The sequence below is a fragment of the Paramisgurnus dabryanus genome, chromosome 13 (genome assembly GCF_030506205.2).
Source record: "Paramisgurnus dabryanus chromosome 13, PD_genome_1.1, whole genome shotgun sequence".
In the NCBI taxonomy this organism is placed as follows: domain Eukaryota; kingdom Metazoa; phylum Chordata; class Actinopteri; order Cypriniformes; family Cobitidae; genus Paramisgurnus; species Paramisgurnus dabryanus.
In genome coordinates this window covers 37,073,174-37,217,352 of record NC_133349.1, presented here as the reverse complement: position 1 = coordinate 37,217,352, position 144,179 = coordinate 37,073,174, and the positions used below count along the sequence as shown (strand labels likewise).

Below are 144,179 nucleotides of genomic sequence, written 5' to 3'. Positions count from 1 at the left end.
ATTGACTTACTTGTGGGTTTCCTCGAGGTACAGTGCTTGGAGTGGAAACAGTGATGGGTGATGACACAGGCACGCCCGCACCAGGCACATCAACAGCCACAGGGTGAACAGGTGATTTAGCTTTCCACTCGAGCTCCAGCTCCTTGAGCTTGATTGCTCTCTCGCTCTCAAGTTCAACCTGGCGTAAATGTAGCAGTTGGCTCTGATATTGTTGCTTGCTCAACTCCAACTCTAGCTCTTTCAGTTTGATCGCCAGTAAAGGATTTTGCGGAGATGGTAAATCGACGGGATCTATGCTGGCTAGCTCCTCAAGTTTGGGTTGCTCTCCCTCACCTGCGGAAACCGGCAACTGAGATGCAACACCCGCCGACTCATACTCCTCTAGAAAAACTCCTTGTTCCACCAAATGTTTACAAATCACCTCCTTAAGCTCCCGTTTCACTGCCCCCCGAGGAACTGTAATTTGATATAAATCCGCAACTGAAAACAGATAATCTTTGTGACAGATATCCAATTGTTCACACGTTGGCTGAACTGCAAATTTTTCTAAGTCAAATTTCAAAGACATATTGAATCCCTCCCCCCTTAAAATGAAAACCACTAGCCAAACAACAACGTACAAAAAAAATTTCATAACACACGACGATAATGATCCAATCGGTTTGAGAGAAAACCTTTACGACGAGCCCCCAATTTCTGTTACGACCGCTAGGGGTCAACCGTAACAGAAAGAAGGAAATAAGTCTTAAAACCAGAGAGATATTGAAAAATACAAGAAAACTTTATTTTATTAAAATGAAGGGTTTCTCATCAGGGGCAGACCAGGCCAAAATAACAAACAAACATTCTTTTTTACAAACTAAATTATCTTACAAAAAGAAAAGAAAACAAAATACAATTTAACTTACCTACCTCCCTTAACCAAAAACAAAGTGAAATAATATATAAATAAATTGGCGTCCAACCCCCTACATCCCTTGTGACAATCGGTATTTATAAGAGTACACATATAGGTTAATAAAAGACAACAATCACTCATGAATCTTGATCTCACATATGATTAGCTAAAAAGGGTATTAGATGTAGCCAAAACTCTCACAATCTCTCTGATTTAAAAACACACTATCAAACAACGACGAGCGAATAACAACGATGGCAGAACAGTCAAGGCAAGCGGTTTAAGGTGACCGATTAGCGAGGCACAAAAGGCCTCTTCCAAGTGTTTGGGGTGGTCCTTATATTCAGGTAGGAAGCTGGTGAGGACCAATCAGGATTTTCCACTGGTTAGTGTGGGAACGCCCATCTGCAATAGAAACATGACACACCAACAGACTGAGAGAGAGACACACACAAACACACATCTACATCCACTTACATAAACAAATCTCAGGGTCTTAACAAACCATTAGACTGAGAATCAACCAATCAGTTTAGATCAACAAGATCTATTCACTTGGAAATTGTGCTAAAGGTAGGCTACCTGTACTTAATCAGTTGCAAAGATGTACTGAGCTATTGAGACATGTACTTAGATATTAGATATTAGATATATGTACTTAGACATAAATACATCAGTCACCAGCTAAGCTCAAACAGATCTGGCTAAGCTAAGCTGCTGTTAAATTACAACACACTAAACAAACTACACAATCAGAACTCATTACGTATTTCTGAAGAAGGGTAGAACAAGGAAGACATTAGCCTGTTTTTACGACAGTGAAAACAGCGATATACAGATAAGTTAATTGTGTGAAAAATAATGTGGGTTTTTTACACGTGAAACATGAATACATGTTATATTGCGCACTGTAAACACAATCAAAGCTTCAAAAACACAGGAAAAACGGGACCTTCAACTAAAGTCTTGATGACAATGTATATAGCTTATCCAGAATATCAGACAATATTTAAAGAAAGTAAACTGACAGAGATTTGCACTCACTTTGCATAGTAAAGTTTAACTAAACTCAGGGAATCTCCTAAGATGGTCTGAGGACATCGACAGTGTACACTTATGTGAAATACAAATAGATTTTAGACAAAACTTTCTCTTGTTGTGAATCTCATGTCACATGTGTATTGTGAGAAGCAGTTACATCTGAACATACAGTAAAGTATATGTCACGCCCCGGGGCTGGCTACTATTTGGCTAAAGCCACGCCCCTTTTTAATTTCCACCTCGAGGAGGTCCCCAAAGCAAACCCAATGACCAGACAACAACGAGTAAAGGTAAGTATAAAACAAGAACTTTATTTATTTAAATATTTAAAATAAACTTGGGAGATGGGGAAGGGGCAATTAAAACTAATACGCTCGGCTTTGCCCTCCAGGTAGGCCACGGCCAGGAAGAGTAACAGGAAGAAGGGGGGGGACAGCAGGGGTCCAGAGCACTATAGACCAGAAGGTGTAGGACTCGGGCTCCTGCTTAGTCTTGACTGCCCGTGGCGCCCTCCTTTTCCTCCTGGAGGCAGAAATAAAAGCAAGATGAGTGTTGGGCCTAATGTATCCTTACTGCGTACCTTTCTCTCCTTGCGGGGTTTACTCTGTACGTGCTCTGGGGGAGGGTTATAACAATGTTCCTTTGTCTCACGTGTATCTCCTTTTCCTACAGGCTGCTGCAAGACACAGGGGATCGGCTACTACCAGCTGTGAAGGACCTCCTCTCGCCTTCGCTTGAAATGAGGTGGGGTAAGTATAGGGTTCTTTCCTTTTCTTTTCTCCTTTTCTCTCCACAGGCGGCCGCTGGGACACAGAGACACAGTTACTTGGATTCGGTTTACTCTCACCTCTCTGCTGGACACAACGTACAGTAAGTACGGGGTTCGCACAGTTTCTCCTTGTGTCGTTCACTCTCTTCCTCTCTTTCTCCACAGGCGGCGGCTGGGACACAGAGGCACAGTTATTTGGACTTTGTTTACTCTCACCTCTCTGCTGGACACAACGTTCAGTAAGTACAGGATTCACACAGTTTTTCCTCGTGTCGCTCACTCTCTCTCTCTCTCTTTCTCCACAGGCGGCGGCTGGGACACAGAGACACAGTTATTTGGACTTGGTTCACTCTCACCTCTCTGCTGGACACAACGTACAGTAAGAACGGGATTCACACAGTTTCTCCTCGTGTCGCTCACTCTCTCTCTCTTTCTCCACAGGCGGCGGCTGGAACACAGAGACACAGTTATTTGGACTTGGTTCACTCTCACCTCTCTGCTGGACACAACGTACAGTAAGTACGGGATCCACACAGTTTCTTCTCGTGTCGCTCACTCTCTCTCTCTCTCTCTCTTTCCCCACAGGCGGCGGCTGGGACACAGAGGCACAGTTATTTGGACTTGGTTTACTCTCACCTCTCTGCTGGACACAGCATACAGTAAGTACGGGATTCACACAGTTTCTTCTCGTGTCGCTCACTCGTTCCAATTCCACACAGCACGTTTCCTGGTTCCTAATAAGCAGACTCCTCGATATATTAATTAGGTTAAACAGGGTGGCGGACTTACGACACTGATGTACTCGAGGTGTCAGCTGGGGTAAGCGGTTCCAATGTGGCATCGGAGGCAGACCCTCTCGACGAGCTTGGCGGTTGCAGGGGGGGAAACGTCGTACTGTCTCACCGGGCCGAGCGCTGCCCTCTCCTCGCCACTCATGAGGTGATCGAACACCGGACAGGGGCGCCCCTTTGAAGAGACCTCGGGACAGACGGAATTTACTACCCCTCTCTCTCTGCAACGATAAATATCACACCGTATGACCCTTAGTCGTACTCACACAACCGTAATACTCCAGCACTTCACCGCCACTCCTAGACCCACTCGGATGTCAAGAAGAGGGATCGTTCTGGGCACCACACTATTACTATCTGCCTGGGCCGTGCTCACAACGTATATTAAGTAACCACACTGGGACCGGTAGCCTCTTCGTTCTCCCTCGACGGGCGTATGAAGGCGGGGGTTTGTCTGACGAGACACACAGCAATACACAGCAATACACAGCACCACGTCAAAGTGAAAGTTCCACAGCACAAAGACTCACCCACCACAATCAAGTGTACACTTATGACGCCCGCCTTCCTCCACTTCGCCGGGGTCTGTTCGGCGATGGTTAGTACGGCCCGGTCGGTAGATGCGACTCAAACCACACACACGGGGCGTCTCTTCCCCTAACAGAGTTACACAGCAATTTCACGTATCTCAATAGTTCCCATACAGGTGTACACTCACGCTAACTCCGTTTCCTCTTCTTTGTTGTGTTTCAGTTTTCAACAGTCTCCGTTCGTTCTTCAGCCCTTAAGGTTTACGATGTCCACACAGCCACACAAGCTTCAGCCTGAGAGAGAGATAAACAGCCCACAACGAGTACACCGGACGAGTACAACACAGCACCTCAACACTGCACACAACGACTCCAAACTGTGATTTTAGCTGTCCTTAAGTACTGCCCTGCTCAGCGTGTCCTCCAATCATCAGCCGCTCCTGTTAACTAGGCATAGCTGCGTCCAATTCGCCGATTTTCCCTCTCGCGGCGCTACCGGAAGTTCCGGTGTCCATCTCTTCCGGTCCAGGCGGAAACGGTTCCGGGCGGAACCAAACTTTCCTAACTTCGGTTCCGCCCCTCAAAAGATCGTCACTGTGTGACATATACAGTGAAACAGACATCAATCATTGATGGATTTTATTTATTCTGTGCTTCAAGTGTATACTGTACAGTATTTTTAGAGGTTGCATGCATTTATCTGTGTCTCACGACGAACAGGTCATGAGCATATAATGGCTGGTCAAAAGTGCATGTGTGAAGTTTTGGTTTGAGTAAATAGATAAAGTAGATTCATATCCACATCATCCAACACTCTTAATGTTATGTGTTTTTCTTGATACGAGGGGAAAAAAACATCAGATGATTCAGTTTATGCAGTGAACTAAACAATTTATTCACACTGATTCATAAACCATTTCAAAACATTTAGCCCTGTTGCTTTGTAAAAAATTGACTCAAAAGACAAATTTTGTTGCAATACATTGCAAGGAATCGACTTTAAATGAGTATTTAATTCACGAATGCCCCAGAAACACGAGACAGCAATTTTAAAATAAAATACACATTTCAGTAAGGAATTGAAATATAGTAGGTAAGGAACACCGCACAGTGTAACAAAGTAAAATTTTTCCATTAAAAATATACTTGAGTTATAGTGCCCAGTTTTAAATGTACTCTTAAAGCCCGGAATACACTGCAGGATCTTTGCCCTCTTATAAGATCATTAACTTATCACACTGTGTGACATGAATCATTTAAACTCAGGTACGACAGGCATGTAGACTGTACGATGATGACACAGAAGCTTCGGCGGCAGCGACACACGTTGCGCAACGTCACCAGCATGCGCTCGTGGTAAACAAATACCAGTACGCAGGTCGTAGCAGCAAACACACTGTGCCACTGCATCATGCCGAATTTCTGACACTGTCAGAAAACTATCGTAGGCTATCTTTGGACACAAGACCAGAAAAAAAGGCCGTCTTTGAACCTCTCTCACTGTACGACATAGGATCACCGATGAAGTGCCACGATAACAGAAATCGCAGCATACCAGCAAGACCAGCATTTGTTGTGTTTTGGTGCTGGTTTGCTAGTGAACACCAACTAAACCAACATCAGCACCAGCTGAACCAGCACAAACCAGCATTAGCACCAGCTAAACCAGCACCAAACCAGCATTAGCACCAGCATCCCATGCTGGTCATACCAGCAAGACCAGCATATGTTGTGTTTTGGTGCTGGTATGCTGGTGACCAGTGGCGGCTGGTCACTAGGGGGCGCTGGGGCACCGCCCCCTTAAAGTTGGCCAGAGAGGAAAGCTACTTTAACATGTTACCAAAAAGTTAAATATATAGTGCAAATTAATACAAAATAATATTGTTTAGTTGTACTATTTCACTGTCATGTTATAATTTATTTAAAAAAATTAAAAATCAAAACTGAGTTCGTTGTGTGTGTGTCATGTTTGTGTGTCTGGGGCGCACCCCTAATGAGTGTCTATGTAGGTCAGTATAGGGTAAAAACATGTGACCTGAGGTTGAGCTCTTATTGGCTGGTTTCGGATCCGGATTCTTCACACTGTCATGCCAAATCCAATTTTGATGCATATCTGATAGGAATCCAGTCACATTTAGAACGTGTGAACTACCAAAAACCACATGAAATCTGCAGACTGTCATGCCAGCGCGAAGTCATTGCTAAGAAACAGTGCAGATAATCTGGAAAATGACAGAACGCTACAGGATGCACCGATCAGATGTAAACAGTTGTGATACACAATATATATTTAGAACAGGTGCGCTCAACTCCCAAATAGTTTATGGGTGCGAATAATAAAGAAGTTATCAAAATAAAAATGAAAAACGCACTCTTAAAGTGCAACTTGCAGGTTACATTTTTTGTGAGATAAATATATAACCTTGTATGAAAGAACCATATGAAAATAAAATGCGAAAGCAAAAAACATTTACAATACTCTAAGCGCATAAATTTAGTAAAAAAGGTGAAATTTTCTAAGACCGCTCTCAAAATCCCTGTTTTTTTAAACAATGCGTCATATTACGTAGTCAGAGGCGTTCGTCTGACAGGCTCTACAGTGCTGCGGTTGTATTCACCAAAAGCAGTCGCAAATTGATGTGATTCTCCGTAGTTTCAATTTAGCATCGTCATGGTTAATAATTGTGTTAGTGGAGGTTTTACAAACTCCAGCCTGTCAGGACAATGAGTCTACAGGTTTCTTTTGAAGAATAAAGACCGCGCTATCTTCCGTGTCTGGGTGTGTTTAGCGCAGAACGAGGAAAGAGACGAGAGACGCGACTTCACTTCAGCATGTGCTTCAGAAAAACGCGGTGGTGTATAGCGTTCACGTTAGATCGGAGGATTATCATCACGGCAATATGATGGAGTTAAACATTGGATGCCGAAGCAAGAACCACGTGAGGCCTGTGTTTTTGCCGCCACGAGAAAACATGAATCGATCACGGTCCGTCTGAGATGCAGCTCGAAGACAACGTGAACTATGCACAGTAAGTCTTGTTTTTTTTAACATTTGCTAACTACCAAATCATTTAACATAATGATTTCATTCAAGTTTCTTATAAATATGGAAACCAACTAACTGATAACCTTAGTTTGCAAATAGTATAACCATCAAATCGAGTTACATCTTATTTACTTTGTTTGCATAACTAATTCGTAATATAGTTTATTGTCATGTGGTGTGTTCATGTATGTACCTAAGAAGTGACATGCTGTTATACAGTTATATAAAGGTGAATCTGTTTAAATTCTAGTTGTCCAGCTACAGATGAAGATGCATAGTATGATGAATCATCCTCTGTTGTCATGGACGAACCTGGAAATGTGTTATGGAGGAGGAAAAAACAAAAAAGACTCATCTGATGAGAAACCACTGCAAGAATCTCATCCTGTTCACACAAGTAAGACTTATTCATGTCTATCAAAGTCAAAAATAATGTTTTTCTTTTTATTCAGGGCTGTTGGCAAGTTCATTGTTTGCTAAAGCCAGCTGATGTCTGTTGTACCATAACCTGTATTTTTTGTTTTATATGCTATGGTATAGTAATTTTCTGCTTTTTATATACATCTCTTAGGTCTGTGCAGCATGCATGTAACAGCATTTTTTGTGACCAGTGACTTCTCTTCTGAGGGGCGTGAATTCCAAATATGTGTTTGTTGTGACGTGTGTGAACCATGTGCATCATGCCTCTTGTCACAATACGTGCCTGCTGCACACGCGTTGAAAAGGTTTATGATAAAAGAAGCACTCATGTTCACAAAATACTCGCAAGACACTAACTTGACACGAAACTGTGATTACACAGGAGATTAAGTGAGTATCAGGCAAACGTAAGCGTATCTTTTATCATAAACCCTTTACATGCGTGTGCAGCAGACTTGTATTTTGACATCACGTGTGATGCACATAAGTTTACATAACGCGCTGAACACATATTTTGAAATGACGAGCCACACACATGACGAGCTCAATGCATGTGACTAGCTTCGCAACGTGTGCCCTCGAAAAAGAAGTCACCTGCCGACACTGACCCAGATCATCAAGATGTTAAAGCTGTTTGGGCTTCAGAGCATCTTGTCAGCACCTTCTTCCACCATGTACACAATTTCTACCATCGTGAAGGCGTGGCAGAATGAGAGATTTGCAGTAAGCGGTTGTTTTTTGTTAAAAGATTGTAAATGTTTGAACGATAGCATTGCATATCGCTTTCAAAAAATAATATAAAGCTGAATCATCACCAAAACCATCAAAACCACTTTGACAATAATTTTTTTTATCAGAATTGTTTTACTTTGGTGTACACTGTTAACAGGGACAAATAAATTTAATCTATTTAAATATTCTGTTCTGGAATTCTCCAGGTCACCACAGGCTCTACGAGAATGCAACACTGTCCTGTCTTCCACTACACCTGCTCCCCTCTCCAGATTCATCCAGAGAACAGGGCTGGACTGGTAATCTGGCATTCCGGGCAAATGCCCGGTGGGCCGACGCACTTGGGGGCCGGTGGATATATGATTTTTTTTAATTGGCCAACAACCGGCCCATAAATCAAGGACAGCGGCCCATTGGTACATTTTCCATACTGACACTGGGCTGGCCCAATAATCTCTTAAAAGGCTCCATCCCTCCCAGTGTGGACTGCATCCGACACAAGAAACAGAGGGGGTTTGTCTGACCAGCCCATAACACTCGTACATCGGGCAACGCAGCCCGTTGCTTTCTTTCTTTCTTTGTTTTTGTTTTTACATAATTCATTAATGGCGCTATAAGCCGCGGTGGCAACTGCATTTTCCAAAAAAGTTAGCGTAATTAGATGTTCATTATTTTTAGACAGACCGTCCCAGGAGACACCTAATCAGCAGCCCATTGGTTCCTTTTTATTTGACATTTGGCTAGCCCAATCACAACTTTTAGGGCATTTTATGAGGCATGCAGCGTCAGTGTGCTTCTATCAAAATAAGAGACGAGAAGCGAGTGAACGTGCGGTAAGCAGAACTGCTTTTAAAACACTGTCGTTAGATTTGTGGCTACATCAAACTTTTGATCACAGTTTTTATCAAACATATTTTACTAATTCCAAAACAAATTAATCTTAATAACTACCATAAATTTAGTAAATAAAGCATTTATAAGTAATACATTATTGTTAATGATGGCTGGCTGAAGAAAAAAGCACCTTATATTCAAGTGTGCAGAATTATTTGGCACATTTTCTTTCACATTTAAAATTGGCCAAAAAAAATTTAACACACACACTGGAAATTCATTATTTGATGTCCATAAGAAAGATGCCAATAATGAAAATTGCAAAATTGAGGTGTGACCATTAGACAAGAAATCCTGATTCGTGCAGCAAGGGCATAAAATAGGATAAAAGCAAAATATATATACAAAATGAATGATGGTTATTAAAATTACTGTAGTTTGGAGTTTGTAAAAGTTGTTCAGAAAAAAAGTGATATTCTGCACACAATGTAATGGGACTCATGGCTCTGCCGCGAGACTGCGACTTTATTGTAACATTTATCAGGTCTCAGTGTTATGATAAGGTGGTCAGAATGGTTAGTTAAACATTGTGCACTTACTGGCTAAGACAATTGGCAGATTTTTAAAACCGGCAAAGCCTTTTACAGTGCTTGCATTTATTGTAATGTCACGTGTCAGCTCTTATACTTTTTTAATTAATCATTATATGGAGTTGGTAGTCAAGTTTGCACAAAGATGGGTGTTATTTGTGATCCTATGTAGTGGGCCGGTCTGGGCCAAAATGCCAGGGCCGATTTTTTGTCCCAGTCCAGCCCTGCCAGAGAATCAACAAGGATGAGGCTGTTGGGATCTATTTATCACAGCATTCACAATTTAACACATTATTATAATACCTGCACATATGATGGGAAAGATACTGAAAAATTGTTAAATGTTTTTAAATGGGTCAGATTGTATATCTTTCTTTCGGTGCTACACAAATAAAACTAAATCCAATTACAAATGCAGATCTGCTTGGTATATATCTGATCTAAACTTCATAAACCAGTTTTTATACGGTAAGACAATTTGTGATTATTGTTTATTGATTGTCACAAAATGGGGCTATTCAAACCATTTATAAAGTCCTCCTTCCTCTGGAACCTGTCCTCGAATGGCTGACACAAGCAGGTAAGGGTGCCTGCACAGAATTCCTTAGACCCCCAGCGGATAACTTGCCTATGCTGTATTTAGGGGTATTGTCTGGAGATGGGAAAACTATTAATATTGTTAATTTGAATATTGAATAGTGCCAGCAAAAATTGTGACTTAGTCATGACCTATAGGCAACTTGTAATTAAAACAAATTCATTAAGATTGTTTTAAAACAAATTTATTAAGATTGTTTTAACATTCAAATCTTTAGTTTACTGTTCATTTATACATGCATATTAAATAAATTAGTAATAAATAATCTCTGCCATAAACATACTCATTTCTACTGGCCTGGCATGTAGCACATATGGGTTCAGACAGCTCACCTCTTCTGCGGTGATGAGCAACATCTGTATCACGTAATGTAAGTGTGGATGGATATTAACAAGTGTGACATAACTTATAAGCATTAAACAGAAGTAAAGTATCAATACTATCTTTGCTATTGCATGATATATGATAATAATCTGTACAATCTTGTGATCTGAGCACAGTATTACATCTCGCCAGATCACTGATCTCACCCAGACATCTGTCCTTTTCTCCTCACATAACACTTCAATTTGTCTCCTCTGACCGTTCTGTTTAATCCTGACCAGTCCCTGTACTCTTGGCTGCATAGCAAACTCATAATTGTATGGCTGTAGTTCGCCATACGAGTATGAATAAACATTTACTCGTTCCTCAGCGTCCGAAGAACTGTCATTGCGATTGTCACAAGCCAGGGGCTGGCTGCTAATGGTTAAGCCACGCCCCTTCTAAATTCCCACCTCGAGGAGGTCCCCAAAACCAACCCAATGACCAAACAACAACGAGGAACAGGTAAGTATAAAAAAAATATTCTTTATTTGTTTAAATATTTAAAAGATTCTGGGGATAGGGGAAAGGGAAATTAAAACTAATGTCGGGATCTGTCCTCCAAGGGGCCACGAGCAAGTGAGTGACAGGGGGGTGAAAGTTGCGTCGGGGAACGGGCTCCCGCCTCTGGTTCCCTCTGCCCGTGGCGCGCTCCTCTTCCTTCCTGGAGGCAGAATAAAATCACAATGAATATGGGCATGTACTGTTTCCCGTCCGTGTACCTGCGTGTAGTTCGCGGCACTCCGCCGTCTTCCCACGCAGCTCCTTGGTTGTCGACTCACTCTCCTTTCCTGTTCCTCTTTCTCTCCACAGGCTACCGCTGGGACCCGAAGACACAGTGGATCGTTCTCCCGAGAGTCTCCTCACCTCTCCACCGACTACAGCTGCTGGGTAAGTATGAATTTTCCTCCTCGACTCGTTACTTTGGTGCTCACACTTGTACTCTCTCCTCTCCCACAGATGACAGCTCGTCGCTGATTACAGCTTCTGGTACGTATGGTTCTCCTTCACAACGGGTCTCCTTGGAGCTCACGCTGGTTTTCTCTCTCTTCCTCCACAGACAACAGCTGGGACACAAAGGCACAGTGAATCGTTCTCAGTTAGTTCTCTCACCTCTTCGCTGATTACAGCTTCTGGTACGTATGGTTCTCCTTCACAACGGGTCTCCTTGGAGCTCACGCTGGTTTTCTCTCTCTTCCTCCACAGACAACAGCTGGGACACAAAGGCACAGTGAATCGTTCTCAGTTAGTTCTCTCACCTCCTCGCTGATTACAGCTTCTGGTACGTATGGTTCTCCTTCACAACGGGTCTCCTTGGAGCTCCCGCTGGTTCTCTCTCTCTTCCTCCACAGACAACAGCTGGGACACAAAGGCACAGTGAATCGTTCTCAGTTAGTTCTCTCACCTCCTCGCTGATTACAGCTTCTGGTACGTATGGTTCTCCTTCACAACGGGTCTCCTTGGAGCTCCCGCTGGTTCTCTCTCTCTTCCTCCACAGACAACAGCTGGGACACAAAGGCACAGTGAATCGTTCTCAGTTAGTTCTCTCACCTCCTCGCTGATTACAGCTTCTGGTACGTATGGTTCTCCTTCACAACGGGTCTCCTTGGAGCTCACACTGGTTCTCTCTCTCTCTTCCTCCACAGACGACAGCTTTCTTCCCTATTGATGGACAGACTGAACAGGTTACGCTATACTTCTCGGGGTGGCAGACTTACGATAACGGCTAGGCGTACTGCATCGACCGGCAGTGGTTTCCAAGATAGCGCCGGGGACCAAACCCTCTCAGCTGACTCGTTGGTTCCCCAGAGGGGCGGGAGTGTCACGCCGTCACACCGGGTCGAGCGCTGCCCTTTCCTCGACGCCCGTTGGCAATCGAACACCGGACCGGGGCGCCCCTTTGTAGAGACCTCGGGGCAGCGGATCTCCTTCGCCTCTGACTCTGTGATGATAAACGGCACACGGGTAAAGTAGCAATGAAACTGGTAATACTCACACCGCCTGTCGTACAGGTCTTCACCGCCACTCCTAACACAAGTCCGCCAAGCGTCTGGCTACGAAAGTACTTCAGGAACTACTCCGTGGTTTCTAAGGCTGAAACATACTCACAGCATAATCGTACACAGGTTTATTCTAGGATCCGTTTTCCTCTTCAGCGCCCCTAGCGAGTGACTGGAGGCGGGGTACGTCAGACACGACACAGCAATCTCACTGCAATATACACAGCACCACTTCAAAGTGAAATTTCTACATCCAAGACTCACCCACCACGCTCAGTGCACACAATAGACGCCCGTCTTCCTTCGCCTCGCTCTGGGCAAGAATGTGGAGATGGTAACACGGCCTAGCAGTTGTTTTCCGTCACTGTGGCTGTCTCACACAAAGATCCGGTGGCTCACCCACCACGCTGACTCAGGGGCAGGGCCACCCACTCTTGCTGGAAAGCGCTTAAAAGATATCCAGGTCAAGTATATACAAGGTACACTCAATGAATGAATTCGTTTACTCACAACTGTGGTGCTTCGGTTATCTCCCGTTTCCTTAGGTTAACTCCTTCGTATGATGATTCCAGCTACACAGATAACGTTTTCTCCAGTCGTCAATACCACCACTACACAGATGGGTACTCACGATAGCACGTTCCGTCTTCTTTCACTTCATTCCTACAAGGTCAGTCTTCGTTTACTTTCCAACCCGTAAGGTCTTCAATATCTGCATCAGCCGAAATCCCACGATGCACAAAGAGAGAGAGAGCGAGTCCAGCAATCCGACTGGCGTACCCGGTGAGTTTAACTCAACGCTGCAGCACACACCAACACTCGTCCTAACAACAACAAACACTGTGGTTTAAACTGCTCTTAAGTATTTGCCTGGGTGTTGCCTTCGTCCAATCACCCGGCGCTCTTGTTAATAGCTCACAGCTGTCCGTAGTTTGGCTGATTACAGCCCTCGCGGTGCTACCGGATGTCCGGTGTTTTCTCTTCCCGGTCCGGGCGGAAACATCCGGGCGGAACCAAAACTTTCCAAATTTTTGGTTCCGCCTAAAAGATCGTCACTCCTGTGACACGATCCATCGTGCGCCTCTCGTGATGTCACTTCCGGTTTAGCGGTTTTTAGAGGCGGGACTAAAATTTCCTTACAAAAATGACTCCAAAAGCCTTACTAGTGTATTTATAATTATATTTTAAAGAAAATCTAGTTCATACAGTATTTTTCTATACTTTGAGCGACTGTGTGGTTTAACTTACAAGTTGCTCTTTAAGATATAATTTCATAGATTTATTCATATCATGTCCACACAGAAGGCATTTCAGCCTAAGTGTGTACTGATGAAAAAAAGTGTGTTCTTTTTTCATTTTTATTAATTTATGTTTGTAAAATTGGATATGCACTAAAATCAGATTTGGACTGACAGTGTGAACAAGGTCTTAGTCTTGATAGAGAGGCTGCAAATAGCAGGGGAGGTGTCACACGGGAACACACTTCAAGTGTTGTCAGTTTCAAAGAAGCGAAATAATCTTCATCATCAGATGAACTGTTGGCCAGTTCCTTAGTGTGTCACGACACGAATAGGGCAGAACCCAGGCGCAAACAGTATTGTGAACACAAATGAGAGTTTTATTGAAATAAACACAGAAAACAAAACCCACGAGGGGGTAAAACAAGGCAATAAATGGACAGAAGGGTAACATAAAACTAAATAACCAACTTACTAAACTAACCACACAGAATCTGGATTTGGCAGGACAGAAACACGAATAACAGGGAGACACATGGAATCTGAACAAACAATCGAGCACAAGACAGAGAACAGGAGGGCTTAATAAAGGGAACAAATCAAGATGGGAACAGGTGGAAATCATTAAACAATCAAAGCGGGAGAACACAAGGGAGTGGGGTAAAAGTGACAAGACACTAAACAGTGGCAAAAAACACATAATATGAAGCCACGTGTTCCCACACAGAACATTGTACTGTCAGGACCTTGCCATACAGAATAAGACCTGACTCCAACACAAGGGTCTGGCAAGACCCTGACATAGTGTGGTCCAAAGGCTCCAGAATAAATAACATTTAAATTAAACTGGCCATGAGCGCAATTATTAAGAGCAAGGGAAAATAGAATGATGTGAAGTACTTTTTGACTGTAAATAAAATTGTAAGGAGTAAAAAGTACTTTTTTTTCTTAAAAAATTGAATTAAGTAAAAGTAAAAGTATTGGTTTTTAATTGTACTCAAGTAAAGTAAAAATACCCAAAAATAATACTTAAACAGTAATCAATTAAAATTACTCAAGTACTTTACACCTCTGCAATATTTTGATGTTATAAACTGATTGGTTTGCGCATCGATGCTGAAGTTAAACACTACAGGTACGCTGCAACCAGATGCCTGTCTAAGGTAAAGACACAAAATCTAGTCTGTAGATCTAGTCTGCATTTATCTGCCTTCATGAGTTTATTACACAAGATGGTTTCAGATGAGTTTAGTTCAATTCAATTTTTTACACGTTTATTGATATTTATTGATCGCAGTAGTGTTTTGGATTTGTTCATATTTGCCTGTTCGGCATACAGCTCGCGTGTTTTATCGCCTCCGCTGTCACTGTGAGGAAAAAATATTAATTCATCTGCTTCATGTGATGTTAAACATGTAAACTGATGCACGGTCTCCGTCTATCTGCTCTCTAAACAAATAAATAAACACTAATAATATATGACGAATAATAACTGACTGTGACGGACTCTTTACAACGCTGTTTATCAAAAAAATGAAAGAGATAGAAAAAGTCTATCGCAACCTATGTGTGTGTGTGTGTTTGTGTGTGTGTGTGTTTGTGTGTGCGTGTGTGTGTGTGAATGATTACCTTGATATTAGTTCATTACAGATTCATAGTACATTTATTTTGTGCGTTTGATTTCAACTGGAACATTTTCAGTATTTTAGCTAAGCAGTAGCCTAATAATATTCATCACCTGATAAATGTCTATTAACAGTATGTGGGATTTTTATGTTGTTTTATTAATCAGTATGTCATGTTATAATTGATATGTGCCATTATGCTTTCTGTGCTGAGATATGTGAGAGACTGTCTGTGTGTAAAGTTGAGAGGCTGTGGTTTCGGTTGGGGGAGAAACCAGCAAACGCTGATAACAAAGCCCTGAAGGGAAAACACGCAGAACAGATGGTTTCAATAAACAAGTTGTTTGCTTTACAACTATGTTATATTTAGAGAAAGTGAAAATTAGTATGTTTAACTAATGAATGCATTTAACCAATTCATGAACAATGGAGTACTGTTGTGTTGTTGAATAATTATGTTTTACATATTTACTGCCTACATTTCATGCTGATTGCTAAAAGTGTTAAAGTTACAAAGATGTCCAAATAAGGACTGTGGAAATTGATTTTGTTCCATTTTATATTTCTTTAATTAATCATTTTATTCTATAAACATTGTGTGTTTCATATATGCACTGAGCTATTATGTAAAAATGAGGTGTTTATGTTTGAGAATGGAAAGTTACCAGCTTTTGTATGTGTGTAAGAAACTGCAAGGAGGATTAGCGAGGAATTTACGTCTGGAAATTGTTAAGATAAGAGAGAGGCCTGAGGGGGAAAAGTAAACAGGCATCCATGTTATGAACCAATGCTTTAATATTCACAGGATAAAATATGCAATGTATTTCTTACTTAATCAGTATTAATCATTGAATAATTGTTGTAATAAATATAAGATGTTGTCTTTGATAAATGTGTATTAACCAATTAAATGAAGGTTGCATACAGAATAACCTAATGGGGGCAGGGCAGCTCAACCTTGAAGAAACAGAATCTCCTGTGTTTGTTCTTTGTGTGTGTGTGTGTGTCATTTCTTCCCTAACAGATAGAAATTGGGTGTGGTGATGGAGTCAGATGGACGAGGGGAACGGCCTTTGTGGGTGGAGATTTTCTGAAGAAAGATCGACGTCACATATTTTATAAATATGCATGTTACTTCCTGAGCTGGTTGTTCGCTACTTGAGGCGACCCAGCGCGCTGTTAAACTTTTTCATATCTGATCAATAAATATTTGAACTTAGATATTTGTATCTTGTGCCTTTCCTCTAAATTATGAACATGCAATGGACGCCTTAAAGTCCAACACAGTACTGCATTACTACAGTAAAAGTTTGATTTTGAGTGTGTTTGCGCCCCCCCCACAATGTTTCAGAACCAGCCAAACCAGCATCAAACCAGCATAGACCAGCATAATTCCCATGCTGGTCCATGCTGGTTTGATGCTGTTTTTTCAGCATGGTTAAGAGTAAATATTTTCCAGAATCTTACTCAAGTAAATGTAACACGATTCTACTCACCTCTGCTGATGCCAAAGAGGTGAGTGCGCTCTCCGTCACTGTCGTGTATGTAACTTGATCCTTCTGATGGGTAAATGTCTTCAAGGCATCACAGGCCGTGTGCTCCGAGCGTGCCAGTTAGATGGTTTTTCTCCGACATTTTCTCTGTCTTTAGTCCCCACATGCTTCAAAACATCCACAATCGTGCTCATACCAAAGAAAACTAAAACCACATGTTTGAATTGGCCCGTTGCTTTTACACCAATCTTTAGCAAGTGATTTGAGAAGCTCATCAGAAACTACATCTGCTCTGTGTTGCCTGCCTTGCTCGACAGTGTTTGAATTATGTCAAAGCTTATGGGGGGTCCCCTAGCTAAGCCCCACCCCCGGCCAAGCTCCACCCCCCTCATTATAGTGTCGCTGTGATTTCACAAAGTAAGATGTGATCGTCCTTGATCAACAATCACCTGATCCTGGTTTTAATCAAAGAAACCCAAAATACCCTTAACTTAAACTCTAAACATTTTTTACCCCTCAAATTAGTGTTAAACACTGGCAAGGCTAGAAATTTTACACAGAATAGGGGTAAAATAGGGTGGACTTATTCTTAAATTACATAATTTTACTATATAGTAGTGGTTAAATGGATTACATTCTGTTTTTTTTAAATCATAGATCAAATAATTTTCGGATCAGCCAAACTGAGGGTGGGAAAATAACATTAGAACAAATTAAGAAATTTTGAGCATATAAAAATAGAAAAGAACAAAGTTACAAATAAAGTAAGATCTTACAGTAGTATTAAGGTACATAAATAGAATCAAATGAATAATAACACTGTCTTCTTCATTGTATAAATTAAATATAATTAATCTTTTTAAAGATACAGAAGTGATTTTCCTTAGTTTTCGGTAGTTTAATCAATATAAATGACAGAAACATAAGCAGATAAGAACTGCTACTTTCAGACCAACACAAAGATATGATTTCTTTCTGAACTGTTGCAATCACTTTAAGACATAACTGAATGTTTTTATGAGACTAGTTGCCAAGACTTTCAAAATAATTTTGTGTTTGCATGCTTTATGAAAAGCGCGTCTCCGCGCGTCCGCTTATAAGTCTGCAAGTATGTGTGTGTGCCATTGTCTTTGCGCACACAAAACAGCTCACTTTAACATCTTGCGTTTAAATTGTTTAAAATTGCTTGCATGTTACATTTTTCCAAGGTTTAAAAAACACATGCAAAAGATACTTTCTATAAATACTTATTTATTTCTGAAAGATGCGTATTTGAGCGATAAGTATTAAAGAGACTATTATCATTTAAGCATGATTTCTTCTGCTTTCCCAATAAAATATTTTATGTGACTGGGTGGACCAGCCTCGCCACTGTTATGAAATAATTGTTTGCGAATAATTTTTTAAAAACCCTTAAACCTAAAGATTACTAAATATTCTTACCGCAACTGAGGTAAAAAAAATACTCCACACACAGATACAGTAGAGACATTCGTCTGTCAGTTCCTCCAGCAAACAGCATGAGGCGCACTTGCGAGTTTATTTATTTCAGACAGAAATCATTTGAATTAGTTTATTGCGGACAAATAACGGACAGTATCGCTTTGTGACACGCAAAATGAGAATTTTATATTCATGTAGTATTTTAATTTGAATACAAAACCAGGGGACCCCCCCTAATTTACATTTTTGTGCTTTATGGGGGGTCCCTTAAGGCTTATAGGAGGTCCGGGACCCCCCCAGACCCCCTTCAATTCGAACACTGTTGCTCGATGCACTACAGTTTTCATACTGCAGGAACCACTCCACTGATGATGCTATTGCTTTCACAACTCACAGCGCTCTGTTCCACCTGGAAAAGAACAACATGTATGTGAGTGACAGTTTGTGGACTACAGCTTGGCATTCAATACCATAATACCTGCCAAGCATGTTAAAAGGCTCCAGGCTCTAGTCTTTCACAGACATCTACGCATTTGGATTCTGGACTTCCTGTCAGGCAGGCGTCAGGTGTTCACCAAGTCATCAATTTGATCTCTCAGTGAAGTCACCATGAGCTCACAAGATCATCATAATGTTCTCACAATGTGTGGGTCACAGTGATCTAAAAGTGTAACCACACTGCGCACTCACTGTGTGCTCATATATTAAGGTCACAATATGAGATCACTGCACACTCACTGTGAGCTCATACTACCCTTAAAGCACATGATATATAAAGTTTCAGATGTCGCTCAGAGAGCTTATATAGGTTTGCTAATTTGAAACATTTGCCGAGACGTCAGCTTTTAATTGCAAATTATATTCAGCCAATAAAAGTAAAAGTGAGAGAGACATGATTGTCTCTTCACTTAACCAATCCACTGAACAGTGAAGCCATCCACTACAAGTCATGAACACACACACATGCACATGGCAACTATAACTGCCACACCCTAACAATCAACCACTTCCTGCCAGCTGTGGGAATCGAACCAACAACCTCTGGGTTACACACAAGTCTAAAGGGGGTCATGAATCTAAAAACAAAACACATTTGTTTCTATGAATGTACTCACACCGGTGGCCGCTATGACTCTGGACACTGCTCAAATTCCTGTCGTGCCACAGAGCACCACTCACATAGTTTAACATAAAAAACATCATATATGTCCCAAACCATAAGCGATTAACATGTGCTGCTAACGTATATTTAGCATTTTGAAGTAGACACTATATGACTAAGCTCGCGCTATGTAATGTGCACTTTCGGTGTACGATACCTCTGAGTTGTCCTAGTCGCAACGCAGTGCTTCTCATCCGGTGTGCGACCCCCTTGACTCTCTAACCACTAGGCCACAATGGTTGGAGAAAATAAATATGTGAATCCTGGTCACTTTTACCTTCAATCTGTTTGAGCTTTCTAAAACCTTTATTTAGGCTTCTTGATGCCATAACCTTGTTGTTGACATTTTATATGTTATATACATTACACACCATGTATATGGCTGTATAAAATGCTATGTAGAAATTGTCCTAAATTTGATCCTATGATCATTCCTATAATATTTCTTAGGAATTATAGGTAAGAAGGTTGACATTCTACTCTTGGGCCAACATTTTCCCGACAAGTGTGCTGTCCTGCTTTAACAGAATGAGTGTACCTTTCCCCCAAAATTATGCACATAGTATGAGCTTACTGTGAGTGTACCGGGACATAGCTAGCGCACAGTGAATGTAGTATGACTTCACATCATGAGCTATTGTCACGATGTGAGGTCACAGCACATTCACTGTGCACTCAAACTATGTTCACAACATGATACACTCACTGTGCTCTCATATCATGGTTACATGAGGTCACTGCACACTCATACCATGAACTCACATGAGAATGTATGAGAATGGTGTGTGACGTCACTATAATCCTCCAGTATCCACCTTTTCCTAATGAGATATATTCAATTAAATAATATGGCTGTCGCGGTAACCGCAATCCTGTATCACAGCGCTACTGAGAAGCTTAACCGCATGGATTACAAGGAACCACAACAGCCTGTCATGAATCTCCACGTTGGAGAGAGAGTGAGAACTCAGATGCAGGATCAGATGAATGTCACAGAGTGACTTTATAGGGCGGAACTAAAATGGAGAAGAGAGGTTCCGCCCGAACCGAATTTTACAAACACCACTACTTCCTGGATCTCTATGGCAACACAAACAGGGCTTTATTAGCAACAGGTGTGAAAATCAACGTGGCGATTTCCAATTGGGCAATGCAGTGAAGGAGAGAGATATAAATAGGGCATCAAAGACACATGAAGAGGCGGTTGACTTCGACGCGAGCTCCTTTCCACAAAGCGCGGAACAAACACACACACCTTTCGAAGAGTCTGAAGGCTCCTTTGATCGCTAGGAAGCGAGCGGAAAGAGTGCGGGGCCGAAGGAGGCGAAAGAAAGGAGTAGTAGTTGTTTTATTAAAGGAGCACCACGGAAAAAGCGCAGTTCATTCAAGCCTATACGGTGCGAGGAGTCGAGGTCTGCGCAAAGTCACTATTTGTGTGTTTGGAGGTTGCTATTGACTGGGTGAAGAAGGAGACAAGGATATTAATAACTGGGCTGAGTATACGACATTTATATTATATTCTGATGAAACAGCATATGTAAACCACTGATGTATCTTGAGTAACCAACATAGGAAATACTCACCGAAAGTGTCGTCGAGGGCGATCGCCAGCGACTGGTAACCGATGGTGTGAAGAGGATCTGACAGCTGAAAGGAGAAGGAGACAAAGGCAGAGTGTTATCATCCATTTGTGAGTAACTCTGGACATCTGTATCGTGCATCATTGTGGAGAGTGCATTATTCAGCGTGTGTTGTGAGCTTCTAGTAAACAGGTTAGCGGCCCCACTGTAGAGAGGAGTTGTGGGTGAGCCGGGGAGTATAAGTAAAGGAGGACGCAGGAGGCCGGACGGCAACTTCCAGATTTCTTTTCCTCCACTGTAAACAGCGCCCAACGTAATCCAGGACGAGTCTTAGTCAATCGTGGTTCTAACCTTATTTCACTTAAAGTGTGTGGAGTGCCGTGGGTGAGTCCTTGTCTTTGCCGTGAGTGTGTACACCTGAAATCTTGCAGTGTTATGCTGTGTTTGTGTCGTCAGTAGCCACCTCTAGGCTAGATGAGTCATGGTGACATCAGTGGACATTGAGGCTGGTGGAGTGTTACCTTTAGTTATATGCCATTCGCAACTTCCTGCCTGGAAAACCTAAGTTGACATCCTGCATTGACATCTTGGATCTTCCTGTTTCTGTAGAGGCAGTGGTGAATGATACAAGTAAGCAAGACTGGTGTGAGTAAAGCAGAAAGTATACCTATATGCAAGGAGAAAGTTTGACTGCTGTAAATTAGCTGTGTGGAATAATCTTACCTGTTGTGGAGCCCTTCAAAGGTTCGCCCCTGTCTAGATCTCTTGACCCGAAACCGGAAGAGAGGAGAGGGAAGCGTTCGGCTCGGCACGACAATTCCAACTTCCCCTGCCGTTCAGGAAGCCTCCACGTAGGCCCGTGCCAAGACGCTTTACCACCCAAGGTCTGTAAGTTCCATCTACTTACTGTATTGCAGCGCATTCACCGTAAGCCCACCGCCTAGGAAGAGCATCCCATGTGACATCCTCGTTGCTGTTGAGAAATTATAGGTCCAAAGTAAAGTCCCAGTCATCTGCAAATTACTTATCCCCTGTGTAGAGTAAAGTGTCAGTAAATCGAGTTGTGTGGCCTGAAGCCACAGTAAAGCCCCAGACCTCTGTGAGAAATACTTACCTTCTGCCTAAAGCTAAGAGCCAGCAAATTGAGTTCGTACTCTGCCTGAAGTCATAGTAAAGCCCCAGACATCTGTGAGAAATACTTACTTTCTGCCTAAAGCTAAGAGCCAGCAGATTGAGTTCGTACGCCACCTGAAGTCATAGTAAATCCCCAGTCATCTGTAAATTATTTACCTCCCGCCTGAAGCTAAGTGGCAGAAATTGAGTGTGTTATCTGAAGTCACAGTAAAAGCCCCAGTCATCTGTAAATTACTTACCTCCCGCCTGAAGCTAAGCGCTAGGAATTGAGTTGTGTTGCCTGAAGTCAAAGAAAAGCCCCAGAGATCTGTGAGAAATACTTACCTTCTGCCTAAAGCCAAGAGCCAGCAGCTTGAGTTGTAAGCAACCTGAAGTAACAGAGAAAGTTCCAGTTACTGGGGAAGTATTCACCTTTGCCAAAAGCTATGAATTATCAGATTGTGTTGTGTGTCCCCAGAAGTGAAAGTAAAGCCCCGCCACCTGTGAAGTATTTACCTTTGCCAAAAGCTATGAATTATCAGATTGTGTTGTGTGCCCCCAGAAGTGAGAGTAAAGCCCCGCCACCTGTGAAGTACTTACCTTTGCCCCCAGTTACGAGCCACCAGATTGTGTTGTGTGCCCCCAGAAGTGAGAGTAAAGCCTCGTCACCTGTGAAGTACTTACCTTTGTCCATAGCCAGAGACTACCAGATTGTCTTGTACGTCACCAAAGAAAGTAAAGACCCAGTTATCTGCAAAATACTTACCTGTGTTCTCCCTTGCAGCTCGAGTGACACTCCTCTTGCAGTACTTACCTGTCTCCATCTAGGGAACGAGTGGAACGTGTACATCAGCAACCGCAGGACGAGTAGGAACACCACTGTTGGACCGACTGGGGCCGCGCATGCACATTCTCAGGTATCGATACTCGCTCCCCCAAATACTCACTCTCTGTTCTCCTTGCGCCCAGGAAGAAGGCGAGAGCCTCAGGATTGGTGCCCTGCAAATAGGAAACACAAAGCCAGTGAACGGACTGTTAACGTCACACAGGAAGGAGAGGAAACGAGAAAGGACCCCCCCAGAGCCCTACCTGCGACCTAAGACTGTGTTCTCCATCCTATTGGATTTTAGCTTCCCTTTTTCCCCTTCCCTTATATTTTAAGTAATTTAAATAAAGTTGTCTTTTAATTATACATACTTTCTCTCGTGTGTCTGGTCATTGGGGTGTTCTTGGGACCTCCTCGAGGTGGAAACTAGGAAGGGGCGTGACCCGCAACATCTGTGGTCCGCTCTGACCTGTGACATGAACACACTTTATTTATAACAAAAACCAACAAAACAAAGACCCACGAGGGGGTAAAACAAGGCAAGATTAACAGACAATATGTTTAAGACTGACACTAAACTAGTGTAATTATAATGTATCAATGTCTATAACATTGTATGTGCATGTGTATTGTTGTTCATTAAATAATAATAATAAAACCACAATGACCGTGTTGTTTGAGTGTCATTTAACACTTTGCCATCTAAACTATCACTCAAAAAAGAATAAAAGTCCGACCTCAATCACAGTACTGTTTGCTGCTTGTACAGTAGACGCTGTCTGACTAGCACGCCAATAATTATGGAAAATGCACGAAAGAGAACCCGTTCTCAGGTGTGGGAACATTTCAGTCTAAAAAGTCCAACACAAGTTATATGTGGTATATGTGATCAAACTTTATCATTTTCCAACAACACATCTTCAATGCTTCGCCATCTACGTGCAAAACACCCACTAACTGTGGCAGAGGATAATCCAACTTCAGAGACCCAGTCTGTACCAACTGAAGGTAACATTTCTTTATCCAAATTATTAAGTTAAAGTTATTAATGATAATTATACAAAATAAGTTAAACACTCTTAATAAAAGACAAATAAGTAGTTGCAGTTCTGAAAAATTTTTTTTGCATTTAGGACTGCCCCCAACAGTGAAAAAAAAGATCCATTGAATTTATTAAATAAAAATTAAGGTAAGTGGTTGCAATCAATTTATTTAAGCTACATTTAAACACATTTTTTTTGTTTTGTTTTGCCTTTCTAATTTTTTTGTTTAAATGTAGCTTAAATAAATTGATTGCAACCACTCACCTTAAAAAATTTAAGTAAATTGAATGAATCATTTTTTTCAGTGCAGGTTACTTTAGCTCACTTGGTTAAACACTGCTTGTGGGTTTTGCTAATGTAGTCATTGTATTGTGTATCTTTAGGATGGAAGAAAGAGCTTGATAACGCCCTCCTCAACATGATAGTTAAAGATCTCCAGCCTTTCTCTATTGTGGAAGATGAGGGTTTCAGAGCTTTTGTGAAGAAGCCTTTATCCGACCTACACTCTGCCATCCAGAAAAACACTAAAGGCGATGAGTAAGAAGTATGAAGTGGAGAAAGAAAAGGCAGTGGCACAATTACACAATATTCCTGCTGTCTGTCTCACCGCAGACATGTGGACTTCTCTGACGATGTACTCATATCTGGGAGTCACCTGCCACTACACAGATGCCAACACACATCTGGGATCAGTTCTCCTGGGAGTGGCAAAATTTCCTAAAGCCCACACCGCTGACAACATCAAAGAGGCTTGTCCCACCTCATTTCTGACTGGAGCCTCACTGGAATGGTGACTACAATTGTGACCGACAATGCGGCCAGCATGATAGCAGCCACTGAAAAGCTGGGGCTACGCCATCTACCATGCTTTGCCCATACTCTTAAAGTGCCCATCTTATGACTGCTTTTCCACAAGTTATATAGGTGTATGAGTTCCATAAAGCATGTTTCAAAAGTTGTTTGCTCGAAATAGCTTGTAGGAAAAGATTGTTACCCATCTCTAGTAGCCTCTGTTTCAGGGCAGTTCAGATTGTGCCGTTTTGAGCTAGTCTTACATATTTATGAGCTGCTGCTCCTTTGATCACGCCCCACTACTAACGTCATGTGATCGTGCGCATGCTCAGTGGTATCGTGAGCAGTACAGACCATACTGTGTTATTATTTTATTATTATTATTATTAACGGTTTATGTTGCCAATAGACAAATCATGCAGAAAAGTATCACTAATAAGTACACTACAGGAGAAGAAACTCATGACACACAATGATTCCAGAGTAAATTGTGATGTCACAAGTCACAACAATAAACTCGTTTTCCCTGGACAATGCTAACATATTCCCATTATAAAACATTTTCAAGCGCATTATTTTCGCAAATTACAGAAATTAAGACCCGGCGGGGGATGTATACTGCTTGTGGACTGCGTGCTAATTGCTAGAAGCTAGCGGGAGGTCCGGACCGTAAAGTTATAAGAGGCTCGGGGGTTAGCCTCATCAGAAAAGCCGGGGCGGTAAGGCCCGGTCTCGGTGTGTCAAACTCATCATGACACACAATCTTCCAGCGTAAATTGTGATGTAGCAGTCTGAACAATACACGCGTTTTCCCAGGACAATACTAACATATTCCTGTTATAAACATTTTCAAACGCATTATTTTTGCAAATTACAGAAATTAAGACCCGGCAGGGGATGTATACTGCTTGTGGACCGCGTGCTAATTGCTAGAAGCTAGCGGGAGTCCGGACCGTGTATATATCTATGCGGACCGTAAAGTTATTAGAGGCTCGCCTCGTCAGAAAAGCCGGGGCGTACGGTCTCGGTTAGTTTGGCAAAAAGCTTTTAGCTCTAGCATCATAAATGTAGTATTTTGTGACAGAAGATGACAACATGCAAAATATAACGTGACTTCTTACTTTTAATGATGAAACAACGCGATCGCGAATCGAATCCAGTCTGTTTCAGATGTGTGAATGATCCATGAAAGTCCAATAAAATACATCCAATTACCATTTTTGTCCACAAATGCTTATAATCCGTGAAATATAGATACATAGTCTGTTGTTTACATCAGATTTCGCATGAAGGTCTTATCGCCTACAATCTGAGGACTGTTTGCGTCGTAACACAGTGTATATAAGATTACTCCGGGTTCCAATAACCACGCGTTAAAACTTTGTTTTTAAAAGTAGGTGGGAGTATAATCCATAATATCCAAATAGCGCTGTTATTTCCGTGAGAGATGATAACAGCACAGAGGGTCTCATTCAAGTGACTGCTCTATGCTCTCTAGCTACCTGGTGGGTGGAGACCTGCGAGTGGGGTGGTGGGCGGGAAAATTCAAACTGAGTGTGACGAAACGGTTTGTTACGTCACAACGGAGCTGAGTTTTAACTGGCGCAATCTGAGACTCAAGGCAGAGGACATTCAGAAACCTGTATCTCACTCAAAACAGCATGGATGGATTTTTTTCCAAGTTTGTATGTGTGTGGGAGCATCAGAGACACAAATTAACACCCCAAAACCCAGAAAAAGTGAGTTTTTCATAATACGGGCACTTTAACCTCATTGTCAAAAAGGCAGTTGAAGAACATGAGGCACTGACCGATATTCGAACCAGAGCAAGGGGAGTGGTAACGTATTTTAGAAGTAGTGCAAAGGCCAACGATAAACTTATCCTTGCACAGGAAAGGATGGGTAAGCAGCCCCTGAAGCTTGTGCAGGAAGTTGAAATGAGATGGAATAGCACCCATGACATGCTGCAAAGACTCCTCGACCTCCGAGGGCCTGTTGGTGCGCCCTGGCCAGTCTGTCTAGTGACATCATGCCACTTTCAAGTGTTGACTTTGAAATTATCTTGCAAAGCCTGGAAGTGCTGGCACCCTTTAAACATGCCACAACAGAGCTCTCTGAGGAGAAGAGGGTGTCAGCTTCGAAGGTGATTCCAATAATCAGGATGATTCAGGACAAAGTGGCTGAAAAAACAGGCCTGTCAACCAACCCAGCAGCTGTATCATTAGGGATGGCTCTTCAGCAATACATCATCAAACGATGTCCGAGTGTGGAGTCAATACGTATATTAACTCTGGCGACATTGCTGGACCCCCGCTTTAAGACCCTTGGGTTTGGCAATCAGGACAATGCCCGTGAAGCTGAACGGCTGTTGACAGATGAATGTACTACAATAATCCGGTCAACCAGTCAGTCTACTTCACAAGCAGAGCCATCAACCTCGCAGGGAGGCCTAAATCTAGCTTCTTCAGAACAAATTATATTCTTAAATAAAAATATGGCATAAAAGCGTGTATTTGAGTATTTGTGAATTTTTGTTTCAAAACAATGTATGTATATAATGTGGTGTAGTCAGGAACAAAAACACCTCCATTCATGTGCATTACTTTTTCACTTTTTTATCCATAGTGCAGGCCTAATTGAATAATATTAGAAATTAAGAATAGCCAAGCAAACAGTGCAATGAAACCACAACAAACTTGACGTCAATAAAATTACACATACTGTAATATTCTGCTATGTATCTTGAAATTATGTGGCCATACAAAACATCTGGATGATGCTGGTTGTGTATGATATTTATTGACCATCAGATGGCGATGTGGAGTAGAGTGTCAAAAGCTTCGAAGCTTCAAACCAGTTTGGCTGTAGAAGCGTCACTGCTTCAAAAACCTCGCTCGGCCCATCCCTAACTTACAGATAATTATAATAATACAGGCAAAGGCACAAATAAAATACAGGCATAGAGTCAAGACAGCACAAGTATCACATGAATCTTTACAAAACGAATCAGCACAAGACAGAAACACAAGGGCATTAAATAGGGAACAAATCAAGAGGGAACAGGTGACAAGAGTTAAACAATAATTGGATGATTAACAGGGAAACGAGGGGGCGGAGTCAGGAGACGAGACACAAGGGCTGAATCCGAAATCGCATACTTACTGTGTAGGTACTGAATTTCACTGGGTACCTACTTAACGTGTGCTAAGGCAGTATGTACGTTCGCATTAAGTATGGACAGCATTCGCCATGTTGACGTTATGTGACATATGACGTAGTAGACTTGTTCGAGTTCATGCGGAACCACAAGAACCGACATGAGATTGACATCACAATACCGCGAGAGCAACTCGAAATCAGACTTCTCCGTATGATTTCTGGAATCGCTCTCACGGTACTTTGATGTCATCCAGCTGTTGCTTCTTACACCGGTGTATAAACTCGAACAAACCTAATAACAGCCATGAAAACGTATGCGTGTGTATGAGGGACAGGTGCACTAACACCTGATTGCATCAGTAACTTGATCTGTAACAGTGTTACAGATATATAACACATTATTTTGTAGTGGACAAAATAAGTAAAACAAGCAGATTGTAATTTAATATCGATTGTCAGATGACAGCTGTGCTTGAATACAAACTAGACAATGCAGGCAATGTGATTATATACATTTTAGTGAAGCAATCTCTTGTATTTACTTAAAACAACAGGAAACATGAATAAAAAATGAATGAATAAAACCATCACAATAAATGAAAACGTATAGAAGTGAATCCCATATGAAACAAAACTTTATTCAAATGTATTTTTCTAACAAACCATCACATATTTACTGTCAGCTCAACACAGCTGTGACAATTCTACAGCTTTATTTTCATGAATCAGCTGAGCACTTTAATTGTGGTATATCCAGGGTCTGTGCGTGAAGTCTGGGTGCTGAGGAACAGCCCTGTGTGTGTATCGAAATCACCCGATTGGCTGGTCTCCGGTCGATTGCTTTGCTTTCCTGTGGCATCATGGGAAAGCTGGGATAAAAGTGTCCATCCGATGCACGCTTCAGAATCTGGGCGGACTCAGTAGGGCATCCGGGGATTTCTCGCCTACTGATTTTATGGATACTGAGGATTCGGACGTACTACTCTGTTCACGTGCTGTTTCCCCTACTACATTTTCAGTAAGTAGACGGTTTCGGACAATACTTAAGTACCCGTTCCTCTGAATCTCGCGAGAAATAGTCCAAAATCCCGCAAATTCTTGCCTACCCTTTTACGTATACTGAGGTTTCGGACATACTATTCGTTCGCCTACTGCTTTTTGCCTACTATATAGTATGGCAGTATGCGGTTTCGGATTCAGCCAAGCACAAACAACATGAGCCTGCCATGATCCTGCCTCATGACTGGCATCAAACAATAACAAGAGGGCAGAATCATGACACAACCACGCTTTTCACGTTAAATTCATATATAGCTATGCCCTTTTTGTTTTTCACATCATACATGTATAATAAAGGCCAAATAGATTGTCAAGAGTTAAGAGAGTAACTTGTATTTTTGTACATTTAAATCAAGTGTCAGGGATCTCAGGGATTTCAGGGGTGAACCCAAACGCAGACAACAAGGGGTTAAACTCAGAATATTTATTAAAGAATAAACAGAAAACAAAAACCCACGAGGGGGCAAAACAACATGAACTAGGATAATATAAGGATAATATAAAGAACACTAAACTGTACAAGACACAAGACTACACTAAACAGGACAACATTAAACAATGAACTAGACTGGATACAATAAACACAACTAGACTTAGGGATGGCTCCCGCGAAACTGACGTTTCGACACTGTGTCGAGATCCCGAAGCGTAAATGTTTCGAAACACTGCTCCGAAATGTGATTCGAAACACCCATGTCACGTGATGAAGTGATTCGAAACACCAAGCGGTGCATTTCACAAGTATTTCGAAAGGTGGCGTACCTGTCGAATCTGCTTCGAATCTTAAACCGACAGGGTAGGAAACAAAACTGACAATACCTCATAGATGCGTTTTTGGCAAGATCAAATACTATAAATTACTGAAAAGAAGTAAATTTTCCTCATAGGTATGTAACACTTAGGCTACTTACAAAAAAATGCGGTAACGCTTTAGATTACAGCCCGGAAAGTACTGCGTAAGTACAGCGAATTTACAGCGTATGTTTCTGTAATTATAGTGTACTTATGAAGTAGGTATGTGTAATTATAAGGGAACAATTTATAATATTTGGGGAATAAAGGGGTAACAACCAGGATATATGCAGTAAAGTACTGCGTAAGTGCAGTGAATTTACAGCGTAAGTTTCTGTAATTATAGTATACTTATGAAGTACTTACGTGTATTTATAAGGGAACAATTTATAATATTTGGGGAATAAAAAGGTAACAACCAGGATATATGCAGTAAAGTACTGCGTAAGTGCAGTGAATATACAGCGCAAGTTTCTGTATGAAGTACGTACGTGTATTTATAAGGGAACAATTTATAATATTTGGGGAATAAAGGGGTAACAACCAGGATATATGCAGTAAAGTACTGCGTAAGTGCAGTGAATATACAGCGCAAGTTTCTGTAATTATAGTATACTTATGAAGTACGTACGTGTATTTATAAGGGAACAATTTATAATATTTGGGGAATAAAGGGGTAACAACCAGGATATATGCAGTAAAGTACTGCGTAAGTGCAGTGAATTTAAAGTATTACAACTACATGGTAATTTATGGAAAATTTACATTAGTTAGAGTTTTCATAGTGAAAATGCTACATATTTTTAAATTATTTAAATTTTCTTGTCTTTAACTGATAGATGCAATGCTAGGGTTCTTAAAAAAAGCATATTTGTTTAAAAAAAAATATTTTTAATTATGAAAAATGTAGGACCTACAATGCCTATTTATATTCTCTATTCCTAATACCACCTGTAGATGGCGCCATAGCTCTTGGACATTCTTGGGTTTCTCTGCAGCTAAAGAATGGACTACAACAATTAATTTATTTATTTTTGTGTGTAAATTGATGCAAACCTAGGATGACAATGTTATACATGTATACACGGAAAAACATAAAATAAAAAATATTTGGAAGATTTATGACGTTGATGACCGTTGAAACGCAGGTCATCACGTCAGGCCAGCTGTGAGGGGAAGTCGAAGCAGCTCGAGAAAGTTGGCGCTTTTATCAGGTGAGTAATAAACATCTCATGAAATAAAACATAATTTGGTGACTTTAAAAACTTAGAAGATTGTGTTTTGATTAAATATTTGACGTTGCAATGATTAATTTGTTCTTTTTGTGAATTGAAATTACCCGTTAGTTAATGTAACATTACTGTGAAGGATTCTGAGGTAATTTAACAGAGTTAGATCCATTAAGCAGATAACTTGTTTTTTTTTTAAAATGTCTACGATTTTGAAATGTCGCGAGTAATGTTAGTTTTACAGTTTTTGTTCGTACTAATAAAAGTTATTCAAAAAATTGTCCACTAAAGTTGGATGCGAAATGAATATGACGTATCGTAGGCAACATCATTGTTATGTCTTTATCAGTGCAGTTGGATCATTGAATCGGTAAGTTAGGCTATACTTTAACTGTACACAGCGAGTTCCCCAGTACGAAGTTCTCGCACACGAATGACTCATTTGAACCGCTTCATTTAAGCTATTGAACTTTTCAGTCATATGTCGTGTTGGTAGTAAAAAATCTTGTGAAGGTGGTGAAAAAGGTAGTAAATTCATCTCTATGATTCCTGAATATACCCTGATTGAATCATTTAAAATAAACCACAGAGATTGCAAGATGTGAATGAGCTTTGATCATTTAGTAAAACTGGTTAATTCAGTTGGCCATTGTGGGCTAAAAAGTTAGTTAAAGGTGATTAAAAGCTTTATTTTATTAAAAACATTCCTGTTTGGTAAAATAATTAATGTTTTATATAAATTTTTACTTAATAATTGTCATTTTAATCAACTTTTATTAGAAATAATAAGTTGAAGTCACTTTGGGTAAGCCACTTAAAGGTACGGTAGGCCTACGTGTGTGTACAAGTTAAGATCAGGATGACACCACCTCCGCCTCCTTTTGTGCCAGAAAAAACCCTGAAAATAAACCTTATGAATGTAAAATGACAGTTTTAGGAGATGTAAGCTGCTGCTCATTCCACCTGATATTTAACACCCTGTCTCTCTTGTCTTTGTCAGATCGTTTGTTTGGAGTCTCTGTTTGTTCCAGCCATTGTGTTCCTTCATGCTCCTCCAGAGACTACTATCCGGATTGTCCGTGCCAGTGTTGTGACTCTTGCATCTTTCACCATGTGACGTTGTCCGGGGCCCAGGGGTGAGTGGGTGCTCTGAATCTCTCCCTGTGATTTGCTTATCCAGGGTTTTTTCCTCTCCTTGTATGTTAGCCTATATGTGCTGTTTGGTGTAACAATGGACCGAGTTCCACATAGGGCTGTCGCGGTAACCGCAATCCTGTATTTCCGCACTGCTGAGAAGCTTAACCGCATGAATGACACGTAACCGCAACAACCGCGCTTTTCACATTAAATTCATATATAGCTATGCCCTTCTTGTTTTTCACATCATACATGTATAAAAAAAGGCCAAATAGATTGTCAAGAGTTAAGAGAGTAACTTGTTTTTCGTAAATTTCAATTCAAAATGTAATACTATACTATTCATATTTCGTTAAATCATACAGTGAATGTGTGAAAGAAGTGAAACTAAGATGACAGAATAGCTGCGTCGTCTGCATCTTGATGCAGTTTTAAAGATTAAAATTACTTTAATTTAACATTAAATTAAATTAAATTAACAAATACAAAGCACCATAATATAACTGATTGCTTACCAGCATTAAAACCACTTTAAATAAAAACATTGTTTTTTTCTTTGTGTATCTACAGCGTCCGCTCCGTGGATGAGGAAACTGCAGCCATTAACGCCGGTTGCTTTATTATTAACTGACTGAACACTTGACTCTTACCTGGACATTTAGATATTAAAGTTTTTTGTCACCAGTCTCTGCGTGAAACATTAGAAACATTGATGATCATCTGCCGACCCGATTGTTTCTGCACGTCCTCTATTTTACAGAGAGTTCGCTTAATTAACGGCTTTTCGTTCAGTCCGCGTGAGCTAAACATTTTTGTTCTGTAATTTGTTCTCGCATAGGCTATATTTCTACATATTTTCGACCAAGTTACACTCGAGATATAATTTAAGTTGTTATAGATAGCATTTAAGCTTGATCTGAAATTATGACAAATCAGTCTAAAAAATGATCTATCCAGATTAATTTAGCCAAAACAATGATTTATTCGTTTTCATACTTAATAGATACACTTTATTTACTAATATACTATTGAAATTGCCATAAATAAATATTCATTGCCTTCTATATTGCATTCGTTTTGTACATTTACAGGTGCATAAACACGGTCTAATTTACATGTATTTTTAAGACACTGCTTTGTTTTGTATTTGCCGATGCTATGTAAATTTGCACTTAAAAAAACTTCTTGTTAAGAAATTGTTCTTCAATTTATTTTAGTTTTTTCAAAAAATATATTTATATAATAGTATAGCTTGTTAATCTTTTTCTCATAAGGGAAAGACATTTAAAACAGCATAGCGCGCTAGTGAGCCACGCAAAATCACTGCAAGGGAAATTCCTTCACCACGACAGCCCTAGTTCCACATCTTTCCCCTCACCAAACACATAAATACGATTACTGTTATCATGTATATAATTGGTTGTCTTTTTTCTTTTATCAGAGTTCTTACAAACAGATTGATGGCAACAATGAACATGGATGGTTCAGGGGTGAAGAAGGCCTTTAAAAAACACGGCTATGTTGTGTTATAATAGGTACTACATTACTTCTTTTGTATGATTAGATGATGTACTGTTGTGTGTCTATTCAGTGTTACCCATTGTGCGGCAAACTTTTATCCATCACAGATGCACAGTGGCTATACTGTAGGGGTGTAATAATTAATTGTACAATTATTATGCCCAGTTTCTCAATAAGTTATGGTCAAATGCTGCCACATCCAAAAGCCAGAGGGCGCTCTCATGCATAAACTCAAAATATGTTATATATGTTATTTATCTACAAATGTTCAGACAATATTAAAAGCACAGGTTTTAAAAGTGTGAAATCTGTTATACCTATGCCACCTTTAGTTAAAGGTCACGTTCTTCTATATCCCTTTTTTTAAACCCTAGTTAGTGTGTAATGTTGCTATAATAGCATTAATAATACTTGTAAAATGATGAAGCTCAAAGTTCACTCCCAGGTGATATATTTTCTTTAACAGAATTCCTCTTTCAAAGCCTACAGCGAACGGCTGGTTTGGACTTTAGCCCTCTACTTCCTGCTTTAATGACCTCAGTAGAAATTTTTTTTTTACTAAACTCCGCCCACAGGAATACTTCAGTCGTCTGCTTAGCTAACGGCAAGCTAAGCTGCTTTCGAATCACAACACACTAAACAAACTACACAATCAGATAGGGCTGGGCGATAAATCGATTTTATCGATTAACTCGAATGTGTAGTTTAACATCGATTTGTTTGAATTAAATCGGTTTCCTCTTTAACATCCGCTAACACTCCCCTCTGTGCTCCCGTAGTTCCGAGTGGGCTCAGCCCTCCACCGCACGTTTGCCATAGAGATACCAGGGCTCGCAATTTTTTTTAATCCCTGATAGCCCTTCGGGCAGGCACTCATTCAAGTAGCCCGAATAAAAAATACACTGTTTAATGTAGAATATTGAAAAATCCTGGATTTCCATGTAAGCCAACTATTTCTGCCCATCCCCAGCTAACAATTTGGTACCCAAAACGTTCCCCTAACATTAGTTTTTGGTTTCTACAATGTTATTTTCCAAGGTTTTTGTTTAATAGCAAGGAATGTTTTCTTAAAGAAAATAAACATTCCCCTAATGTTATTTTCAGGTTATTTTAACGTTCCCCTAACGTTAGAATAATTGAATGTTATATTACTGTGTGTTATATTATATGAATGTATTATAACACAGGTTATTTTTAATTTAATTTAATATAATAAAATACCTCAACACATATTTAGATAACATGGTATTTTATCAAATATATAAACAACCAGTGACTTTAACACAATATAGAAGACTTAAAACAGATATTTATTAAAAAGGAATAAACATTTAATTCCCTTTAGGTTAACAGATCTTACCGTAGCCGTTTATTTTCGCTAGAATAATGTTAGACTCTGAGGTAAAACGAAATGACAAACACACATTCTATTCGCTTTAGGTAAACATAATATCTTACCACTGCTGTTTAGTCACCTTTCAAAAGCTTCTAACATTATATTCTCTTAATAGCGTAGACGTGTCAAATCGATCGGAAATCGCTGATCGCTGGTCCATGCGTGAAATAGTCACGTAATTTCGTGATATAGGGTTGGTGTGTCTGTCTGTCTGTCTTTCACTCTTGATGCTTTAGAGTTTCACCCATTCATTCATGCTGTGCACTTTTTTATATCGTGGCTGATTTGTGAATTGTACACACACAAAAACATTTTTTTTTCCATATTTTCCCATTCATTTCCTATTATTGTACTAGTGTTTCAAGTTTTTTCTTTTTTGACATTCTGCTAAATATATAAATATTTCTCTACTTGTGTGATTACAGGTGGGAATTGCATCAGAGGGAGAAGACTTCACAGTGCCTCCATATACATGGATGTCAGCTGACGTCAATCACTTGTCTTCCGCCATTTTGAGGACCTGAAGTGGTCGCAAAAGAACTAGAAGCTATGCCTTCAATATGCTGTGAGCATCAAAATCGCTATTTTAACAACACTAAGAAGGCTCAACACAACATGATATTTTGCTCGAAGTATCGCCTATGTCTCTACACGTGAACTCGAGCATTGAGAACATTGTTTGTGAACACAGAGTTAACTAAAAAGAAGGTTTTGAACAACTGACTTTGGATGATTTGGCGTCCGCTCACTGCTTTCTTCCCAGTCTAGATGTATCGATCTCCAATTGCGACGTAAGGAGGGAGGAGAGTAAAGATGATATCTCCTAAAGCATAGTTGCTTAAAAATGCACGGATAAGTCGTTGTTTTGTTGCAAGTGAAAAACAATATTGACCTTCTAGTTGAAAAAGGAGCCTTATATGAGATTCATTCATTTGCATTCGGAAATCGATTATTTACGTCTGGCAGAGATGACGAGCGGACACCATAACAGCCAAAGTCAGTTGTACAAAACCTTTCTTTTTAGTAAACTCTGTGTACAAAAACAATGTTCTCAATGCCCGCGTTCATGTGTAGAGATCCAGGTGATACTTCGAGCAAAGTTTCATATTGTGTCGCGCCTTCTTATCTTGTAAAATAGTGGTAGTTCGGTAGCAGCGGACATAGGCTGGAAGAACGCATCAGGGATCGAGAAGGCATAACACCCTAACCAAGATTTATTTTTTTAAAGTAGCGTTTATTTTCATGACAGTCGAGATGCGACATGTTGTCTTTCGTAGCCCTTTACTGTATCTGTAAGAATCACAGACAGTAAAAGATAAGAAATCCGTAAATCGTAGCAAGGTAGCCAATGCTTGTCAATTGCCTACTGGTACTCGGTAGGTCCTCAAGATGGCGGCATAACGTAAAAGGTCACATGACTGAAATCTATCTATACTGCAGGGACAACCTTGCAGTCATATGCAAAGGATTTGCTGAAATTTCTTTCATCCTGCCCCCAGCTGAAATCGAAAATTGAAAAAATGAAGGCAGCAAACAAGCTGTTGCCTATAAAAAATCAAATTTAGGGGTTAATTATTTTCAAATAATTAAATTGATGTTCTTTTGTTAAATTGTTCATTCATCGTTAGTTGTTTTTACAGTTTCTTGTTATTCTTTTAAAATTGTTAGTATTTAATATGTTATAGTTTGGATAAATATTTTTGTTTTAAATAAACTTGTTTTGGGTTAAATTAAGGTGTTTCTACTATGCTTTTAAATTTGTAATTTAGTTCTATGTTGATAACTTTGGCTGAAATTAGGTTTATCTACACCAGTACTCTAGTATTGAATTTACCCTATAACTACACAGAACAAGGGGGTAACAAGTGCCACTTTAATTTACAGCCCGCAGATGTCGTACTTACTCTGTAACTACGTGAAACAAAGGTGTAACAAGTGCCACTTTAATTTACAGCCCGCAGTTGTCATACTTACTCTGTAACTACGTGAAACAAAGGTGTAACAAGTGGCACTTTAATTTACAGCCCGCAGTTGTCGTACTTACTCTGTAACTACCTTAAACAAAGGTGTAACAAGTGGCACTTTAAATTTCAGCCTGCAGATGTCATACTTACTCTGTAACTACTTGAAACAAAGGCGTAACAAGTGCCACTTTAATTTACAGCCCGCAGTTGTCGTACTTACTCTGTAACTACCTTAAACAAAGGTGTAACAAGTGGCACTTTAATTTACAGCCTGCAGATGTCATACTTACTCTGTAACTACGTGAAACAAAGGGGTAACAAGTGCCACTGTAATTTACAGCCCGCAGATGCTGTACTTACTCTGTAACTACGTGAAACAAAGGGGTAACAAGTGCCACTTTAATTTACAGCCCGCAGATGCTGTACTTACTCTGTAACTACGAGAAACAAATGGGTAACAAGTGCCACTTTAATTTACAGCCCGCAGATGCCGTATTTACTATGTAACTACATGAAACAAGGGGGTAACAAGTTTGACTTAGACTGTAACAACACAAAATATTGTATATTTACACACTAACTACAGAAAATAGTTCTAGTTTTGTTTGCTTTGCTTTCACTATAGTTGCCTTGCCTATTTTTAATTTTGCTTGATGACCCTTCTTAAGGTAAGTAACCTTTGTAATATTAAAAATATAGGAATTTATAACTTCGTCACAATCCCCATTTCCATACTCTACCATCTGCATTCCTGTGCTTACTGATAGTGATCACAGATTATTGTCACAGCTGTTTATTCAATACAGTGGGGGTTAAAGGTGTGGTCTTCTGATTGGTCAGTTTAAATGTATCATGTTAGGTTTAGTCACATGGTCAAGGGATAGAGAATAAATGTCTTGGTTTTCATGAGCTCTGGGCTTTTGCCTTTTGGCATTTGCCTTTTGCTTGCTGCCCTCTGCTTTTCTTCTTTACCTGAGTTCTTGGGTTTAGGCCATTACGATTCCAGTTCTAAATGGTGATTCTCTTTCATCTAAACTTTCTTTCTCTGTTCTCTATCTTATCAGGTAATATCTCACATTTCAATTGTTACTTCAAGTCAGTACTGTTACTAAACCTTTTCATTTACAAATCTGTTGTTTAGTTTTGATTTAGTGTTAATACTTAAATGCTACATATTGCAATTTAATATATTTATATTCTAGCAATGCTCTCCCACATATCTTGCTATTATAACTGCACTTATTTCCGTCTTTAGTAGGTTGCAGAAGGGTGATAATTGACCAGAAATACACAGTTTTATAATATCTTGCTGTTAACATTTCTCAGTCATTTCGGCATTCCTACAGACTGAACCACTGTAGTGAATCCACCCTTACACCTTTATTGAAAATTCTAAATAAATTGTATCGTACTAATAAATAGCATAAACACATTAACTGAATTTCAAGTTTTGTTGTTCAGTAATCTCCATCACATGCATCATGAAATGAAAAAATATGGTAACCCGTGGTTAAAAAAATACTTAGCCTAAATATATTTTATACCTATATTATTTCAAAAATATATGTGGTGTATGACTATGATTGAATATAGACCCAGCGTACGTTACAACCATCTCAGAGGTCTCTTCTGAATCAGCGCAGTTTGTGGAATCCATGTGAAAGCAGATGACGCCAGTGTGATCACCACGCACCAGCTATATGTGGAGAGGAGTGTGATCGAGCCAATTCAGTGAATGTGTTTTCTCGCTAAATTACTCTCAAACATAAAATTGTTTTGCATGTAGCCTACGCCATATCACGTAGGCCTAATATTTGAATCGTTAGCCAGAGGTTACTTACTGTATAAATAATTTGTAATTTCCCACGTCTTTAGCATAATATGTAATATTACATAATGCCATGTAATATTAAAATAATTAGCCCTTAGTTATAACATACTGCATATATTATTTGTATTTTTTGTTACCCCTTTGTTCCCCAAATATTATAAATTGTTCTTTTAAAATTACACGTATGTACTTTATAAGTATACTATAATTACAGAAATGTATGCTGTAAATTTGCTGTACTTACGGAGTACTTTACTGCATATATCCTGGTTGTTACCCCTTTATTCCCCGAATATTATAAATTGTTCCCTTATAATTACACGTACGTACTTTATAAGTAAACTATAATTACAGAAACTTACGCAGTAAATTCGCTGTACTTACGCAGTACTTTACTGCATATATCCTGGTTGTTACCCCTTTATTCCAAAAAATGTTATAAATTGTTCCCTTATAATAACACGTATGTACTTTATAAGTAAACTATAATTACAGAAATGTATGCTGTAAATTCGCTGTACTTACGCAGTACTTTACTGCATATATCCTGGTTGTTACCCCTTTATTTCCCAATATTATAAATTGTTCCCTTATAATTACACATACCTACTTCATAAGTACATTATAATTACAGAAACATACGCTGTAAATTCGCTGTACTTACGCAGTACTTTCCGGGCTGTAATCTAAAGCGTTACCAAAAATGCATGCCAGCAAGTGTCCCTTGTGTGAGAATGTTTTCAAAGGCTGAAGAAATTATATGTAAAAAAGTAGCTGGTTGAGTTTATCAACACAGAACAATTTATATATTTGATTAAAGATCTTTATATGTAAACAATGTGGCATATTATGGCTTGATATATTTTATGAATCTCTTATTATTTATTTGGTATATCTCTATTCTATTTTTTTTTCATTAAATAGACCCGAATAGCCTATAGTTATCGACAATTGTGAGCCTAAAAGCTCATGTAGTTGTCAAACAGATGTTAAAACAACATCAAAACTATTTTATTATGATGACGTAGCACATACATTTCCCAGGTTCGATCCTAAGATCTACGAATGAGAGTCGAGAGCACTATCCACTCTCCCATTCTATCACTTGTGTGTCAATCAAACAACATGTGGGATACAATTTGTCAGCGCTCGTCTAAAATCTTGTCAAGGCTGCTTCATGTAAAGACATGCAAACGACCGCTAGGTGTCACTGTGGAGTCGGTTTCGGATTGATGTTTCGAAGCCTCGAAACATACGGCACAATTGATTCAACTGTTTCAGTGTTTCACGAAGCCTCGCTCTGCCCACCACTAACTAGACTTCAAGACAGCGTACTCACAGGATTACAGAAACAAACGTCAATGCTGAAGCATGGGACAATGGATACAAGAGGATTAAATAGGGGAGCAAATCAAGAGGGGAACAGGTGATATAAATCAAACAATAATGAGGAGAGGAAGACAAGGGAGCGGGGTAAAAGAGACAAGACAAAGGGAACACGTGGTCTAGTAAACCAATACTAAGACCACGTGAACCCACACAAAACATGGGGCTGTCATGATTCTGCCACAAGACTAGATAAAACAAAGGACAAGATGGCAGAACCATGACATCAAGATCATAGTTAACATTTTAGTCAAGTGAGTCAAGTGACCCTAAACTTGTGAACAGTAGTGTAGGTTTGAATCTCATCGGTAGCTGTAACCATTAACATTCTCACCTTCCCTCCTTCTCTTTGTCTTTGTCTTCTCTTTCTGCTGGCTTTCCAAATGATAATTTAGTTGTTGCAGCCTTTTCATTTTCGGTCATTTGAATGAAAATCACAGGCAGAAAATCACATGTTGTCAACAAGTTTATGTGAGATGTGCGAGCGAGACACTGCGTTGCGTTCTTTAAATGGTTTAGGAAACACTCCGCTATACCCGACTACTTTCGTTTTTAAATGGCAGCGGTATCTGCAAGTAAGTGTGTCACGTGATGGTCTGAAGATGCAAGGATAAATATCTTGTTGGCTTTTTTCACATCAAAATGAAATTAAACTTCAAGAAAAAACTACAAAAGACATGACCTTTGTGTCCTCAATGGTACCTACGGCCATGATGAAGGCGGTAAAACCGCATAGCCACGCAAAATCATTGCAAGGGAAATTCCTTTACTGCGACAGCCCTATTAAATAGCGCTTTTCACAATTTTTTTATTGTTTCAAAGCAGCTTTACATTAATAGATGCAGGAAAAAAACATAAACAGCAGAATAAAGCTATTAAGATTAACCATACTAGCGAGCGTAGTAAAAATGTAACATATGTAAGAGGGTGCTAAGTTAAGCCAATGTCAGCAGACTCCCTAGGAGAAAAACCATGTGGGCAAAAAGTCCTAGGAGGGGAAAAAAACCCTTGGGAGAGAGCCAGACATAGCCAGACACTCTCGAGATAATTAAGTAACCAGAATTTTGTGACGTGATTGATTTTAATCTGATAGTAATTCTCTAAAGCCCGGAATACACTGCAGGATTTGGTAACACTTTATTTTGATAGTCCACTTTAGACATTTTACTAATTATAAGTAACTTTGCAACTACTTATCAACTACCAATATTTAGAGAATTAGTAGACTGTCTGCTTAATATCTACTAACACTTTATTGTGATGATATCTCAACTGACATTCAACTGACTATAAGTATCTTTGCAGGTGCATGTCAACTTATTCCACTAACCCAAACCTCTTCCCTAACCCCAACCCTTACAGTCTACTAATACACTAATGAGAGTTTTTTGACGTATTGTTGCAAATAATTGAAAGTTAGTTGATAAGTAGCTGCAAAGTTATTTATAGTTAGTAGAATGTCTAAAGTGGACTATCAAAATAAAGTGTAACCCAGGATTTTTGCCCTCTTATAAGAGCATTAACTTATCACACTGTCCAACATGGATCATTTAAACTCTGGTACGACAGGCATGTAGATGTACGATGATGACAGGAAGCTTCGGCAGCAGCGTCACACTTTGCGCAACGTCACCAGCATGCCCTCGTGGTAAACAAATACCAGTACGCAGGTCGTAGCAGCAAACACACTGTGTTTGTCTAGGCAATGTGATAGGCTGTTTAAGGCTTTATAGGTGATTAGCAATATTTTAAGATGCAAGCGATATTTAACTGGTAGGCAGTGTAAAGATGACAAAATTGGGCTTATGTGGTCATACCTTTTAGATCAAGTAAGCACTCTTGCAGAGGCGTTTTGAACCTTATTTACCTGATTTGCGTGACATCCCCCAAGAAACGAGTTACAATAATCTATTTTTGAGGTCATAATAGCGTGGATAAGCTTCTCTGTGTCTGATGCAGACAGCATATGGTGTATTTTCTAGATATTTCTGAGATGGAAGAATGATATGCGGCAGACATTGGAGATACTATATGCCCACTCATCCCTGCTGCCAGTGGTATCCTACTAGTTACTGAGGTAGTGTCTAAAAAAAAGAGATCAAAGAAAGAAATTATAATAATAATGATTAGCAGAAGTAATTCAGGTGTCAGGAGCAGGGACGGATCTACCGGGGCGGCACGGGGTGGCAGTTGCCACCCTAAAAAAGCATTGCCACCCCATATGCCACTCCAGCGGTGGTATCCCAATATATAATATATATACCCGACTAGGCTCTTTTGGCCAGAAAGGCTATGTTCTCTAGTGTGCGTGTGTTTGGGGGTGGGACAACCACATAGCTGATGGTGATTGGCTTAATTTCCATCGTTAGCCAACCAGATGCAGCAGAGTTCATACACAAGCGCGCACACAGTCAGTCTGGGCAGAATGTCTTAACATTGTAAAAAAAGTCTGCGCAGTCTTGCCAACTTTAGTGACTTTGCGCTAGATTAAGAAACCTTTTAGATCCCTTTAGCGACTTTATTAAAAAAGCGACTAGGACAAATCTAGCGATCTTTTCTAGCGTGGTTGGAGACTTTTGGGGACTGACATGAAAGCATGCATCGCCCCATCCAAGGCACTCACGTGCAACCCAGTTCTCGCGCTTCAGTCCATCCGTGATCCGAGTTGCACAAATCCGCAACAGCAAATCTATGGCATGTACAACGAGCTCAAAACAAAGATTGCGGACGCAAACACAAAGTATAAAAAGTACAAATGTTACTTTTCCATCTTTGAGGTGAAAGGCAAGAATGATTATGTAACGTGCAACCTATGCCCATGAAGAAAGTGTCTCTCTTCTATTGCCTGAGGTAGTTGCTTGGTAGTTAAAACAACTGAACTGCAGGTTTGTGTAAGCAGTAAATATCTTTTAAGCAGTTCTTTCTAGAGTTAGCCTGTCATGTCTTGTTAGTTAGTGCAGCAATCAAAATATTCCATACGTGCATATGAAATCGCTCCTTATGATATAGTCTTCATTAAGGAGACAAAAATATTCAGTTTTGTGTATGTTTAGAAAGCTTGAAAGACTAAACTTAAAGCAACACCAAAGAGTTTTTTTTTACCTTAAAATAACGCTTCCAAAACAGTTTCAGTCATTCATCCACTCTAAACAGGGTGAACAGCACTTTCACATTCCCTTTGCAACCCTCTATCGGCCAAAACCGCACTAAATAAGTTTCCAAACGTCGGGTAGTGGTCCTGTAGTCCGAGTGAATACTACAAAAACTTGCTTTACGGCAGACCTACAATCCAATCAGAGCCAGCTATGCCTCAGTATTTATGACAGTGGGTAATGGACAATTACGCTTCTAACCTGTAGGGGGAGCAAAGAGCCAAAACTCTTTGGTGTTGCTTTAAAGAGCACCTATTATGGGATACACGTTTTTAAACATCCTTTTTTGTGTAAGTGTGTATTAGTACATGCTAACGATATTCAAAAAGTACATACCTCAAAGAAAACGATGATGCGAGTTATCATCTCTAACGTTCGAGGACTACAAAAAACACTCGGATTGTAGGCAACAGTTTACTTCCTGGGATTAGTGACGTAGATAAGACCAACATTATCATAGTTCAGCCCTCTCTGCTTTGCTTGGGTACGCCCTCAAAGACGAGGGTGGGGAGCGCCGAGTCAGAAGAGAGCTAAAATGGCGGAGGTTGTGAGTCCCTGCTTTGACTCTGTTTGCAAACTCTTGTTTCATCGTTTAAGCGATTAAATCTCTCGAGTAGAAGCTGTCTCTTAAGATGCGAGGGCAAAATAACACTTTATGGACTTTCACAGAGGATATCATGTTTAATACGGTTCCGGAAAAATCCAGTCAGAAGTTGTTCACGGAGTTTTCACAATAACTGCTTCTCATGAACCGAAGCTGGATTTGCGCGACGTCTCCTCCTGAAAGTTGGATTACTCTGCACTTCTGGATCACAGGCTGTAAGTATTCAAGTTTATTATTTGCCTTTTACTGTACATTACCCCTGCTGAAAAAACAGCATACCAGCAAGACCAGCATATGTTGTGTTTTGGTGCTGGTTTGCTAGTGAACACCAGCAAAACCAGCATCAAACCAGCATCAGCACCAGCATTAGCACCAGCTAAACCAGCAACAAACCAGCATTAGCACCAGCTAAACCAGCATTAGCACCAGCATCCCATGCTGGTCATACCAGCATATGTTGTGTTTTGGTGCTGGTATGCTGTGACCACCAGCTAAACCAGCATAGACCAGCATAATTCCCATGCTGGTCCATGCTGGTTTGATGCTGTTTTTTTTCAGCAGGGACGTAACCGGTAACCGGAGATTAACATAATGTGCGTGTAGAGCTAAGCTTGCAAGCTAATTGTTTTGTGTTGTAATACTGTATTTCATAAACAACGTACCATATTTACACACGTGTATGTTGAATTATGCAGACTCTCGTTTTTTTTATCGATGTTGGTTTAGACATGTTTACAAACTTGCTAAGTTGCTAAGCTAAATACAAATACAAATACCAGCTAAACTGTTACCGGTAACATTTGTTCTCATGATCAAACTCAAGAAACTATAAGTACAGATGATTTGTTTAAAGTTATATGTATTTTACTGTTGTATTTACTTGAAGCTTTCTTAGATTTTGAAACGAAGTAAACACGTAATGTGTGTTGCTAATGTTGGGCCATGTAATATGTAATACATTTCCGTTTTAATGAATAGTCTAACGATTTATAGTCATGGTACTCTATTGTTATAATATGTCTTTTTGACTGAATACATATTTGTTTTATTTGTCTATATCTTAGATTCGCAGCTGGACACATCCTTCTACACTGTATGCAAACATGCAACATCATAACACACAGTACAAGGAGTCAGACTGGCATATGAGGAGCAAAGGTATGTAACACATATGATGTATTTAGCTAGCGAAACCACTACCAGTCTTAAATGTATAACTGATGATGACAAAGTTTTTTTTCTCTGCATAATAATAGGAACCCAGGCAGTAGCATCGTTTCACAATGTTTCCATCATCATCATCAGTGGATGCCTTTGCCGTCCGTAGCCTGAGATTTCAGATTTGCAGCAAAAAAATTGATTTTCTCATTTATTGGAATGCTGTGCAGGTATTTAAGTATTTTAGTAACTGTGTTAAATAAAGTAGTATTTACTTTTACAATAAATTAATTGCTTGTTTATATTTTTACAGGTTGTACCTTGCAGCCATCCATTACAATGTCACCAAGCCGTAACAAAAGCAGGAGAGGGAAAGTACAGGGAAAGTACAAGGCTATGTTCCCAAAACACACAAGTGACATACCGTAAGCAGTAATGTTTTATTTCAAATACATTCATAATTAAAAACTTAATGTATGAAGCAGGGAAATAAATGATCAAAACAAAAGATTTATTGACTGCAATATTTCTACAGTTATGTGGATGATGTGATCAGGCTTGTGTTTGATGAGGTATTTGAAGATAAGCTGAAGGAAACCCCGATTCCAATGGACCTGGCATCACAGTTTTAGACACCTTCAAAGGAGGACGTGATTGCATGCCATCTTCAGTGCAGGGGTCGTCGAAAGCCAAAATTGTGACCGATCTGATCAGGAAGCTCCAAGCATATCTGGAGAACAACACACCACAGGATGATAACCTTATAGTGTCGTCTTAAATAGCACCAGCTGACAAAGCTTTGATATGCCATTTATCTGAATAGATAGCTGTAAGAAATGAATTGAACAATTTTTGAAACAAGAGCACAATATAGTTACTAAAGTATGTTTATTTGTATATTGTTTAACATTTAAATATATATTTGTAATAAATAAATAAAACTTTTGACTGACTATTATATTTTCTTTAAAGTTACATCTTTTGTTCTTTTGGGTACTTTGTTACTATAATGATACTTTAGTGTTATTGGTTTAAAAATGTAATAAAACTTACTCTAGTCCTTCACCTCAAAGGCTTATAGTCGGTACAATAAATGTTCTGTGTGTAGGAATTTAGACAAATTGTGCAAAACCTGGATGATGAATCACGCAGGTAAGAGGCCCTGTAACCTGTTGCATTCTCCTTAAAACCTAATAAGTAAAAACATAGCACTTATAAGTAAGCAGTCTTTCATAATAAAGTTTACCATAGTGAAATAATGTAGAACATTCATTTCAATTAATACTTTCTTTGTGCTACATTTGGTGTTTCCATATAGTTTGCACAGTGATATAGTATGTAAGCAGTCTTTTATAATAAAGTTTACTATAGTAAAATAATGTTAACAAATGAAATAGTTTTATAATCATTTCAACAAATACTTTCTATGTGCTACATTTGGTGTTTCCATATAGTTTGCACAGTAATATAGTATGTAAGCAGTCTTTTATAATAAAGTTTACTATAGTAAAATAATGTTAATAAGTGAAATAGTTTTATAATCATTATAATCATACTTTCTATGTGCTACATTTGGTGTTTCCATATAGTTTGCAAAGTAATGTAGTACGTTATAATTACCTTTTGGATGTCTTTGCAACACATTTTCGTCTTCGTTTAGCATTCTGGCAGAGCTAAGGATACCTAAAAAAGTTAAATCCAATCGCGTTCATTGATGGAGATCGTTTATATCGTAACGGCCGTCTGAACTCTCTGGATCGAGCTTGAAGTGGTAAGGCAGTACAGACACCATCGTTTATAGAGAAATATAACGCTTGTTTACGTTGCCTGTGACTCTCAGTCAGAACCGGAAAACCCCAATATTATGACGCGTAGTCAGGGGCGTAACTAGGGCTGAAACGATTCATTGAGTTACTCGATTCAAAAAATTCCTCGAGGCAAAAATTCTGCCTCGAAGCCTCGTTAAATTCCTATGACGAGATCTGATTCACACGGACCGTTGTTCAATGTTCAGGAAGCACATCATAGCGCGTGGTACATTTTGAATTTAGTTGGCGCGATGGCGGAGCGAATATGTCCATAAACGGCAGAGAGAGACTGTCTAAAGTTTGGGATCATTACATTATCATTACATTCAGCATCTGAACCGAAAACATCCACTGCTGTTTCACCAAGCGTCGATGAAACAAGGTAACGTAGCTTCCGTTGATTTTAATCCCATACTGTATTTGTAGCGATGTCGTTATGCGGTTTGACTAGATATGATGTTTAGCTTTGATGTTTTTAAGTAGTAAACGTATTCACGTTCAATTGCAGGACAGTATAGATTAAAAAATAACCCCTTCACACACACGCATACACTACAGGTGTGTGTACCAAAAAACGGCACCACAGTGCAATCATATATGGGCAACTTGTAATCTGACATATTCTGTTCAATAATAATAATCTCTGTCTTATTGGAGTTTAGCATAAGGAAGTTATTCTCTCTCACGCGAGTCAGACCGATCGCGCAATGCATCACATATGCTTAAACTTTTATGTAGCCACGCAACAATAATTTCAGCATGCATTCACTGTATACAGCGGGACGTGATGTTGTGATTTTTCGAACGGATTCTTAACCTAAAATGCACCGCAATGCAAGTGATGCAAACCAAATGCAGCGTTCTATTGAAAAGTAATGTATGTATTTCTGCAGTACCAAAATGCAATGAAGCAACTGAACGTCTGACTGGTGTGTCACTCTTCCTCACGCACAGAACGCGTGCACAAACACAAGTGCACGTGCCCGCATACACACAGGTTCTTACCATAGCAAATAGGCTCACCCCAGAAATGATATATTATATGTTAAAAGCCTAATGGTAAACGTGCAGGTGTAGAAATGTACATAAACCAGATATTTACTTTGATGTCAGGGCTAGATTACAGGTTTTTTTTAGAAATGAAAGCCAAATGCTTGAACATTTTACAGCCAAGTCATTTTCGTTATGCATTATTTGTTTTGGTTGTTTAAAAACACACAAAAAAATTATCCGATTACTCGATTAATCGATCGATTCAGTGCTAGATTAATCGATTACAAAAAGAATCGATAGCTGCAGCCCTAGACGTAACCTTTCAAACACACGCCGAACCCAGTTGACCAGTAACAGTTGAGTAGTCATCTGACCAATCCGAATACACTAGACATTTTGGGAGGCGGAGACAGGAACTAAACCGAGCGTTTTCCAGACAGGCAGAAATCGGTGAGGTATGTCAGCAATTTATAAGACTCACAGTGCATTAGTTCAAGTTTTAATAACATGTACTATGGGATATTACAATAACGTGCTAACGTGCTAATTTATTAGCATAATTGGTGCTCTTTAATGCTGCATTTATGATACTTTGAAAAGAAAGGCTGATATCCTTTTTTTTACCCAAAAAGAATAGAAAAATCAAATACTATCGGAGTGGAATGTACAAATAAAACAGAAAAATATGTTTTGGAAGGCAGAGGAGCAGATGAAGTCATGAAAGAAAGAAACATAGAAATGGATGGCGAAGAGATAAAAATAATGAAAAGACAGAAATCCATCATGAAGTGAGTGAAAAAATGTAAAGAAGAGGGTTATGAGAGAAAGGATGTGTGCCTTTCCATTTAATACTGTATAAACTAGGCAAACCTATTTTATTTATATAACAGTCTTTATACCATTATTTTCAACCTTGCTCATCATGGTTACAGTCAGTGTTTTTAGATATTGGTAAGATGTATGTATTAACTTAGTATTAAGACAAAGGGTGCTACAGTGGAGATGCTAAAGGTAGCTGCTTGGTTACTTATAGGAACGTTTGTTGTTACGTTTTTTTTATGTTATAAAAATTTGAGGTTAATTATGGTAATTCATCATTTTCATTCATCAGTTCATTTCCTGATAAATTGATCTTAATTCATCATTTTCATTCATCAGTTCATTTTAACTGATAAATGTATGTAAATTCATCATTTTCATTCATCTGTTCATTGGGTAGAAAGAGAATGCTTTGTTGCTGTTTATATTTGCTGCCTGTAGAAGGCGCTAAACGCTATTGCTTCTATGTATTGAACCGGGCGAATCAGAGTCAATTAAACATTGTCAAAGACTGCAGCCAGTACTCTTGTTTTACAGCGTCTCTTATTATTACTTTTACAGGTGAGCAAAACTGTTTCAGAAACTGGTTTCCACTAATGTAAAACACTGTGCTTCAAAGAGGTATGTGTTTATTTCTGTTAGATTACTGAGAAAGACTGTTATTAAGACGCATTCAGCATTACTGGGTTATGTATTAGATATAAGATGGATGAATAGGTGAATGTGAAGTGGAATAATAGAAAATATACATGTGAAAAGTGTTCATGGATGTTTTTAAAGAGTTTATAATGTTGATTGTTATCAGATGAGAAACTTTGAGTGAGTTTAAAATGCGTTTGCAACTGAAAGTATCTCGAGCCAAAATGGCTGCGTACGCATGAGTGAGTCAGAGCCAAAATGGCGACGTACATGTAAAACACGAGGATAATGTGAAGCAAAATGCAATATTCATTTGCGACAGTTTAGAAAATGAAAGCAATGTCTTGTGTATGTTATTATGATATGAACAATATAATATTTGGTTGAAAACTATATGAAAAAGCTATTATTAAAATGTAACTCCCCTTATTGAAATATGTTAATGTTGTTAATGCATAGAAATTACTGAATAATGCTGTTTTTGTAACAAAGTTTTCGACATTTTGGTATATGTTTTGAAAGATCTGCAAATGTTCACAGTTTACATTTTGGCGTATGTTCAGGCCTGGATTAAAGGGATAGATCGGCCAAAAATGAAATTTAACCAATGATTTACTCACCCCTCAAGCTGTCCGAGTTGCATATGTCCATCGTTTTTCAGACAAACACAATTTTAGAAAATGTTTTAGATCTTTCAGTTGATTAAATGTAATGTTACGGGGTCCACGACTTTCAAGTCCAAAAAAAGTGCGTCCATCCTTCACAAAATAAATCCAAACGGCTCCAGGATGATAAACAAAGGTCTTCTGAGGGTAATCCGCGCAGTGTTGTTGTAGAAATATCCATAGTTAAAACTTTATTAACGTAAATAACTACCTTCCTGTAGCGCCGCCATCTTAGTCGCGTCCGCATTCAGGATGAGAGCTAACGCAGCCTAGGGAGGCTACTCTGCTGCTGCTCTGTGCCCCCGCCCTCCGAATTTGTCATACGTCACTAAGAAAAGTGCGTACACTACTAGGGCTGCACGATGTGAGGAAAAGCTGCGATGTGCGGTGACATTGTTTAATGTTGCGATGACGATGTGAGTTGCGATTAAATATTTTATATTTTTTCATGTTTTAGGGGCCATTCAAATGTCGCGCCTAAAAACGCGTGGAAAATGCTAGACACGTAGGTTATTGTCACATGACCTGCACGCTGCGCTTGTGTCATTCTGAAAAGTTCAAATGTTTTTGAACAGCCTGGAAAAAACGAGCGCGTCGCACCGCGTGTGAGTCGCGACCGCGGCGCTTCCAGAGCACACATACTGCGTGCCTACATTTGAAATAATTAACTTGAGCGCGCAATATACGCAATATATGAATCACCGCTTCCACAGTACCTGTGTTTGCGGCGTCATCTCTCCTAAATCCAAGATAACTCCATGATATAGCTGAAGTTAGGGCTGTGACGGTTAGGATATTTTCTCACCGCGGTGAAGCATAAAAAAAATCATGCGGTTATGCGGTTAACCGCACAACAGTAACCCCCAAAGCCCAAAAGCACAACCCCCCCACCCCCGCAAAGCATCGGAAACGTTGTCTTCTTTATTATTAAAACAACAAATTATATTAGCAATAACAACATAAAATAATATTTATTTCCATAGGTATAATATATATATATAGCAATACATATATATATAATTATATAATAATTATATAATTTTTTGTCATCGTTTATAACCCATTTTGTACAAAACATTTCATACAATAGCAACCTGAAAAAAACTAGAAAGAACATGCCGAGCTTAACATTGTTTCTTGTAAGCAAAACCTTGATTCCAATTTCTTTAGACATTTTTAGAGTGTTTTTCGGGTAACACTCCGTGGATATAACGCACTCCTCCAAACGCAACGGGTTGAACGTTAAATAATTTATTGCACAATAAAATGGGTTACAAACAATGACAAAAACTGTTCCATAATTCATATTAAACTCCAAAGAAACGAAAATAAATACTATTTCATGTTACTATAGTTAATGTGTTTAATTATAATTTTTCAAAGCAGATACGAAACGAAATAACGTATTGCATCATCCCGTAAATAACTGCGCAAAACTTATGGATACTCCAAATCAATGCTTTAAATTACTGCTGTCCATTTACATAATCAAGAAGATAATAAAACTTTTTTGATCCCGAGCTGGAGAAATTAGTTTACAGCATTAACGGGTCACGCGGTCAGTAAGCCCTCACCTGCCTGACTGATGTCACTACGGTACTTTGCTCCTCTCGCAAAAGTCCAACTGTCGTTGCTGGGCTGAAGTTTTATGCTTTACTAAAGGTATGTTTGGTGCTCCCAAGTCCGACAAACGCCACATGATAGTTAATCATCACAAGATGTGATTTTAGATAGTGGCATTTCCTCGCTACGATAGTCAGACATATAGGTCTACAGCCGACCGCGCTAGCCTTCATAACTATAGTTGGCATGTTTGACCATTATAGTTTTAAATAATTATGCTATTATTATCAGTACCAACGCGCATTTCGTGCTGCCCGGTGACCTTCTTGCACCTGTATAATGTAATCCGCGTGGCTGTGAGATTTCCTTGCACTTGAGATTTTGTTATTCGCGCAGTGAGTGAGTTGGTACAGTTCCATGGCATGCAATAAATATCAGAACACCTGGGCATGACGCGCTTAAATTAATGGCTTCATGTTTAAGAAGATTGCGCCCGTGACAGTAGGCTATTGTGTGTATTTAAGTACTGAAACTAAGTAATTAAATAACAATTATAAGACATGCGCACATAATAAACCCCTATATATGTTTAATGCACCGTCCCTACCCCTTGTGCGGAAAGCAGTTTTTTCTCTAGAACCCTTGAACACAGGATGGAAGACAGTAAATTATGATTAACATTGACTTTTGTGTATAGTTCATATCATACACCATATGACTTCTGTAACTTTCACCAGCAAAATAAAGAAAATATAAAAAAGTGCGGTGATGACGATGATGAACTCAGCACCGCGGTTGGCATCTCATTACTGCGGTGATGCGGTGACGCGGTTATTGTCACAGCCCTAGCTGAAGTGTTGTTCCTTTTCACCACAAGGTCTTCGTCTGACAACACATTTTCCTCACTCTTCTCTCCTTCCTCCGCCATCGTTTTTGCTAACAGGAACAGCGTCGCAACTGACACCTCACAAATCAATCTGAGCGTAGCTGACTTGGGGGTTTCCCTGATTGGCCTAATAGCATGAACGCGTAAACCATGTCTTCAGGACTAAACATGATAGATCAAACGTTTATTACATGCGCTTAGCGTTTTCCCTTCATTCATCGCGTCAAGGCTGTCTGTTGCAATGTGTTCATCGCGTGAGTTCATATCGCAATGACGATGAAAATTCGATGTATCGTTCAGCCCTATACAACACGCTAATACTCTCTCCTGAATACAGAGGAGTCAAGATGGCGCCGATTCGATGCGTCCGCAAGAGGATCGATTCATGTGTTTATTTTGCCTGTCTATTTTCAGCATTCGCTCAGACATGCGTACAATCTACTCCTAAGCTGCGTGTGGCACTAACTAACCTCATTGTTATCTTCTACGTCACACAGCTTCAGACTCATTATTTACTTTTCACGGACTGTTGTTCACACACTGTTGAGTCTTTAAAAGCGATGGAACCGTCAGGCGAGCTGACAATGAAAGTAAAATATTACACACTACAATCGGCGTCAAGTCATGGGTGTGGAAATATTTTGGCTTCAGAAAAGCTAATGGAGCACTGGTAAGAGATGTTGCCGTTTGGAAAGAGAAATACTGTCAGGAATGCGGCAATATGTAGAATCTATCCGCACACCTAAAAAGGCGCCATGGTATTAATAGCGAGTGTAAAGAAAGAACACAGGCTTCCATTTGCAGTACATTCAGCACAACTGCTATAGTGTAACATACACATTTTGTGAATAGAATACTGTATCTGAATTTTCAATAAAATGCAAATGATGATATTTTTGTTGATTTATTAACGCGCAAAATTAACGCGTTACCGCAAAATAATTTTAATGCCACTTATTGTATTAACGCTTGATTAACGCAACACGCAATTTCTGTTTGACCCTTGGTCTAGCCCACAGTTGGATGAATTGAGACACAGCAAGTGACCTGCGCTGTCTAGATGAGTCGGAGGTTTTCATAAAAATAAGAACATTAAGCTCTCGTCTAGCGAATCCAATGCTCTGGTCATTAAACAACTAAAATTATCTTTATCTGTACGTTTCCTGAGAGGTGTATACCGTTCCAAATCCATAATCTAAAGCAAAGATGCGTCTTCATTCACTTTTGGTTTAGTTTTTAAAGCATGCAGAAATGGCAGAAAATAGACTGCTTGATGTTGAAATAATTATTAAGAGAGATAAAGTTCTGGACTGATTGATGTTAAAGAGTTATTAACCCTCTGGGGTCCGACCATTTTGGAACACTGTCAGAGGTTGTGACATGCTCTTACATTTGGTCTTTTTTTAGTTGCTTTAAAGCATAATAATGGCAAGTGTCTCATAACACTGCGTTCAGCACAAACTGCGCTACAATATTTCATGAGCTACATGTATGTTTGTATTTGTGAGAGAATAATGTTTATGCGTGGTTTTTAAAAAAGCAACATTTTTAAGTCACTTATATAAGTCCACAAAACCCATACTAAACATGTTTTAACAAGACCTTTCTAAACAGAATCTAGTAGTCTAGAGTTTTTTTCTTTAAAATGATGTGAAAATCATTCTGCTTACTCATTCCCATAAAACAATATATTGTTTTAGAAATTGTAAGACAGTTTTTGTTTAGAGGGGCCATATGCAAGAAGGATTGATTGACAGCTGAGCAACAAAAGAAAAGCATAATGAGCTGCATAATGAGGCAGTAATGTGAGAGGGAACTACAGTAAAGAATGTGAGGAGAAATAAAAATGTATACATGTTTGTTTGAGGTTTATTAAGAAGTTAACAATATAATATATATAATATAATATATATATATATAATATAAAATAGAATTGAAGGTCAGTAGGACATTTTCAGTTTATTTGGAAACAAACCCTATTCAAAAACGTAACTTGTATAAGAAACTGATAATCAAAAGAGCTGTAAACTTCATGTGGCTCATGTTACCATGTAACTTTATGTCCAAAAAGTGTGAATTTGTTTTTCCACTTCATAGTTTTGTACTGATGAGAGGGATGCAGACATGTAAGAGAGTTATAAACAGCTGTTAGCATAAATTGCCCACAGAAATACCCTTACATACATAACTGATGGGTAAATATAGCACTACATTCAGATAAACTATCATGTACATAAACTGCATTCAGAACATCTCAGATAAACATCTGCGGTGATTAGTTTTATAAAAAGCTGTTTTCAGATGGCTTCTGTTTTATAACGCGTTTCTGTAAGCGCGTATGGACTTTAAAAACACATCGCATATGGCGTCCATGTGCGCGAGCTCAAGTCTCCGCGTAAACAACGTGGCACTCATGAAAACGGTGTCGCGTGTAAAGTGCAATATGGAATTCTAAACAATATATGGAGTCATATTACAGCACAGCACACACTTAAAAGATCCGGCAGTGCAGCCTAACTGAAAGTTGCCATGAAGAAAACGAAAGTGAATAACTGTCTAAAACAGCATGTAGATCTGCCATTACGTGAAGATCAAGCGTCCTCGTTTGTAAACAATGCAAAAGTTTTTCCATCAGAAGCATGCAGTCTGCTGATGTCGCTTGTGTAGGCTGAACTGCACAAGCCATACGCATATTACATGATAGCAAATATAAATGAAGACAAATGACCTCCATTGCGTCTTCCATTGTTCTTCTTCTTAGGTAACGTTAAAGATAAACGCTTCTCTTCCTCAATGTCCAGACATAAATGAAGATATTCCTCGTGTGTGTAAAGTTTATCATCCAAACTTGCTGTAAAGTCTTTAAATCTGATAAAACTTTACACTTTGCTTGTTATGGTTCGTATTGCTTGTCTGTTGATTTCCATGTCAACAGCGTGTACCGCCTCTGGGCGTGACCGCATTAAAGATAATGAAGTCAGCCAGGAAAAGCTGTACTCTCTTTACTTCAATGCAGATTATATAAACAGGCAATATTTGTTTTTGATTATAATTAGCTTATTTGAAAGTAGACATTTCAGGCTTTCTTTTGATATGTGTATCATGTTTGTGCGACGAGTATTCGCGGAGTTTCAACTGATTTTTGTAACGTGTTTTGAGAGACAGCTGGCGGAGACAGAAATGTCTGAATGCACACCGTGTTTATTTTCTTTATTTAACAAAAACACAAAGATCTCTTGTTATTGTGAATGTACACAAATTAAAGAAGACCCTTCACAGTTTCAAATGATGTCAAACACTTAAGTGTATGATTATTAATGATGGAGTATTTTAAGTTGATTCTGCTATGATAAGGAGAGTTTTGGACCCCTGGGGGTTAAGAGTTAAGAGGCTTTATTGTGTGCAGGTGTGGAAATAAACGTGGCGATCGATGATTGGATGAATCGACAAAGAGGTGGAGTATAAAAAGAGCATAGAAGGAACAGAAAGGGGCGGTTGTTATTCCGGTCGAGACGGGAGGTGAGACGGAGCAACGAGTGGGCTGAGAGAGAGAGAGAAAGAGACGTAACAAGGATATTGTGGATATGGTAGCACACACGAAGAGGAATTGAAGGAGTAGTGAGTTTAATATTGAAGAAGTTTTCATTGTAACCTTGTGTTTACATGCACTGCTCGCTCTACAGTCTCCTGTACTGATCGACGGCGTCACGGAGGGACGCGTTGGAGAGAGTTTCATTTGCCTTGTGTTTGGTAGACCTCGGAAGGAAGAAGGAAACTGTTGTGTGCCGACGAATCCGTGAGTACGCATTGTTACAGCTCTTTTGAATGCTTTTTATGCACGGAGTGTGCCAGCACCAGGCCCGGATTAAGAATTTGGAGGCCCCTGGGCACAATGTCCTGTAGGCCCCCCCACGCACACAATCAAATTGTGTGTATATATATATATATATATATATATATATATATTAGGGGTGGCACGGTCCATGAAAAAAATCTGAACCGTTCGGTTCGCTTGTCTCGGTTCGGAGCGTGTGTGTGCCGCACGGTTCAACGGTTCATGGCATGCGCAATGTAGTCTCATGCCCTGTATGTGACCTCAGATAGCGTGTTTCCCTTTCGCGTGAAAGAAGAGGTGACTGGTTTGGAGTATAAGTACTGCAGGTTATGTTACGTGTAGAAATGGCAAGTGGGAGAGAAAAGGAAGTCTGCCCGCAGTTGGAGGATGCGCCAGCGTCGTATAAGTTTGGTGTGTGGAAACATATTTTTATTTAATGTTACCTGATGACAGCGGAAATAAAATAATAGATAGAACTGCAGTCTATGGATTGAATGTGCTCGAACAGCCACAGGAGATCGCCTTATTTTCGACCATTTATCTAATCTGAGGTACTGAAAGTTTTACGTCTTTTCGTATTCAGCGCTATTTTTAGCCTTTCATTGATACAATTAAAGCGGCTGATTATCCGCGTAGTTTCATTTTGCTAGCGTGTGAAAGTTGCACGATCTTATTTCAGAAATTTCCCCTCAAAGTAATCAGGACAGAAGTGGTCAAAAGTGGACAAAAGAGACTTAAAGATATTTAAATATTACAGGTGCAAAGGTTATGTTTCTCTCTCGTCCACATATTCTCTTTGCAGTATTTAAGCAGTCTCTCAGTGATAAATCTAAGAGCTACACTGAAGTTGGCATTTTAATAAATGCAAGTTATCTTTGTGTGCTAAAAATGCACAGAAAGTTTATGTAGATGGCAATACACATTCTCTTTTTTGCCAAATAAATGAAAAGCATGTTGAAATCATCAATGTCTTCCCTCTTGCTCTATCAAAATCTCATCTGGCTTTCCTCAGAGATGGTCCCAATAATGTGCTTAAAGTCAAATTCAGTTTGTGCATGATTACATGATATAACTTTTTTTTTTAATACTGTATCCTAAATTATGGATAATTAATACATTAATAAGATAATACATTTCTGGAGTGTTAAAAATGTAAAGAAAAATAACATCAAGAACCGTACTGAACCGTGACCATAGAACCGTGAAACGAACCGAACCGAGGGTTTTGTGAACCGTGCCACCCCTAATATATATATATTTTTGTTAGAAATACCTCTACGTTTACAAGATTTACACTGACACATGACAGCCAGTAATCACTACCAGTAGGACAATATCAATACATGTAGATATTTTTATTGCAAGCAGGGACCTGCACAGAGGGCAGATGCTCAAGTGAAAAAAGGGCACTTCTCTTAGGCCTAATTCTTTTTTAACAAAATATTAAATATATTGACACAACTTCCTTACCAGTTTATTACCAACCAAGGAGAGGGTAGACAGTTTCACTAATAATGTGTTTGTTTATTTTGCACGTGTCTTTTTAATTCTTTTGGTGTTAAAATAACACATCTTGACACTAAACTAAAAAAGGAGGGTTGCTGCTATATTGTTAATTTCACAGGAAAAATGCTACAAAAATAGTGGGGGAAAAACACTACAGATAGATTGACAAAATAAAAAAATAAAGCAAGACAAAAATTTTCTTTTGGACAATTAGCTGTAAAACTGAGGTACTGGTAAGTTAAGTCATTTGATCTCCACTGACCTCCCCACAAGTCAAGAAAAACACAGCTGGAAGACGACCTGTGTGAAGAGCTCACCTGTCTGTCTGTTGGCGATGTGTGTTGCACTGTTGCGCACAGATGCAGAGGAGGAAGGGCAAATACAACAAACTTTCTGCATCTGTCTTTGTCTCGCGCTTCGCGTTTCCGCGCAGCCAAAGCATACTCAACTACGGACAAGTGCGAACGGGTCCGTTTGACACATATGCAGTATAATTTCTTATACAAATGATTACTTTACCAGGCTGTCAGAGCAGCACTGATTCGCGTCATTTACAGGACATTCACAAATTCAGGATAGATGAAGAAAAGTAATGGACTGTCTGATAAATCACCTGTGCACTGCTGCTTTTCTATTTTTTTCAATTCAATTTTATTTATATAGCGCTTTTCACAAAAGTCAATTGTTTCAAAGCAGCTTTACATAAATAGAAGCAGTGAAAAGCACAGAAAAACGACAAATAGCACAACAAGATACATGACAGCATGAGAAGTTAAATTTGCTGCGGCTATGACTCAATATTATAAGTGCACGTATTACTAAAGCAACGTATAGAAGAGGAAGCTAGGTAAAGCCCAAAAAGGCTGCCTCCTCGGGGTGAAAAACCCCCTAGGAGAAAAAAAACCCCGGGCTTTTATCCGAGGAAAAATAAGTCCTAGGAGGAAAAAACCCTTGGGAGAACGGAAATGGAGATTTAGCGGAGATTAAGCGGTTCTGCCGGTGATCGTTGGTCAGGCATCAGCTGGGCATAAGTTGAAGGGGACGGCCAGTAGATCAGAGGTGTGCCGACTTTCACATCTACCGGGACTGGGTCTGTTTGTCTCGTTGTCCTCGGGTCGAGGACGAGACAGGGAGAGAAAAACAAAATCGTATTAGCGTAGGGGCCGTTCATATGTATTGAAGTGTCACACAGTGATGTGGTTTAACTCAGCTTAGTTCCAGACAGACTAAATATTGCGGCATAATTATGTTATCCACAGTTGAGGATTTAGCAAATTGGGGGCCCAATGCGAGGGTATATATGGTAAATAAGGGTCACCTTCCGATCTTTAAGAGAAAATGAAACCTGACGACCCGTTTGACTAAGGCCTAAAGCCCCATTGTCGTCGTTAATGCAGGTTCAGTGGAAAACGGGTCTATATTGTATACCATTTACAGGACCAGGAGAAAACGGCAAAAACATCGCAACCCGACCATACGTGCTAACCCGTTTGACTTAGGCCGGAAGCCCCACTGTCGTCGTTAATGCAGGTTCAGTGGCAAACGGGTTTGTATGGCATACTATTCACAAGACACACGAAAGCGCGAAAAACGCAACCCGACCATACATACCAACCCGTTTGACTAAGGCTGGAGGCCCCACTGTCGTTGTTAATGCAGGTTCAGTGGCAAACGGGTCTGTATGGCATACTATTCATAAGACTTACGATAGCGCCAAAATCGCAACCCGACCATACGTGCCAACCCGTTTGACTAAGGCTGGAGGCCCCACTGTCGTCGTTAATGCAGGTTCAGTGGCAAACGTGTATGTATGGCATACTATTCACAAGACACACGAAAGCGCGAAAAACGCAACCCGACCATACATACCAACCTGTTTGACTAAGGCTGGAGGCCCCACTGTCGTCGTTAATGCAGGTTCAGTGGCAAACGGGTCTGTATGGCATACTATTCACAAGACACACGAAAGCGCGAAAAACGCAACCCGACCATACATACCAACCCGTTTGACTAAGGCTGGAGGCCCCACTGTCGTCGTTAATGCAGGTTCAGTGGCAAACGGGTCTGTATGGGATACTATTCACAAGACACACGAAAGCGCGAAAAACGCAACCCGACCATACATACCAACCCGTTTGACTAAGGCTGGAGGCCCCACTGTCGTCGTTAATGCAGGTTCAGTGGCAAACGGGTCTGTATGGCATACTATTCATAAGACTTACGATAGCGCCAAAATCCCAACCCGACCATACGTGCCAACCCGTTTGACTAAGGCCGGAAGCCCCACTGTCGTCGTTAATGCAGGTTCAGTGGCAAACGGGTCTGTATGGCATACTATTCATAAGACCCATGAAAGCGCGAAAAACGCAACCCGACCATACGTGCCAACCCGTTTGACTAAGGCTGGAGGCCCCACTGTCGTCGTTAATGCAGGTTCAGTGGCAAATGGGTATGTATGGCATACTATTCACAAGACACACGAAAGCGCGAAAAACGCAACCCGACCATACATACCAACCCGTTTGACTAAGGCTGGAGGCCCCACTGTCGTCGTTAATGCAGGTTCAGTGGCAAACGGGTCTGTATGGCATACTATTCATAAGACTTACGATAGCGCCAAAATCGCAACCCGACCATACGTGCCAACCCGTTTGACTAAGGCTGGAGGCCCCACTGTCGTCGTTAATGCAGGTTCAGTGGCAAACGGGTCTGTATGGCATACTATTCACAAGACACACGAAAGCACCAAAATCGCAACCCAACCATACGTGCCAAACCGTTTGACTAAGGCCGGAAGCCCCACTGTCGTCGTTAATGCAGGTTCAGTGGCAAACGGTGGCAAACTATTTAATGCAATTCATTTTAAGTGTTCATGCAGAAAAGGTTTTTATTTATTTATTTGGTTGGTCTGTGTTATGACCGTGAGTGCTTTGTTCCGTGAAAATAACTATTGCGAGTTAAGAACCTTTACTAGACAAATTATGCGAATGCTTTGTTGAAGAGAAAAGTTTTAAGTCTAGATTTAAAATGATCGACTGTGTCTGATTCTCGGACATCGGTTGGTAAATCATTCCAGAGCTTAGGGGCTAAGTAGGAAAAGGATCTTCCACTTTTAGACACTTTTGATAGTCTAGGGATAATCAATAGGCCAGAATTTTGAGACCGTAGTTTGTATATGCTCCCACTTGGTCAAATAATGAAAAAGAACCAAATTGCTTACCACAGCTATGCAGATGACACCCAGATATACTTAGCCCTGTCACCCAATGACTACAGCCCCATTGACTCTCTATGTAAATGCATTGATGAAATTAACTGTTGGATGCGTCAAAACTTCCTCCAGTTAAACAAAGACAAAACCGAAGTCATTGTATTGGAAATAAAGATGAAACTCTCAAAGTTAACACATACCTTGACTCTAGGGGTCTAAAGACACAAAATAAAGTCAGAAATCTTGGTGTAATTTTAGAGTCTGACCTTAATTTCAGTAGTCACATGAAAGCGATAAGCAAATCAGCTTACTACCATCTCAGAAATATTGCCAGAATTAGCTGTTTTGTCTCAAGACAGGACTTAGAGAAACTTGTTCATGCTTTCATCACCAGCAGGGTGGATTACTGCAATGGACTCCTTACTGGGATCCCCAAAAAGACCATTAGACAGCTGCAGCTCATACAAAACACTGCTGCCAGAATTCTGACCAGAACCAAAAAATCTGAGCACATTACTCCAGTCCTCAGGTCCTTACACTGGCTTCCTGTCACATTTAGAATAGACTTTAAAGTATTGTTACTCGTTTATAAATCACTTCATGGCTTAGGACCCAAATACATGACAGATATGCTAACTGAATATAAACCTAACAGATTACTCAGATCATTAGGATCAGGTCAGTTAGAAATACCAAGGGTTCACTCAAAACAAGGTGCGTCAGCATTTAGCTTTTATGCCACCTCTAGCTGGAATCAACTTCCAGAAGAGATCAGATGTGCTTCAACAGTAAACACTTTTAAATCTAGATTAAAAACACATCTGTTTAACTCTGCATTTACTGAATGAGCACTGTGCTGCTTCACACTGACTGCACCTTTAACTTAAGTCACTTTTACTCCTGTTTTAATCTTTTTAACATTTTAAACTGTTTTATTAAAATCACATTTATTTTCTTTAATTGTTATTTTAAATTCTCATGTATCTTTGTCTTTATTGTGATCTTATCGTGTAAATCTTATTTTTACATTTTCTTTTTCTTTTTTATATATTGTTTTCTCATTTCTGTGTAAAGCACTTTGAATGACCTCTGTGTATGAAATGTGCTATACAAATAAACTTGCCTTGCCTTGCCTTGCCTAGTGTGCGTGATGGATTGTATTCTGATAGTAATTCTCTAAGATATGAGGGTGCTAAGCCATTTAAAGCTTTGTAGGTGATTAGTGATATTTTAAATTGGATGCGATATTTAACTGGTAGCCAGTGTAAAGATGCCAGAATTGGGCTTATGTGGTCATACTTCTTAGATCGAGTAAGTACCCTTGCAGAAGCGTTTTGAACTAGCTGAAGCTTGTTGACCTGATTTGAATGGCATCCCCCGAGTAGCGAGTTACAATAGTCTATTCTAGAGGTCATAAAAGCATGAATAAGCTTCTCTGCGTCAGATGTAGACAGTATATGGCGTATTTTTAAGATATTTCTAAGATGGAAGAATGCTGTGCGGCAGACGTTGGCGATATGACTATCAAAGGATAAGTTGCTGTCGAACATCACACCTAAGTTCCTAACCATGGAAGATGGCACCACAGTACAGCCATCTATGTGCAATTTGTAATCTGACATATTATGTTTGTAGCGATTTGGTTCAATAATAAGTACCTCTGTCTTATTGGAGTTGAGCTTAAGAAAGTTATGTGCCATCCAGTCACTAACATCGCTAATGCAGTCTTTTAGCTTAGAAAACGTGTGTGTTTCGCTGGGATGCGAGGAGATGTAAAGCTGCACTTAAACTATGAAGACTTAAACTATGAAGAATGAGTGAATTTCTCACTCATTCTGCACTTAAACTATGAAGACTACTGCCACCCACAGTCCGCTCGATTCAGCGCGGGGTTATTTGCGCTTAAATCGTTCATCTAAATAATTAAAAATTAGATTTTACATTTTATTTTCTCTCGTCGCTCGGGCCCGAACTGCGCGTGGGCCCCTGGGCACGTGCCCATAATGCCCATTGGATAATACGGCCCTGGCCAGCACGACCCGAGAAGGAACGAGCAGCGTGGATTATTGTCGCGGGGTGACGCCCATGTAACCATCCTTCGTTTCAGCCTGTCTGTCTGCCATCCCGGATCTACTCTTAAGCTAGGCGGTAGTGCGGTGAAGTGAAGTGTATGGTAACCCATACTTGGAATTTGACCTCTGCATTTAACCCAACCATTGAATAGTGAACACACGCACTGCAAGTCGTTAACACACAAACACCCTGAGCAGTAAGCAGCTATTAGGGTTAAGGTGCCTTGCTTAAGGGCACCACGCTCGCAACCCATCGGTCGTGAGCCTCGAACTGGCAACGCTCGGGTTACAAGCCCGGCACTCTAACCACTCAATCCACAACTGCCCCTTCAGTGTGTGGATTGCTGTGGGTGAGTCTTGTCATTGCTGTGTTTACACTTGAAGATTGGAGTGTGGTGTCGTGTAAATGTTGTCAGCACTCGCCCCTTAGGCCGAAGAGGAAGCCCTGGATGAAGGAGAGTGAGCTGGTGTCGTTGAATGACCGATACCTTTATACATACCCCGACGGCGATCTGTAATCCATGCCTTTCAACTGTTGGTGCTGTGAACACTGTAAGGAGAGGAGGTTAGCTATGAGTATTGTGTGGAGTACTGAAGGCGTAGAAGTTAGATCAACAACTGTGTGGAAAAGTGGACGTGCTATATTGTGTGTGATTACACGCTGTTGAGTGTTTCAGATGCCAGCCCCTGTCTAGATCTCTGGTCACCCTGTGGAAGAGAGGGGAGGGAAGCGATAGGCCGACTCATACCATACCCCTGTGGTGTAGTGCTTCAAATCTGGAATACCCATATGATGGATCTTCTGGCTGTGATAGGCCCTACGTGCAGCAGCCTGCCTTGTACTTACACCTACTCCTTTGTGCAGCCTAGTGGTGATGTGTTGGTATTTAATTGCTCACTGAAGTATTCCATCGCTTATAAAGCTCTGTGTGTGTTACTGCCTATCCTTAGTTGCGAGCCAAGCGCTCTGTGTCGACGAGGGACTGTGTCCCGACGTGTTGGGAGTCCCCATCCTAGTGTGGTCGCCAGGAATCCGTCCCAGCAAGGAGGATCCGCTGTGTGTGTGTGAACTTACATCCTCTCTCGTGGTTGAAGGTCTGGAAACTAAAGTTGTACCCCCGCTGTCTCCGGGTTGGTGAGTCACTTCCCCTTTATACTTACCTGAGCATTCAACACTACGAGCCAGTGCATCTGCCCAATACACTCCGCTGTACAGCAAAAGTAACCAGCCCACTGTATTTGCCCCTTGATACCTACCTGTGCATCCAAGCTAAGAGCCCAGTGTATTTGCCCCTTGACACCTACCTGTGTATTAACGCCATGAGTCCAGTGTATTTGCCCTTGACACCTACCTGTGTGTTAACGCCACGAGTCCAGTGTATTTGCCCCTTGACACCTGCCTGTGTATTAACACCACGAGTCCAGTGTATCTGCCCCTTTACATTTACCTGTGCATCCAAGCTACGAGCCCAGTGTATTTGCTCCTTGACACCTACCTGTGTGTTAAATGCCACAAGCCCAGTGTATTGGCCCCCTTTTCACTTACCTGTGCCTCCAAGCTACGAGACTATCAGAATGGAAATCCCAGATCGAATACCTGGCTGGGATCCAGGGATTAAGTGTGACCCAGCAGCTGCCATTTGTTTTGAACTCCCTAGAGCGGGTGTAGGCAAGTTCGGTCCTGCAGAGTTTAGTTCCAACCCTAATCAAACACACCTGAACAAGCTAATCAATGTCTTTAGGATTTAGACAGCAGGTTAGATTATCAGTGCTTAGGCTAAAATATGCAGGACTGCGGCTCTCTAGGACCGAACTTGCCTACCCCTGCCCTAGAGGGAGAGGCCCGGCGGGAGGTCCAGGCCGCCCCAGAAGCTGCTCGAGCCACCGCACAAACCGTCTTTGACTTCCTAACTGAGCAATATGGAGACACCACCTCAGTAGCCATCCTCGGAGCGCAATTCTTCAGCTGTAAACAGGGACCCCGAAAGCCCATTCCTTTGCACTACGATTAGGAGAGCAGTCTGCTAGGCTACAAGGACGCCAAGATCATGGCCTCGGAGATGGGGAAACACTCTTGAGAGACCAATTTCTACTGGGGTTGCGAGAAGGTCCCGTACGTCAGAGCCTACGTGTGCAGTTCCGAAGAGATCCGGAACTGACCTTTGAAGACTTGAAGAAAGAAGCGGTGGCTTAACTTTTTTTTACCGCCATTGACGAGATATCTCGTCAATTAAGAGAAAACGCTTCCCCGCCAATGACGAGATTTTCAGTCTTTCCGCAATACCGCTATTATCCACCAGGTGGCGCCCTTCCACAACTTTTTAAACCTGGAAGTATTGCCCTATGGCAACTGGCTGCATGTCCGGGTCTGTTTTAAAGATCGCTCTGAATGGGATCTCTATGAAAAGTCAGTCACAAAAATGGAATTATCTCTGCTTTTTGCTCAAAATGTGTTTTTGCAGAAACCTACCCATATTCAAAAGCTGATTACAAAAGAACCACTGAAGGTAGAATTAAAAGGTTTTTTTTGTTTGAAAGCAGAGGGTCTGTTCTTTCATTTGGCATATTGTATGTTTATATATTTAAAGAAGAACATTTTCTGGAAGGCATTAAACTTTGGTGAAAATCATGGAAAACACTGGCTGGCAACTTTTTTTTTAAAAACGCTGGCGGTGAAAGAGTTAAGAAGCAGATTAGGTTGAAGTTAAAGATCCCCCTGTGTGTGCGGCCGTAAGCAATACTGCGACTGTTGCCCTTGAGAAAGTCGACTGGAAACAAACCTTGCGGATGGAGCTCTTGAAGGACGTCCGTGAGCAAATGACAGAGTTGTCTAAAACGTTCCTGGAAGAGCTGCGGCTGGGGGCATACAGTCATGAGGTAAGACCCGCCCCACGAGAACGAGCCTATTTGGATGGCGGCCGAGACCCTGGGAGGCGACCAAGCCGGCCTGCCCGCCCTCGTTTTGAGTGACGAACAAGGACGACCCATCTGTAATCTATGTGGTGATCCCGGACACTACAGCCGGCATTGTGGCTCCCGAAGAGGTTCGGCGGGGGGGTTTTACAATGACCGACCACTGTGGGTCGTGTGGCCGGGACCCCTTTAGATGACCCATTGCTAAGAATAAGCTCAAAGGACGGATTAGTTGGGCAAAGCCCTGTAGTGGAGGTCCTTAATGATTGTCTCTTAATGTCTAGTGACATATCAGGGCCATTTTATGATTAATTGATATACACTTCTTACATACTGTTCCTTTAAAACAAGCAGACTCGCCGCCGAAGAAGGTGGGGGAGGGAATGCCTGGCCATTTACGGGGCTGGTCGTTACAAGGGGAAGGATTAGAAGAGGCCCAGACGCAAAAACTGGAGGAGCTCCTAACGAAATGGAAACACGTGTTCTCGGCACATGATGAAGACTACGGCTGCATGAGCGTGGTAGAACATCAGATCCCCACTGGAGATGCTGGGCCCAGTCATGACAGATACCGCCCTATCCCACCTACCCTCTACTCTGAAGTTTGGACCTTGTTGCAAGGTATGCTCGACCGGGGAATCGTCCGGGAAAGCAGCAGCCCCTGGGCAGCCCCCGTAGTGTTGGTACAGAAAAAGACAGGCGCCTGGAGGTTTTGTGTGGACTATCGCAAGTTGAACCAAGTCACCAAAAAGGATGCTTTCCCCTTGCCCAGGATCGAGGATTCACTCGCCAGCCTAACCCGATCCGCTTGGTATTCCACATTAGATCTGGCAAGCGGTTACTGGCAGGTAGTGTTGCTTTCGTCAACGAAAAGTATGACGAAATATCCTCGTCAACGAACCTTTATCACGTGACGAAAACGAGACGAGACTCAACGTAAATGCTGGTTATGTGACGAAAACTATAATAAAATGTATAATACATTATTGTTGACGAATAAAAACGAGACTTAAAGTGGTTTACTTAATAAAAACTATGCTAAAATGTGTCTTCATTTTCGCTGACCAAAACGAGACGAGACGAAATGTTATAACGTTATTTCGTCTAGCCATCTCCTGGCACCCCGCCACCTGACTGCAAATTATCATGTGTGTTCAATGGCGCTCTGCAAATCGATCCGCAAAAATACGTAAACGTACCGCGAGAGCGATTAGAAAGCATGCAAAGCAGTCTGTTCTCGCGATGCTTTGATATCATACTCAATGCGTTTGCGCAGTAACACGCGACACGTCACTTTTGATGGCCAGCTGCGCCCGCGAATACACCGCCGCATCAAGTCTTCAAATGGAAATGAAAAGTCCAAAATGAAACCCGTGCATCGTTTTCAGGTGAGTTCACAAGCCTGTTAATATGTATAGCGTTGACTGCTGGCACCGCAAACTCATCTGTTTGATATAAATAATATAACAATGTACCAGTTTGCATCTTCAATCGTTTAAATGACATGTGCTGCGTTGTGTTTTGAAGCATGGTAAATATATATATATATATATATATATATATATATATATATATATATATATATATATATATATATATATATATATATATATATATGCTAAAGACGTTGTTTTATAACTTATATGCTAACAACAAGGGTCTGTGTCCTTATTTATTATTTGAATTAACTAAACTTGCTTAACTGAATGTTTGAGTGTTAAATCAATCAAACAGCTGTATTATTAAGAACATAACCATACATACAAACTTTTGCTTTTGTTAATAGACATCTGATGTTTCTTAAAGCTGGCTTTTAATTTACTAACAAGAAAGATATTTAGTAATTCTTTAAAATTGCTTGGATTTATACTGACACGTAAAATTAGCTTTGTCACATTATAGTGCCATTAGCTACACAAATACAGATATACTATATTGCATATTTGTATAATTGTAGTTTGTGTTGCTGTCAAAATACAATTATAAATGATAACAATAGCATTTTAATAAAGTGCTATTCTCACACATAGCCTACTATAGTTGTGATTTTGTTGTTGTTTTTTAACTAAAGGTGGCACCACCGTAAAAGTCAGCTTATGGCACCCATCTGACCAGCGGTGGCCCTGTGTGTGTTTCTGCTTTAGACTACTCTGTTTTGATTATGTATTGTAGACTTTAATGTAGACTCTTTACCTACAGTCAAGTCACTCACTCAGAGGTTAAATAAAATTAAGTAAAATATATATCTTCAAATCAAGTAAATTCCAATCAGAGCATCTTCCATGTCTGAAATGGATGTATTCTTATATCTTTAAGGTATAATATAACAAGATAACTTTTTTAATGGGTTTGGCTAAAATAAAATTTTGGTTTTGTCTATACTTCTGCTAGGTACTTATACTATATTGACTGGGTTAAATAGAATTGCATTACTAAAAAGAGACTACAATACAATGTTCATTGACTAAAACTAGACTAAAAATGTCACCAGTTTTCGTCGACTAAAACTAGACAAAAATAGTCAAGGATAATTCTGACTAAAATAAGACTAAAATGCCCAGACTTTTAGTCGACTAAAACTTGACTAGACTAAAAAGAGTATGAACTGACTAAAACTAATAAAAACTAAAATGTCAGCTTGACACAAAGACTAGACTAAAACTAAAATTACAACAGGCCGCCAAAAACAACACTACTGGCAGGTGCAGGTAGAAGAGGCCGATCGGGAGAAGACCGCCTTTACAACTCCATTTGGTCTATTCAAGTGGGACTGGATGCCCTTCGACCTTTGCAGCACTCCTGCCACTTTCCAGCAGCTCATGCGGCGCTGTTTGGGAGGTCAGCTAATGCAATCCACACTGGTGTACCTCAACGATGTCAAAGTCTACTCACCTGACTTTGAGTCACACTTGCAACATCTTGAAAAGGTCTTCCAGGCCATGGAGAGATATGGATTGAAGCTACAGCCCGATAAATGCCACTTGCTGCGGAGGGAGGTCAAGTTCCTGGGCCATTGTTTCAGTTCTGCCGATGTGGCTGTGGACCCGGAGACGGTGTCAGCAGTACGGAAATGGAATGCCCCGAAGACAGTGAGACAGGTAAGATCATTCTTGGGCTTTGTGGGATACTACCGGCGTTTCATCAAAGACTTTTCCTAGATCGTAAAACCACTGAACCAACTGTTGGCAGGGACGGGACGTCCTCGAGGCCGGGGGTCCCTGTCGATCGTTTGGGGCTCTGAGTGTGAGACAGCTTTCCAACGGCTAAAACAAGAGCTACTGCAAGCCCCGATTTTGGCATACGCCAACTTTAACCAACCTTTCGTCTTGTACACAGATGCTAGAAACCTTGGCCTGGGGGCGGTGCTGGCCCAGTTGCAGGAAGGAGTGGAGCGCGTAATGGCTTACGCTAGCAGGAGCTTTCAGGAACGACGCCAACTACAGCTCCTTTAAGCTTGAGTTGCTGGCTTTGAAGTGGGCGCCCAGCGAAAAATTCAAGGATTACTTGTGGGGCGCCAAGGTACACGTTAGTGCTGCAACGACGCGTCGACGTCATCGATTACGTCGACTATGAAAATACGTCGACATGCGTAAAATGTGTTGACGCGTCGCTGTTTACATTCATTTCGCGTAATGGCGGCTTCTGCTCCTGGCAGTGTTATCCATACATTGATTTGTTTGTGTGCGCCACAAAATCAACAATGGCCGCAACATTCAACGTTACATTTTTATTTTCATTTAAAACGGCTTCATTTATTGTTGTGCGCGCTCGGTGGTGCCTCTCTTGTGCACGCGCGCTCTCTCTCTTTCTCTGCGTGAAGCCCCTAGACGACACCTCTCATACATGACACTGAATGAAATAATTAAAAGTTGGCTGTGTTTTGTACTTGCATTTCACGTAAACGTCAGATGTTACTGGCAGAGAAGACGACTGATTCGAGTTTATCATGAAAGATTAGCAGTGTTTTCCCACACAAACAGGTTCTCTATGTGCTTGTGCGCGAGCTCTCTCTCCTATGCCAGCGCGTCCTGTTACGAATGACCACTTAAATGAAAATGAGACAAATTGTAATTTTTAAAAATCTAAGTCATAGATGCAATCTCAAGACCCACCATTTTTAAAAAATAGAAATATAGGGGAAAACACAAACACATTTGTTCCCTTTTAGTAGCTTTTGAATATGTTTAATTGAATAATATAAAAATACCTCATCATAGGGCTGCAAGATTAGAGCAAAAATCATAATTGTTTACTGTATTTGCATTGGTTTGGAAATTATCTATTTAAAAAAATATAATGAATTGCAAGGATGCAGAAAACAGTTCACTATTGCACACTTATGTATAGGCTACTGAGGATTTAACTGTATTATTTTAATATAGGCAGTCAAGAACTAATGTGGGCCGGTCTAAGTTATGAAACTCCAGGGCTGAAAATGAGTCCCACTCCGGCCCTGGGTGGTTTCCATTAGCTTAAGCCAGGACTAGACCTTAGTTTAATTAGGAAATATAATTAGTTTAAACAAACATGCCTTACTAAAAACATTACTTGTGTGCATTTTGAGGCCAAACTAAGGACACTGTTGTATTTTAAGATATGTCAGTGCAAGATTTTTTCAGTTTGGACAGCTCTTATATTTATTTTAGTCTAGGACTAGTCTAATCCCTGTCTGGGAAACTGCCCCTTTATGTCTGACAACAGAACAGAAAATATGTGAAAATAGCATTCAGTTGTGTTAAAATACAATAAAACAAATAATAACTGTCAAATTAGACAGAGAGTAGAAAACAGATTATTCAACAGATTAAATAGCTAATCAAAAAAAGAACACTGTATTAATAATAAAAAATAGTTGTTAGAGTAGTCGACTAATCGGAAAAATAATCGCTAGATTAGTCGATAGAAGAAATAGTCGTTAGTTGCAGCTCTAGTACACCTCATTACAGACAATAACCCTCTCGTACATTTACAGACGGCCAAACTGGGGGCTGTAGAACAGCGGTAGGTGGCCCAACTGGCCAATTATGATTACCATCTACAGTACCGGCCTGGAATGGAGCACACCAACGCGGATGCTTTGTCCCGGCTCCCTGAGAGGAGGGGTTGGCGGGACCCAGCGGAGCGATGCCAGACCAGGAGGAAGGATACGTGGTGGGCATTGTAGAGGCGCCGGGAGGCCAGCAAGAGACAGTGCTGTCAAGTTGGGGCTGGGACCCCAGTCCCTGGAGGGAGCGGCAACAGGAGGACAACCGAGTGAAAGCGCTGAGTCACTGGCTGGAACAAGGCCAGGAGCCGACCCCGGCGGAAAGACAGGCTCAAGACGGGCTGGGGCGCAAACTGCTAGGTCAGTGGATGAGGCTTCGACTGCGTGATGGGGTGCTGTGTAGGGCCATCCAGGGCTGGGTGGTGAGATCTGCCAGATCGTGGTCCCCAAGAACCAGGTACAAGCACTATTTATTGCGTATCATGATCAGTTGGGGCACCAAGGGCAGGACAAGACGGTGTCGTTACTACGCCAGCATTTCTACTGGCCCGGGCTGGAAACATCTGTAAGTGCCTTCATTCAGAAGTGCCTTCGATGTACCTTGTTTAAGTCCAGAAGAGAACCAAGGGCCCAGCTGGTTCCAATAAAAGCTAAAGCTCCCCTGCACATGGTGGCCATGGATTTCTTGACGCTGGGCAGACCCATGGACCAGTATCAGAACATCCTCGTAGTCACTGACCTATTTACTAAGTACGCCTGGGCCATTCCCACCTCAGATCAAACTGCAAACACCACTGCCACTGCATTGTGGAGGGCCGTCTTCCAGCCATTCGGATGCCCTGAATTCCTGCATTCTGATCAGGGACCAAATTTCGAGTCTCAGGTGATCAAGGAGTTATGTAAGCTGTATGGATGTACAAAGACTCACACCACATCTTACCACCCCTAGGGAAATGGGGGATGCGAACGTTTCAACCAGACCCTACTGGGACTATTGGGCACATTAGATCAAGGACAGCAGGGCGACTGGGTGTGTACCTTGCGTGCTTTAATTCAAGTCTACAATAACAGCGTACACAGCACTACGGGGTATGCCCCGACCTACTTAATGTTTGGCAGTCATGTGCGACTACCTGTATACTTGATGCTGGGGACGGGGGCAGTTGAAAAGGAGGTGAGCCTAACGGAGTGGGTGGATCGCCACCACCAGTGACTTCACTTTGCCTATGGGCAGGTATCCAAATGGATACGGATTGCTGCGGAGAAGAGCAAAAGGTTGTACGACCGAACAGCCCGAGAAGCTCCCCTACTCCCGGGTGAGCGAGTCTTGGTACGGGACAACCGGCGGCAAGGGAAAGGTAAATTGAGTGATCGATGGGAAGCCACCCCCTATGTAGTGCAAGGACCACAGCGGCCAGGGCAACAGGTGTATACTATCTGCCCTAAAGGGAAGGCCGGGCCTGACCGAGTGGTCCATCGGAACATGATCCGACCCTGCCCGAATTACCCCAGGAGCCGGTGCCCGCAGCAACGTGGATAGGTGGATGGGCCCTGGTCCCAGGGAACCTTGTGAATGTGCCTGCCCGGGTCGACCCTGTTTCACCGCTCCATCGGTCCCAATGGGAGAACCGATGAAGGCTCCCTGTACGGTATGGTGACTGGACAGGTGAGAGACGTTCTAGGGACTAGAACGGTTTGGCGGGGGAGGATGTCACGGGGTGACTCGAGCGGAACCAAAAGTGGCAACAAATAGTTCCGCCCGGACTATGATCCTATGACCCGATACTTCCTGGTAACTCTGGGAAACCAAATTTGGGCTTTATTGTGTGCAGATGTGGAAATAAACGTGGCGATCGATGATTGGATGAATCGACGAAGAGGTGGAGTATAAAAAGAGCATTGAATGAACAGGAAGGGGCGGTTGTTATTCCGGTCGAGACGGGAGGTGAGACGGAGCAACGAGTGGGCTGAGAGAGAGAGAGAAAGAGACGTAACAAGGATATCATGGATTTGGTAGCACACACGAAGAGGAGTTGATGGAGTAGTGAGTTTAATATTAAAGAAGTTTTCATTGTAACCTTGTGTTGACATGCACTGCTCGCTCTACAGTCTCCTGTACTGATCGACGGCGTCACGGAGGGACACGTTGGAGAGAGTAAGGAGAGAGTTTCATATGCCTTGTGTTTGGGAGACCTCGGAAGGAAGAAGGAAACTGTTGTGTGCCGACGAACCCGTGAGTACGCATTGTTACAGCTCTTTTGAATGCTTTGTATGAACGGAGTGTGCCAGCACGACCCGAGAAGGAACGAGCAGCGTGGATTATTGTCACAGAGTGACGCCCATGTAACCATCTTTCGCGTCAGCCTGTCTGTCTGCCATCCCGGATCTACTCTTAAGCCAGGCGGTTGTGCGGCCTTAAGTCATAGTGAGTGTGTGGATTGCTGTGTTTACACTTGAAGATTGGAGTGTGGTGTCGTGTAAATGTTGTCAGCACTCGCCCCTTAGGCCGAAGAAGAAGCCCTAGATGAAGGAGAGTGAGCTGGTGTTGTTGAATGACCGATACCTTTATACATACCCCGACTGCGATCTGTAATCCATCCCTTCCAACTGTTGGTGCTGTAAACACTGTAAGGAGAGGAGGTTCGCTGTGAGTATTGTGTGGAGTACTGAAGGCGTAGAAGTTAGATCAACTACTGTGTGGAAAAGTGGACGTGCTGTATTATGTGTGATTACACGCTGTTGAGTGTTTCAGATGCCCGCACCTGTCTAGATCTCTGGTCACGCTGTGGAAGAGAGGAAAGGGAAGCGATAGGCTGACTCATACCGTTCGCCTGTGGTGTAGTGCTTCAATTCTGGAATACCCATACGAGGGATCTTACCTGTGGCCGTGATAGGCCCTACGTGCAGCAGCCTGCCTTGTACTTACACCTACTCCTTTGTGCAGCTCAGTGGTGATGTGTTGGTATTTTATTGCTCACTGAAGTATTCCATCGCTTATAAAGCTCCGTGTGTGTTACTGCCTATCCTTAGTTTCGAGCCAAGGGCTCTGTGTTGACGAGGGACTGTGTCCCGACGTGTTGGGAGTCCCTGTCCAAGTGTGTCCCCAGGAATCCGTCCCAGCAAGGAGGATCCGCTGTGTGTGTGTGTGTGAACTTGCGTCCTCTCTCGTGGTTGAAGGTCTGGAAACTAAAGTTGTACCCCCGCTGTCTCAGTGTTGGTGAGTTGCACCCGTAAGGCTGAAGTTACTTCCCCTTTATACTTACCTGAGCATTCAACGCTACAAGCCAGTGTATCTGCCCAATACACTCCCCTGTACAGCAAAAGTTACCAGCCCAGTGTATTTGCCCCTTGACACCTACCTGTGCATCCAAGCTACGAGCCCACTCTATTTGCCCTTGACACCTTACCTGTGTGTTAACGCCACAAGTTCAGTGTATTTGCCCCTTGACACCTACCTGTGTATTAACACCACGAGTCCAGTGTATCTGCCCCTTTACATTTACCTGTTCATCCAAGCTACGAGCCCAGTGTATTTGCTCCTTGACACCTACCTGTGTGTTAAATGCCACGAGCCCAGTGTATTGGCCCCCTTTTCACTTATCTGTGCCTCCAAGCTACGAGCCCAGTGTATTTGCCCCTTGACGCCTACCTGTATATCAATGCTACGAGCCCAGTACATCTGCCCCTGTATACTTACCTGTGCATCTAAGCTTTTATACTTACCTGTGTGCATCCCTTCCGTCCAGGAACCGGGAGCGGAGGAATTGGGCCGCAACGGCTGTGGACGAAATAGAAGGCTCGATTAGGAATACTCACTGCAAGTCACGGACGGACACAAACCGAAGAAGGCAGAGCGACTTTCCCCCTGTCCCTGTGAAGAGTCCAGGCGACTCTGGAGATCCCGCTCTCCCTGGCTCGGAGAGCCATAGTTTTAGTGTCCCTTTCCCCTGCCCTTTCTCTCTTTTTAAATAATTTAAAAAAGTTTGTTTTAAATTGATACTTACTCTCTCATGTGTCTGGTCATTGGGGTACTTTTGGGACCTCCTCGGGGTGGAAACTGGGAAGGGGCGTGACTCACGACATTGGTGGTCTGCTCCGACCTGTGACATTGACATTGTACAATTCCAATGTGTACAGCTGGCTATTAGGGTTTAAAGCTGAATAATTTTGTGGTTTAAACCAAGTTGCCAACATGGATCTAAATGCAACAATACTCTCAAAGATGAAAAGGCACAATTAGAGGGGAAATTAGAAACTGAAATTGATGTCTCAGACAGACAAAAATATGAAGAACGCCTTGCAGAAATTAATGCTGATCTGCAAGTTAATAAGACAAGACTTCAAGGATCATCATCACAAGTTGAGAGAGAAGTTAGGTGATCAGAAAGAGAAAGACGTCCAACTGAAGCTCAGTTTATCAGATCTAAACTGAAAGAACAATGCTCGAAAACTGAGTTAGGTGATAAGATTGTGACTGCAGAAAAACGTGAAGCAGAGTTAAAACAAACCTATGAGAGTATTCGTGCAATGAACGTCCCATCTCAAGATATATGACTAGTGAAGTAACTGCACTGCTGAAAAGATGTTGCGCAGAAGTTGGCACTAAAGAGTTTGATGAGGAGGCTGTAAAAGAAACACTCCTCCAGTTAGAGATGACGCCAAGACAATTTATGGATCAACTGTGTCGAGAGCTGAAAAAGAAAGTCAGCAGGGAAGTCATATGTCAGTAAAAAGAGTGGAAGCAGCGGCACGCTTAGCTGCAAAATGTGCTGAACTAAACAGAGAAAAAGTAATCTCAGCTCAAAGAAAAGAGGTGGTAGCCAACAAGAGAGGTTAAAAATGCTGGAAGAACAAAGGGATCTTGAAGTCATGGAAGCTGAATATAGTGTGTACGCATAAGAGGAATCAAGATTAAAAGCTGAAATAGGAGATTCAAAAGAAAGACGTGTATTGCCTCCATGTCAATATTCGCTGCAAAACAATAACCATTCATGCACAAAGGATTCAACCTTTCTTTTTTCTTTTAAAGATCGGATGGGGGACCCATAGATACCTTCGCCTTGGGCCCCCAATTTGCTAAATCCTCAACTGTGGGTAACATACTTATGCCGCAATAGTTAGCCTGTCTGGAACCAAGCTGATTTAAACCATATCTCTGTGTGACACTTGCATTACACGTGAACGGCCCCTACGCTAATAGGATTTTGTTTCTCCCTGTCTTGTCCTCGACCCCGAGGACAATGAGACAAACAGACCCAGTTCCGCTAAATGTGAAGGTTGGCACACCTCTGATCTACTGGCCATCCTTCAACGTGATACCCAGCTGATGCCTGACCAACGACCACCGGCAGAACCCGCTTAATCTCCTTATCCGTTTACGTGTGTGTGTGTGTATATATGTATATATGTGTATGTGTATATGTGTACGTGTATGTATACGTGTGTGTATATGTGTGTATATATATATATATATATATGAAGAGCTCTTTTCCAAAACGCGATAAACGCCATTAAAAAATCATTTGGCTGTGTACTGAACCTATTCACTACTCCATGAATGTTTTATGTCAAATCATTACATTTCCTTGTTAAAATGTAGGTACAAGATGCCGTTCTTTTCCAAAACGCGATAAGCGCCGAGCCTATTTTTAGCCTAAACGCGATTTATCCTCTCGACCAATCAGAACTCGATGAGCGTTCGACGCAATCCAATGGCGGCGCTGTGAACAGATGTTTGTTTATGTTCATTCATTACTCAAAATGAGGATTAATGTCATGTTATGCACCCGGAGAAGGTACCCGTTTGCAAGGCGATCTTCATCAAAGTGTTTGGTATGTACAACTTTCGTTTCAGAACTGGCTCGTTTAATACCGTTTTGTACGTTTGCCATAAAGTTTTTTTCCTGTGAAGAAGCCTGCTAACGTAACATGAAAAGTACTGAATAGTTCGATAGCCTGCTCATAGACCGACTGGCGTTTGATACATTGACCAATGTCGTGCAAAAGTACAAAATGTGGGTAGTGAACAATGCAGGGACATCTGTAAAGTTTTGCTTTTTGGATTGGACATTATGAGCGCGTTGTTACATGGTATGTCATTGAGAGCAGATCGAGGGGAGCTCGCTGTGTGTGCGTGTGAGGTTAATACAACTGTGTGTAGACGAGAGAGAGAGAGAGAGAGAGAGAGAGAGGTGAAATATATCAAGCAAAAGGGGTTCCTAATGCCCTGCTAAGGAGAAAACTGAAATGGTGGAGGGAGTAATAGCAAGTTAGTTATGTGTAATTCTGTTTATTTCATACTGGCTCCAATGTATATCACAATCTGAATAATTTACTTTACTCAGTCCCTGAGTATATGTTGCATATTCTGTTATTTTTTTGTTTTGTTCTTAAAGTAAAAACATACATTTATGGAAAAAATATATGGATTTATAGCGTTTTGAAAAAAAATAAAATTAACTTTGAATTTATAATCAACAATATTGTTGTTTGATTTAATAATCATTATTCAACATGTTCCGATTGAGCAAAAAATCCATTATAACAGCATAAATTGAATATTCACAAAATGTGTGGGTCTAGGTAAAAAATTTACTTTTTCTGAAAACTATTGAAATGGATTTATAGCGTTTTGGAAAAGAGCTCTTTATATATATATATATATATATATATATATATATATATATATATATATATATATATATATATATATATATATATATAATATATATATATATATATACAGTCTTGTTCAAAATAATAGCAGTACAATGTGACTAACCAGAATAATCAAGGTTTTTAGTATATTTTTTTATTGCTACGTGGCAAACAAGTTACCAGTAGGTTCAGTAGATTCTCAGAAAACAAATGAGACCCAGCATTCATGATATGCACGATCTTAAGGCTGTGCAATTGGGCAATTAATTGAATTAGTTGAAAGGGGTGTGTTCAAAAAAATAGCAGTGTGGCATTCAATCACTGAGGTCATCAATTTTGTGAAGAAACAGGTGTGAATCAGGTGGCCCCTATTTAAGGATGAAGCCAACACTTGTTGAACATGCATTTGAAAGCTGAGGAAAATGGGTCGTTCAAGACATTGTTCAGAAGAACAGCGTACTTTGATTAAAAAGTTGATTGGAGAGGGGAAAACCTATAAAGAGGTGCAAAAAATGATAGGCTGTTCAGCTAAAATGATCTCCAATGCCTTAAAATGGAGAGCAAAACCAGAGAGACGTGGAAGAAAATGGAAGACAACCATCAAAATGGATAGAAGAATAACCAGAATGGCAAAGGCTCAGCCAATGATCACCTTCAGGATGATCAAAGACAGTCTGGAGTTACCTGTAAGTACTGTGACAGTTAGAAGACGTCTGTGTGAAGCTAATCTATTTTCAAGAATCCCCCGCAAAGTCCCTCTGTTAAAAAAAGGCATGTGCAGAAGAGGTTACAATTTGCCAAAGAACACATCAACTGGCCTAAAGAGAAATGGAGGAACATTTTGTGGACTGATGAGAGTAAAATTGTTCTTTTTGGGTCCAAGGGCCACAGGCAGTTTGTGAGACGACCCCCAAACTCTGAATTCAAGCCACAGTACACAGTGAAGACAGTGAAGCATGGAGCATGATATGGGCATGTTTCTTCTACTATGGTGTTGGGCCTATTTATCGCATACCAGGGATCATGGATCAGTTTGCATATGTTAAAATACTTGAAGAGGTCATGTTGCCCTATGCTGAATAGGACATGCCCTTGAAATGGTTGTTTCAACAAGACAATGACCCAAAACACACTAGTAAACGGGCAAAGTCTTGGTTCCAAACCAACAAAATTAATGTTATGGAGTGGCCAGCCCAATCTCCAGACCTTAATCCAATTGAGAACTTGTGGGGTGATATCAAAAATGCTGTTTCTGAAGCAAAACCAAGAAATGTGAATGAATTGTTAAAGAATCATGGAGTGGAATAACAGCTGAGAGGTGCCACAAGTTGGTTGACTCCATGCCACACAGATGTCAAGCAGTTTTAAAAAACTGTGGTCATACAACTAAATATTAGTTTAGTGATTCACAGGATTGCTAAATCCCAGAAAAAAAAATGTTTGTACAAAATAGTTTTGAGTTTGTACAGTCAAAGGTAGACACTGCAATTTTTTTGAACACACCCCTTTCAACTAATTGCCCAATTGCACAGCCTTAAGAGCGTGCATATCATGAATGCTGGGTCTTGTTTGTTTTCTGAGAATCTACTGAACCTACTGGTAACTTGTTTGCCACGTAGCAATAAAAAATATACTAAAAACATTGATTATTCTGGTTAGTCACATTGTACTGCTATTATTTTGAACAAGACTGTATATATATATCCCAAGGTTTTTTCCCTCCTAGGACTTTTCCCCTGGGTCAGGAGGTTTTTCTCCTAGGGGGTTTTTCACCCAAGGGTGTAGAGAAGGGAATGCCTCGATATAGGCCTCGTACACAACGGTAAGTGATCCTGGGTTTCCTTCCTCGCTTCACCAGGCGGCAGCATGTATTTTCCTCTCAACCTCTGGCCCCTTGACGTTGGACGGACAGATGTGTATACAGGCCTTTCACTTTGGGGCAAACGGGTAAGTATAGGGGGCCTTTAACTGTGGTCAGCCAGGTGAGCACACGGAGCCTTAAACTTTAGACAGATGGGTGAGTATACGGGGCCTTTAACTGTGGGCAGCCAGGGGCATACACGGGGCCTTTAACGTTGGGCAGGCAAGTAAGTATACGGGGCCTTCAACTATATGCAGTCAGGTGAGTACACAGGGCCTTTAACTTTGGGAAGGCAGGTAAGTATGCGGGGTCTTTAACTATGGGCAGCCAGGTGAGTACACGGGCCTTTAACTTTGGGCAGGCGGCTAAGTATGCAGGACCTTTAACTTGGACCAGTTAAAGAACTTTCCAGGTACATGTTCAGGTAAGCTTAACTTACAACAGGCTGGTGGACACAATGGGCTCTAGATTTGGCGGGCAGGGAGACTTTACAGGTGAGCATTCAGGTAAGCTTAACTTACAACAGGCTGGTGGACACACTGGGCTCTGGCTTTGGCGGGCAGGGAGACTTTACAGGTGAGCATTCAGGTAAGCTTAACTTACAACAGGCTGGTGGACACACTGGGCTCTAGCTTTGGCGGGCAGGGAGACTTTACAGGTGAGCATTCAGGTAAGCTTAACTTACAACAGGCTGCAGGCACACTGGGCTCTAGCTTTGGCGGGCAGGGAGACTTTACAGGTGAGCATTCAGGTAAGCTTAACTTACAACAGGCTGGTGGGCACACTGGGCTCTAGCTTTGGCGGGCAGGGAGACTTTACAGGTGAGCATTCAGGTAAGCTTAACTTACAACAGGCAGTCGGATGCACTGGGCTCTAGCTCTTCCAAGCACAAACAGGTGGAGGAAACGGGTTTGGATACAATCCAATCGTAACGTTCCGCTTGCAAGCAGACTTACGGAGAACTCCCAGACACTTTCACTTTCCAGCAGTCGGTGGAAACAGTCCCATGTCGATACGAGCCCTTAGCTCGGGACCTGTAGGCTGGTGGCAGAGAACACACACTTCACTCACGTTTATCAACTCCACTAGATATACAGCAGAACATACGACACCTCTTTACACAGGCGTAGGAGGGTAGAACCGGTCCTTTGATCGTGTACAGGTAAGAAACGGCCGTCCAAAACCACCACTCGGCTCCTCATACACAGGGCTCTTTCCTCAGCCTAAGATATGATTACTGATAAACATTGAGGACAGCACAGCACAACAATTCTCCACGTGTACTCACTTCAATAAAAGCACCCACCGCAATCTTCACACTCACAGTGAACTACGGTCAGTATCACAGCTTCAGCCCGGTTTCGGAGACCTGGATGAACAGGTGACTGGGGCAGGAGAACAGCATGTGAAGGCGTAGATGTCACGATCCTTACATTCCTCCTTCTCTTCCACTACTCCCATGCTTCACAGTGACTAGAACAGACTGGTGAAGAATAAGCACTTATTGCTGCTACACACAGACAAACTCAGACAGTGGAAGGACAGAGATAAGGATAGTAGTACATCACAGAAGGGGTTTTGATAGATCCACTGTTTCCCTCTTTGCACAGTACCTCTCAACAGATGTTTTAATCCTCCATCTCCATTTTCTCTCTTTAGATTTACTTGTCACCTACGTTCGACGTCTCCAGTTCTTTCAGTGCACATAACAGGATCACAACAACACTGCAGCATGTATTATTTTCCACTTATCTTCAGCCCAATATCCGTAGTTCTTCACCCAGCCTGTAATCCACATCAAACGTCTCCTTCACACCAGCGCTTCCACCTAACTCCCAGAACACACCCAAAACAGCTTCGCCCGGAACAAACTTTCAAGCGGGCTAAACTTCACACTCCTGATCGCTTTGCTGCCCTATTTATGAGCCTTCTTTTCTCCTGAAAGTCAATGGCTGATCGCCACATTCACTTTACACACCTGATCAATATAAATCTTGATTGCTCTTGCCCGGAGTAGCCGGAACCGGTCGGGTGTTTGTTGAAATCGTTCCAGGCGGAACTGTTTCCGCCATTTTTCGTTCCACCTGTATTTAGTCACTCCGTGACACAAACATTTCTCAAAATATCTTCCTTTGTGTTCACTAAAACAAAGAAATTCATACAGGTTTGTTACAACATGAGGGTGAGTAAATGATGACAGAATTTTCATTTTTGGGTGAACTATGTTAGTAATGCATTGGATGAAGAAAAGCCATACTCAAGTTTCGCTGAATTTTCAGACTCCGTGGCAGAAGAGGCACGTATTGTATGTAATCCTGTTTTCTCTCTACATGCTTTAAAACATGCAGATGAAAGGTTAGGAAAGGAGCAAAAACGTTTCAAAGCCAGTGCTCTGATGCAAAATGTTAAACCCATTGCAAAGAACTTAAATGCATCGGAAAGAGAATCCAGTACCAAACTCAACCCTTCTGCCACTCGAGATAAGAGACAACTTGAATGTGTATGCTGTCAGCAAAATCACTTTATATATAAATGTGAAAAGTTTGCGACAATGCCTCTTGAGGAGAAGAAAAAGTTTGTCATCAATAGCAAGATGTGTTTTGGTTGTCTCAGAGTCGGCCATATCTCCAAAAACTGTAAAAAGCGAGCAACTTGCAACATCTGCAGGCAAAGTCATCCCTCTCCACTTCATGAAGAACGTTTTCAAGAAGGAAAATTAGAAGCTTCATCTGACAAAAGGGCTTCCATTAGCTTATGTAGTGTGGGAATGGACAACTATAATCACATTTCAATGATTGTTCCAGTATGGCTCTCTTGTGCAGCAAAGGACAGCCCAGAAATTCCAGACTACGCATTGCTGGACACGCAGAGCAGTAACACAACAGAGAAGGACATGTGGAAATGCCCTAACAGAAAGCGTCCTCAGTTGCCGAACAAACTTTTGAAGTTTGAAATATTTGAAAAGAAAATGGAGAGAAGTCCTAAGTACAGAGAGGACTATGTGAGATGTATGGATTGTGTCTTTAGAGATGGAGATGCTGAAGAAGCAACTACCACGGAAAAATAAGACAGTACATGGTACATCCCACACCACAGAGTGTACCACCCAAGAAAGCCAGAAAAAATAAGAGTGGTATTTCACTGCTAAGCCAAATTTGAAGGCACATCTCTAAATGACTACTTACTAACAGGGCCAAACTTAACAAATGCTCTGACTGGAGTACTGTGTGGATTTTGTGAGCATCAGATTGCTATTGTTTGCGATGTGGAGATGATGTCCCTTCGCTTTCATGTCAGTCCAGATGATTGTGATTTCCTGAGATTCACCGAAAAGGAACCCAAGGAATATCGCATGCGAGTGGACATTTGTGGAGCAGCATCCACTCCAGGGTGTGCGAACTATGGCATGAAATATCTTGCCAGCAAATATGAAAAGGACCACCCACTGGCAGCAAGCTTCATTCGACAAAACTTCTATGTGGATGATGGTCTAGTCAGTGTTGATTCCAATGAGAAGGCCAACAAGTTGATTAGCAAAGTGAAGGATATTTTGGCCAAAGGAAAACTGCACTTACACAAGTTTGTGTCCAATAGCAGAAGTTTTGAATGCAAAACAAGAGAGTGAATGTGCCAGTGTGGTGAAGGGTGATCTGAACTACAATGAGCTTCCAATACAGAGTGTACTGGGAGTAAAGTGGAACATAGAAACTGATACATTCTTATTTAAAGTTGACCTTACTGAAAAGGCTGCCACTCGAAGGGGAATTCTATCAGTGGTTGCAAGTGTGTACAACCCATTAGGTTTTCTTGCTCCCTACATCTATATTGGAAAAAGAGTACTCCTAGAGATGTGTAAATGAGAGAGAGGATGGGATGAACCTCTTCCCTCTTAACTGAAGCCAAAGTGGGATACATGGCTCCGCGCTGGTCATGGGAAAGGCCAGAGTAGCCCCTACAAAGGTTTTCAGCATACCACGCCTTGAGCTGACTGCAGCCACAAGTTCAGCATCAGTAAGTCATCTTCTTAGAGACTAGCTAGATCTGGAGATAAATGAGGAGTTATTCTGGACTGATTCCCAGATAGTATTAGGGTATATCAAGAACGAAGCCAGACACTTTCATGTTTTTGTGGCTTTTCGTGTCCAAAAAAAGAGACTCTACAGATCCAAAGCAGTGGTTCTATGTGAAAACAAATCCAGATTGTACATCTAGGGGTTCCAAGGTGGCAGACCCAATTGACTCAAGTTGGTTAAAAAGCCCTAAATTTCTATGGGAAAAAGAAATTGTTACTCATAAAACTTCCCCAAAGCTCTTGTAGGTGACCCTGAGGTAAAGGTCCTGAAAACAGTGTAGGAGACAACTTTCTTGATAGACTGACAAGATTCTCGGATTGGAATACAGCACTCAATGCTATAGCTAGGATCAAAAGATTTGTGAAAAGATACCGATCAGGGTACATTAGTGTAGAGGAAAGAGAGAAAGCAGCTCTTGTGCTCATCAAGGCAGGACAAAGAGAAGCCTTTGAAGAAGAACTGAAATGTCTCAGTCGAAACCCTGCTAAGCTACCAAAGAATAAAAGGTTATACCAACTTGATCCTATTCTCCAGAATGAACTGCTCAGGGTTGGAACATGGTTAAGAAAGTCTAACGCAGCATTGGAGTTGAATCATCCAATAATTCTTCCTAAGAAAGGCATTGTCACACAGCTGATACTTGACAATTTCCACAAGAAAATTGTGAAAAAGCTGATATCTCTTGAGAGAGAGAGACGCAACAGAGAAAAACGCAACAGAGAGAGACGCAAGGCTGCGTGAATCGGAGCTCCGTCGAGTTCATCAACTAAATCCTATTTTTTACTATCTTGTTTCTATTTATATAATATAACTTATTAGTTTATCTTAGGAATACTTTACCGTGACGATTATTGAGCAGTACTACCACGTGAAATGATTTATTCAATTCAAATTTATTTATATAGCGCTTTTCACAATTTGGTAATTGTATCAAAGCAGCTTTACATAATAGATGTAGTGAAAAGCACAGAAAATCGACAGATAGCATAACATAATACACGATAGCACAAGCAGCTAAATTTGCTGCGGCTATAAATCAACATTATAAGCAAATGTATTACTAATGTAACGTATAGAAGTTAAGCCCAAAAAGGCTGCCTCCCCGGGTTGAAAAACCCCCTAGGAGAAAAAACCCCCGGAATTTTAGCCGGGGAAGTAAAAAAAAGTCCTAGGAGGAAAAAACCCTTGGGAGATATACATATATACTCATTGAAACGGAAGGAGATTAAGCGGAGATTAAGCGGGTTCTGCCGGTGGACTTTATTCAGGCATCAGCTGGACATCACGTTGAAGAACAGCCAGTAGATCAGAGGTGTGCTGACTTTGACATGTACCGGAACTGGATCTGGATCTGTTTGTCTTATTGTCCTCGGGATTGAGGACGAGACAGGGAGAGAGAAACTAAATCTTATTAGCGTAGGGGCCGTTCACATAAAAAGCAAGTATCACACAGTAATGTGGTTTTAGTCAGCTCGGTTCCGGGCAGGCTAACTATTGCTGGTTAAGTGTATTACATATAGTTGATGATTTTTAGAAACAGAAACAGAACTCGTTTGACTAAGGCCAGAGGCCCCACTGCCGTCGTTAATACTAACGTACAGTGGCAAGCGGTTCTGTATGACATACTATTTTTAAGGCCAGGGGAAAAGGCCAAAAATTGCAAACCGACCATATTTGGCAATTAAGACTCAATCGACAACCAATGCAAAGTTTCAGCATATTACTAAAGAGTATTAATGACATTTACCATGTTTTGGAATGTTGACGAAAAAAAGGTTTAAGTTTATTCATTTATTTATTTATTAGGATGTACCAGCTAGCTATTGGGAAATAAGTGTATTACATATAGTTGATGATTTTAGAAACAAAAACAGAACTCGTTTGACTAAGGCCAGAGGCCCCACTGCCGTCGTTAATACTAACGTACAGTGGCAAACGGTTCTGTATGACAAACTATTTTTAAGGCCATGGGAAAAAAGGCCAAAATTGCAAACCGACCATATTTGGCAATTAAGACTCAATCGACAACCAATTCAAAGTTTCAGCATATTACTAAAGAGTATTAATGACATTTACCATGCTTTGGAGTGTTGACGAAAAAAGGTTTTAATTTATTCATTAATTTATTTATTTATTAGGTTGTACAAGCTAGCTATTGGGAGATAAGTACTATTGCTAAAACAAACTATGCGGATGCCTTGTTAAAGAGAAAAGTTTTAAGTCTAGATTTAAAGTTATCGGTAACACTTTATAATAACTGCACACTATGAAGCATTAGTTAAGCATTACTAAATAGTTAATTCATAATTTATTAAACATTAATAGTCATTAGTAAACAGTTTACAGTGTTTCCGCTATATACATTCAACCGTGGCGGGCCGCCACGCCTAAAACATCCCCGCCACGCCTGCGGTTGTGGATAGAAGGGATACAGCAACCAAAATCTCGCTGGATGAGCACTGTTTTATCCTAATCCTTCAACCAAACCCAACTCTAAACACAAAATTTCACAGGATTGTAGGATGTATTTGTATCTCATTTAGCCAGAGCCGCTGTTTTCATCCTAAAAATCCTACCTCCAAATCTAATTCTAAACTTTTCGGCATTTTCTGTATCCCTTCTAGACAAAAACCACGGCGGCAGCTCGCAAAATAAAAAGCTGTCCGCCCTGCCAGACTGGCTGTTTTAAATAAATAAATTCCTTTCTGGATTCGCGTTGTTCACTCATTTATAATAAATAAATCTCCTAAAATATCATCATTTCCCCCATGGGTTTAGTTTCATGCACAAATAGATTTAAATCAACAGATGATGATTAGGCTACGTCTCTGTTTTGAGAAATAATAATAAAATAAATAAGCCTACACGAAATATGTTATAATTATCAGATTGACAATTAAAAAAGTATTTGAGTTGCTGTTCTTTTTTTGTGACGCGCTGTTAAACCAAAGCAGCAGAAAGCACGTCATGTTTTTAATGATTTTAAATAAGCACAAGGTTTTCTCCTTATTGTGAGTTTACACACACAAAAAAAAACAATTTTTAGTTTCGAATGTTATTTTACTTTTATCTGTATGGCAATAAATTAAGGGTAATTTAAGTTGCAAGGTCATCACGCGTATGCTTTTCACATGCGCATATACACGGAATATACTGCGAGAAAATACATGATGAAACTTTCGATTTAACATATTACAAGTTTTTTGGACATTCATTTGGAATCACTGTACTCATATTATCAACTTATCTGGCCATTAGTTATTCAGAAGGCTATAAACGCAGCGCAATGCTGACCGCTCAGCTGTCAGTCAATCTTCTGTGCTTTAGATCGACACTCACAAAGTTTCACATTAAATGATAAGATATTTGTCTAAAAACAAAAGGCTAAATACTGAATACTACTTAAATGCGACTGCAAGACATTAATAGTTGAATCTGTTTGGAAGGAAACTTACATTATTCCCGTGGAAGAGACGGACGTTGGTAATAAAAACTTGAGGCAGACGGTGAGACTCTTTCATCTGTTTTCAAACAGCGGGATCAGGGTACCCACGGGTGAACCGCATAATATTTGATGTAACGGGTGTAATAATATTAACGTGTCATTTGCGTTGTAGATGCAGGTCAGGACTCAATAAGCAAGAGTAGGCTAAACTGCAGGTCTAACATCCAAGACCAAAATTCGACTCGATTACGATAGGTAGCAGTTTTTAAATGGCCCTGTGCTTATTTGTGTTTAAGATCTGTCTGAAGAACGTTAAAGGTTTATAGCTGCGCATTTTGCGGTGTGACCGGGTCGGGCTCTTTATGTCAAACAGGCCGGGTGTGAAATGCTGGAATAAATTGCTGCTGATGTCGGGTCAGGTGTTATGTCAATCACAGCGGTGCGGATTATCAAACAGGACTGTGCGTGACTTTGCAACAGCTCTGTAACGCTAAACATGAGCACGAACTTGCACACTACATTAAAACTACAATGAAAGATCCGTATGAAGCTATAAAACATATTTTTTAAGAAAATACAGTTTAGATCAAACATAGAAAAGCAATATGCTATAAATATAAGGAAAAGTAAATGACAGCATGAAAATGATAAAAAAAATACATGTTATTTTACTGTAGCCTATATTCTACATAAAAAAATAATGTACATTTATAATCATCATGGGCGCCCCCTGCCGCCACAGCTGGAAAAAATCCTAGAGGAAACACTGGTTTATCAATGCTTTATTCTTGATTTATAAGCGTATATATAATGTGTTTAATGATTGTCTTTTCATGCTTTATTAATTATCAATTCATCATTTCTAAAATAAGTATTACATTATTTACAGACCAGTTTTTAAGATGTTGTCCGTGGTTCATAAGATCATTCAGGAAGTGTTAATAAATGATTAATAAACTATTTAAACATTCATTTATACATCTTATTATTTAGATGTATAGTAATAAGTTAGTCAGTGTGTTAATAAATCCTTCATTAACACATATTCCTACTGTATTCATGATTAATTCAGGTAGTTATAAAACATTTAGAAGTGGTCAGTTAACTATTTTTGTGAGCTCATCTAAAGTGAGGACTATTTATGCTTTGTAAAGCTTTTATAAAGGAGATTTAAAGGCTACGTTATCTTTTAAAAAGGAAACAAACACAACACAGAGTAATACAGAACATGAAACATTTATTTCAAGATGCAAAAATTAAACTGTATAATACACTTCATATCAAAGGAAAAATAAACCTCTGCTATATCATAAAAAATACAATAAATAAACAACAACAAAGAAAGTGAATATATAAATATTTTTTTAAAAGTTGTATAATGGACTGAAACATGTCCACAATCTGCACTTCTGGTCTGGAATGTTTGAAACGTTCTTTAATGCCAAGGTCCTCTCTGGAGTATATGAAGTAAAGTAAAGAAAAGTATTAAAGTTTTAATCCAAGAGAACTTTGATCCGCCTTCCCTCTGTCACGACGCATTTTTTTTACATTTCAGTACACCAACGGCAATGGAAATGACGCAAATATGTCACGTGGCACGCAAAGAGCCAATGAGCTTTTGATATCACTGCCGTAAAGCCTCTTGAGGCGGGATATTTGAAATCAAATTTATATTAGCCTATGACGAACGCGCGAGGGCTGAATTTGGATCTATTTCTCCGAATCGTATGAATTTTAAAGATGTGGATTACAGCAAATGAATAAAAGTAACATCTTTTGTGAATTTGTTGTATTTTGGTGTAATTGTTGCTTAGTAGTAATAATAACGTATTGCATAGATGACACGTATTGCATAGAGAAAACGCGTTTTTGTTTGTCATGGCAAACTAAATATTAAAAAATAGTTAAATAAATACAGAAATGTTATTTTTTTTTAAGTTTTAAAATGATAAATATTGTAAAATTATCTGAATATCATAATCATTTCATTAAGTAAATGGATAAACTGTCTTAAATAAGTCAGACAATATGACTGAAAACATGTCATTAATATGAGTAAGAAACGTTAATGCTCGCGATTTTAATATTTATGAATAAGAATAACTTACGTGCAAATTTGTACCGTTTGTAAATCTGTAAATACGTAATTATTTTACGTATTAGTCCTGTCTGTCATTTAAATGTAAGTAAATGTACGTATGGTACAACCACACTGAAACTTAAAAATACACACATATTCTCATGAGATCACGTTGGAAGTGTGCAGTTGTACAGTGTAATTTTTGCATATTGAAATAAATATGTTTCATGTTTTGTATTACTCTGTGTTGTGTTTGTTTCCTTTTTAAAAGATAATGGAGACTTTAAATCTCCTTTATAAAAGCTTTACAAAGCATAAATAGTCCTCACTTTAGATGAGCTCACAAAAATAGTTAACTGACCACTTCTAAATGTTTTATAACTACCTAAATTAATCATGAATACAGTAGGAATATGTGTTAATGAAGCATTTATTAACACACTGACTAACTTATTACTATATGTCTAAATAATAAGATGTATAAATGAATGTTTAAATAGTTTATTAATAATTTATTTACACTTCCTAAATGATCTTATGAACCACTGGCAACATCTTAAAAACTGGTCTGTAAATAATGTAATACTTATTTTAGAAATGATGAATTGATAATTAATAAAGCATGAAAAGACAATCATTAAACACATTATATATATGCTTATAAATCAAGAATAAAGCATTGATAAACTATTTACTAATGTCTATTAATGTTTAATAAATTTTCGGACGTCGGTTGGTAAATCATTCCATAGCTTAGGGGCTAAGTAGGAAAAGGATCTGCCACCTTTAGACACTTTTGATATTTTAGGGATTATTAAGAGGCCAGAATTTTTGTATTTTTGAGATATTTCTAAGGTGGAAGAATGCTGTGCGGCAGACATTGGAGATATGGCTGTCGAAGGATAAATTTCTGTCGAACATCACACCACAGTGCAGCCATCTATGGGCAACTTGTAGTCTGTCATATTATATTTGTAGCGATTCGGTTCGATAACAAGTATCTCTGTCTTATTGGAGTTTAGCATAAGAAAGTTATGTGCCATCCAGTCACTTATATCGCTTATGCAGTCTGATAGCTTAGAAAAATTGTGTGTTTCGCTAGGATGTGAGGAGATGTAAAGCTGTGTGTCATCTGCGTAGCAGTGAAACTGTATGTTATGATTCCTGATGATATCTCCCAGAGGTAACATATATAACGAGAACAGGATAGGACCTAAAACTGATCCCTGCGGTACGCCGTATTTAACCAGGGAGTGATGTGACTCCTCCTCATTTACATAAACAAAGTGATAGCGACAAACCAGGCTTTGTCATATGTACTCTTTTCATATGTACTCTTATTTGCTAAGAATGTACGTAGCTGGCTTGCCACTACTTTTTCTAATATTTTGGAAAGAAAAGGGAGATTTGAGATTGGTCTAAAGTTATTTAGATCTCCCTGGTCAAGGTTTGGTTTTTTAATGAGCGGTCTAATAACTGCTAGTTTGAAAGCTGTTGGAACGTAGCCTAATTCTAGTGATGAGTTAAATACATTTAGTACTGGGTTAGACACTACAGGGAATACCTCTTTGAGTAATTTTGGGGGAACAGGGTCCAATATACAGGATGATGATTTGGATGACGTTACTAATTTAGATAGCTCTTCTATTGTAGTAGGTTTAAATGACTCAAGATGTTCGTATGGTAAGCTAGCGTTAAATATATTACTGGGTAGAGTGGTGGCTGCTTGGGTACCTACAATGTTTTCCCTAATAATCATAATTTTCTTAGTAAAGAAGTTCATGAAGTCGTTACTATTGTGTGGGAGTTTATTAGTGGGTTCTGTTTGTTCTTTATTTCTAGTCAGTTTCGCAACTGTGCTAAAGAGGAAGCGAGGGTTATTTTGATTTTCTTTAATAAGATTGCTGAGATACGTAGATATGGCAATTTTATAGCCTGTCTGTAGTGTTTAACACTCTCTTTCCATGCTGCACGCCATACCTCTAACTTTGTGCTTCTATAGTTTCTTTCCATTTTTCTAGCAGCCTTTTTAAGGGATGCGGTATGATGGTCGTACCATGGAGCTGGCGTTTTTTCTTTGATTCTCTTTTTTCGAATTGGAGCTACGGCATCCAATGTGTTAGAACAAATACTGTTCAGGTTTTCTATTACAATATCTAGATCTTCAGGATTATCTGCTACATGTTTCATTTGGAACAGGTCTGGAAGAGTGCTAATAAAGTTATCTTTAGTGGTTGAAATTATTGTTCTGGCTAGTCGATAGCATATTGTGGATCGAGTGATCCTATCTAGAAGTACCGTGTATGAGACAAGGCAATGGTCTGAAACTGCATCGCTCTGAGGTGATATCTCAATTTCATTAATATTGAGCCCGAGTGACAGAATTAAGTCTAATGTGTGCCTACGAGTATGCGTGGGCCCTGTCACGTTTTGTCTAATATCGAGAGAATTTAGAATATCTATAAACGCTAATCCTAATGTATCTGTTGGGTTATCAACGTGTATATTAAAGTCACCAACGATAAGAGCTTTATCTACAGTGACTACGAGGTCAGACAGGAAATTTGATATTTCTTTAAGAAAATCTGCATGATGGCCGGGAGGTCTATAGATTGTGGCAAGGACAAAAGAGAGCTGTTTATGGTTACGATCAGTTATTTCCATATTTAATAGCATTATTTCAAATGAATTAAATTTTAGTTCAGATTTTTGGTTAACTTTAAAAATGTTGTTGTATATTGTAGCTACAACACCCCCTCTCCCCTTTAGTCGCGGTTCATGTTTGTAATAGTAGTCTTGTGGGGTGGATTCGTTTAAACTAATGTAATCGTCTGCTTTAAGCCAGGTTTCTGTTAAAGAGAGTGCATCTAAGTTTTTGTCAGTAATTATTTCATTGACAATGGGTTCCTTATTGGTAAGCGATCTAATGTTAAGAAGGCCGAATTTTAACATTCGAGGTTCATCTGTAAACGTATTGTTTTCTAATTTTATGTTAGTAAGATTTGTACGAGACGAGGTAAACGGTGCTCTGTATTCGTTTGTTCGAGGAACGCACACAGTTGAAATGTGTTGATACTCTGGTAAGATAGACTCTAAGTTCTGGGATATATGTGATCTTGACATGTCAGAGCAGCTAACAGATGGACCGGTAGGCCGATCTATCTGTTTCCTGACCTGGGCCCTGGGTAGTCAGACTGTATTACAATTAAGAGTATTGGTCAGATTTCTAGAGAGTATAGCATTTCCTTCCGATGACGGATGAAGGCCATCTCTCTTTAGCAGGTCAGGTCTCCCCCTGAAGTGCTTCCAATTGTCTATAAACCCTACGTTATGCTGAGGGTACCATTTTGACATCCAGTGGCGAAGAGACACTAATCTGCTATAAGTTTCATCACCCCGGTAGGCGGGGAGGGGACCAGAGCATATTACATTATCTGACATTGTTTTTGCAATTTCACACACCTCTTTAATAGTATCTTTGGTGATCTACGACTGGCGGAGTCTGGTGTCATTTGCGCCGGCATGAATAACAATTTTTGAAAACTTACGCTTAGCATTAGCCAGCACTTTAAGTTTGGATCTAATGTCTGACGATCTGGCTCCCGGTATACAGTCAACTATGGTGGCTGGTGCCTCAATGTTCACGTTCTTAAGTATCGAGTCTCCAATAACAAGGGCACCTTTAACAGATGTCTCAGCCGGTGTATTGCTTAGGATGTCGAATCTGTTAGAAATTACTAGGGGGGACTTCGATGGGCATCGAATATGACTACGCCGTCTGATAGTCACCCAGTTAGTCGGCCGTGTTAACTTAGTTGCCGAAACCGAGCTATGTGTACTACGCGTTACCGTAGGCGCACCCGAAACAGTGTTTGAAACATTAACATTAGCGGTTTTACTGTCCTCAACGAGCGTTCGGATGTGCGCTTCTAGTTCTGCAACCTTCTCCGTTAGCCTTACTACTTCAATACATTTAACACATGTTAAACCCCTCTGTGCTGATGGAAGAAGCTAAACTGTACATGTGGCAAGTAGTGCAGGTCACAATGACAAGCGGAGTCTTACCGTTTTCATGCTGTGCGATAGCGTCTCCGTTCGCCCGAACGCGGTCCGTGAAGCTGCATCGAGATCGGTGCTCGCACGTTGCATGCCTCGGTCGTCTTCGGGTGCCTGGAGCCAGGGTGATGTGGGGCACGCTGTACCGCCTGGTGCGAATGCTGGGCAACAACTCCTCCACAGCTTCCCGCTCTGGTGAGGAAAGGTCTGAAAAACATACATCGGATGTGTCCGCCATTAGATCGAAAAGGAAGGCAGATTTACAGTAAACAGACAGTGAGCAAGTGCTAGCGGGCTATATGCTAACACTAGGTGTTTACTAGTGATAGATCGTTTTACTTAGGAATACCTTACGCTGATGATTATTGAACAGTATTAATAAGATAAATTTGTACGTTATATTATATAGATAGGAACGAGATAGTAAGAGCTAGCGGGCTAAATGCTAATACTGGGTGTTTGCCAGCGATAAATCGTTTCAGTTACTGATACTGTTGAATAATCGTCACGGTAAGGTATTCCTAAGATGAACTAGTGAGTTATATTATATAGATAGGAACAAGATAGTAGAAAAATAGGATTTAGATGATGATCTCGACGGAGCTCAGTTTTGCTTATCTCTTGCGTCTCTCTAATAACTAATAAACACCCAGTGTTAGCATATAGCCCGCTAGCATCAACAAACGGTGCTGGCTTGAAGCTAGCATTTGCCGATCTAATGGCGGATTCATCTGATGTATGCTTTTCAGACCTGTCCTCACCTGAGCGGGAAGCTGTGGAGGAGATGATACCCGGTTTTTGCAGATCCAACGCGAGGTTCAGCACCCACTTCACCCTGGCTCCAGATGTCCACAAGCTACCGAGGCGTGCAACAAGCGAGCACCCTACGCGATGCATTTTCACGGACCGTGATTGGCTAAATGGAGGCGCCATCGCCCAGCACGAAAGCGGTAAGACTCCGCTTGTTATTGTAACATGTACTACTTGCCACATGTATAGTTTAGCTTCTGCCGTTAGCATAGAGGGGTTTACATGCACTAAGTGTACTGACGTAGTAAGGCTGACTGAGAAGGTTGCTGAACAAGAATCGCGCATCCGAACGCTAACTGAGGATAGTAAGACCGCTAATGTTAATATTACAAATACTGTATCGAGCGAGCATAGTGTTAAACGAAATACTAATGGTTCGGTTCCGACAACAGATGCAAATGTTAATATTACAAATACTGTATCGAGCGCGCATAGTTTTTATCGAAATACACATGGCTCGGTTCCGACATCAGAGTCAAGTCGGCGGACTAACTGGGTGACTATCAGCCGACATAGTCTTATATGGCGTACATCTAGGACCCCTACAATAATTTCTAACAGATTCGATCCCCTAAGCAGCACACCAGCTGAAACGCCTGTTAAAAGTGCCCTGGTCATTGGAGATTCTATACTCTGGAACATTAACATTGAGGCACCAACCACCATAGTCGACTGTATACCGGGAGCCAGATCGTCAGACATTAGATCCAAACTTAAAGTACTGGCTAATGCTAAGCGTAAGTTTTCAAAAAATGTTATTCATGCCGGCACGAATGACACCAGACTGCGCCAGTCGGAGATCACCAAAGATAATATTAAAGAGATGTGTGAAATTGCAAATACAATGTCAGACAATGTAATATGCTCTGGTCCCCTCCCCGCCTACCGGGGGGATGAAACTTACAGTAGATTAGTGTCTCTTCACGACTGGATGTCAAAATGGTGCCCTCAGCATAACATAAGGTTTATAGACAATTGGAAGCATTTCTGGGGGAGACCTAACCTGCTAAGGAGAGATGGCCTCCATCCGTCTCAGGAGGGAAGTGCTATTCTCTCTAGAAATCTGACCAATAGTCTAATACAGTTTGACTATCCAGGGCCCAGGTCAGGAAACAGACAGATCGGCTTAACCATCCGTCTGTTAGCTGCCGTGATATGTCAAGATCACTTATATCCCAGCACTTAGTCTATCTTACCAGAATACCAACACATTTCAACTGTATCTGTTCCCCGAACAAACAAATACAGATCACCATTTACCTCATCTCGTACAAATCTTATTAACATAAAATTATGAAACAATACATTAACAGATGAACATCGAATGTTAAAATTCGGCCTCCTTAACATTAGATCGCTTACCAATAAAGAACCTATTGTTAATGAAATAATTACTGACCAAAACTTAGATGCACTCTGTTTAACAGAAACCTGGCTTAAAGCAGACGATTACATCAGTTTAAACGAATCCACCCCACAAGACTACAATTATAAACACGAACCTCATTTAAATGGGAGAGGGGGTGGTGTAGCTACCATATACAACAAAAAATTTTAAGTAAACCATAAATCTGAACTAAAATTTAAATCATTTGAAATAATACTGGTAATATGGAAATAACTGATCGTAACAACAAACAGCTTTCTTTTGCCTTAGGTACAATCTATAGACCTCCAGGCCACCACGCAGATTTCCTTAAAGAAATAGCAGATTTCCTGTCTGAGCTTGTAGTCACTGTAGATAAAGCTCTTATCGTTGGTGATTTTAATATCCATGTGGATAACCCAAAAGATGCATTAGGACGTGCGTTTATGGATATTCTGAATTCTCTCAATATTAGACAAAACGTGACAGGGCCCACGCATACTCATAAGCACACATTAGATCTAATTCTGTCACTCGGGCTCAATATTAATGACATCGAAATATCACCTCAGAGCGATGCAGTTTCTGACCATTGCCTTGTGTCATACACTGTACTTCTAGATAGGATCACTCGGTCCACAACATGCTACCAACTAGCCAGAACAATAATTTCTCTTCCAGACCTGTCCCAAATGAAACCTGTAGCAGACAACCGTGACGATCTAGACACTGTAATAGAAAAACTGAACCATGTCTGCTCTAACACATTGGATGCCGTTGCGCCCATTCGAAAAAAGAGAATCAAAGAAAAACCGGCAGCTCCATGGTATGACCATCATACTGCAGCACTTAAAAAGGTAGCTAGAAAAATGGAAAGAAATTATAAAAGCACAAAGTTAGAGGTATGGCGTTCAGCATGGAAAGAGAGTGTTCAACACTATAGACATGCTATAAAAATCGCCAGATCTACGTATCTCAGCAATCTTATTAAAGAAAATCATAATAACCCTCGTTTCCTCTTTAGCACAGTTGCGAAACTGACTAGAAACAAAGAACAAACAGAATCCAATAGTAAACTCCAACACAATAGTAATGACTTAATGAACTTCTTTACTAAGAAAATTACGATTATTAGAGAACATATTATAGCTACGCAAGCAGCCACCACCCTACCCAATAGTACATTTAACACTAGATCACCATGCGAACATCTTGAGTCATTTAAAGCTACTACAATAGAAGAGCTCTCTAAATTAGTAACGTCATCCAAATCATCTACCTCTATATTAGACCCCGTTCCCACAAAATTACTCAGAGGTTTTACCTGTAGTATCAAACCCAATACTAAAAACCTTCCAACAGCTTTCAAACTAGCAGTTATTAGACCGCCCATTAAAAAACCACATCTTGACCAAGGAGATCTTAATAACTTTAGACCAATCTGAAATCTCCCTTTCCTTTCTAAAATATTAGAAAAAGTAGTGGCAAGCCAGCTACGCACATTCTTAGCAAATAATAGTACGTATGAAAAGTTCCAATCAGGATTCAGGCCCCACCATAGCACAGAGACAGCACTGCTTAGAGTTGAGTTACAAATGACCTCTTCTTAACATCTGATCGTGGTGAAAATTCAATCCTTATATTACTAGACCTTAGTGCAGCCTTTGACACAATAGATCACACAATCTTACTCAATAGGTTAGAAAACTATGTTGGCATCAGTGGTCAGGCGTTAGCCTGGTTCAGATCGTATCTAACCAATCGCTATCACTTTGTTTATGTAAATGATGAGGAGTCATATCACTCCCTGGTTAAATACGGCATACCGCAGGGATCAGTTTTAGGTCCTATCCTGTTCTTGTTATATATGTTACTGCTAGGAGATATTATCAGGAAACATAACATACGTTTTCATTGCTATGCGGATGATTACATCTCCTCACATCCCAGCGAAACACACCAGTTTTCTAGATTAACAGACTGCATAAGCGATATTAGTGACTGGATGGCACATAACTTTCTTATGCTTAACTCCAATAAGACAGAGATACTTATTATCGAACAGAATCGCTCCAGACATAATATGTCAGATTACAAGTTGCCCATAGATGGCTGCACTGTGGTGCCAATTTCCACGGTTAAGAATTTAGGTTGATGTTCGACAGCAATTTATCCTTCGATAGCCATATCTCCAATGTCTGCCGCACAGCGTTCTTCCATCTTAGAAATGTCTCAAAAATACGCCATATGCTGTCTGCATCAGATGCAGAGAAGCTTATCCACGCTTTTATGACCTCTAGAATAGACTATTGTAACTCGTTACTCGGGGGATGCCATGCAAATCAGGTAAACAAGCTTCAGTTAGTTAAAAACGCTTCTGCAAGAGTGCTTACTAGATCTAAGAAGTATGACCACATTAAGTCCAATTCTGGCATCTTTACACTGGCTACCAGTTAAATAGCGCATACAATTTAAAATATTACTTATCACCTACAAAGCCTTAAATGGCCTAGCACCCTCATATCTTAGAGAATTACTATCAGAATACAATCCATCGCGTACACTGCGGTCGCAAAATTCTGGTCTCTTAATTATCCCTAGAATATCAAAAGTGTCTAAAGGTGGCAGATCCTTTTCCTACTTAGCCCCTAAGCTCTGGAATGATTTACCAACCAATATCCGAGAATCAGACACAGTTGATACCTTTAAATCTAGACTTAAAACTTTTCTCTTTAACAAAGCATTCACATAATTTGTTTTAGTAAAGGTACTCATCTCACAATAGCTAGTTTGTACAACCTAATAAATAAATAAACTAAAACCTAATCCCGTCAACACTTCAAAGCATAATAAACGTTATTAATATTCCTAAGAAATATGTTGAAACTTCGAATTAGTAGTCGGTTGAGTCTTAATTTGTCACATATGGACGGGTTTCGATTTGGGCTTTTACCCATGATCTTGAGAATAGTATGTCATACAGAACCGTTTGCCACTGTACGTTAGTATTACCGACGGCAGTTGGGCCACTGGCCTTAGTCAAACGAGTTTCTTTTTCCGTTCTAAAGATCAGTTGGGAGGCCCCGTAAATAGACTTGCCCTGGGCCAACAAATTTGCTAAAATCCTCAACTATAGGTAATACACTTAAGCAGCGAACCGAGCTGATTTAAACCACATCACTGTGTGACACCTGCATTACATGTGAACGGCCCCTACGCTAATAGGATTTTGTTTCTCTCTACCTGTCTCGTCCTCGTTCCGAGGACACTGAGACAAACAGACCCAGTTCCGGTGAAAGTGAAGGTCGGACCATCCCTGATTTACTAGCCTTCCTTCAACTTGATGCCCAGCTGATGTCTGACCAACGACCACCGGCAGAACCCGTTTAATCTCTCCTTACTCTTTTCCATATGTGCAGTATATGTATGTGTGTGTATTTGTCTGTGTGTGTGTGTGTGTGTGTGTGTGTGTGTGTGTGTGTGTGTGTGCAACAGTATCTGTCTGCGTCCTGCAAGACGGAGGCGTGAGTTGTAGTAGGTGTGACTTGTAGTAGTTGTAGGCGTGTCTTGTACTTTTTGTATGTTAGCAATTACTTTGTGCATCAATGTGAGCGAAGCAGAGCGGTATGACGCTCCGCTAAATATTCCGCTCTGTTCAAGCGCTTCACTCAGTCGCTCACCGCCCAAGCAAGTGCTCCGTTAACTTTCCGCTCACGCTCGCAAATAAACCAATTCCCGCTTAGATCCCGCTCAAACATAAAAAAATGTAGTAAGCCTAATTGTTTTCTGTACTGACGTTCTTGGATAATTGCATTTAATTAAAGTATTAGATGATAAACCGCAGTTATATACAGTTGTGTGTTGGCTATTAGACCTAGTTTAACTGATACGGAGCTCCGGATATAATTCAAATTAACAATTTGTTTCCACGACATCCACATGTTTTACTAATTCACAATTTTAAGTAATAATAAATGTAATAAGTTATTACGAAATATTTTAATAATTCATTCCCCTTATGAGAAAAAGATGAACAAACTATACTATTATATAAATATATTATTTGAAAAAACTAAAATAAATTGAAGAACAATTTCTTAACAAGAAGGTTTTTTAAGTGCAAATTTACAGTGCATCAGTAAATACAGAACACAGCTGTGTCTTAAAGCAATTAAAATTAGACAGTATTTATGAACCTGTAAATGTACAAAACGAATGCAATACAGAAGGCCATGAGTATTTATTTATGGCATTCTTAATAGTATATTAGTAGATAAATTAACGTGTATCTATATAGTATGAAAACGAATAAATCATTATTTTGGCTAAATTAATCTGGATAGATCATTTTAGTCAGACTGATTTGTCATCATTTCAGAACAAGCATAAATGCCATCTAAAACAACTTACGTTTTATCCCGAGTGTTACTTGGTTGAAAATATGTAGAAATATAACCTATGCGAGGGCAAATTACAGAACAAAAATGTTTAGCTCACGCGGACCGAACGAAAAGCCGTTAATTAAGCGGACTCTCTGTAAAATAGATCAGTCAATTCGGCAGATTATCATTAATGTTTATAATGTTCCACATAGATACTGTTGATGAAAAAAGTAATATCTAAATGTCCATGGAAGAGTCAAGTGTTCAGTCAGTTAATACTAAAGGCACCGGCGTTTTTGGCTGAAGCTTCCTCATCCACAGAGCGGAGGTTTTTATTTTAAGTGGTTTTAATGCTGGTAAGCAATCAGTTATATTATGGCGCTTTGTATTTGTGTTGATCAGTTAGATTTAAGTAAAACTGCATCTATTCGGTCATCCTAGTTCATTTCTTTCATTTCTATATAAGGCTGGCGACTTCATTAAAACAATATTTGAACTCCATAACTTGTTGCTAGCCGTTTTTACAGATTCTCGAACTAGGAAATTACCAAAGGGCATTCTGGGATGAGCGAGCGGAAATTTCCGAAATGCGCTCTGATGGAAATATTACCACACCGCTCAACGCTCCGCTTCCGCTCCGCACCGCTCATATGCTCTGGTCAGGCCCGGATTAAGAATTTGGAGGCCCCTGGGCACAATATCTTGTAGGCCCCCCCACGCATACAATCAAATTGTGTGTGTATATATATATATAGATTCGCGTCATTTACAGGACATTTACAAATTCAGGATAGATGAAGAAAAGTAATGGACTGTCTGATAAATCACCTGTGCACTGCTGCTTTTCTCACTCATTCTGCACTTAAACTATGAAGACTACTGCCACCCACAGTCCGCTCGATTCAGCGTGGGGTTATTTGCGCTTAAATAGTTAATCTAAATAATTAACAATTAGATTTTACATTTTATTTTCTCCCGTCGCTCTGGCTCTGGTTTGTGATTTAGAGGCTGTTTGAAAACGGGTCAGGTTAGGACAGGCTGAGGATTTTCCGTCTTTCCGCAATACCGCTATTATCCACTAGGTGGCGCCCTTCCGCAACTTTTTAAACCCGGAAGTATTGCCCTATGGCAAGCTGCATGTCCGTGTCTCTTTTAAAGATCGCTCTGAATGGGAACTCTATGAAAAGTCCGTCACCAAAATGGAATTATCTCTGCTTTTTGCTCAAAATGTGGTGTTTTTGCAGAAACCTACCCATATTCAAAAGCTGATTACAAAAGAACTACTGAAGGTAGGATGAAATGTTTTTTTTGTTTGTTTGAAAGCAGAGGGTCTGTTCTTTCATTTGGTATATTGTATGTTTGAAGAAGAACATTTTCTGGAAGACATTAAACTTTTGTGAAAATCATGAAAAACGCTGGCACTGGCTGGCAACTTTTTTTAAAAACGCTGGCGGTGAAAGAGTTAATGGTAAATTTCGTTTTGTGCATACATTTGTGCATATTTCAAAAAACGTATGGGTGGAGTGTTTTTGGCACTGTGATTCTGCTGGTTAATTAAATTAAATACAATGAATAAATTTATTAATTACTCGTATTAATAAAATGTATATATTAACACGTTCAGGGGTTAATGATAATTGAAAGTGATGACAATGGCATTTTCATCAGATGTTTATATTAACAACAAAAAGAAAACGACACTAAGCCAGGGGTTTTATTATAATTTATAATAAATTAAAGAAGTGCCTTATGAGTCTATTTTTTATGTTATCCTTTGTATATTTATAAATCAAACCGTATGAGATACATACACAGCACACCGTCAATTGTACATTATAAACATTATAAGCTTACATACTGCAGGCCTACTACAAACTCTCTCCCGTTTTAATAATAACACCCTGACCTCTTACATTTCAGATAAATGTATCTGACCTCTTACGTTCAGATTTCAGAGAATCAGACACAGTCGATCATTTTAAATCTAGACTTAAAACTTTTCTCTTCAACAAAGCATTCGCATAATTTGTCTGGTAAAGGTTCTTAACTCGCAATAGTTATTTTCACGGAACAAAGCACTCACGGTCATAACACAGACCAACCAAATAAATAAATAAAAACCTTTTCTGCATGAACACTTAAAATGAATTGCATTAAATAGTTGAAAATGAACCTGCATTAACGACGACAGTGGGGCCTCCAGCCTTAGTCAAACGGGTTGGTATGTATGGTCGGGTTGCGTTTTTCGCGCTTTCGTGTGTCTTGTGAATAGTATGCCATACATATCCGTTTGCCACTGAACCTGCATTAACGACGACAGTGGGGCTTCCGGCCTTAGTCAAACGGGTTAGAATGTATGGTCGGCTTGCAATGTTTTGGCGTTTTCTTCTGGTCCTGTAAATGGTATACAATATAGACCCGTTTGCCACTGAACCTGCATTAACGACGACAGTGGGGCTTTAGGCCTTAGTCAAACGGGTCGTCAGGTTACTTTTTCTCTTAAAGATCGGAAGGTGACCCTTATTTACCATATATACCCTCACATTGGGCCCCGACTTTGATAAATCCTCAACTGTGGATAGTATAATTATGCCGCAATAGTTAGTCTGTCTGGAACTAAGCTGAGTTAAACCACATCACTGTGTGACACTTCAATACATATGAACGGCCGCTACGCTAATACGATTTTGTTTTTCTCTCCCTGTCTCGTCCTCGACCCGAGGACAACGAGACAAACAGACCCAGTCCCGGTAGATGTGAAAGTCGACACACCTCTGATCTACTGGCCGTCCTTCAACTTGATGCCCAGCTGATGCCTGACCAACGATCACCGGCAGAACCCGCTTAATCTCCGCTAAATCTCCTTATCCGTTCTCCCAAGGGTTTTTCCCGCATAGGACTTATTTTTCCTCGGATAAAAGCCCGAGGTTTTTTTTCTCCTAGGGGGTTTTTCACCCCGGTGAGGCAGCCTTTTTGGGCTTTACTTAGCTTCCTAAAAACATTACTTGTGTGCATTTTGAAGCAAAACAAAGGGCACTTATTGTGTCTTTGGGGAGATTATAACGAGGCATTCAGTAAAGGATGACACACACACACGGACTTAACTTGACTGCTCTTTTTTTCTCACATGCGTAAGAATCATAACACCGGAACATGTATATCCGGAAACACACGTTACAAGTGCATTGTGGGAAATGTAGTTAAATAACAACGTTAACAACATACACAACATTTCCTCCCCTCTTACTCTTTGAGGTATAACACAAAGATTACAAATTAAACTGTACCACTTAAATTACAAACTATAAAATTTTGTTTCTTTATCAATATATCTATAAACACAGATTGTTCAGAAACGTGAACATTGAGTCTTTTATGTTATTCCTGTTGTAAAATAACACAACTATATCCTGGGAATGAGGGTAGACTACCTCAGACCCTAGCTTACCCTTAGGGGATTATTCTGCCCCGAAGCAATAAGGGTAGCCCCTAACTAAGTATAATCCAATAAACGCTGAGGTGGACGCCGCTCCCTTATTGGATACTGACGGCCTATTTGGTTTCAATTTTCTGGCGATGAAGGTGATGGTTCGTCAACAAAAGAACCATTTGTGGTCATCATATGCTCATTTGTGGAGACTTCTGAAGTTGGAGAATTGTCATATATTTGATCAGTGAACTCAGGGAGATCTGTAACAGTGCTGGCTCCACCAAGCAACTGATTAGTATGTCTCCTCCAGGAGAGATTTTCAGCTGTCTTGACCTTATATGACACTGGACCCGTCTGGGCCTCCACAGTAGCCGGAACCCATTTCGGACCACTACCATAGTTCCGAGCAAGAACTGCTGAGCCTGTTGCAAAATTTCTGTCCTTGGCTCGTAGATTCCACGCTGTACTTGATGCTCTTGTTGTCGTTGGACAGTCTCTTTGAGTGTAGCTGGTTTAATCAGCTCAAAACTTGTCCTGACCTCTCTGCTGAACAACAAATACGCTGGCGACACTTTGGTGGTCGCATGCGGAGTACTACGATAGGAAAGCAAAAAGCTGTGCAGACGTTGATGAAATGTGCCTTGCCCGAGCGAAGCTTTCAAAGCATGTTCATGGTTTGGACAAACCTTTCGACTAATCCATTAGTGGCAGGATGGTAGGGTGATGACGTTATGTGTTGCACACCATTTGCTTGTAAAAATGTGGCCATCTTGTGAGATGTAAATTGGGGGCCATTATCTGAGACAAGTTGCACTGGTGATCCAAACCTGCTGAAAATTTCTCCCAGTTTCTCAATTGTCGTTTCAGCTGATGTAGATTTCATAATGGCCACCTCAGGCCACTTACTGTGTGCATCCATGACCACCAACAGCATTTTGTCCTCAACTGGACCAGCAAAATCAATATGAATGCGATGCCATGGTTTTTCAGGGTATTCCCACGGGTGCAGCGGTGCAAGTTGTGGTGCGTTACGTTATGTGCTGGCATGAGGTACACATCCTAGCTTTTTCCTCAATTTGGCCATCTACTCCTGGCCACCAGAAGTAGCTCCTGGCAATCTCCTTCATGCGGACCATTCCACAGTGTCCCACATGCAGCGGTTTTAGCACTTGCTTGCGTAAAGCCGGGGGAATGACCACTCTCCTTCCCCACAATAAGCAGCCTGACTGCACTGAAAGTTCCTGACGTCGAGAGATGTAAGGTTTTAGCTCCAAGTCATTTCTCTCCCCTTTGCCTGTCATGACCATATCCACGACTCTTGACAGGACAGGGTCATTTCTTGTGCCTCTGCGTACTTGCGCGGCCGTTATAGGAGCCTGTTCCACCTGGTTGAAATAGAAAATTTCAGCCACCTTTGCTTCCTTTACCCTTTCAACGAGAGGCAACCTGGACAGACCGTCTGCATTCCCGTGCAACTCTGATTTTCGGTATTTGATGTCATATGTGTGAGCAGATAACAACAAAGCCCACCTTTGCATCCTATTGGCGGCAAGGGCGGGAATGCCATGGTGTGGACCAAATATTGCAGTGAGTGGGCGATGATCCGTCAGCAGCGTAAACTTTCTTCCAAAAATATACTGATAGAACTTACGCACTCCAAACACAATGCTCAATGCTTCTCGCTCAATCTGAGCATAGTTCGCTTCTGCTTTGCTCAGACTCCTGGAAGCAAACGCGATTGGCCGCTCTTGACCATTTGGCATGATGTGGGACAAGACAGCTCCCACACCATACGGGGAAGCATCGCAGGCCAGTTGGATAGGAAGCGCAGGATCAAAATGAGTGAGTGCATTTGACCCTAAAAGTGTCTCCTTTGCTTTTATGAATGACTCCTGGCATTCAGAGGTCCACTTCCAATTATTTTCATGACATAACAATTTGTGCAGAGGTTTCAACAGCGTAGCGATATTTGGGATGAAACGCCCATAATAGTTCAGTAAGCCGAGGAAAGACCGTAACTGGCTGACATTTTTGGGTATTGGAGCATCCACAATAGCCTTAACTTTGGATGGGGACATATGCAGACCAGAGGCATCAATGACATGGCCTAAGTACTCGACTGCAAACTGGAAAAATTCACATTTATCCTTGCGCACTCTTAGCCCGTATTCTTTCAGTCTCTCAAGGGTAGCATCCAAGTGTTGTAAGTGCGACTGTTCGTCTGTGCCTGTCACTAGAATGTCATCTAGATAACACACAACTCCTGGAAGTCCGGCAAGAATCTGATCCATCGCTCGCTGAAAAATAGATGGGGCTGAAGTTATTCCAAAAGGTAAACGTTTGTACCTAAATAGCCCTTTGTGTGTATTAATGGTGAGAAGTTCTCTGGACTGCTCCTCAACATGCATCTGCAGGTATGCATGGTTGAGGTCGATTTTGCTGAATCTTTGTCCACCTGTCAACCCAGCAAAAAGGTCATTAATATGAGGCAAGGGGTATTGTTCTGCTGACAACACGGGATTTACAGTAACTTTAAAATCCCCACAGATCCTTATGCCTCCATCCTTCTTTATAACTGGAACGATAGGCGTTGCCCACTTACTCACATTGACTGGTTCCAGTACACCATTTTTCACAAGTTCAGCCAAGCTCGCCTCTACTTTAGGTTTGAGTGCATATGGCAGGGGTCGGGGCTTTAGGAACTTTGGTTGACTTCCCTGCTCTACAGTCAATTTCACTGTGATTCCTTCCATGCTGCCTAACTCCTGTTTGAAAACTTCACTGTGTTTTGCCAGGATACCTTCAAGATCCAGAGTTTTAGGCGTCATCATATGTATGGTCGACCAGTCCACCTTGAGTTGCTCCAACCAGGAACGTCCCATCAACGAGGGGTAATCACCTGCAACCACATACAATGGCAGTTTTTTTGTTTGTCCATTCAGTTCAACTGTTACCTGGGTGAGTCCTTTCATAGTTACTGATTCCCCAGTATAAGTTTTAAGGACAACATCAGGTGGTTTGAGTGGCAGGTGGCTGAGTATTTTGCTGTATAACGCATCCGACACCAGCGATACAGCAGCATCAGTGTCGATTTCCATTTTCGCTGGCTGTCCTTCCAGCAGTGCGGTGACTTTATAAGCCTTCGTTCCACCTACGACAGTGAGCACTTGCAAAGGAAATTCTTCATCAGATGTGTCAGTACTCTCTTTATTTTCCTGCCCGACTGTAAAAATGCGCTTCTTTTGTTTCCTTCTGAAAACTGGTTTCTGATGCATTTTTTTCTTTTCCGTTTTATTTTTACACGCACGCTCAATGTGTCCCTTTTTCTTACAGCTGCGGCACTCCATATCCTTAAACCAGCATGAAGCAGGTGAGTGTCCAGTCTTGCCACAACGGAAACATGGGCCTTTACTTTCAGTTTGTTTTTCTGTCTCCATCTTATACACTTTACTATTTGAGCTTAATTGCTGGGCTTCCTTAGCAGCCAATTCCATAGACACACTCAGCTCAATGGCTCTTTGTAGTGTCAGGTTGCTCTCTGTTAACAGTCGTTTCTGTATGCCCTCGCAGCGTAGTCCGCATACTAATCTGTCCCGCAGTGTATCGTTCAGCACATCACCAAATTCACAGTGTTCAGCTAATTTTTTTTAGCACTGCCACAAACACTGCCACAGATTCCCCTTCTAGCTGATTTCGTCTGTGGAATCGAAATCGCTCTGCAATTACTAAGGGTTTTGGTGAAAAATGTGCTTTTAGAGTGCTCACTATTTGATCATACGTTTTCTCTCCAGGTTTCTCTGGCTGCAGTAGGTTACGCAGCAGTGTATATGTCTTTGGACCCATTACACTTAAAAACGTTTGCTGCTACAAAGTACTCAAATCTTTCTGTGTAAGAACACCACTGCTCACTGCTTTCCTCAAAGGGACCCAAATTTCCATAAACTGATGCCATTTTAGCCTTTCTCTTTCGTTTAACAATCAATTCAGTCACTTATCTGAATCGTTGACTTTCCTCCCCACTTATCAGCCAAGACGTAAACTTGCAGCAGACTGTTATTCGCGTCTTTCAGCGATCTCGCCGTCAAGCCGTTTCATTTCCGCATCTTTAAACACACACGGGATAACAAGATCCTCGTCGCCACTTTATTGTGTCTTTGGGGAGATTATAACGAGGCATTCAGTAAAGGATGACACACACACAGACTTAACGTGACTGTTTTTTTACTCACATGCGTAAGAATCATAACACCGGAACATGTATATCCGGAAACACACGTTACAAGTGCATCGTGGGAAATGTAGTTAAATAACAACGTTAACAACATACACAACAGCACTGATGTGTTTTAAGATGTCATTGAAGGTTGTTTTCAATTTGGACAGCTCTTACATTTATTTGGCAAACTCAAATGAACTATTCAAATTTAGACAGCACAGACTCAATTCAATTCAATTTTATTTATATAGCGCTTTTCACAAAAGTCAATTGTTTCAAAGCAGCTTTACATAAATAGAAGCAGTGAAAAGCACAGAAAAACGACAGATAGCACAACAAAATACATGATAGCATGAGCAGTTAAATTTGCTGCGGCTATGACTCAATATTATAAGTGCACGTATTACTAAAGCAACGTCTAGAAGAGGAAGCTAAGTAAAGCCCAAAAAGGCAGACATACGACCACATGTGATGTAGGGTTCGCACAGCTAAAAAAATCTGAATTAAAACTAATAAGTTGGGGAGCCCTGTGTAGAACTTTGTCATCTTCGTGGTTTGGTCCAAAGATCTCTCAGCTCTGTTGTGTTATGTCTCAGAACATCCTCCATCTTCTCAATGTCATCCATCATCAGCTCAGTCTGCCATCCGGCATCTGCATAGCCTGTAATATAGCAGTGGGGAGCATAATTAGTTACAGGTGAAACTTGAGAAATTAGAATATTGTGCAAAAGTTCATTTATTTTAGTAATTCAACTTATAGGTGAAACCTTTTTACAATATTGTAATTTTTCATTCTGGGTTTCATAAGCTGTAAGCCATAATCATCAAAATTATAACAAATAAAGGCTTGAAAATCTGACTTTGCATGTAATGAGTCTATATAATATCTTAGTTTCACCTTTTAAGTTGAATTACTGAAATAAACTTTTGCACAATATTCAAATTTTCACCTGAAATTCATGAATATGAATTATGTGAATTTTTGTGGAGTTTGTTGACAACCTTTTTACAAACATTCAAGTTCTCTGGTCCAATTACACAGGGTGATTTTCTGACAATCACATTTGTAACATTTAATAATAATGCTAGTTACACATCTTAGTACAATAATTTACCTTGATCATTTAATGTCCCATTCCCACTGATGCCCTCTGATTGTGAGTAGTTGTCAGCTGGCTGCTTCGGTTCGGAGCTCTCGGCTGTCTGCGTCAGATCCGGGCTCTCAGCTGTCTATTGGAGATCCAATAGCCTCTGTACATTCCGACCGTCTTTGTTTGTGTTCCTTAAACTTCGTCATCTGCTCTCGTGGCAGAGATGCCTATGATTTGAGTTTAGTTTTTGGTAAGTTAACCGAGGTTGAATGTCGGAGCTCATTCCGACTTAGCGTCACACAAAGCAGTAGGGCAGCCTAAAAAGTAGAAATGAGGTCCATTAGACTACTGGTTACTTAAAGCTCTACTGTGTACTTTATTGAGTTAATTCTAAACAAAAACCCATGTTTTCTTTCAAAAGTATGTGCTCATTCATGTGTAATTACTTCCCACCCACTAATCAAAGTATTCTCGTAAGTGTAGAATCTGCTATTTAAAATGCATACCGTCGAAGCGCTCTCTGGCTGAATCCATGTTGTGCCTCCATCTTTGAAATGCATTCGCTGACGAGGGACATTCCTGAAATTCAAGCTCCGCCTTTCGCGCTTTCACTCTACACTCACGCTGTCCGATAGCTGAAGCCTCCGGAGGTTGCATGTGTAGGCGGTATACGTCATCAAGACAGTCTTATTTCAGAATATTAACAATTATAAAGCTGACAATTATTCTTAGTTCATTGTAAATTGATGTAATATGCGTATGACTTGCGAATGTAATGCTCAGTTAATTTAAATAAACCAGGCTTGATGACGTATCCAGCCTGTGACCTGCGTAGCTGAATCCTTCGGATTTTACAACAACCGCACACCGTGATGAACCTGCGATCTAATGCTTTGATTTGAAAGCCTGTTGAAGACATATTCTCGAGGACATTAAAACAAATCGCCAAGGATGCGAAACGGGGATTTTAAACGACAACGTGACAGGAAAAACATCAAGACCAAAGTCACTATTGGAGTTAGTTTTCCAAGATGGGGCTCAAGGGACACTGAAGTTGCACTTTCTATATTCTCCACAGGTAATTCAGCATATTCGTTTACATCTATACAGTCCATGTTGTAATCTTGAAGTTTTATAGTTCCTTGGCTAACTTTAGCATGATTATGCATAACACTTGTTAGTGTAAACATGCATGTGGTTTAATGTGTTCGAACAGACACACGCCGTCTCTCCGCCCATTTATGTAATCTGACACTGCATGAAAAGTGGAATTTTCGCCAGAATGTGGCACTGTAGATTGTTGTGAAACTCCAAGTATACGACTGCGCATGACAATTTGCAGCCAACACCGAAAACTGCCATAAGTTGTCAGAAGTTGACGTGGGTCTTGCTCTGAAGTTGTCCCCCCTTTCCCTAATTCTAGGGGAGGCTTTAACATGTAAATGAACATGCTGTGAGCTATACAAATGCAAATGAGGGTAGCAGCTGGGGGAGTTTTACTCATGTGACATTCTGAGAGGTTTTAAACTTTGATTTTAATAAAATCTCTGGTATCAGTATAGCCAAATTACAAACTCTTAAATTGTAGCTTGAATTGATTTATTTTCAAAGTATGCTACACTGTTAACCCAGATATTGTCTTAATGATATAAACATTACTTAATATTTTGAGTTTTGGACATATACTTAAAAATATATTATACCCATAATCCTTTGTCCCTGAATATTATGATTATTTAAGCTTTTTTACAGAATTAAGAACTAATAAGAACTTTAACTACTTAAATATTTGTTAAAATGTCATAGAGGTTTTTTGCTCTAATATTATTCATGTTGTTTAGTTTTCAAATGATAAATTACCATTTTTGTTAATGAAAGTCACCGTTCAGGTGATCAGTGTTTATTGACATAAACAGCACATTGTACTGTATTTTTCGCAGTTTTGTGTGTGTTTCAGTGGAGAATCAAGTTTATTCAATGACTGACTTATTCATGAGTTTTGTGTTATAATACCATTTATAACACTAAGAGAATTATAATTATAAATGAATTAAAAATAGAAAATCTTTCAACTCAGTTAACTAAGCGGAGATGTTGGACAGAGTAATTCAAAATCATCTTTAAGTTTAATGACAATCATTTATCAAAATATTTTCTTCATCAGTTATCACAATACTTTCAAAATATTTTTCCCTAATTTTTTTTAACTATCCCTTTAAGTAGATTCAGTTTGTCCAGGCTAACAGTATATATTAATATCTCTGTATGTCATTAGCAATAACCAATGTTAGGTAAAAAAAAAAGATACACAAAACAATTTATTTCAACAATTTTAATTTTTTTAACAGAGTTTTAATCAGGCTCAATTTGTGCATTCTATGCAAACAACATGTCAAACAACAAAATGTCTGTCTGGAAGGGAATGAAGCAAGGAAACTTGTGCAATTACATCACAGCTCAAATACTGTGCATAGTGGCATGACTACAGTTATTGAATTCACATACTGGTAATCCTGCCATACTTGTCCATCATATACATCTCCTAACACACCCTTTGGCATTTCCCGCTTTCGCCTTTCATCTAATTTCTCTTCAAATCCAAGTCTTTTAACAAGTCCTCCCAGAGACTGCACAACACTCTTGTATCAGTAAGAACGTATTGGATGGACATACTTTTCACTGCTCAAATATGTAGTCTTGCTTAGCAAGGCAGAGCCACATTTCTTCCTTAATGCAGACCTCTGCTGTGGGTGATTATAGAATGGGATGTGACCACAAGTCCTGCAAACCTTTGTATCATCCCGTCTGAGCTCATAGGTTTCAGTAAGCATGTACACTGTCATACATTTTGGACAACCCACATACTGTAAGAAGTCGTCACGGAGGATACCAGTCAATTTCATCATGCCCAAAAGTTTAATTAACAAGTGTTCTGGTTTTTCACTTCTGGCCTGATCACTTCCATGCTCCTCCCCATCTTGTATGTGAGGATAGGGTTCACTCTGCTCCTCAGCAAGGATTTCCCCCTCTTCATCCACATAGTCATCCTATGAAATTTTAAAGGACATATTTAAAACACATGCAATGCACATACTCAGCACCACCATTAGACCATTAGAGATGGAAAAGCCCATCGTTAATATGGCCATTTGAGATTGAAAAGTCCATCATGAATGTGGCCATTTGAGATTGAAAAGTCCATCATAAATGTGGCCATTTGAGATTGAAAAGCCCATTGTTAATATGGTCATTTGAGATTTAAAAAGAACATAATTAATATGTTCATTTCTCATCAATAGGGCCATTTGAGTATGAAAAGATTTGAAAACTGTAGTTGAAAAAGATCATGTGCATCTCAAACAGCTAGCTTTAGTGCCATGAACCAGTTAAGTACTTTGTGGGAACTTCATCCACTTCAACTTCATTTTAGGATTTTTTAATACTTTATAAAGTGTGTTTATACTTTAGTTGCTTTCATTAGTTAACTAACAGAAATTTAAGAGTGGAAAACAATCATGTGGGTGAAAATTGTTAGGTTTTCCCATTTCAGCTCTGGATTAGCATGTATTGAACTTTATACTAGTATATCCAAATGTAATTTCATGCTTACCACACAACAGGAGATGTCCAGGAAAAGACGAATGCTTTGGTCATCTGCTGTTTCGTCTGAAAAACAACAAACAGAAGATAACGTTATGCATTATAACGCGATATTCCTATTCAATTATAATTTACTATTAAAATAACAACAACAGTGATAATCAACCACATTTAACTCCAACGTTTTTGTTTAACTTGTTGATTTTATTTTACTTTACTTGTTGATATGTTTTAGTATTGTTTAAAATGATAACATACGTAAAGCAAGCCAAGCTTATATAAAAAATATGTATTTATGCTCACCGTTGTCTGAACTGAAATTCGCTGGGTGCGTTTCTTCAAATTCTTCAATCACTTCTTTTTCTGGGTCCTCGGAGTGCATTTCACTTTCACCAATCTCTCTAACTCCAGTAAAGTTATCTTCCGGGTCTTTACACATGACGGGACATCACTCACAGCGGATTCATGACTGGGTAGCAGCAGGCTCTGTACGTTATCTGACGTAGCCCTTTTGGATTTTTTTCTCCCAAACTCCATTTTTTAAATAGCGCTTTCTGTGGTCAAAATACTGTGTATGACACACTTCAGTGTTGCAATGTTTACAGAAGCGCCGAGGTCGTTTCTTCAGTCTTGGGACTTACATCTTTCAACTGACAGCACACTGTGTTGATTTCACACAGAGCTTCCGGCACATCGCGTTTGTTGTTTATATCATACGCATGCGCACACGTCTCACAAGATTTTCCTTATATCAATAACCTCGCATGTGATTGGAGGAGCCCGACAGGCTTCTCGCCTTCGTCCAATCATGTGCGAGGTCATGGTCACGGCTCACACAGCAGTGTCGACAAGCGTAACAGACGTTTGGTTTGGTGTTTGTAACTCTCCAAGAAGAGCAGACGGGTGCACAATCCCAAGATTGCGGTAAGAATAATTTTATGTATAAGCATATTTTTTGAAGTAGCCCAAGCTGTGTGTTTTATAACTAAGAGGTGTTTTTTGTCTTGTAATTTACAGGAGGCAGTACGGCGTCTCTGAGGCACACTGCAGGCGCTATGAACCAGAGCAAAGGTAACGTTACGATTTAAAGAATATGTTTTTATTCTTGTATAAGGAAATAGATACGTTAATAGATCCGAGCTTAAACCCACACATTTTGTTTTCACAGACTAACGTCGCCTCATAACAAAGCCGTGACCTCCGATTTGCTTGGGGCTATTTCAGCAAGTCCAGATTTACTGCTGAGAATGACGACATTGTTTGTAAGTATAACTTCTAATGTTTTTCCTCATTTCTTGTTTAATTGTACCGTGACTCTTTTTATTAATACCAGTCTCATTTAATTGTTTTCCAGCTGCCCGTAAGACGTGTTATGAGTCGGTACGCCGGAGTTTCAGATACAAACAACCTGAACTCGCATCGCAGGCGGAAAATGCGAAAAGTTTAGCTCGGAGTCGATCCAGAAGAAAAATGGTAAGATTTATTATATTAGATCAGTTTTTTGTCAATGTGAGTATTTTTCAGGTCACTTATTGTCCTTATTGATTGTATTACAGTTGCTGGAAGCGAGACGAAGTGTGTTGGCTGAGGATGAGATGGACATTTGGAAGTGCGCCACCATAGATCTCATATCTGATGAGGAATACGGCATTGTTGGCGGGGTGTCTGGATGGATTGTGCGGCCACCGCCCTCTCGCAGCCTGGAACTCTCCGAGCTCTGTGCCACGCTGCAATCCAGATTAGAGGCGATACCAAAGTACCGGGCAACTCACCATATACGCGTGAAAAAGTGACTTTTTTACAACGTTTTTGAGGTTTTTTTTTCAACACTTTGAAAAAGATTTTTAGGGATCTTTCCCGAACATCTTAGGCACTTTTTGACGTGTTTGGAGTACAATATAAGAGACATTATGCTGCTTTGTACATAGTTGTGTGTTTATAAATAAAGCTCTTTCTTTGAATAAACAGCTGTGTGTTTATAAATAAACCTCTTTGTTTTTTCTTATATTCCTTGATGTTGTGAATAATGTAGTACATAGCACAATGACATTAATATATAAAAAATGATAACATAAATTATTTATTATTATTATTATTATTATTATTTATTGGGGTTTACATTTATAATGAGCCAGGGTGCCCAATAACCCCCCTCTTCAGAGTAACGGCCCGACTTGAATTTACTCACTCGGTATTGGCTGAAGCCACTACTTTTAAACAAGAAAAATCCCTTGTGATTGGCTTGAAGTCATCTGCCAACCATTCACGGGGGATTTTACTTGTTTAAAAGTTGTGGCTTCAGCCAATACTGAGTGATTACATTCAAGTGGGCCGTTACTCTAGTTTTGCTGCTATTCACATGCTAATTAGGCCAGAGACGCTCTAACTGGCCGGCAGAGATTTCGCTGCTATTCATATGCTAATTAGAGGCATCGCACCCACGCGGGGCTCTCCACCTACGTCATGGTTCGTTTATGACGATTTGTGACACAGACAAACGCGAAGCTCGCTGCTGGTAAATTGAGGAAAGCTGCCGAAAATTCGGGAGATTTTCGGGAGCCTACAGGCGCTTACGGGGACGAAAATCCCACTTTTCATGCAGTGTGAGGTACTGAGATCAATGTTTTTCATCTGTTCTGACCTCTAGCACAAACACACTGTGACAGCGCTATTTTTAGCCTTTCATTGATAAAAGCGTCTGATCTGGGCGTCTTTCGTTTCATTTTACAAGCGTGTGAAAGTTGCGCGATCTTTTTTCACCAATATGAGAAAAAGCTCTTACATATACACGGACATGTAACGTTTAAATAAAACATAAGCATTGTACTCTGACATAATGTCTGACATAATACTCTGATAAAGTGAAAGTTGCGCGATCTTTTTTCACCAATATGAGAGAAAGCTCTTACATATACACGGACATGTAACATGTTTACTTAAAACATAAGCATTGTACTCTGACATAATGTCTGACATAATACTCTGATAAAAGCGTCTTATCTGCGCGTCTTTCGTTTCATTTTAAAAGCGTGTGAAAGTTGGCGATCTTTTTTCACCAATATGAGAGAAAGCTCTTACATATACACGGACATGTAACGTTTACTTAAAACATAAGCATTGTACTTTGACATAATATTAGTTCGCGTCCATTTAAACCGTCATGGTTGCTTTTTGTATGTGATTTTAAGCGGACATATCATGACAATCAGACTTTTTTCATGTTAAACATAAATCTGTGTGCTTTGATGGATCAGAGGCAAAGGACATTGCAAATTGTTCATTTTTTCTCATTGCTTTTGCTTTGTAGCTACTGGAAGCCATGTTAACCTTGGCATGACACGGCCGGGCCACCGTACGAGTTAAAACGCGTTCCGAATGGGGGGGGCTAGAAAGTAATATTCGGTTGCTTGTCATATAGACTTTCACCGCTAGATGGGAGTAGATCTTACACAGTGGAGCTTTAATAATTATTACTACGTAAACGAGCATTTAACGTCAACCTAATGTTATATAAACACAGCCACAAAAACCAAGTTATATATCAACATACCTCCGACGAAGTGATCGCTGTGGGCATTAGCAGAGTTTGCTCCTCCCGACGGCAGACGTACGCTTAAAATCCACTTTTTCCGTCGTTGTTTTGTGAGATTTTTTAATTTTTCACCTTTGTGAACGACAATCTTTGGAACTCTATAAACCCCTTTCCATTTTTCTCGGTTAGACCGATTGAAACAGCCGTAAATTACACAAAACATAGGCATTTTAACATACGGCAGATCCAGCTACTTCACTTCCTGCCCTCCATCTGAGTTCCGCGCTTTCGCGAAGCAGCAATGTGACGTCACGTGAAACCAACCTTTTCTTGTAATTTTGGTCGCAGTGTAGCTGACACAGATAAAGTGTATTTCTTTCTTAATATTTTTGTTTCCTTTTAAAAGTTTTTTGTTTGTTTGTTTGTTACAAATGTTGTTTAATAATTGAATGTTTATTTGGGTATTGTAAATTTTGTGTGTTTAAAAATTGGCAATAGTGACACCTACTGGAGAAAATATGTAGCCTTGTACGTGTTCGTCATGTGATTTGATAAGCTGCATTGAGCATTGGAAAAGCACGAGGTGATCACACGAACTGAGAAGTATTGATAAGATTGTTTAAGAAGATCTCTAATGTCTCCTGAATCCTGATTGGAAAGCACACGGTATGTTTGATAGTGTTTTGGTTATTTTTGTTTATAATTTAAGGTATTTTGTGTATAAGTATGTTTAACAAGCTATAATTAATCAACAATGTAATGGAAAATCACTTAATCATAAATTTAATTGCAATTTTATTTTATTCTTTTAGTTTTCCACGGTGCTATTGATGTTTGTAATAATAAAAAGAGAAAGAAATTAAAAGTAAGTGCAAACAGTTCAGAAAAAATCTGATGTTTGTGGTGGTCTGAAAGTAGCCGTTCTTATCTGCTTATGTTTGTGTCATTTATATTAATTAAACAACAGAAAACAAAAGAAAATCACTTATGTATCTTTAAAAAGATTAATTATATTTAATTTATACCATGAAGAAGACAGTATTATTCATTTCAATTCAATTTTATTTATATAGCGCTTTTCACAATAAGTAATTGTTTCAAAGCAGCTTTACATTAGTAGAAGCAAGGAAAAGCACAGAAAATCGACAGATAGCACAACATAATACACGATAGCAAAGCAGGTAAATTTGCTGCGTCTATGAATCAACATTATAAGCGAGCGTATTACTAATGTAACGTATAGGAGAGGGTGCTAAGTTAAGCCCAAGAAGGCTGCCTCCCCGGAGAACCCCCTAGGAGAAAAAACCCAGACTTTTTAGCCGGGGAAGTAAAAAAGTCCTAGGAGGGAAAAACCCTTGGGATATATATATATATATTTATGTATACATTGAAACGGATAAGGAGATTAAGCGGGTTCCGCCGGTGGTCGTTGGTCAGGCATCAGCTGGGCATCACGTTGAAGGACAGCCAGTGGATCAGAGGTGTGCGACTTTCACATTTAACGGAACTGGGTCTGTTTGTCTCATTAGTCCCTTTCACACATACAGTCTTTACTGGTAATTTACTGGTAAATTGCAGTTAACATGTCATATGTGAACAGAACCTTTCCGGTAAATCAGTGCTCCCAATTTACCAGTAAGACAGGTTGTAAGATTACCAGTAATTTACAGGTAAGCGCCATGTGTGAACAAAAAATATAGGATTACCGGCATTTAGAACGGACGACGTCAGACCGCGCTGACAGATTGGGCCAATCAGAACGGTTTTAAACAGATGCCGCGTTTACCACCGCACTGTTTACGTTCGTTTCCACACCCATGCTGCTTAAAAGTCGAGCACAAGTGAAGTTAACATCCACATTTCTCCAAAGTTGTTTAAAACAGCTTACCATATATTTGCCAAATTGCCGACGTCCTTAGCACACCCTCGGTGAAGCCTGCAAACACAGGTTCCGTTTGACGCCGCCTAACGCAATGTTGTTCGGTCACGAGCAACTTCGTGACCGTTTGCCACAGATGTGAAAACAACAAAATACGGACCGACGATATTAAATCATAACCCGCCATTGTGTATAAATAGGACACGGAGCTCGCGGCCGCGCGCCACAGGTAACTTCCGCTTTCTCTCCGAGTTTACCGGTATTTTGATACTAATGTGTGAATGATGTCTTACTGGCAACGGCTGGGACACAAAGGCACAGTTAATTCGACTTGGTTTGCTCTCACCTCTTCGCTGGTTACAGCTCACGGTAAGTACAGGTTTCACACAGTTCGTTCTCTTGGTGCTCACTCTCTTTCTCTTTCTCCACAGGCAACAGCTGGGACACAAAGGCACAGTTAGTTCGACTTGGTTTGCTCTCACCTCTTCGCTGGTTACAGCTCACGGTAAGTACAGGTTTCACATAGTTCGTTCTCTTGGTGCTCACTCCCTTTCTCTTTCTCCACAGGCAATGGCTGGGACACAAAGGCACAGTTAGTTCGACTTGGTTTGCTCTCACCTCTTCGCTGGTTACAGCTCACGGTAAGTACAGGTTCCACACAGTTCGTTCTCTTGGTGCTCACTCTCTTTCTCTTTCTCCACAGGCAACGGCTGGGACACAAAGGCACAGTTAATTCGACTTGGTTTGCTCTCACCTCTTCGCTGACTACAGCTCACGGTAAGTACAGGTTTCACACAGCTCGTTCTCTTCTGGAGTCCTCCTTGCATTCAGTTTCGGTGCGGTGCGTTCTCCGTCCCTGTAATCAACAGACTTAGAAAAGGGGTCCAATATAATACCCAGGTGGCGGACTTACAACAATTGGTTTCTCTCAATAGGTCAGATCGACAAGCAGTTGTCCAGGTAATGTCGGGGACAGACCCTCACGACCAGCTCGATGGTCACAGAGGGGTGGATACGTTGCACCGTCACACCAGGCCGAGCGCTGCCCTTCTCTGGTTGCCGTTAGGCGATCGTATACCGAGCAGGGGCGCCCCTTTGTAGAGACCACGGGACGGCGGAATTCCTACACCTCACTCTCTGCAACAGTAAGTAGTATGTAGGTAAAAACATCAACAGTAGTGACCCTTAGTCGTACTCACATGTACACTAATCGTCCAGTTCTTCACCGCCGTTCTTTAGAAACACCCCAAACGTCTGGACGGGAGATCGTTCCGTGGCACCGCTTCGTTATATAGGCCTCAAGCGTGTTTACAACATATATTAGGATATACTTCACTAGGACCGGCAACCTCTTCGTCTTCCTTTGACAAAGTGTACGAAGGCGGGGGGTTATCTGACAAGACACACAGCAATACACAGCAGTACACAGAACCACGTCAAAAGTGAAAGTTTCCACATCACAAAAACTCAACCACCACGCTCAAGTGTACACAAAGGACGCCCATCTCCTTCCACTTTGCCCAGGTCCGATTGGTGATGGAAAATACGGCCTAGCTGATGGTCTTGTCGCTGTGCTTAGCTTCCGTCGAATATTCCCTCGGCTCACCCACCACGCTATCTTAGGGGTAGGGCCGCCCTCCTTCTCCTGGAGGTATCCACTGGAAAGACAGGTTAGTATTCAAAGCGTCTTCACAAAATATTATACTCACGAGTACTGTGAACTCGTTGTCTCACTGTCCTTTGCTTCTAGTCCACACAACAGGCAACATCAACCCTGCAAACAGGGCGTCTCTTCCAGCGTTTCCACAATTCACTTGCAGGTTTGTACTCACATAAACTCCGTTCTTCTCCTTGTGTTGTGTCTTTGTTTACGATATCATCCGTTCGTCTTTCAACCTTTAAGGTTCACAATATCTCTCCAACTATACCGCTTCAGCCTGGAAAAGAGAGCCGGCCCGCTACCAGCAACGTACCCGATGAGTACACGCAGCACTTCAATACAACATCAACAACCAGCTCTTCGGGGTGCTCCTTTAAAAGATCCACAGCTTGCCTTTCTTTCGCCTCCTGTGGCTCTGTCTTCTTTCTGCTCGCTTCCAGCGATCCCCGGATCAACAGAGCCTTCGGGCTCTTCAAAAGGTGCGTGTCTTCAATCTGCCCTTGGCAAAGGAGCTTTCCCCGTGTCAGTCGCGCCCCTTTTTGTGTTCCTGCAGAGCTATTTAAGTGCTTCATCCTCCCACAACCTCCAATCACACTTTACTTGACTAATTCGTTGCACCTGTAGCGAATTTGGCTTCGTTTGTCTCCATGGAGAACCAGGAAGTAAACCGGTGTTTTTAAAAATTCTGTCCGGGCGGAACCTCTCCTCTCCATTTTTCGTTCCGCCCTAAGTCACCCTGTGACATATGTATGGGGCCTCTCAACTGATCTTTAGAATGGAAAAAAACCTTGTTTGACTAAGGCCAGTGGCCCCACTGCCGTCGGTAATACAAACGTACAGTGGCAAACGGTTCTGTATGACATACTATTCTCAGGATCATGGGTAAAAGCCCAAATCGCAACCCATCCATATGTGCCAAATTAAGACTCAACCGACTACTAATTCGAAGTTTCAACATATTTCTTAGGCATATTAATAACATTTATCATGCTTTGAAGTGTTGACGGGATTAGGTTTTAGTTTATTTATTTATTTATTAGGTTGTACAAACTAGCTATTGTGAGATGAGTACCTTTACTAAAACAAATTATGTGAATGCTTTGTTAAAGAGAAAAGTTTTAAGTCTAGATTTAAAGGTATCAACTGTGTCTGATTCTCGGATATTGGTTGGTAAATCATTCCAGAGCTTAGGGGCTAAGTAGCAAAAGGATCTGCCACCTTTAGACACTTTTGATATTCTAGGGATAATTAAAAGACCAGAATTTTGCGACTGCAGTGTACGCAATGGATTGTATTCTGATAGTAATTCTATAAGATATGTGGGTGCTAGGCCATTTAAGGCTTTGTAGGTGATTAGTAATATTTTAAATTGTATGCGATATTTAACTGGTAGCCAGTGTAAAGATGCCAGAATTGGACTTATGTGGTCATACTTCTTAGATCTAGTAAGCACTCTTGCAGAAGCGTTTTTTACTAACTGAAGCTTCTTTACCTGATTTGCATGGCATCCCCCGAGTAACGAGTTACAATAGTCTATTCTAGAGGTCATAAAAGTGTGGATAAGCTTCTCTGCATCTGATGCAGACACCATATGGCGTATTTTTGAGACATTTCTAAGATGGAAGAATGCTGTGCGGCAGACATTGGAGATATGGCTATCGAAGGATAAATTGCTGTCGAACATCACACCTAAATTCTTAACCGTGGAAGTTGGCACCACAGTGCAGCCATCTATGTGCAACTTGTAATCTGACATATTATGTTTGGAGCGATTCGGTTCGATAATAAGTATCTCTGTCTTATTGGAGTTAAGCATAAGAAAGTTGTGTGCCATCCAGTCACTAATATCGCTTATGCAGTCTGTTAGTTTAGAAAACTGGTGTGTTTAGCTGGGATGTGAGGAGATGCTGGGTATCATCCGCATAGCAATGAAAACATATGTTATGTTTCCTGATAATATCTCCTAGCGGTAACATATATAACGAGAACAGGATAGGACCTAAAACTGATCCCTGTGGTATGTCGTATTAAACCAGGGAGTGATATGACTCCTCATCATTTACATAAACAAAGTGATAGCGATTGGTTAGATACGATCTGAACCAGGCTAACGCCTGACCACTGATGCCAACATAGTTTTCTAACCTATTGAGTAAGATTCTGTGATCTATTGTGTCAAAAGCTGCACTAAGGTCTAGTAATATAAGGATTGAAATTTCACCACGATCAGATGTTAAGAAGAGGTCATTTGTAACTCTAAGCAGCGCTGTCTCTGTGCTTTGGTGGGGCCTGAATCCTGATTGGAACTTTTCATACCAGGGGCGGAGTGGCAATCGGGAGAGTCTGGACTTTTCCCGGTGGGCCGGTAGTGTTTTAAGGCCGCGAAGGCCGGTCTGATAATAGCCGTGCTTTCAGTCTTTAGTCGTGCACTCCGGCCAGTGGCGAAGCTACGGGTGGGCCTGGCCGGGCCTGGGCCCGCCCAGTTTGAGTTGTGGCCCATCCAATCAGAAGGCCATTTTCCAGATGTGTAAATAATTTAACAAAAATAAATAATAGTACTACGAATAGACGTCTTATCACACTATAATTTCATATATGTAATGCAAACTTGCACTTATATTTTATATTTTAATTATATTTATTGTTGTATGTTCAGGCAGTTTCGCAGTTTTCTTTTACCCTATTGGTGCACACGCTTGTCAACATGAAACGTTGAATATGATTCGTCAGTCATTGTTAGTTCCGCCTACTTGCGATTGAACTGGATTTGCGACTCGCTATTTTTAAATTATCAAGTTTAACAGCCTTTCCACGATGACATCTGCTGTTATCTGTTTACTTTTGGATACAGAGACTATACATCACTCATGGAAATGTTGGATTACTGAGGACATCTTTTCAAACGTTAAAAAACAAAACAAGCACTTATTACTTTGATAATGACGTCATGCTGTGTTGAAAGACGGTTCTTCACCACATATTGTACAAAAACATAACATTACGCTCATCGATGATAAATGCTCGTCTGAGAAATTTATTTCTGCTTTTCTTTGCGCGAAGGGACATATTATGATCAAAGATATTGGACTTTGTTATTATGATCGAGACTTTCTCCATCTTTAACCAGAAGCCCTGTATCAGACTACAGTAGGACATGTAAAGGTGAGTTCAGACATTTTTGTAATGTTTATAGTGGTGTCATTACTACAGTTTATAGTCAGGAGTATTACTCCAGTCAACTATTTAGGGGGGCAGACTCTGTGTCGTGTATATAGGCTGTATGATTTACTGTTGTTGGAATAAAATTTACACTTAAATGACAACACATGAAATTTGGATTGCGCCATGTTGTTTGATGGCCATTTTCTCATTAAATAATCTCTCAAACGAGTTCTTTAGTAAAATCAAATCACTACCTGTTGAATCTGTCATATCCTATGACGCTTTCACGTCATGCATTTGGCTGGCGAGGAATGACATATCATTGTTCGGAACTACGTTCACGTAACGTAAGTAACGTAAAAACTAATTCTGTTACTAATTCTATTGAGTTGTGTTTTCAAGTGGATTAATAATTTGGTGGGGCACTGCCCAGACTGTATAAAACAGGCACAGCTCCACCTGCCAATATATACTGTAGACAAGCTGGTTGGTTATTTGTAAGTGGTTTTATAATTTTCCCCTTGAAACATTGTGCTGCCTGCATGGCATCAAGGTAACTTTGCTTAGGTAGCGTGCACACCAACGCTTTTAAACGCGGCTGAAGACGCCGAATGCCAGCTGTTTTTTCAGCCCGTGGCTTTGTTTGCTGTGATACTTGAGCTGTGAGCCGGTTGGTTGTTGTGATATTTGTCCCGCCCTTCGTCCACCGTGATTGGACGGCCATGTGAGAACTTACATTGACGAGCTGAGCTTTTAACCCAAAGTTAAATATTTTTCGACCACAGCGCGGAAAAAAACGGACAGCTGCTGGCTGTTTTGAAAAACGCCACGCTTCCATTGAGAAAAAAAACATACGCCGGCCACAGGCATACAAACTTTGTTGTGCACGCCCCCAGTTTATGTACATTCTATGCTTTGCCCACCCTGTTTTATAAAGGCCCACCCACTTGAACATTTCTGGCTTTGCCACTGACTCCGGCCACACTAAAAACTATTTATCATATATTTGATATGCTTCAGCGCTCAAAATGTATCTGGCCGCACCGCTCTCTCTGTCAAGCCCGTCTCCCCTGGAGTTCTATCAGCCAATTAAAAAAAAAAAGAAAAGAAAGAGGCTTCACAATAGCCAATCAGAAAATAGCACTGTTGTATCTGGTTAAGATTTAACGCAACAACCAATAAAAAAGCATAGCCTCGCACACCCATCGAGGAATGGAGCTCCGAGCATCACTTTAAGCAGCACAGAGTAGCCTAAGTCTGATCTCCTGTTTTAATGTTACAACAAATGCACAACTTTGACACAAACAATGACAACTTGACTGCTGTTAGAGAATGTTTCCCAGATAATCAGCATCAGTTTTTCACGAGTGTATGTAACTTAGCCAACAGTTTACAGCCTGTTCACTGACAACACCTGCTCAGAACATGTAAGTTGCGTTAAATTTTTGTTATCACACGATGACTGACATTTTGTCACATAAAACATCTCTCTCCAAACAGGCTTAATAATTTTATAAGCAACTGCTTTGCAACCATAGTAAGCTTAATCTTACCTAAAACTAGGGAACTGTTGTTGACTTTAAATCTTTTAAATAATAGTTATTACACTTGGTATTTCATGTTGTTGTGCAGTCATTTTATTGTAATTTTAGATTTCAGCATTTGCTTATTTTTGTTTTACCATGGAGGGCTGGTGGTCTATGAAATTTCCCGGTAGATTTTTGGGTCCCACTCCGCCCCTGTTTCATACGTACTATTATTTGCTAAGAATGTGCGTAGCTGGTTTGCCACTACTTTTTCTAATATTTTAGAAAGAAAAGGGAGATTTGAGATTGGTCTAAAGTTAAGATCTCCCTGGTCAAGGTGTGGTTTTTTAATGAGCGGTCTAATAACTGCTAGTTTGAAAGCTGTTGGAACGTAGCCTAATTCTAGTGATGAGTTAAAGATATTTAGTACTGGGTTTGATACTACAGGGAAAACCTCTTTGAGTAATTTTGTGGGATCTTTGATTCTCTTTTTTTCGAATGGGCGCAACGGCATCCAATGTGTTCGAGCAGACATTGTTCAGTTTTTCTATTACAGTGTCTAGATCGTCACGGTTGTCTGCTACATGTTTCATTTGGGACAGGTCTGGAAGAGTGCTAATAAGGCTATCATTAGTGGTGGAAATTATTGTTCTGGCTAATCTGTAGCATGTTGTGGACCAAGTGATCCTATCTAGAAGTACAGTGTATGACACAAGGCAATGGTCAGAAACTGCATCGCTCTGAGGTGATATTTCGATGTCATTAATATTGAGTCCGAGTGACAGAATTAGGTCTAATGTGTGCTTATGAGTATGCGTGGGCCCTGTCACGTTTTGTCTAATATTGAGAGAATTCAGAATATCCATAAACGCACGTCCTAATGCATCTTTTGGGTTATCCACATGGATATTAAAATCACCAACGATAAGAGCTTTATCTACAGTGACTACAAGCTCAGACAGGAAATCTGCTATTTCTTTAAGGAAATCTGCGTGGTGGCCCGGAGGTCTATAGATTGTAGCTAAGGCAAAAGAAAGCTGTTTGTTGTTACGATCAGTTATTTCCATATTACCAGTATTATTTCAAATGATTTAAATTTTAGTTCAGATTTATGGTTTACTTTAAAAATTTTGTTGTATATGGTAGCTACACCACCCCCTCTCTCCTTTAATCGAGGTTCGTGTTTATAATTGTAGTCTTGTGGGGTGGATTCGTTTAAACTGATGTAATCGTCTGCTTTAAGCCAGGTTTCTGTTAAACAGAGTGCATCTAAGTTTTGGTCAGTAATTATTTCATTAACAATAGGTTTTTTATTGGTAAGCGATCTAATGTTAAGGAGGCCAAATTTTAACATTTGATGTTCATCTGTTAATGTATTGTTTCATAATTTTATTTTAATAAGATTGGTACGAGATGAGGTAAACGGTGCTCTGTATTTGTTTGTTCGGGGAACAGATACAGTTGAAATGTGTTGGTATTCTGGTAAGATAGACTCTAAGTTCTGGGATATAAGTGATCTTGACATATCACGGCAGCTAACAGACGGATGGTTAAGCCGATCCGTCTGTTTCCTGACCTGGGCCCTGGATAGTCAGACTGTATTAGAAGTGAGAATAGCACTTCCCTCCTGAGACGGATGGAGGCCATCCCTCTTTAGCAGGTTAGGTCTCCCCCAGAAATGCGTCCAATTGTGTATAAACCCTATGTTATGCTGAGGGCACCATTTTGACATCCAGTCGTGAAGAGACACTAATCTACTGTAAGTTTCATCCCCCCGGTAGGCGGGGATGTTTCTATTTATGTACCTAAATACTACTGTTAGGTCTTACTTTATTTATAACTTTGTTCTTTTATATTTTTATATGGTCAAAATTTCTTAATTTGTTCTTATTTTATTTTCCCACCCCCATTTTATTTTATTTTGCTGATCCGAAATGATTCGATCTATGACTCAAAAAACGCAATGTAATCCATTTAACCACTACTTCATAATAAAATTATGTAATTTGAGATTGAGGTCCACCGTATTTCACCCCTATTCTGTGTAAAATTTCTGGCCTTGCCACTGTTTCGCACTAATTTGATGGGTAAAATTTTTTAGGGTTTGAGTTAGGGGTAATTTGAGGTTTCTTTGAATAAAACCAGGATCAGATGATTGTTGATCCAGGACGATCACATCGACCCTATGATGAGGTTGGAAATCACAGCAACCCTATAATGAGGGGGGTGGGGCTTAGCTAGGGGACCCCCATAAGCTTTGACATAATTCGAACACTGGTTACAATCATCAATAGTTGGCTCCATAACGAAAAGGAGCTCAAAAAAGCTCACTTGGAATGAGAACAGTATCAATCGGCTTACATAGGGTTAGTTTCAGAGCCCTCTATGAATGCACGATGTCCGACAAAATGCACCCTTTTCCCCTCCTTGCGAGCCTTTTCGACGGCCGGCCACAGCAACTGCCTCCTTTCTTGGTCATAGGTAGTGAGGTTCTCAGTAATTCAAAAACCGTTGGCCCAGATGAACTCTGACGATTTTGCTCTCCCCACAGCATCTCTCATCACACGTGAGGAAAACTAAATTATGATCGCTCGCGGTTTTAACACATCCGGAAGCCTCTTCCCAATGCGGTGGATAGTATACATTTTATCTGGAAGACTTTTGCTCTCCTCTGGAAAGGTGGCCAGACAAATGCAAATAGACTCGGATATGACATTTTCCTTTTCAGGTACTCCATGTAAACGCAGGTTCCAGTGGCGAGAGTATCTCTCAAAGTCAGCAATTCTTGTTTCGCAGAGCTCCATCTTCTTTACTTCAGCATTTAGTATAGTTTCGACGTGGTGGACTTTCCCCTTAATATCATTCAACTCAGCACAAACAAAATCCACCGTCTTTTTTAGCCCTTCAATTTTAACAGCGTTATCGCCCACCATTTTCTCTAGGGCATCCGAGCGGTTATTTATTAGCTGTGAGAGAGTGTTAATCACTGCGTTGTCTTCTGCTCTTTGAAGGGGGCTTACCAGGGCCCGGTTGCATAAGCACCTTAGGTGTAATTTTCCCTTAAGTTCGCCCTTATGTTTCCCTTAAACTTAAGGGTGTTGCACAAAATAACCATTAACTATTACTTTTAATGAAAACGTCATCAACCCTTAGAATTTCCCTTAAATAGCTGGTTTTTACTTAAGTAATCCCTTAAATGGTGTTAAGTGTTGCAAAAAAAAACCCTTAACGGTCATTTCCATAACTATAACTTAAGGTTTGAAAATCGTAACCTTAAGAGTAACCCGGACAAAAATAAGATGATATGGCTGAATTTATAGAACCAGCTGAAGATCATTATGTGCCAAGAACAATTTTTAGGGATAGGGAGAATTCTTTGGACCATCTTAGTGATGAAAAATTGTTGCAAGAATACCGATTTGATCGACGTACAATATTTGACATTGCTAACTTACCTGACGGTGACCTTGACCATGTCACACATCGCAACAACTCTTGACCTTCGGTGTTACAACTGCTTATAACATTGCATTTTTTTGCAACTGGAAGTTTTCAGACGTTAGTGGGAGATATTTTCCATGTGCATAAATTGTCTGTCTGCAGAGTGGATCACCGGGTTGCGGGGGCTCTTTCCCGTCTTTAAACGCAACTGTCAAGTTTCCATCCCGTCATAAGCAGGAGGTCATTTAAATCAGTTTTTTTTCGGAAAGCAGGTTTTCCTCGCATTTGTGTGTTAGTGACGGCACACATATCAGAATACAGGCGCCCAAAACACAAAAAGACCAGTATGTAAACAGAAAAGGCTACCAATCAATCAATTCAATTAGTGTGTGACCATCTCTGCAAAATTACAAATGTTGTTGCATCATTGCCCGGAAGTAACATAAAACTAGGGGGAGATTTTGAAGCTGGAGTGCACACTGGTCTCCTGCTCGGGGACAGTGGTTACCCCTGCCGACCATGGCTTGTGACGCCCTTCATGAATCCCCATAAGTCCGCACAGGCATGTAATTAATTAATTAATACGTATATATTCTTAAAGGTAGAATTTGGTGCCTAAAAGTTTGGTGCCTTAAATTTGCATGGAAAATGTTTGAGCACATTTTGAGCATTAAAGAAATATTAACACTAGTTTACTGAATTATAGGTTTATTAAAATATGTATGTTCTAATATGCATATTTTCATGAGATCTTCATTTTTCGCACCTGTAATTTTGGCACAAGTTTGCGTCAAACTTTCTATCTGTCAATTCTACTTTACCTGATTTGTGTATAATGTTTTCAAATAATCAAAGCCTCAAATATCACATATTTTGCATTCTGTAAGAGAAAATCTTTAAGGTAATAAATTACCTTCATAGTATTTATCTTAAAGCACTGTTGACACTGGTCAAATCTTTATTTTTTTTACCCGAATAGGAAAGGTACAATAATGCGCTGACCCACACAAGGTCGATTATTGAGAGGACCATTGGACAGCTGAAGCGCAGGTTTCACTGTTTTCAAAGCGAACTTCGTGTTGAGCCTTCAAGGGCGTGCAGAATTATTGTAGCCTGTCTTGTGCTCTTCAACCTTTCCAAGACATATTCTGCTATTGAAGAGGAGGATGAGCACAGGAATGAAGAGGGCTATGAAGAACTGAATCTTATTCAAAATCAAGATGTTCAATAGGCTGGATATGCTGCTAGAGATGCTATATAGTTATTTGTCTATGCTTTCTTTAATTGATATAGTTATAATAGTAGTAATCTTAATAAGATGTAGTAGTAATTAAGTATTTAAACTAATTATATAGGGGTTTAATGAAAAATTCATACTAGTAGCAGTGTATAGTATTATTATTTTATTATATAGGTCTCATTTTTATTTTTAATTAATTATTATTGATATTTTCTTAATTTGTATTATTATAACACACACACACACACACACTACTTGTTAAATATTAAGTAAAAATCTTGTCAGGAAATTACTCAATTGCAGCTATTGTTACTTTTCCTTCATCCTTTAGCTGTAAAAGTTTGTTATTTAAAAGAAAGTTATATAGCTCTTGATTTTCCTTCTCTCTCTTGAGTTGTTTAATCTCCAGCTGCAGTTTCTCCTTTTGTAGCTGTAGAACCTCTCTCTGTAGTTCCAGCACATCTTGTTGTTGTGGCTGCAGGTGATGTTTGCAGTCTTTTGAAATACGCAAGTGACGGGAAAAATTTTGAAAATCTTAAAAATAATATTAAAGCTGTTCTGTGTTGAGTTAATAATATGCTGAAGCAATAGGTAACACATAATTCATTACTTAGCGGTTGCCTGTATCGGCGCTCTAGCAATCTGATGGTGCTGAAGTTGTTTTTCAAAGTGCTGTAAGGGTCTAAGTGTGAAAGTTATATGTCAGTTATATCATTATGTTATTACATATTATGTCTCTAATGATGTCAAAAGTAATAATGTATCCTCTTAGCCACTATATTAGCTATTCTATGCTGATACACAATAATGCCTCACTCTGTTACACTGTTGCACTGGTTCAGCTTTACTCTCTAAACCGCCACAGATGCCAGACAGGACAGGTGAGTCAGGTCCAATGATGTTTTACCATTTTAGTACAGTCCGACAACTCAGCCGTTGGGGGTCCTTCACCTGTTGGTCAGTTTTGTAATCGTTGGGTCTTAACACTGCACAGCAAAAAAAGCGAGTTCTTCACCGTTGCGGTGCATAAAATCTTCAAAGTGTAGTCTTGCTTAATCTCACCTGTTTTGTTGGCTTCTTTTTTATAAGCGCTCAGCTCTGTTTGTGCGACCACAGAGATGTTTTCATATTTTTTAAGGTCTTCCTGAACAGTCCTCTTTACACCAAGATTTCTTGCATTAATTGTAGCTGTTATTTTCTTTTTTTTTGTCACAGTTACATTGGGATTTAGTTTGCTTTTCAAAATAGTTATTCTTTTAACATATTCATCAAGAAAAATGCATTTCTCCTCCTCTGTTTACTTTTTTTGTTTTCTTTATCCATTCCGATATACTTTATTTGCTGAAACTGCTAAATTGCTATTGTTGATGTTTGCGTATCTATGGCAACAACATACTTTTATAATGTGAAACCAGGATCGCTGTCTGAAAAACACTTGACAGTTTCCCTTACCTAAGAGAACTGTTTAAGGGATTTTGTGCAACACTCCCTTAATAGAAGGAGAAAAAAGCATTTTTGTGTGTCATGGCAAACACACTAAATATAGTTATAGTTAAATAATTACAGAAATGTTATTCATTTTAAAGTTTTAAAATGTAACCGTCGTGTTTAATATTGTGTAATTCTATAAATATCATAATCATTTCATTATGTAATTGGGTAAACTGTCTTAAATAAATAAGTCAGAAAATATGTCTAAAACATGTCAGTAATACGAGAAACGCCAGTGCCCAATATTTTAATATTTAGGAATAGCTTGCGTACAAATTTTTACATTTGTAAAGCTGTAGATACATAAATAATTTGCGTATTAGTCTAGTCAAAACGTCACTATTATACGGTTCAGCGTGTTTTAAACTTAAGTAAATGTACGTATGGTACAACCACACGTTGCATTATGTGTAAATATTGGACAGAACACAGGCTGGGTTAAAATTGACCCAAGGCTGGGTTGTTTTAACCCAACTGCTGGGTTATTATACCCCATGGTTGCATAACAACAACCCAACATTAGGTCATTTTTAACCCAGCATGCGCATTTACCCACTATGGGTCACAAATAACCCAGCCATTTTAAGAGTGTAGCTATGTTTTATTTAATTGTGTGTACAAAGAGTTGTTACTCGGACACCACAAGCTCCAAGATATTTTTCACATCTTCATGCATGCTCTATGTTCCCCTTACTAACAAAACCTTTAATTGTACACTCGCCTATGTTTGTTTATCTGCTGAGCCTTGGTTTATAGGTCACAGTACATACCTACTTTTTCCATAGATAAAACTCAAATCTCTCCTCAGTTGACATCTCTCTGTCTCCCTCTGGCCATTTCTTTTCTTATCATTCCCGGTAGATCATCACCTCTCTTTCTCTTTCAAAGTTCCTTCCTCTGTCATCAATATGACCTAAGCTTGGCATCTCTCTTTGACCTCGCTAAAGAGATGTCACCCCTGTCTTTATCACTTTGTTCTTTTTCAGGAACTCAAAATTTGTAACTTAAAAATTGGTAGTCCGTTCAAATCTCTTTTTTGAGAGACTGTACCACTGGCATGCAGTCACAGAGTTACTCATTGCCTAAAATATACATGTACGTCACTGTTGAGGTAATGTGGGATGTCTGTTTTGGACATTAGCCAATTTTATTTGAAAGCATATCTGCTAAGAACCAATACATCTACTAAAATGTGTATAAGGGTGATAAAATGAATTGTTTAGAGGTTTAAGGTAAGTGTACCTCTAAAATGTTTAATCTGCCTGTTCTCTGAAATGTCACTTAATATGTCATTTGGAATTGTAAAAAGAGTCATGCAATGTATATGTGACCCAGTCTGAGAAAACCCAGCTAAAGTCATTGTTTGTGATGTAGCTGTTTTCTACATAAAATCATCCTACATAATGTAAGGAACATTCTGTAATAATCTAACCTTAATATATTAACTTGTACTATTGACTAAGTAATGTCATGTCAAGGATTAAAAGTGTAATCAGTGGGTGAAATCCAACTTTGATTTTCCTAATCTCATAATTAGATTAAGAGTCTGGATTTCACAAACAGGGTCACTTATGTCAAATAACTCAATAAAACGAACCAATCCATAAAAAAGCAGTGGTGTGTTTACTTGATATGTAGCCACTGCTTTGTCTTTATTGTAAAAATTGTACACAGATAGAACAGATGAACCATACCAAAACTCCATAAAAACAAACACGAAAGGGATTGTTTTTTTCAAGGAGCATTCAGATGTTTTTGCAAAACGTCACCTATGGACAAAGAAAGTGTTTTACTTTTTGCAGCAGGATAGTTTTTCAAAGTCCAAGGGTCAGATGGCAATAATTATCTCACCCCCACTCTCTCCTGATAGCAGAACTAAGGGCAGTCAGTGGTGGGTGACAGCGCAGACTATCATCACTCTTTTCTGTGGCACATTAGGCCCCTAAGGAGCCGTTTCCTCTTCTAACATATACCCTTCTCTTTGTGTTTGCTTTATCTTCTACCAATTCAGATTTTCTGACTTTAAAAGTTTTTATGGTTGCACAGCACTAAAACAAAATGCACACTTTACAGAAATCGGTGTAGGTGATTACACATGAAATGGCATTTTACAAAGAGTGCATTTTTTGTGTATTTTACAAGACAATGTTTTATCATTGTCTTATTTATTCAGTGCACAGGAGACTAAGGGCCAGATTTACTTACAGCTTGCCTTAGCACAAACCTACGGAGCCCGTCTCATGACATGGTAAAACTTTTTTTAAATCGTGCCGTCATGATGCTTGTGCTGGTTTAGCTGGTGTTCACTAGCAAACCAGCACCAAAACACATATGCTGGTCTGCTTTTTTCCAGTAGGGGAGAAACCTCTTTTGATCTTGTAAAATTTAGAACAGAATTTATATTTTTTATTTTATTCTCTGTCTTTTGGTAATGTGTAGTGGTCGACCGATATATTGCTGAGGCCGAATAATTGGCCGATATTTGACCTTTTTATTATTGGCCGAGGCTGATAAATATTTCCTTTTGGCTGATAAATTCTCTGGTTGGATCACGCTAGTGCATTAGCATTGTGTTCCAAAACAAATATACTTAATCCCACCCAGCAACACACAGACCAGTTGGCGCAAGACACCAAAGCACCGTGAAAGCAACCTGAGAGGAAACTGCTTCATATGCTTTTAAATCATTCCCGCAGAAGCCCTGTGCTACATGCCGATCGGCTCATGCAGTCAAATACACAGCCAGCGTCTAACGGATGGTGAGATAGCTAATCATCATTCCCTTTTTTAATGTGAAATTTTGTTTTATTGAACACTTTGAGTCCGGCAAGCAACAAAGTGTCATTCAAACAGTTCTGTAAGGTCTCATATTTGCAGCCCAGCGGTTACTATAAATGGCGACAACAAATTGAGACAAATTTACCTCACAAACAGTGAAAAATCCCATGACCGGCTCGTAAGAAATAAGATGCTGTGGCGTGTGTGTGTGTGCGTGTACCTGGTAATTATCACGTTGTGGGGACCAATTGTCCCCACAAAGATAGGAATACCAGTATTTGTGTGACCTTGTGGGGACATTTTGATGTCCCCATGAGGAAACAAGCTTATAAATCAAACAAAATGATGTTTCTTGAAAATGTGAAGTAGCAAAAAGTTTTCTGTGATGGTTGGGGTTATGGAATGGGGTAGGTAAGGGGAATAGAATATACAGTTTGTATGGTAATTGGACAAAAGAGAAGAACACATACAAATTATTTTTGGTCTAATAATATATTTTTAATTTAAGTGAAACAACCTCTTACTGAGTAAAGTAACTTAATGCAATTTATATGTTAATATTAAGAAATAGGGATGTCCCGATCCGATCTTGTGATCCCCGGCACATAGGCTGAAAGTCTCGCTCTGCTCCGCGCCAGTGTATGTAACAATGCTGGCACGCATGTCGAACTTCTGGGTTTCATCCGGCTTGTTACTTAAGATGCGTGTCATGCAATATCCACTTCTCGCCGCATGGTTGTAGTATTTTTTTACTAAATACTACAATAAATACGTGAAGAAGAACCACCGGAAGCGTTTGACATTTTGAGCTTTCAGTCATGAGGTGTTTTTATTTTACAGCAACTGTTTGAAAATTTGTGTCACTTTCAACTGGTCGGTGTGCTCCCGCCAGACCCAGGGCACAACTGAAAAGTAGGGTTGACAAAATATCTTTTATCTTGGTACTGAAATTTCATCCAAACCAAGGAAGGAGAAGGTATTTAAATGAACCACAAAAATTTGGTAGTCACGTTTGTGGTGGTAGATTAGCGAACATCCTGTCAGAACATCAGAACTGCAGGCATCGTTCAAAAAACCATGGGTCTGAATATGACAAACTAATTCCAACTAAATGGCCCATTTCAATTAAAACAGTAAATGTTCATGGTTTCATTTGAAAGAACTAACAAAATTCTACAGTCTGTTAAAATTTCATGTAAATATCTGATGAAATGAAAAAGTTACAAGCAAAAACATGAATAAGCAGCATTTTTGGTCACACACCTTCCATAGACATCCATATAACTTTTTCCTCTGATTTCTAATATTAAAAATATCATAACTCTCTCAATCCTCAATAGATCCAGGTATTTTTTTACAATCCAAGTATCTTTGTAAATGGGAATGTCTGCTCTGAGTCATGTGCTACATTTTAAGCTTTAGGGTTTTTGAAAATTTTGTCATAATAGCTACTCAGTCAACAAGTGAGATCACATGAGATCACAGTGAATTCACACCATTCTCATACCATGATAATTCACAGTGTGAGCTATATATGAGCTCATTGTGATTTCAAAATGTTGAGCAGGTTAAAAGGAGGCAACACAACACAAGTGGGGCATTCTACTTCCTATATATCACTAGGAAAAGGTTCTCATACTGTGATAATCACAGTGTGAGCTATATGTGAGCTTATTGTGAATTCAGAATGTTGAGTTCATGGTATAAATGCACAATGAGTGTGCTATAACCTCACATAGTGACCATAGGATGAGTTACGATCTGTGACTTATATCATGGTCACAATGTAAGGTCACGGTACACTCACTGTGTGCTCATACTATAGTCATAATTTTAGGGGAACGACACACTCATTCTGTTATAGCAGGACAGCACACATGTCTGGAAAACATTGGCCCAAGAGTAGAACGTCACCCTTACCTATAATTTCTAAGAAATATTTTAGGAATGATCATAGGACCAAATTTAGGATACTTTCTACACAGCATTTTATACAGGCATAAACTTGGTGTGTAATGTGTTTATATACAATACAACATATCATCAACAATGTTATGGCATCAGGAAGCCTAAATAAAGGTTTTAGAAAGCTCACACAGATTGGAGGTAAAAGTGACCAGGATTCACAGGTTTGTTTTGTCCAAGCGTTGTGGCATAGTGGTTAGTGAGTCAGACTTGTTTGCAGCCCAGAGGTTGTTGGTTCGATTCCCACAGCTAACAGTGATTGATTGTTGGGGTGTTGCAGTGATAGTCGGTGTTGGGGAAAGTTACTTTTAAAAGTAATGCATTACAATATTAAGTTAAGTTCATGGAAAGTAATGCTTACGTTATAAGGGTGTCACTATTTCGATTTAAATCTATCGAAATTTAGTCACAAACACTGATCTATATAAATGACTGGATTGTGTATGTCACACTTGTGAAGCCACCGCGCCGCCATGTTGGTATACCCAAAGTTCTATTAAATCAATGGACGTTATCAGATTTTAATGATAAAACATCACTTTATTTGTCTTTGTTTTTATATGTGAAGTTACCCTGTACATTATTACAACACAAACGTCCTAAGCATGTAAATAGTTATTTACTGAAAGTTGTACATTTTGTTCAGTTATTATACATTCATCTTTATTACAGTATCAGATCATTAGACAGACCGCAGCATATTTATTATTAATGACAATCGTGCTCATTCTGAAATCTAAATAATTAATCATGCTTTGTACCATATGTGTGTCACGGGGTGACGATCTTTCAGGGCGGAACCAAAAGTTGAGGAAGTTTTGGTTCCGCCCGGATGTTTCCGTCCAGACCGGAGAACAGAAACACCGGACATCCGGCAGATTCGCGGAGGCTGTAATCAGCCGATTGGGCACAGCTGTGCCTAGTTGAAGAGATCGCCGGGCAATTGGATGACTGAAGTACAGAGAGGAGTATATAAAGCACCGTTAGAACACAGTTAGAGTGCGTAGTGTGTGCTGAGAAACGGAGCTGTGCTCATTGTTGGACGTGGTGGCTGTCTGTGTTTCTCTCTCTCTCTCTCTCTCGTTGTAGTCTCTATTGTGGACCTGCTGGAGTAAACAGGAAAATCCTATGGGTAAAAAGGAACTTTGTTCTAACCAATACTGAAGGAGTAAAGCAGGAAGAAAATTGACCTTCTGGTACAACGTAAACAAAGGCTATTCGCCGTGAGTATACCCTTTTGGTGTGGAGTAACTTGCAAAAATTAACTTGTGTAACCATTGGAAACCTCCAGGAGAAGGAGGGCGGCCCTACCCCTACAATAGTGTGGTGGGCGAGCCGTTAGAAGTACAAATTCAAACAGCCACCGCTACGAGACTTTATTGTGGTCGTATTTCCCATCGCCCTATCCTAGCCCAAGCGCAGTGGAGGACACCGGGCGCTTCCCTTGTTGTGGTGCACTTATAGTGTGGTGAGTGAGACTGTGTAATAAATCTTTTCACGTTGGAGTGGTGCCGTGTATTTGCTGTGGGTTGCTGTGTGTCTTGTAGACGAAGCCCCGCATCATCCATTTTCTTCCACTGGGCAGAGGACGGAGAGGCCAACGACCTCAGAAATTACTGTTACCATATGTAGTGGGCTGTTCGGAGTACGAAGGGACGCAGACCAAGAGCTGTCCGTGACCGTGAGTAAACCATTGGAAACATTCGTGGTGTAAACTTACCTGTGTCTGTTTCGTCGCAGAGTCAGAGGCGAAAGGGTCCGCCGCCCCGTGGTCTCTACGAAAAGGGCGCCCCCGTCTTGGATTCGATCGGCCTATGGGCATTGGAGATAGGGCAGCGCTCGACCCGGTGAGGTGGTGTGTGACCTTCGCCCCTCTGCTGACTTACGGAGGAGAACCATACCTACCCAGAAAGCTGTAAACAGCAGAGCCGGTGAGAAATACTCGAAGTCTCAGTAACAGTATCTTTGTGTCCTAGCGGCCACCTGTGGAGAGAGAGCAGAACGAGAGTGAATAATTGAAGAACAGACTGTGAACGTGATACCTACCCAGAAAGCTGTAAACAGCAGAGCCGGTGAGAAATACTCGAAGCCTCAGTAACAGTGTCTTTGTGTCCTAGCGGCCACCCGTGGAGAGAGAGCAGAACGAGAGTGAAAAATTGAAGAACAAACTGTGAACGTGATACCTACCCAGAAAGCTGTAAACAGCAGAGCCGGTGAGAAATACTCGAAGTCTCAGTAACAGTGTCTTTGTGTCCTAGCGGCCACCTGTGGAGAGAGAGCAGAACGAGAGTGAATAATTGAAGAACAGACTGTGAACGTGATACCTACCCAGAAAGCTGTAAACAGCAGAGCCGGTGAGAGATACTCGAAGTCTCAGTAACAGTATCTTTGTGTCCTAGTGGCCACCTGTGGAGAGAGAGCAGAACGAGAGTGAATAATTGAAGAACAGACTGTGAACGTGATACCTACCCAGAAAGCTGTAAACAGCAGAGCCGGTGAGAAATACTCGAAGTCTCAGTAACAGTGTCTTTGTGTCCTAGCGGCCACCTGTGGAGAGAGAGCAGAACGAGAGTGAATAATTGAAGAACAGACTGTGAACGTGATACCTACCCAGAAAGCTGTAAACAGCAGAGCCGGTGAGAGATACTCGAAGTCTCAGTAACAGTGTCTTTGTGTCCTAGCGGCCACCTGTGGAGAGAGAGCAGAACGAGAGTGAATAATTGAAGAACAGACTGTGAACGTGATACCTACCCAGAAAGCTGTAAACAGCAGAGCCGGTGAGAAATACTCGAAGTCTCAGTAACAGTGTCTTTGTGTCCTAGCGGCCACCTGTGGAGAGAGAGCAGAACGAGAGTGAATAATTGAAGAACAAACTGTGAACGTGATACCTACCCAGAAAGCTGTAAACAGCAGAGCCGGTGAGAAATACTCGAAGTCTCAGTAACAGTGTCTTTGTGTTCTAGCGGCCACCTGTGGAGAGAGAGCAGAACGAGAGTGAATAATTGAAGAACAGACTGTGTAGCGTGATACCTACCCAGAGAGCTGTAAGCAGCAGAGCCGGTGAGAAATACCCGAAGTCCAAGTAACAGTGTCTTTGTGTCCTAGTGGCCGCCTGTGGAGAGCAAGGAGAAACAATTGGAGAACAGACTGTGTAACGTGATACCTACCCAGAGAGCTGTAAGCAGCAGAGCCGGTGAGAAACACCCCCAAGTTCAAGCTAACAGTGCTTTTGTGTCGCAGTGACTATCTGTGGGGCACAAGGAGAACGTGGGTGGACGTACGACAGGGAACGCAAGGGCACGTGGGGCGAAGACCCCCTGCCGACCCGAGGAAAGGTACACCGACAGTGGAGATCCTCCTTACCAGTCACACCGAAATTATTCTGCCTCCAGGACGGAAGAAGGAGGGCGCCACGGTTAGCAGGGTCCAGGCCGGAGCCTGACGTTTCCCTTTTCTCCCCCGGCTTATGGTGGTTGGCACCCCTGTTGCCCTTGCCCTGTCTGCCCGTGGCTGCAGTCTCCCTGGAGGGAGGAGAAGAAACCTATTAGTTTTAATTTCCCCTTTCCCCAATTCCCAGTTCTTTTAAATATTTAAACTAAATAAAGCTTGTTTTAAATTTTACTTACCTGTTCCCGTGTTTGTCTGGTCATTGGGTTGACTTTGGGGACCTCCTCGAGGTGGGAGTTGAAAAGGGGCGTGGCTTTAGTACAACATAGCCAGCCCCTGGTGGTGACAGATTTTGGCGTAGTCGGCAGGGCCCCACCTCGAGTTGAGTAACCAAGGTCACCCAATGACTGACAACGCGGGGCCTGCAGCCCCACCCCGTGCCACATCTATTATCATGGGAAGCCCATGGATCCAGAAATATGGAGGAGCAGAGTCGGAGGTACGACTGACCGAATGGAAGGCCCAATTAGAGTACTTGGCCGACTTACAGGGCCTTAGCGCCGCTCAGCGGCTCCAGTTTGTGTTGAACTCCCTAGAGGGAGAAGCACGGCGAGAGGTACAAGCCGCCCCCGAAGCAATCCGAGCCACCGCCCAGACTGTGTTCCAGTTCCTTACCGAGCAATATGGCGACCATACCCCCGTAGCTGTCCTCCGTTCACAATTTTTTAATTGTAAGCAAGGCCCCCGACAACCTATTAGAGCTTTTGCCCTCAGGCTGCGAGAGCAGTTCACTCGCCTGCAGGCCCGACGAGACCATGGGCTAGGAGACGGAGAGACCTTGTTACGCGACCAGTTCCTCCTGGGGATGAAGGAGGGCCCCGTGAGACAAAGTCTGAGGGTCCAGTTTCGGAGGGACTCCGGGCTCACCTTTGAAGACCTAAAGAAGGAGGCGCTGGCCTTGGAGGGTGATGAGGTCGAAGTAAGTGAAACCCCTGTATGTGCAGCCGTAAGTGGGAACACCGCAGCACCACCTGAACACGCAGATTGGAAGCAAGCCCTGAGAGTAGAATTGTTGAAAGATGTCCGAGAGCAGATGTCGGAGCTATCTAAGACTCTTCTGGGAGAACTTCGGCGAGGTAGGGCGCGAGAGGAACCGAGGCCGGCACCCCGAGAGCGAGTCTACTCTGAGAGGGGCCGAGAGCCACCGGGGCGCCCGAACCGTTTTAACCGGCCCCGCTTCGAGTGGGATGACCAAGGGCGGCCAATCTGCAATCGTTGTGGAGAACCAGGGCATTATAGCCGTCAGTGTGGGCCTCGCAGGGCATCGGAAGGGGGTTTTTAGGACGACCGGCCACAGTGGGTCGTGTGGCCGGGACCCCTCGAGGAGACCCGGGAAGACGTGATAATTCAAGAGACCAGATGGTTGGGCATAGCCCCATGGCGGAGGTGAAGGTATGTGGCAAGACAGTACAGTGCCTGGTAGATACGGGCTCTCAAGTGACATTGTTTGCCGAAAGTCTCTCGCAGGAAGTATTCGGGAAGCAGAGAACCCAAGGAGGAGAGGCCCCCTGGCTGACGTTGCGGGGTGCCAACGGCTTAGAGATTCCTTACATTGGCTATCGGCTGACGGACTTAGAAGTTCACGGGGTGTTAGTTCCCCAAAAAGGGGTGATCATCGTGGAAGACAGGTGTTTGGGTGTCCATCGAGCCCTATTAGGGATGAACGTGCTCTCCGAGTGTTGGGAGGAGTTATTTCGGGCTAAGCCCGGCCCTAGGATCTCCCCTGTCGAGAGGCCCCTATGGGAGCGGGTAGTCGCCGACTGTCGTCGGGTCCAGATGACCCAGGTCCGCAGAGGCCGGGAAGAAGTAGGAAGAGTGATGTGTCGCTTTGCTTTGTCTATTCCCCCTAGGAGTGAGGCCATGGTGTGGGTGAGAGTGGCCCCCCGAGGAGTTGGCCCCGAAGAGTGGGTATTGGTCGAACCCCACGCCGATTGCCCCCAAGTGGAAGTAGCACGAGGCCTAGCGGCGGTCCATCGGGGGAGGGTCCCTGTAAAGGTTCGAAATGACCACCCCTATCCAGTACACTTACATCGGCACCAGCGGCTGGCCCGACTAACGGGGGTTGCACCCCATCAGGTGAGGGAGGAGAGAGATGTCAGTTTCCGTCAGGTGTGCCCCACTGTCATCGAGGTGGCCCTGACACAGATGGAAGCCCCTTCGAACAACGGGGAGAGGGACGTGCCGAGACACCTGGCAGGTGAGTCCCTGCAAGGGGAAAAGCTGGAACAGGCGCAGACACAAAGACTCCAAGCCCTCCTTCAGAAATGGCAACATGTGTTTGCAAGACACGAGGAGGATTACGGATGCACTACGGTGGTGGAACATCATATTCCGACTGGAGATGCAGGACCGAGTAGGGAGAGGTACCGGCCGATCCCACCCACCTTGTATACAGAGGTATGCTCGCTATTGCAAGGTATGCTGGGGCGGGGCATCGTCCGGGAAAGCAGTAGCCCATGGGCAGCCCCCATCGTGCTTGTGCAGAAAAAGTCGGGAGCTTGGAGGTTTTGTGTGGACTATCGTAAGCTCAACCTGGTGACCAAGAAAGACGCTTTTCCCCTGCCCCGGATCGAAGACTCCCTTGCGGGTCTCACGCGGTCTGCATGGTACTCCACTCTGGATCTGGCCAGTGGGTATTGGCAGGTGCCAGTGGCCGAGGCCGATAGGGAGAAGACCGCTTTCACGACCCCGTTTGGATTATTCGAGTGGGAACGGATGCCCTTCGGGCTCTGCAACGCCCCAGCCACGTTCCAACACCTGATGCAGCGCTGTCTGGGAGGTCAGTTAATGGAGTCAGTCTTGGTATATCTAGATGATGTAATTGTGTACTCCCCAGATTTCGATTCCCACCTCCGGCACCTCGAAGAGGTTTTCCAGGCAATGGAGAAATATGGGCTGAAGTTGCAACCCGATAAATGCCATCTGTTGAGGCGAGAGGTCCAGTTCCTGGGTCACGTGGTCAGCGCTGCTGGGGTGGCTGTAGACCCTGGGAAAGTCTCTGCAGTAAGAGATTGGAGTGCACCCAAGACTGTGAGGCAAGTACGTTCATTTCTAGGGTTTGTGGGATACTACAGACGGTTCATAAAAGATTTTTCCAAGATCGCTAAGCCACTTAACCAGCTGCTGGTCGGTACAGGGCGGAACCGGGGACGGGGATCACCCCCTATTGACTGGGATGAGTCCTGTGAGGGGGCATTTCAGAGATTGAAACAGGAATTGTTACAGGCTCCTATCTTGGCCTATGCAGATTTTACTCAACCATTTATCTTGTATACAGACGCTAGCAACCTGGGGTTGGGAGCGGTCTTGGCCCAACGACAAGCGGGAACAGAACGGGTGATTGCCTACGCAAGCCGAAGCCTCCACCCAGCTGAGAGGAACGATGCAAACTACAGCTCATTTAAACTGGAACTGCTGGCCCTGAAGTGGGCCCTGAGCGAGAAGTTTAAGGACTACCTCTGGGGTGCTAAGGTAACGGTGATTACGGACAATAATCCTTTGGTGCATTTACAGACAGCGAAGTTGGGAGCTGTGGAGCAGCGCTGGGTGGCACAACTTGCCAATTTCGAGTATCAACTGCAGTATCGGCCGGGGCGAGAACACACGAACGCAGACGTCTTGTCCCGATTGCCAGAGGCGGACAACCCCGGTTGCCGGGGGGGCCAGGAAGAAGAAAGCCAGAGGGAAGGCTATCTGATAGGGGCCGTGGAGGCACCAGGAGGCCAGCAGGAGGCGGTACCGGGGAATTGGGGCTGGGACCCCTGTCGGTGGAAAGCGAGGCAGGCCCAGGATCAGGATGTGTGTCAGGTGAAGATGTGGGTGGAGCAGGGCCGACGGCCAACGTCGTCTGAGAGGCTGACCCAGACAGAGACGGGAAAAAGACTGCTGGGACAGTGGGACAAGCTGGAACTACAGGAAGGAGTACTTTGCCGAAAGGTTAGTGACCCGAAGCTGGACGAAGAGGTGCGCCAGATCGTGGTGCCCGCCGATCAAGCAGCAGCCTTGGTGTCCGCCTACCATGATCAGCTGGGGCACCAGGGACAGGAACGGACAGTATCGCTGCTGCGCAGGTTTTTCTACTGGCCGGGGCTGGAAGCATCAGTACGCAGCTTGGTCCAAGCTTGCCCCAGGTGTATGTTGTTTAAATCTCGACGAGAGGCTCGAGCGCCGATGGTGCCCATACATGCCAAAGCCCCCCTCCACATCATGGCGATGGATTTCCTGACACTGGGCCGGCCACAGGACCGCTATCCGAACATCTTAGTAATCACCGACCTGTTTACAAAATACGCATGGGCAGTTCCCACCCTTGATCAGACGGCAAACACCACCGCAACGGCTCTATGGCGGCACGTCTTCCAAACGTTCGGATGTCCAGAGTTCCTGCACTCAGACCAAGGGGCCAATTTCGAATCAAAGGTGATCCGAGAATTATGCCAGCTGTATGGGTGCACGAAGACCCATACGACGTCGTATCACCCTCAAGGAAATGGCTGTTGTGAGAGGTTTAATCAGACCCTGTTGGGGCTCCTAGGGACCCTGGACCAACGGAAGCAGAGCGATTGGGTGAGTGCTCTACCGAACCTTTTGCAAGCTTATAATAACAGCGTTCATAGTACGACGGGGTATGCCCCCACTTATCTGATGTTCGGCAGACATGTGCGGATGCCCACGGACCTGGTCTTGGGAGTGGCCGCTGGCCAAGAGGAAGGGAGCGTGACGGAATGGGTGGGGCGCCACCACCAACGGCTGCACTTTGCTTACGAACAGGTATCCCAGAAGATACGGGCTACAGGGGAAAAGAACAAGCGGTTGTACGACCGGACGGCCCGGGACGCCCCCTTGTTACCAGGAGAGAGAGTCTTGGTACGAGACAATCGGCGGCAAGGAAAAGGAAAGCTGAGTGACCGTTGGGAGACCACCCCGTACGTAGTCTGCAGGCAACAGAGGCCGGGACAGCCGGTGTATACCATCCGGCCGGAAGGAAAGGCCGGCCCTGAACGTGTGGTACACCGAAACATGATTCGCCCTTGCCCAAATTATCCCGAGGTCGCGAAGGAGGTAGTGGCGGAACCGGCACCGACGGCCCCCTGGATGGAAGAATGGGCTGTGGTACCAGGCCTACCCGTGGTGGCACCACCCCCGGCCGCCCCAGGAGAGCCAGAGCTAGCACCTGAGCCAGTTGAACTCCCGGCCGCCCAGAGACAACCAGAGCCAGTACCAGAGCCAGCCGAACCCCCGGCCGCCCAAAGACAACCTGAGGTTGTGCCCGAGCCCGCCGAACCTGACTCCCCTGTGAGGCGCTCCCAACGGGAGAATCGAGGCCGACCCCCTTCCCGTTACGGTGAGTGGACTACTCAAAGGCATTCCAGGGACTAGAATGCATTGGCGGGGGAGGATGTCACGGGGTGACGATCTTTCAGGGCGGAACCAAAAGTTGAGGAAGTTTTGGTTCCGCCCGGATGTTTCCGTCCAGACCGGAGAACAGAAACACCGGACATCCGGCAGATTCGCGGAGGCTGTAATCAGCCGATTGGGCACAGCTGTGCCTAGTTGAAGAGATCGCCGGGCAATTGGATGACTGAAGTACAGAGAGGAGTATATAAAGCACCGTTAGAACACAGTTAGAGTGCGTAGTGTGTGCTGAGAAACGGAGCTGTGCTCATTGTTGGACGTGGTGGCTGTCTGTGTTTCTCTCTCTCTCTCTCTCTCTCGTTGTAGTCTCTATTGTGGACCTGCTGGAGTAAACAGGAAAATCCTATGGGTAAAAAGGAACTTTGTT

The 144,179-nt window shown here is 41.0% G+C and overlaps 3 long non-coding RNA genes across 3 annotated transcripts; 2 read left to right on the top strand and 1 right to left on the bottom strand.

Annotated features, from left to right (window-relative positions):
• Positions 1-30,925: 30,925 nt before the first annotated feature.
• LOC135720976 (uncharacterized) lies at positions 30,926-35,893 on the top strand. The gene is made up of 4 exons (XR_010521386.2): positions 30,926-31,151; positions 32,167-32,302; positions 33,745-33,838; positions 35,646-35,893. It is a non-coding gene; the product is annotated as an uncharacterized lncRNA (long non-coding RNA).
• Positions 35,894-45,216: 9,323 nt separating this feature from the next.
• On the top strand, positions 45,217-45,695 carry LOC141279948 (uncharacterized). Its single transcript, XR_012334757.1, has 3 exons — positions 45,217-45,315; positions 45,414-45,545; positions 45,629-45,695. It is a non-coding gene; the product is annotated as an uncharacterized lncRNA (long non-coding RNA).
• Positions 45,696-45,741: 46 nt separating this feature from the next.
• On the bottom strand, positions 45,742-139,199 carry LOC135720975 (uncharacterized). Its single transcript, XR_010521385.2, has 2 exons — positions 138,314-139,199; positions 45,742-46,045 (listed from the first exon to the last, which is right to left on the bottom strand). It is a non-coding gene; the product is annotated as an uncharacterized lncRNA (long non-coding RNA).
• Positions 139,200-144,179: the final 4,980 nt, after the last annotated feature.